General features: G+C 40.3%; 4 protein-coding genes and 2 pseudogenes across 4 annotated transcripts; 2 read left to right on the forward strand and 4 right to left on the reverse strand.

The window, feature by feature from the left end:
• Positions 1–1,499: 1,499 nt before the first annotated feature.
• LOC139445116 (kelch domain-containing protein 10-like) lies at positions 1,500–24,389 on the reverse strand. The gene is made up of 10 exons (XM_071226213.1): positions 24,287–24,389; positions 21,800–21,957; positions 20,720–20,804; positions 10,021–10,175; positions 9,294–9,442; positions 6,752–6,836; positions 5,802–5,868; positions 5,241–5,288; positions 4,023–4,162; positions 1,500–2,288 (listed from the first exon to the last, which is right to left on the reverse strand). The coding sequence occupies exons 1-10, from the start codon at positions 24,387–24,389 to the stop codon at positions 2,082–2,084; spliced, it is 1,197 nt and encodes a 398-aa protein (XP_071082314.1). The 3' UTR covers positions 1,500–2,081.
• Positions 11,536–12,571, reverse strand: LOC139445117 (uncharacterized; annotated as a pseudogene).
• An 84-nt stretch (positions 24,390–24,473) lies between the features above and the next one.
• On the forward strand, positions 24,474–40,865 carry LOC139444961 (zinc finger C3HC-type protein 1-like). The gene is made up of 9 exons (XM_071225991.1): positions 24,474–24,568; positions 25,447–25,588; positions 27,674–27,824; positions 30,040–30,123; positions 30,855–30,982; positions 32,428–32,534; positions 35,012–35,138; positions 36,436–36,864; positions 38,231–40,865. The coding sequence occupies exons 1-9, from the start codon at positions 24,474–24,476 to the stop codon at positions 38,309–38,311; spliced, it is 1,344 nt and encodes a 447-aa protein (XP_071082092.1). The 3' UTR covers positions 38,312–40,865.
• A 987-nt stretch (positions 40,866–41,852) lies between these two features.
• LOC139444650 (ubiquitin-conjugating enzyme E2 H) lies at positions 41,853–63,811 on the reverse strand. The gene is made up of 7 exons (XM_071225572.1): positions 63,677–63,811; positions 62,227–62,303; positions 60,693–60,767; positions 59,027–59,066; positions 53,744–53,796; positions 52,879–53,007; positions 41,853–49,335 (listed from the first exon to the last, which is right to left on the reverse strand). Exons 1-7 carry the CDS (start codon positions 63,727–63,729, stop codon positions 49,217–49,219), a joined length of 546 nt encoding a protein of 181 aa, XP_071081673.1. The 5' UTR covers positions 63,730–63,811; the 3' UTR covers positions 41,853–49,216.
• A 24,013-nt stretch (positions 63,812–87,824) lies between these two features.
• LOC139445511 (uncharacterized) lies at positions 87,825–92,531 on the forward strand. Its single transcript, XM_071226654.1, has 4 exons — positions 87,825–88,188; positions 88,600–88,830; positions 89,161–89,302; positions 91,241–92,531. The coding sequence occupies exons 1-4, from the start codon at positions 87,899–87,901 to the stop codon at positions 92,039–92,041; spliced, it is 1,464 nt and encodes a 487-aa protein (XP_071082755.1). The 5' UTR covers positions 87,825–87,898; the 3' UTR covers positions 92,042–92,531.
• On the reverse strand, positions 90,878–93,545 carry LOC139445512 (uncharacterized; annotated as a pseudogene).
• Between the last annotated feature and the right edge of the window lie 16,125 nt (positions 93,546–109,670).

Below are 109,670 nucleotides of genomic sequence, written 5' to 3' on the forward strand. Positions count from 1 at the left end.
GGACTGACTTCACATACACTTGAGTTTTCAAAGTGTCCTGGTGTAGCACCAGTGAGGAAGCACTGTAATGTGACCGTCACATGAATCCTGGATCATGGACACTTGTCCAAAAATAACCTCAATTCGCAAAATTCTTTTTAATAAAATGCAGGACTACCATCGACTTTTTCAACATTGAGAAAAGAGTTATGCTAAGTGTTCAAGTCTTTTTCTGTATTCGAGTGGCCCCTTTTCCCATTTTGTTTGGCAGCTATCATTTGAAAAGGGAGGTAATTCATCCACTAAACTGCCCTAAACCTTCTATAATGCACTACTGATCATGCAGGTCACCCAATTTTAGTAATATATATACAGCATTAAATACATATTCCTCAACTCTTTCCTTGATGTAGACTAAGGATGACATCATTCACAATTCAAACATATCAGCAAAATCACCTTTGTGAAGATGAACAAGTCAACATTGATAAATTCTACATAATCCATTTTCAATCTATTTCAGCAACCCAAGCAACAAAACCTTTAACTTGGGATACGGTGACATGCATCAACCAAGCCAGCGAGCCTGATCACCCGATCCCGTTAGTCGCCTCTTCCGACAAGCATGGTCACCCCTTACCACAAGCAGGAATTGATGAGAACAGTTCAAACCCAGATCTTCACGGGTTCAAATACACAAGAACAAACACACACTCATGGGCAGTGCAGTACAACACATGATGGATCTGGAGAATCACACGCCATAGTGAGTAAGTGAGTATTGTTTTACGCTGCTTTTAGCAGTATGGGCAGACCTGGGTGCCATTGTACAAAACAACCCCAAAACAAAGATCTGAGGACATGCCATAACCAATTCATCAGAATCTTTTCCAAACTCAGCAATTATCCTGACAGAAATGTGCACAGTGCAGAAGATGAAAAGAATGCCGGCACCCAGCTTTTGTTATGTCTACATTCTACACATGTGGCCCAGGGGTATAAAGTGCTGCAATTTACTGTGCAGAGTTGCATCCCTTTGCTGTGTTGATATTACTGATGATTGTGGGTTTGAATCCCTGATTCGTCCTGATTGTGAACTTTGGTTTGTCAGCACCATACCCATGCTTGGGTTTTACGAACATGGGAAATACATACAGCCTTTGTAATTTGGGGCTTTCTTCTAATTGTACCTGATATGCCTTGACAAAACTGAAACAATGTTCACAGAAGCATTGAACCAATCTCATCCACTCCTTCCTTCTAATTTAGCATGTTTAATAAAATGAATGCTGTGCCAGTGCTTGGATCTATGTATTTTGGGTTGTTTCAACAGTCAGTGAAATATATCCTGTTTCTTATCTTTAGACATATTGTCCTCTTGCAGTGACAGAGGGGCAGGTATCTAAAGAATAAATGATGGTGTATGGCCATCTTGAATATATCACTAATACATCACAGTGAGTGAGTGAGTATGGTTTTAAGTCGCTTTTAGCAATATTCCAGCAATATCATGGCAGGGAACACCAGTAATGGGCTTCACACATTGTACCCATGACTGCAGTCAAACACAGAATGAGCGAACGCTTTAACCACTAGGCTATCCCACCCTCTTATATACATCAGAGGATGCAAATATCCAACATGTAATTTCTTCTCTTATGGTGAGGTTGTAACACCTTCACACACTTCTCGTATCAGAGGAAAAGATCAGGGTCCTACTCCACAGAGCGATCTTAGTGCTACGACTAATGTAAGTCTATGTTTAAGTATGGGAGTTACAATCTTAGCGCTAAGATCAGTTTGAGGAAAAGGCCTTGACTAAATTCAAGATTTAAAGTATATACCATTATCCAGCACAACCAGTCTATGGTGAGTTAACCGATGGCTGGTGATGGTGCAGTGGTCGATGAAAGACTTCACAAATATATCACATAAGCTTTGTACTCAGGCCTTGCTTACATACACGTGAATATACGATCTATCAGTCATAAATTAAACGTCATATACATATAAGCTCCATTGCAAAAAAGGTTTCAAGCAATGGGGTCATTCTTTGTCTTTTCATCGGGAATAACATCTACAAAGGGAGACAATCCTTGCAGTCATGAAATCCTGTCAAGAAAGTGAGCTGGAACTCCAAGCTCTGCCAGATTCTGTTTATCAACATTGTCCGTGTTTGGCAGAGCGCCAATCAAACCATTCCAGGCTATTTCTTGTAGAGAGGGAACTTTCAGCCATATCCGGTAGATTTCACTTGTTCTGACATTGTCGATCGCTGTGACTCCGCCAAATATGTACATGCACCCATTCTGAAACATGGAGGCAAGGAATCAGCATTGGAGAGTATTTAATTGTTGATACATATAACTGTCTGGAGTCAGACCATGGAGAATCAAGTGCAGTTGATAACAGCAGGGACAAGGTTGCTCTTAAGCCTGTGTCGACTCAACAAAACACATTGACGAATACTCTAGAGCTGAGTATCGCTTGGTATTTTGTGATGCGATTTGCATCACGATACGGACAATACGGACCGGCGATACTACAGGTATCATAAACACCACATCATTTAGTAAAAAAGATGAAATCACAGCTCTAAAACCTCTTTCTTCACACATTTATTTATTGTTATCTCAATAACTTTAACATTGAAAATCTGAAGAAAAAAATATGAAGGAATGGTTATTAAATGTAACAGTTAGTGGGCGTGTCCTCCGTCACCATGTCCTCATGTTCTGCCATGCTTACAGGTGGCGCCATGCTACTTCTGCCATTATGGGAGGTAACTCAATTAATTCCTGTTCTATTTATGGCGTATCATGATCTCACACACTGCCGATTCAAGTATCATGTACACCTAATTATCGATTATATCGTACGTATCGGTGAATGGTTACAGCCCTAGGATACACATACAGCATGAATTCCACATGCCTCGAGTCACATTCCACCATAGTGCCACGTTGCCATGGGAATGGATTCCTCTGCCGTATACGCCTCATGGTGTCAAGGACACGGTGCTCTCACCGACTCTTTCACAGTCTGCTTGGCAATAGGTGAGGTAAAATGGGTCTAACATCGTGTTCATGATTTGCACTTATATAGCGTGCATGAGTTTGTTTGTGTGGCTGCCTCTGCTAGTCTGGACTTCTGCCACTTATATAGTGCTAGCTCACTGACAAACTAGGCCGCAGTTTAACATGAATACTCCACTCAGACACAGTACACTGCCATCGAACCGACGAACCCTTGCTTTAGCCTCTTAATGCCAAGCACCAGGCAGGGTAACAACAAGTACCATATTTTGATGTCATTTGGTATGGCGTTGCCGGAGATCAAACCCTGAACCTTCCGCTCTACGGGCAGACACTCTACCACAAGGCCATGGATGCAGGAAGTAATACTAACAGAGCTATATCAGCTGTGTGGAAGTAGGTGGCAGTATACTAACAAAGCTATATCAGCTGTGTGGCAGTAGAGGGGCAGTATACTAACAGAGCTATGTCAGCAGCGTGGAAGTAGGAAGGCAGTACTACTTACCGGAGCTATGTCAGCAGCGTGGAAGTAGGTGGGCAGTAATACTTACCGGAGCTATGTCAGCAGCGTGGAAGTAGGTGGGCAGTAATACTTACCGGAGCTATGTCAGCAGCGTGGAAGTAGGTGGGCAGTAATACTTACCGGAGCTATGTCAGCAGCGTGGAAGTAGATGGGCAGTAATACTTACCGGAGCTATGTCAGCAGCGTGGAAGTAGGTGGGCAGTAATACTTACCGGAGCTATGTCAGCAGCGTGGAAGTAGGAGGGCAGTACTACTAACAGAGCTATGTCAGCAGCGTGGAAGTAGGTGGGCAGTAATACTTACCGGAGCTATGTCAGCAGCGTGGAAGTAGGTGGGCATTAATACTTACCGGAGCTATGTCAGCAGCGTGGAAGTAGGAGGGCAGTACTACTAACAGAGCTATGTCAGCAGCGTGGAAGTAGGTGGGCAGTACTACTAACAGAGCTATGTCAGCAGCGTGGAAGTAGGTGGGCAGTAATACTTACCGGAGCTATGTCAGCAGCGTGGAAGTAGGTAGGCAGCACCATGTCTTGGGACATCTTGAGCCAGGTGCTGGTGGCCAGGGAGAAGCGCCAGAGGTCCGGCAGGATCTTCACGCCGTCCATCCCCCCACACATGTACACATCTGTCCAGCCAGGAACAGTGAATTATTGTGTCATTTGTTTACAGTTTAACATTGTGCTCAGCAATATTCTAGATATATGACGGAAGTCTATAAATAATCAAGTCTGGACAAGGGATGCTCTGAACCAATCATCGAGTCTGATCACCCGATCCCTTAAGCTGGTATGGCTGAGGACCAGTTCTTATCCCCAGTGATGTCATGCCGATGAGGTTGTTGTAATATTTATCTGCCGTGTCACAACGATCTACCCGAGTTTGCTGGACTGAATCTGGCATCATTACCAGTAGATTTTTTGTGTTCAAATATGATTGTTTGTTTGTTGTTTAATGCCGCAGTCAGCAATTTTCCAGCTATATCACGGCAGCCAAGTCAAGGAGTATTGGCAGACTAACCAGGGGTTGATATTATGAGCAGCATCCCAAGCCATCGAGGTATCAAGATCAGGCACGTGGTCGAAGACAGACAATCTTAACCGAAAATCTAAAGATGCATGTTCGATATAGAAATATCACAATCAAAATGATAAAAGAGACGATTTAGATTTTAGACAGAAATATCCCATGCCTGTATGACGACAAGCAATCAACTAATCAGACCAATTTCAGATCAGATCCAATTTAGTCATCTCTTTATCGCCTTTTCTGAATTTGGTCTCAACTGTTAGAATGTGTGATATCATTAGCTGAGTTAACTGGACCAAATGTAAAGTTACTAGACTGGGGATTCAGACTTGCGCATCACGTCACAGAGTGATACAGGATAAGAAGAAACAGGGGTTGGTCAATCCACAACTTTGGGGCACACAAACAGCCAGGTGACACTTTGTGACCAACCGATACCCATTGGAGTCACCAGGAGATGGCCATACAGAAACAGAAACCACTAGTCTTTATAATGATAACATACAGCAATACCCTCAAAAAAGCAAATTTTTACTAGTCCTTATGATACTTTAACTATTTGGCAATTTGGCAAGTTCTATAGGACTTGCGGGAATTTTGAAGGCTGCCATAACTGAGAAGATGGATGGGGAAAAGCCATGAACAGACTGGCAAAGAGAAGTACCCATTTATCTCACCGTTATTCAGCTGGCAGCAACTGTGGCATCTGCGTGGAGCAGGGAATCCTGGGATACGAGAGCAGACTTGAGTTGGTTCATAAGAATTGTGTCAGTTTAATGAATTGTCAATAGTTGATGGAACATAAAATAGAACAATATTTACATAATGATTGACTTCACATACTACACTAAACAGACTTATTTCTTTATCAAGTGTATTTTGAGGCAGTATATATCCTTGAAATTGATGGCAATTTCAAATAAGCCAGTTCTGGTGGTCAATAAAATTAAATGAAGAATTGCTCATATATATATATCTCATCAATCATTTTGCAAACCACCATTTTTATTTCTTCACCAGTGTGTATTCTCGTTGATTTCAAGAATATGTTTTGCTGAAGTTGATTTTGTACATTATCAGATCCAAATGAATGATAAAGACTTTCTTGGACTGCAAATATTTTTTGTTTATAATTTTCAAGATATTGCAGACACTGAACTACAATTAAGTCGCAACTAAAAGGGGTGATGAAATGTCCCTGCGAATTTACGCTTCAAGGTTTTCCAGTTGGCACCTACCAAATCGTTTATCAGGTACAGCTGGGATGTTCTCCCACGCCAGCTCTGTCAGACAGAACGTCGGAATCTGAAAGGAAGCAAAGCAAAACAACTTAGTGGCCAGCTTCTCAAGTCTCCTAGTGCAAACAACACAACTGGGGTGAGAAAACTCATAAGCACTGATCATGGAGGTGGATTGTTTTTCCAATTGAAGGGTTGGCTTAAAACCGTGATACAGTCAATCTTCCATATTACTTGGCAAATGGATTTTCACCAAAAGGTATTGCTTTTGGTTGCTTCACACAGCTATTATTGAAGGAAAACTCATAATGCAAAAATAGATTACAATTTGTGTACCGTATTCGACGTTATAAGCGCCCAAGGTGATATTTGTTAATATATTGGCTAGTGAACAATCCCAAATAGCACCCCTTCCGATTGATCAATGTACACGAGACTTATTTATTTGTGTATAATACACACTCATGTGTTATATGCACCCTTAATTATGGGCAATTAAATTCTGGAAAATATATCTGTCGTGTCTAATACGCACAGACTTTTCTTTTGTATCATTTCAGGCTGTCAGCATAAACCACAAAATTTACGATCTTTCAATTGTTTTTTTCTTTATATTCTAATAAGAAGCCCCCTATTTCTAATTTTGAGAGTGAAATGTTACGTCGACTACGGGATTTGCTTTAAAATGTGAAAACTTTAAGGGGGAACAATAACTAGAATAAACCACTTGTAGTTTTTATCAAATATTTGACAAATACTTTTTAATTAACACTCATTAAAAAAACACTCAAGATGAATCCTCTTTATCAACATAAAATATTCAGCCATTGTTCAACTATTCAATAGTTATAACCCATTCATGTAATTGCCTATTAATCTCTACCACTGTTCACAAACATAAATTAAGCCGAACAGAAGAAATGAGTTCAGTAGCAGTGTGTTGTACATACCAGCTCAAACCTGTAGGCCTCCCCCGCCGTCCCTCCACCAAATATATACAGTCGATGTTGGAAGCACGCCATCTCATGTCGATATCTGTACACGATACAAGGCATTATGACATCATACAGTCTAACTGTGTGTAAAAATAGTCTCATTCTTTGATAAAATTTTAATTCATTAAATGATCAAAACAATGGCCACGCCACTGCCTTACTATTTACTGCAATATTAGGCCTCTTTTCTTAACTTAGTTTGTTAATAGATTTTATTCTTATTAAACCGTATGATCGAAGAAAATGAATAAAATCTAAATATTTTTTACATTTGCATACTTATCCTGCATAACTCCTTAATGCATTTACTGCTTTCTTTTGACAGAAAAACAGAGATGTGTGAGGTCCAGCTGAAGAAAATGTTGTTCCAACCAGTTGTGAGGCAGACCCAATCTCACAGCTCCCACGTGACCATGGAAGTGATGATGCCATGGAAACTTCACATTACTGCCTGAATCTTACATCTTAAGACACCATCGGGAGGCAGCTCTGTGAAAGGTGGGCCCTCAGACGTAGTAATGCAGGATAATTAACAATACAAATAGTAAATTATTAAGTTATCCTGTATTACGATTTAATGCATCTGAATTGGAAGGTACAGCGGTGGGAATACCTTCAGATGTGGTCATTACCAAAAAAAGACCCTCAAGAACATCAAGGCAGCCATCCAGCACATCACAGTCCGCGGTGAACTGTTCCCTGCCCACAAAGTGGGCATGCGAAATGTCGAGAAAGTGAAGCTTGCTGACCCTTGCTGCCTTAAACAGCGCCAAGAGTAAGGTAATCTTCTTGGTGAGGTTAGAGAAGGAGGTCGCAGAAACTGAATTACAGTACCACGTTCAGATCCCATGCGGGAGGACGAAATGTGGCCTTCTGATCCTCAGGGCAGAAGGAGCAGACAAAGCAAATGTCCACCAGACAGGTCATGATGGCGCTGTCCTTTATGTGTCACCTTCTACACAGATACAACAGGTATTCAGCCAAGAGTTAAGGGGACGCAGCAGTGGGGTCTTGATGTTTTTTCCTTGCCATAAGATTCAAAAGAGAAGCACTTATCATCATAAAGGCCCCGGGTCTTAGGTCCATAGCAATAGCTTTTTGCCGGCCTCGCTGAATAACCAGATGAAAGAAACAGAACATCTGCTGTAGCAAGGAGTGAGAGTGAGTTGTCCTTTGGTTGACACCAAACCACCTTGATGTTGTCGGTGGAAATAGCGAGCAGGGTGATCTGGAGGCGATCCTGCCAGTGTGATATCGCTAGAATCAGTGCTTCCAACTCCAGATTGTTTATGTGCCATATGTGCTGCACATATGGCTGGGGCGTTCACAATCTATATGGCTTTCTTGTTCAACGAAACGTTGATGCTGGCAAACAGAAGTGGATGACTAGGGGTGGGAGGACCCAGTCGTGGTTGTCTGTGGGTTCACTATTTCCCTTTCCTGGGTCCAGCCCTGCCTTGGAACTTGCCACTGTTGGATTGAAAGGAGCCCTGAGGTTTCCCTTTCAAACATCCCCTCCCTTGAAAAGAGCCTGGTTTTTCATGGACGAGCAGTGAGCACTGAAGTTGCCAGTCCTAGAAGAACATCCAGTTAGGTTCTGGGTGACATACTCAAGTGCTTTGAGAGCCGTCTCATCTTGGACAGAACTTGAGACCAGTTGGTGAGGGCAAATGTGGTCAATCTGCCTGCTTCTGGTACTAGACACCCGTCTGGAGATGCTCCACTCGGTTGACGTTCATCTCAATCAGATCCTGGTCTATGGCACAAGATGAAGAAGTCAGATCCAACAATGGTTTCAGAGAGCACCTAATATCGTCTCGATGAACACCAATCGGGAATCAGGGATCTTGAGGGTAGTTGATTTCAAACACCAAATCATCCAGTGAAGGTTCTCGTCCAAGATTGAACAGGGTCTGCCACCTCAAAAGCATGGATGGGGAAGTCTTCCCTCTTGAACCTGGGCCTTGAAGGCTGGAGAAAGCTGAACAAAGTCCTCATCCAGCGCTGTGACCACATCCTGCATAGGATCGGGATGAACGGAGTTGGGCTGCGACCATATTGTGTCATTCTTGTCAACTCCTGCACCCGTCGAAGGTGCTAAGCTGCCAGATGGTCGGCCATCCAGTGACACAAAGCTCAGCGCCTGGATAGGCAGAGGGAGCAGTGGAATATCTGGCGTTGATGGTTACTCAGGTAAAGTAGCGCTCAGATGAGGTGGCATATGTACCGCTCCTTCTGTGTAGACAGCTGCAACCAAATAACAGGAGTCTTCTACAGAAGGGATTTATGAGAGTCTGACATCCTCCTTGTTATCGTAGGGTCATTTGTGCCAGGCGCTATTTTTTTAGACCGGCTGATATTTCGCAAAGCTCGACAGGTGTAGTGGTGAATCCCCTCAAACAGATACCCGTACAATCAAGACACCGTGGGTCTGGACCAGATGGACTCTCCTGTCCCTGAGCTCTGATCAGTTGGACTCTCCTACTTAAGTGCCTACCTGCCGTCTGGGTCTGAGGGACTCTCCTGGTCCGAGGATAGCTTTTCCCACACCAGGGTGTCGAGAGAGAGTCGATGGACGTCCATGTTGTACACGAATCCGGTAGTTCCCCCACACACATACAGGTATCTGCCTATGAGCAGCATCGCCTACAAACAACATGACAATTTCCAAGTTATTTAAGTGTTTGCTTGTCACACTAAAAGTCACAGTTTGATGTACATGTAACCTCTTCACCCACTCACTCCATCAATATGAAAATAACACATAAATATATCCGATATTTTGAGAGGGGCCGATCTGAACAATAGGGGAATTTTGGCTGCATTTGCTGCAGGCTTGGGACAGAACATCGGCCTTTGGGCAGGCCAAGATAAATCCCTGACATATATTGATTTATTGTGACTATTTAATGGTTTTGCATCATGACATCATGAAATGTAACTTTATCGATCTACTGTCTCCATACGTATCAATGAGTGAGTGAGTGAGTGAGTGAGTGAGTGAGTGAGTGAGGTTTTACGCCTCTTTTTAGCAATATTCAAGCAATATCAAGGCAGGGGACACCAGAAATGGGCTTCAGACATAGTACCCATGTCGGGAATCGAACCCGGGTCTTCGACATGACGAGTGAACGCTTTAACCACTAGGCTACCCGACCACCACGTATCAATGAATCAGCACACAACTGAGTATCACCAGGAACACCAAGACCACAGACACCTACATGGCCATACTTCTTCTCTGGGTGTTGCCCTGTACACTTGAAATGCTGCCACTTGTGGCTGGTGAGGCCACACACGTGCAGGTCATTGCTGCTGGCCTCGCCGAACGGCACCCCAGTACCTCCATAGGCAAGCAGCTTGTTGTTGTCTCGCACAGCTGGAACAAGAAGTAAACATCAGCTGAATACATCATTGTTAATTTTGTGAGATATACAAAATATATAATAGATATTAGAAGTGACTATTGGGGTTATTGTGATAGTTATATTAGTATTCAAAAGTAACCCATGCAATTGCAATAGTATTGTGATAGACGTCAACTATTGCAATAGTATTGTGATAAAATTAACCAACTGTAAGTCTTGATTATTATATTAATCAATGCAACAGAAATGAATAAAATATTGCTGACAATAAAAAAAGTCAGCCATTTTCCTCCCTGTTGTTGCTCAATCCAAAGGGAAGTAACTATAACTTTAAGTTAATCAACAAGGTAGTTTGAAATACCACATTAAAAAATGTATTTTTTAGAGTAAAAATATCATTTATACTTATCCTGACTCATACTTATTGCTTATCTCTCTCTCTTCCGAATAGGTAGTGGAAACGTCCTGTGCAGTTCCCAAAGAACAGAGAAAACAGCTCACCCAAAAGCACCCTCACTCTGCGCATGCGCACCGGAACCATGTGACCAAGCCCATTAACTCATCACTTTCTCTTATTTCCTACTTAATGGTCGGAACACAGTGGAAAGAGGGGAAGGCCGGGAGGGGAAGGCCGGGAGGGTAGTCATTTGTATGAGTCAGGATAAGTATAAATGATATTTTTACTCTAAAAAATACATATTTTATCTTATCCTGACTCATACTTATTGCTTGAATCTCACGGTAGGTGGTGGGTTCCACCTGTATGTGTGATTAACGTCGATCTGTTCTATAAACCCCATAGGAACGTTGTTAATCTTCTGTGTAAATTCTTTATTTGGGGACCACCTTCCTTTTTTGTGAGCAGCAAAATTGAAGTAAATCATATAGATTTGTGGATTTATAAAGTTTCTAAGATTAAAATCTTGTTCACCTTAAATGATTCAAGTGTTAAGAGAAGAGCAATAATCTTAACACAATCATTTCTCACTCATGTGCTGAATTACATAGTAAAACAGGGGGCATGGACTCTCCGTCGTTGGTTATGGAAGAGTAACCTGACGTCAACAAGTCTACGTGATATTGGGTGAGTGTGATCTTCTAATGTCGTCTGGTAGGATTCGTGAGTAGTTGTGCCACAACTAATGGTCCGAATTGGTGAATACCAGCTAAGTCTTCTGTAGCAAGGTCTCTGAGGTAGTGATTGGCGAAAACTGTATCTGATTTCCAGAAACAGCCTTCCACAATAGTTGTCATGGAGCAGTTGCCAGGAAGTGCCAAAGTTGAGGCTAAGGCGCTTACTTCGTGATGGTTGGAGGCTGAAGGGGGGTCCAATCCCACTGCTCTGTATGCTCTGAGAATAACAGCTCTCATCTAAAATGAGATAATTGTTCTGGATACCTCTGTGCGTATATTCCTTAATAAAGGAATAAATAGTCTCTTAAAACCTTGTCTTCTAGGTTGAGACTTTTGTAGGTATAATCTTAAGGCTCTGACTGGGCATAGTGATAAATACTCTGCATCCTCTGAACCAAGGACGGAGGAAAGAGCCGGAACATGGAATCGTCTGTCTGGTTGGCCTGGTAACTGGTTCTTTGCAATAAAGTCCCATCTTAAACCAAGGTGTGCTGATGAGTTGTTACCACTGTCAGATGTGATGCGATTGAAGTCTATCGCGTGGATTTCAGACATTCTGGCTGCTGTAGCTAATGCCAGAAGAAATAGGGTTTTCTGCGACAGGTGTTCAAAGTCGGCCTGTTGGAGTGGTTCGTATGCATCACTGGTTAGGTGTTGCAGCATTATATTTAGGTCCCATGCTGGGGCTCTAAATCTTTTCTGTTGGTCCTCAAGTCTGAAGGATCTGAGTAGGGCTATCAGCTCGGGAACTTTAGTAAGTTTTATCCCGTTAGCCATTGTCAGTACAGAACTGAAAGCGGCCAAATAAGTGCCCAGTGTTGAACCTTTAAGATTCCTTGTACTTCGTAAGTGACATAGGTAATCTGCTACTTGTGGTATAGTAGCTTTGGCTGCAGAAAAACCCTTGGATGTTGCAAAATGGTCAAAACTTTTCCATTTATCGTTGTAGAGATTCCTCGTTGATCTACGAAGTGCTAAGGAGACTGCCTTAGCTGCTCTCATGGAATATCCTCTTAACGAGACTGCTCTTGATATGCTCCCTACATGAAGTTTGTATAGATCTGGTCTTGGATGGACCTGATTGGAGTGAGGATGTAGCAGTAGATTTGGCCAGTTTGGAAGTTTTAGTTCGACGAGATCTGGAAACCACGTTCTCGCCAGCCAGTAAGGCGCTACCAAAAGCAGTTGTGGGCTGCTCGTGTGTAGGATCTATTGTAATATCTGTGGTATCACGGCTGGTGGAGTAAACGCACACGCGTTTAGTCCCTCCCATAATATTGACAGAGCATCGACTGACCAAGCTAGTGGGTCTGGCACTGGTGATACAAATGTTATCTGATTGTTGAATCTGGTTGCGAATAGGTCTATCTAATGGGCAACCTTTTTCTTTTATTACTAGTTCGTAAAGTTGAAATGTCAACTTCAGGAGGGTCAAGGTTTATATTGTATGCCACAGTTGAATTGTCTGTTCTGATCATCAGACGCTGGTTTCTTAACTGTGGGGCCCAGTAAAATAATGCATGGATTACTGCCTCACATTCCAGATAATTGATGTGGTAGAGCTTTTCTGCTTCTAACCATAGGCATGCTGATACTTCTCTGTTGAAGTGAGCTCCCCAGCCTTGAGGTGAGGCGTCCACGAATAGGTGGTTGTTGTAATCCGGCTCGTTTAAACAAGTTCATGCCCAAACGTTTGATTTCACTGTCCACCATAGTAGTCTGCCTCGGACCGTCCACGCTTGGGCTGTGAGTCAAGCCTAGTATCACTTGCCATTCGTTGACTGAGATTTTCTTGTAAATTGCTGTTGGCAAACAAGTGTTGATTTTTATCCACCGATCTTCTGGTACCATTATCAGATTCTTATTGGTTAGAAATCTGATCCCCAGCAATTTGAGGTCCCGAGATGGTTGTAGATCGGACTTCTGAAAATTTATTAACCAACTCAGTTGTGTTAATAATTTCAAGGCTCTGTTGATTGATGGGCTTGTATCCCATCGTCTAGGTAAAAAGCACAACAAATTCCCTTGTTGTGAAGAAATGTCACAATTGGTTTGGTCACTCGTGTAATTAGCCATGAGGCCGTGGAAAGTCCGAAGGGCAGGACCGCCCACTGGTAAAGTTTTTCCTTCAAAGAGGAAACGTAAATATTTCCTGAAAGTCCGTTTTATGGGAATGTGTAGGTAAGCATCCTGTAGATCGATGCTTCCGAGATAGTCATGCTGTCTTATCATTTGTTGAATCATTCTGAAATCCTCCGGTTTCGGGAGGTATTTCTTGTTGAATTTTCTCATGTTGTAAATCAAACAAGATTTACGTTTGAATTCTTTTTGAGAACCAAAAAGATCGGCGAATAGAAACCCCGCGTTAGTAATTCTGGTTGAATTATCTCGACTGCGCCCTTGTTGAGACGTGAATTGATTGCTTCGGTTAACTTCGGCAACAATTCTTTCCGATTAGGTATTTCCGGTGGCTTGCGAGATAACGGGGGTTTCTTGAGTAAAGTCGGGGCGTAGCCCGTTCTTAGAATGTTGGAAACAAATTCGTCTCCTAGAATGTCCCAATTCATCCAATATCTTGCCAATTTTCCGCCTACTAGGGAATGCTGTACATGAACGTCTGGTGGGGGGAGTTCCCTGTCGTTCAAAAGCCCATATTCGCCGGTAATTGCGAGATCCCCTTGAACTGCGGCCGCGGTTGCGACCGGCATCAAGTGACGTGTCATGTGACAAGTCATGTGACTTGCGAAAAGCAGATGTTTTCCCGCCTCAGTAGTTGTACGAACGTATCTCTTAAGCTTTTTGAATGCCCGTCATACGACATTTGAATTGGGTTTTCTGCATGGATTGACGATACATAGAATTAATAGTCTGAACTGACTTGATCACATCAGCATATGATCTTTGGAGTGTTAAAGCACTTCTTTGTTGATTTTGCGTATGTTACCATTAAAAATGGTTGGGGTCTTCCAGGGTTTCTTAATAATTCTTTGGTATAGGTATACCAATTAGAATTATTCATAAGACCTTGTCGCCGTAGTAGTGTTGAGCCTGCCGACACTGAACTCATATGATCAGAAATAATTTATTGATTTTTCTTTTGATTGAAGAGAGCTGAATGTAGCATTCTTTCGCGGTCGTTCTGAGGCTCTTTTAATTCATAGAACATAGCTTCGTTCATAGCGCTTGACATCGCATGTCCACAGATGCATGTCTTGTAAGATAAGATTTTTTACTTTTTGAGTCTGACATGAGTGAGTAATCTTCATCAATCTCCGGTGAGCGAAGAAATTGCGACATGGCGTGCATGGGGAATTTCTTAGAATTAAAGCTCTGAGTTTGAAGTCCTTGTGATTTCGTGGCTTTCGCAAAAGAAACATTAGGATTCTCTGCAATGTTGGAGATTGGTTTTATCGGTCGAATGGTTAGTGTCTATATCGTCCCCTTTGATACAGTATGTATCAGTGGGAGAAGAATTTCTTGACGGTGATGATATCGGCAGTCTATCTGTAATCCACGCCATTAATTCATGATCCCCATAAATTGAAGGGTAATTTCCCCCCGATGTGTCCTCATTTTGAGGGGGCTAGAACACATCCTCCTCTCGCAGAGGATAGGAGGCGTTAGGATTCGGAGCTGTACCAAATATATAAAATAATCGTTAGATATGATGTATAGAATATCACAGAAGATAATCCAAGTAAAAGATTTTGTTAAAACGGTGAATTTTTATGGAAAGCTTGGATTATGATGCACAGAAAAAGATTTCCAGCTGCCAAGATGGCGCGAAAAAGAGAGAGTGATGAGTTAATGGGCTTGGTCACATGGTTCCAGTGTGCATGCGAGGGTGCGTTTTGGTGAGCTGTTTTCTCTGTTCTTTGGGAACAGCACAGGACGTTTCCACTACCTATTCGGAAGAGAGAGATAAGCAATAAATATGAGTCAGGATAAGATAAAATTTGTGTTTTCTGATGCATAAGTTGTGTTTTATTTATATCTAATTGTGACTATTGAAACTATCTATTGTTATGCATGCTATCAACAATACCATCGCGTCTTTAAATATCTATCGGTAAAGTACAATCGTGGGGTAAACAATTGCAAAGCATCACAAGTTCAATATATCGTTACATTCCTAGTGGATATAGTGACATGAAATTGTCTCAAGATCCTGCACATCAGCACAACAGTCTCTGGTCCGAGTCACATCCTACTTTTGGTATTACTACACAAAGGCCATCATTTATCATTGGTTGGATCACGCATCCTCTTACCTAATATGCAAAAACATTCTGTGACAAACAGTTGTTATGATCGCAGAGCTCTGTCCCGTGTCTTTTTTACACAATGATTGCCAAAAGTATTTGATGAAACAATCTTTCATGTTCCAAGGAAAGCTTACATTTCACAATTAAAGGCACCAGCATCTGACGTGAGTCTGATGCTTCAAATAAGAAAATGTGAATCCTCAAAGGGCTGATGAGTAAAACATAAATAAAACTTGACAAGGTGAAGGAAACATATCTGGAAAATCTACCAATAGATTTGTACAGAACACCAAAACTGGTACCTTATGAATTTGAGATATGTTAATATCAAAAGTGCTGATGATATCAAAATCCAGCTGTAACAGGGTGAGACATAATAACAAGGTACAAGGTACTGCATGTGAGACAAGGCCACTAGGTACAAGGTCAACCCACCTACATGTGAGACAAGGCCACTAGGTACAGGGTCAATCCACCTACATGTGAGACAAGGCCACTAGGTACAGGGTCAACCCACCTACATGTGAGACAAGGCCACTAGGTACAAGGTCCACCCACCTACATGTGAGACAAGGCCACTAGGTACAGGGTCAACCCACCTACATGTGAGACACGGCCACTAGGTACAAGGTCAACCCACCTACATGTGAGACAAGGCCACTAGGTACAGGGTCAACCCACCTACATGTGAGACAAGGCCACTAGGTACAAGGTCCACCCACCTACATGTGAGACAAGGCCACTAGGTACAAGGTCCACCCACCTACATGTGAGACAAGGCCACTAGGTACAAGGTCCACCCACCTACATGTGAGACACGGACACTAGGTACAAGGTCCACCCACCTACATGTGAGACAAGGCCACTAGGTACAAGGTCCACCCACCTACATGTGAGACAAGGCCACTAGGTACAAGGTCCACCCACCTACATGTGAGACAAGGCCACTAGGTACAAGGTCCACCCACCTGCATGTGAGACAAGGCCACTAGGTACAAGGTCAACCCACCTACATGTGAGACAAGGCCACTAGGTACAAGGTCAACCCACCTACATGTGAGACAAGGCCACTAGGTACAAGGTCCACCCACCTACATGTGAGACACGGCCACTAGGTACAAGGTCCACCCACCTACATGTGAGACAAGGCCACTAGGTACAAGGTCCACCCACCTACATGTGAGACACGGCCACTAGGTACAAGGTCAACCCACCTACATGTGAGACAAGGCCACTAGGTACAGGGTCAATCCACCTACATGTGAGACAAGGCCACTAGGTACAAGGTCAACCCACCTACATGTGAGACAAGGCCACTAGGTACAAGGTCAACCCACCTACATGTGAGACACGGACACTAGGTACAAGGTCAACCCACCTACATGTGAGACACGGACACTAGGTACAAGGTCAACCCACCTACATGTGAGACAAGGCCACTAGGTACAAGGTCAACCCACCTACATGTGAGACACGGCCACTAGGTACAGGGTCAACCCACCTACATGTGAGACAAGGCCACTAGGTACAGGGTCAACCCACCTACATGTGAGACACGGCCACTAGGTACAAGGTTCACCCACCTACATGTGAGACAAGGCCACTAGGTACAAGGTCCACCCACCTACATGTGAGACAAGGACACTAGGTACAAGGTCCACCCACCTACATGTGAGACAAGGCCACTAGGTACAAGGTTCACCCACCTATATGTGAGACAAGGCCACTAGGTACAAGGTTCACCCACCTATATGTCAGACAAGGCCACTAGGTACAAGGTTCACCCACCTACATGTCAGACAAGGCCAATAGGTACAGGGTCAATCCACCTACATGTGAGACAAGGCCACTAGGTACAAGGTCCACCCACCTACATGTGAGACAAGGCCACTAGGTACAAGGTTCACCCACCTACATGTGAGACACGGACACTAGGTACAAGGTTCACCCACCTATATGTGAGACAAGGCCACTAGGTACAAGGTTCACCCACCTATATGTGAGACAAGGCCACTAGGTACAAGGTTCACCCACCTATATGTGAGACAAGGCCACTAGGTACAAGGTCAACCCACCTACATGTGAGACAAGGCCACTAGGTACAAGGTTCACCCACCTACATGTGAGACAAGGCCACTAGGTACAGGGTCAACCCACCTACATGTGAGACAAGGCCACTAGGTACAAGGTTCACCCACCTACATGTGAGACAAGGCCACTAGGTACAGGGTCAACCCACCTACATGTGAGACAAGGCCACTAGGTACAGGGTCAACCCACCTACATGTGAGACAAGGCCACTAGGTAGAGGGTCAACCCACCTGCATGTGAGACAAGGCCACTAGGTACAGGGCCAACCCACCTATATGTGAGACAAGGCCACTAGGTACAAGGTTCACCCACCTACATGTGAGACAAGGCCACTAGGTACAAGGTCCACCCACCTACATGTGAGACAAGGCCACTAGGTACAGGGTCAACCCACCTACATGTGAGACAAGGCCACTAGGTACAAGGTCAACCCACCTACATGTGAGACAAGGCCACTAGGTAGAGGGTCAACCCACCTGCATGTGAGACAAGGCCACTAGGTACAAGGTCCACCCACCTACATGTGAGACAAGGCCACTAGGTACAAGGTCCACCCACCTACATGTGAGACAAGGCCACTAGGTAGAGGGTCAACCCACCTGCATGTGAGACAAGGCCACTAGGTACAAGGTCCACCCACCTACATGTGAGACAAGGCCACTAGGTACAAGGTTCACCCACCTACATGTGAGACAAGGCCACTAGGTACAGGGTCAACCCACCTACATGTGAGACAAGGCCACTAGGTACAAGGTTCACCCACCTACATGTGAGACAAGGCCACTAGGTACAGGGTCAACCCACCTACATGTGAGACAAGGCCACTAGGTAGAGGGTCAACCCACCTGCATGTGAGACAAGGCCACTAGGTACAGGGCCAACCCACCTACATGTGAGACAAGGCCACTAGGTACAAGGTTCACCCACCTACATGTGAGACAAGGCCACTAGGTACAAGGTCCACCCACCTACATGTGAGACAAGGCCACTAGGTACAGGGTCAACCCACCTACATGTGAGACAAGGCCACTAGGTACAAGGTCCACCCACCTACATGTGAGACAAGGCCACTAGGTACAAGGTCAACCCACCTATATGTGAGACAAGGCCACTAGGTACAGGGCCAACCCACCTACATGTGAGACAAGGCCACTAGGTACAGGGTCAACCCACCTACATGTGAGACAAGGCCACTAGGTAGAGGGTCAACCCACCTGCATGTGAGACAAGGCCACTAGGTACAGGGCCAACCCACCTACATGTGAGACAAGGCCACTAGGTACAGGGTCAACCCACCTACATGTGAGACAAGGCCACTAGGTAGAGGGTCAACCCACCTGCATGTGAGACAAGGCCACTAGGTACAAGGTCAACCCACCTACATGTGAGACACGGACACTAGGTACAAGGTCCACCCACCTATATGTGAGACAAGGCCACTAGGTACAAGGTCAACCCACCTACATGTGAGACAAGGCCACTAGGTACAAGGTCAACCCACCTACATGTGAGACAAGGCCACTAGGTACAAGGTCAACCCACCTACATGTGAGACAAGGCCACTAGGTACAGGGTCAACCCACCTACATGTGAGACAAGGCCACTAGGTACAAGGTCCACCCACCTACACGTGAGACATGGACACTAGGTACAACTACAAGGTCCACCCACCTGCACGTGAGACAAGGCCACTAGGTACAAGGTCCACCCACCTACATGTGAGACAAGGCCACTAGGGACAAGGTCCACCCACCTACATGTGAGACAAGGCCTCTAGGTACAAGGTCCACCCACCTACATGTGAGACATGGCCACTAGGTACAAGGTCCACCCACCTACATGTGAGACAAGGCCACTAGGTACAAGGTCCACCCACCTACATGTGAGAAAAGGCCACTAGGTACAAGGTCCACCCACCTACATGTAAGACATGGCCACTAGGTACAAGGTCCACCCACCTACATGTGAGACAAGGCCACTAGGTACAAGGTCAACCCACCTACATGTGAGACACGGCCACTAGGTACAAGGTCAACCCACCTACATGTGAGACAAGGCCACTAGGTACAGGGTCAATCCACCTACATGTGAGACAAGGCCACTAGGTACAGGGTCAACCCACCTACATGTGAGACAAGGCCACTAGGTACAGGGTCAACCCACCTACATGTGAGACAAGGCCACTAGGTACAGGGTCAACCCACCTACATGTGAGACAAGGCCACTAGGTACAAGGTCCACCCACCTACATGTGAGACAAGGCCACTAGGTACAAGGTCAACCCACCTACATGTGAGACAAGGCCACTAGGTACAGGGTCAACCCACCTGCATGTGAGACAAGGCCACTAGGTACAGGGTCAACCCACCTACATGTGAGACAAGGCCACTAGGTACAGGGTCAACCCACCTACATGTGAGACAAGGCCACTAGGTACAGGGTCAACCCACCTACATGTGAGACAAGGCCACTAGGTACAGGGTCAACCCACCTACATGTGAGACAAGGCCACTAGGTACAAGGTCAACCCACCTACATGTGAGACAAGGCCACTAGGTACAAGGTCCACCCACCTACATGTGAGACATGGGTACAAGGTACAAGGTCCACCCACCTACATGTGAGACACGGACACTAGGTACAAGGTCCACCCACCTACATGTGAGACATGGGTACAAGGTACAAGGTCCACCCACCTGCATGTGAGACAAGGCCACTAGGTACAGGGTCAACCCACCTACATGTGAGACAAGGCCACTAGGTACAGGGTCAACCCACCTACATGTGAGACAAGGCCACTAGGTACAGGGTCAACCCACCTACATGTGAGACAAGGCCACTAGGTACAGGGTCAACCCACCTACATGTGAGACAAGGCCACTAGGTACAAGGTCAACCCACCTACATGTGAGACAAGGCCACTAGGTACAAGGTCCACCCACCTACATGTGAGACATGGGTACAAGGTACAAGGTCCACCCACCTACATGTGAGACACGGACACTAGGTACAAGGTCCACCCACCTACATGTGAGACATGGGTACAAGGTACAAGGTCCACCCACCTGCATGTGAGGCCAGCTCCAGCGGCATGTGTCCTGTTGTGTTCAGCTTCCTCCACTTCCGTGACACAAAGTTGAACTGCCATAACTAGACATGGTGGGAGAAAATTAGGATAAATTCAGCTAATCAGTGGTTCACACTATTATAGGGTGAATGGGTAAAAAAAGACCACATAAATTAACACTGTGGCAGCTGTGTTTAAAATTGTTTAGAGACACTATAGCTGCTATCGTTAACATGATTAATACAAAGTTTCATCTTCATAGCCCTTGTTGTTTCAGAGGATAAGCCGAAAATACAGTACTACTTGAAAAACAGGAGTAAGAATATGATAAAAGTCAAAGGTAGCTTGATCAAAATTCAAAATATGACACAAAACGTATATATGCTATTTTGCACAACACATACTTGCTCTATTACAAATTACACAATGATACATGCAGAGATGGCTGAGTAACGGACAAAGTGACATTTTCAAATAGCCAGTACGGTAACTTTTTTTAAAAATGGATCAGAATTGTGTGAGCACAATAGCTGAGAACATCCTTAAACATTTTCAACTCCATAAGTCTGTTAGACCGCCTCCGTGGTCTAATGGTAGTGCGGAAGGTTCGGGTAGAGATCCCCGTCTGCGTCATACCAAAAGATGGTACTTGTTTTTACCCTGTCTGGCGCTCGGCATTAAGTGGCTAAAACAAGGACTGGTTGGCTCGGAGTCAGTATACTGTGTCTGAGTGGGGTATTCATGTTAAACTGCTGCATGGTATATCAGTGAGCTAGCACTATAAATCGGCATCAGTCCGGACTAGTACAAGCAGCCACACAAACACACACACGTACATGCACGTCACTATATAAGTGTAATAATCTTGGACGCAACGTTAAACCCCATTTCACCTCACCTCACCAGAAGTCTGTTAGTTTGTGGATGTCAAAAATGCAAAAGTTAACAACGGACAGACGGATAACCTTCTACAACAGAAGCTCAGCTAATTTTCAGTCAGGTGAGCTACAAGCTTAAACAAAAATTAAAACAACCTGAGATAAATCTGATAATTAATGAGTTCCAATTGATAACTTGCCTCCTTGAAAAGTGGAAAGTAAGTCTCCTCTGTATTTTCCACATCCCAGTACTTGGGATTGTAGCCCCCGAGAGAGTACAAGTCACTATCTGTAACCACTATACGATGTCCGCTCCTCGCTACCGGTATACTTTGATCAACGAGGTCACCCTCACCACCTGCAACATATGAAGTATTTATTGATCAGGAATCTTCAGCCAAGTCAGCTGTTTATTAAAAGGGACAGTATGTTGATGGTTGTATGTTTTTCAAAATCATGCATGAAATAATTCCCGAGTGTGACGTCACATGCCCAATTCAGTCCTCAAACCAAAACAATGGAGCTAAACATAGTGTAGCTGACAATGCAAGCGCTATGCAGAATAAACCGGCATCAGTAATGTCTTATAAGACGTAAATTGAAGTGAAAGTTTGTGTGTTTTTCTTACAGATAAGTTACAAAATACTAATTGTCAGCTTGATTAGATTCAAAGCACAGATTACAATTTAAGTATCCTTCTGTCATATGAAGCCAATCACTCTCCTACCCAGAGTTCCTTGGGGCCAGCCTTGTATTTTTTGTCACATTGTCTCATCTTACAGTCCATTCATGATTTTGTTTTTTTATGAGTCTACACATTTAGATAAACACAACTCGACAAAATATCCTGAAACGTGACAAACTATTTCCATTTGTGTGGTTATCCCCACGAGCTGTCATAGAAGCCCTTTGGAGAGCTAATGATAAGGTCACTATATTTTTTCAGGTGTAAACCTATATTGTCATGCACCCCACTGTCTATATATATGTATATGTATGTCTGTATAATAATGAAAATAATTTGTAAAGCACACTGAAGGCTTGTGTGTTCTTATTTGAGAAAATGTTTGTCTGTTTAGAAACAAGAGAAAAGTCTGGTCATGTGATAAGCCTACACCCTTGGTGTGGTCACTGGAGCAGAACATTCTGTCACGGAAAAATGCTAACTGAGCAGAGCAAGTTATCAGCTATTGTTTACAAACAAAGCTTCAGAACGTTTGAATTCCTGTCTCTTTAAGTAATGTTTTAGTAGCAGACATTGTAAATAATAACTTTGTTCTTCTGTAACTTACAGCAAAGAGGAACTAAAAAGGCAGATTGGTCAACACTCAACATGAAATTCAATTTTCCATACTCCCTCCCTGTTTAGAGTGAGTGAGTGAGTGAGTGAGTTTGGTTTAACACTGCTATTTAACAGTATTCCAGTTATATCACGGCGTGTCAGCTTAATGTGGGAGGAAAGCCTGAAGTGATGCAGGTCTCAGACGTTTACCACTTCGGTAACACCCACGAGCACGGGTATGGTGTTGACAATCCTAGAAACGGGAGTAGTGCACTTTACCGGGCGCACTTTTTCAGATCCAATTAGCGCTGTGGGGGCTTGAACGCGCTTCGCCGGCTCACCGGCTCTGCTAATTAATGCGTTAATTAGCAGACGCTCTACCACTGGACCACAGGCGCTATCACATGTAATCAGTGCTCGTTCAACGGGTCATTAGAACCCCCATTGACATGCATGCGTAATTCAGTAAACAATGAATTGCGCATGCGTGTGACGTCACGGCCCGCTCTCCCATTCATCTTTTCTTGAAACCACACCCGCAATTGTTTATGTCAACATGACCGACGAATGGGATTAATTGGATTAACGCTTGAGAAGGTAAGAATTTATGGCTAACCCTTGCCCAAAGCCAGCTGCCCCTAATGACCGAAAAGGGGTTTTGGATCGTAAAGACGTGTAAGTTTCCCTAAGACCGAAAAACGGGTGTTGGATCGTAAAGTTGTGTAAGTTTCCCTAAGACCTAGAACGGGTGTTTGATCGTAAAGTTGTGTTAGTTTCCCTAAGACCTAGAACGGGTGTTTGATCGTAAAGATGTGTAAGTTTCCCTAAGACTGAGAACAGGTGTTTGATTGTAAACATGTGTAAGTTTCCCTAAGACTGAAAACAGGTGTTGGATCGTGAAGTGAGAGTCACCAGAGCGTGAGACACCCTAACGGTATAACGAGACAGCGGTGGCACTATAGCGCGGTAATTGAGCGGATGGTAGAGCTCGGGCTGCACCCGGTAAACTGCATTGTTGCCCTAGAAACATAATCGGGGCGAATCCTTGTAGTTCGTTTTATCCGTGTTCTACTGTATTGGGTGTCCCTTGGACAAATGTTTTGTCAGTCAAGGTAAACCCTCTTAATAGATACAGCAATGACAAGTATTTGAACTGTCTTATTATTAAGTGAGTATACCAGCTTTTTATACTGATCGAGTGTATCACATCATCCTAAAGTCGCTGAGAGAGTTTGAAGGAAGAGCAAGTAAAGCAGCTGTGACAGATAACTCATGAACATGACGAGCAAGACCACGAAGACACAATTTCTTTAAAATGAAAATCGAATGAAAATGAAAAAAAGGTAAGATGATGACACCAGGGTGTAGTGGCAGTAGTTTTGAAAGCAAAGGTCTTATTACATACGTTGTCCATCAGGAACTGATGGTTCTATATGCGAAAATTTGTAAACATCCATGGACGCCGCCATATTTATCATGCCAATACCATACTGTATCAATCCTTTCATTGGACAGTCTCGTTTCTCTGAACCAATGAAAACACCTCATAACTGTTAAGGAAGTAAGTAAATTCACTTCCTGTCATAAACATCATGGCTGCCAATGCATGTCCTGTAACGCCGGAGCGGGTTCGAAAAATTCTTTCATCGTTTTTGAGCGATGGAACGAAAAAAGGAAACGACAATGAGTACGTGATGTGAGACGTCTATGGTATTATGGTCAACTGTAATGATGCAGGTTCCCAAAAAATGTCGAAAATTTTTGATCACAAGACACAACGTGACACCTGTGATGTTGGGACTTTATGTTTTATTTCAGTGCAGGGCACGAGGGTACTTTTTCGCATTCCAATTAGCGCCGCAGTTGTAGAAGAGGATCGAACTGGCGCTGTCAGCTTGAAGCTATAGCTGGGGCTATACTAATTAGCTAACACGAACGTAGTGTGTAAAATGTAAACGTAAATGTGTCCATGCAGAACATTTGTTCTGGTGGAAGCTATAATATTACCAGGAGTTTTCTTCCTATAGAATATATACCCAGGAAAAAATTCAACTGGTACAAAACTCCTGGTATATGGCTTCAAACAAAACAGTTCAGTGGGAACATATTTACGCTCACAACAACACATCACTTCAATTCTCGTTCAAGTTCCTACTGGCCACAGACCCGTTGCTATTGTTTTTTTTAAATTCTGTGTTTTTGAAACTGTGAGCCAATGAACTTTTTTCTGTCCCTGGAAATAAATTGGGTTGATTTCTATTATAATGTGACAAGATAAAATGTTTTATGTGAAGGATAAAACAGTGACTGATTGGCTCTGAGTCTGTTAATGTGTCTGAGTGGGGTATATATGTTAAACTGTGGCATGGGATCTCAGTGGACTCAGTGGCGTCAACCAGCACCAGGTACATTTTGACAAGGTCTTGTTCCCCTAAGGAAGAAATAACTTGTATCAATTGTTTATGAATATAAATATCATGTACTTTTATCGACATACATCATGTGTTGGAATGATGTACATAGAGGACACTTTTACTCTTTTGTAATTTCGCTTTTGTCCTTTAGAAGCGGGTCAGAAACTACAGCTACTGCATCTGGAACAATACCACAGCCCAAAAAGGAAAATAAGGTCACAGAGAAGAAGCAAGAAAGTAGTCCTAATTTGAGAAGCAGGGATGCCTTCTTTGCCAGAGTAGCCACATTTTCTGTATCCTTTGAAGTAAGGCCAGACCAATGGGTTTTCTTGTAATACTGATCCACCACAATGATTTTTCATAGATTTGACAAAAAATAATGGCTGAAAAATTATTATTTTACTTTTTAATAATTGCCATCAACTCCAAAATATCAATCAATTTCTCAATTCAAGGGAAGCAGCTCTTCCGCTCTTGTCATTTGCCATCATCAGTAGTGTAAATATTTTCATTTGAAGACTGCAGCGTCTCTGCCTATGAAACAATCTGATCAAGTCGTTTCTTGCTTGTCTTATGGACATTTGTGCATAACTGAAGATGGCGCCTAGTCAAGGAGGGTTGTAGTTTGTGAATTTGTTATTGTTGGCATTTCTCATTGGCTTTTGCACATTGACAACAAAGTGCGTGAGCTGCAAGTTTGCCTAATTTAGTAGTGATACACATAAGGAAGAGAATTTATGGATTACAATTTCTTTATTATGAGAAACACAATGTTTCAGAGTATATACTTACTCCTTCATCAGGTGAATAAATGCTGCCATATAGCTGGAATATTGCTGTGTGCAGCATTAGACAACACATACACATGCACTCATTCACACATACACAAACAAAAATCAGGAACATTGTGCATCCATTTTATGATGGATAGTTTATAATTTTATCATTTCATTGCAATAAATTAAATTAATAAACATGATAAAGTCACAATGGTTTGTTGTTGATAGAAATATATTTGAGACATACAACTGTATATGGACATGGTGTAGGTAACGGTTCTATTTTAATACATATGTATGTACATGCCTCAAAGTTGCGACTAAAACAGTAGCGAATGCGACCTAAATTTCAGTTTGTCTATTGTCTAAAATTCAGAAAATGACTACCTAGAAAAATATCTTGTGGCGACTAAATTCTATTGCTACACATCTGTAGACACAAAAATAAATAACAGCTGATATTGGAAAACACGTACTCGCAAGTAATTCCATCTAAAGTCGACAGTGAACCAAAATACATAAAAATTAATTGAAGTACTTTATTTTAGTTCACAATGCTCATTGAATAAGTGAGGACATTTCCATTAAGATACAATTTCAAGACTAGTGCTGTAACTTGTACATATTATAATAGTTATTTGATAAAGATCAATATTGGCTTGACTTCTTGATTTTACCACTGGCTAACTGTAAAAAAAGTACTTGTTGCCATATGGCTACTTGGTGAAAATTCAAATTTTGAGGCCTGATGAAGGACTCAGATCTATGGCGGATTCTCAGATCTATGGCAGATTCCTCAAATAATGTGGGTATTGGCGTATACTCAGATCTATGGCAGATTATCATATGATATTAATAATTGATAATTTCTACAGCGCTACATGTTGTATAGATTCATATATATAGCAGTAGACTTTCAATGATCAAAATTGTGATTTTTCTGGGTCATTCTTATGGTTTTTCCATTGGCATAGCATCATCGGTGCAGTTATTGCATATCGATACCTTTCTTAAAAACGTTCACCAAAGTTTTATTGTAGAAACTGTTTGTACTCCGCACCATCCTCACATTAGCCGGAGCTGATAAAATCCTGAATATTTTCACGGTTCCCCAATGCAGGATTCAGAGCCTTTACACAAGAAATTTCTTTGTTTGAAAAATCATTTGAAACTGATTCGGCGTTAGGGTCTTTAGAAACCCCTCATTCCTCTGCCGGCATGGATCTGTCATAAGAAACCTTTCATTTTCTGTGGTGTCCAGCGCCATCGTTTCCGACTGATCGCAGTGTCTATCACCAGTATCAGTAATAGACGTTGAACTTACATGACGTCATCACAAGCAAGGTGTTGTGACATCATATCAAGCATGATGTCATTTGAGTGATTGTCCATTCATGGAAAAGAGATCATTGCAAACATGACAGCATTTAACAATGGGAATCTGCCATGGATCTCAGAATACACCACAGAGTAGAGTCCCACCATAGATCTGAGTCCTACATATATTTCATGACCATGTTACATGAGTAACTTACACAGAGTGTTCAGGACTAGAATAGCTTATTATGCCCACATAATTTGTCCTTAACCTACAACTAGCCTCTGACCTGGTTTGCTAAACCAGGAGAGTTGTCCCCCTTGGTATGTGCTCAGTATGGCTGGGAGAACACGGAGATGGACATGCTGCGGTGTGTCAGCTGTAAGTCCTTCCTGTGTGGGAAGCTGCCTGACAACACCGACCAGGTTGCATGTGAGTATTGTGGATTAAAGCAATTTACCATATTCGATGTAATAAGCGCCCAGGGCGCTCTCAAAATTAGAAATAGGGGGCCACTTAAAACTTACACAAACTAAAGTGAGCTGTATCATAGCTTGTCCTTTATTTGATTATTTAGTGCATTAATATCTTTTGTCTGAATCTGTAACCATGGTAACCATGGTAACTGCAACTTTTGCATTTACCTTTAAATCAATGATGACAACAAATTATTCAGATCTCAGGTTTAGGTCTTTAGTTTCAGTCAAGATTAAAAGAAGAAAATTTCACAGTTTGTGGAGAACAAGCACAACCTATAACACCCAATATGCATCTTCAATGTTCAGTTTTATCGTTACATCAGTCTTGGAAATGGTATATGCTGGGTAGCCAAGTGGTTTTAGCATTGCCTTATCATACAGGCGACCCAGGTTTTATTCCCCACATGGTGTCATGTCTATTCTTGGTTTTGACCGCAGTGCTGCTAATAACTGTGTAGAACCTTATACTCACTCACTTATTCAGGTGCACACGATTCGCTGTGTAGAGATGTGTCCCTTGGGCACACCAGAAACCTATGATTGTGGGTTCGAATCCCGGTTTGCCCTGATTATGTTTCTAGGTTTGTCAGCACCATACCCGTGCTTGTTGGTTTCATTGAAGTGGTAAACGTCAGAGACCTGCATCACTTTGGGCTTTTCTCCCACATTAAGCTGACATGCCACGATATAACTGGAATACTGTTAAAAGCAGCATTAAAAACCCAACTCACACACTCACTATTCAGGTGCAACAAGACGGAAGGCCGAAGCAATATGTATCTCTCTATGCTGATATATATAACGAAATGTTTATATGAATTAAACAATAAAAATTAAATAACTTAATCTTTATGATCGCAATCTTCTCATATCTGTCCCACATTTATGCCCGTATGCAATGTTTAGCTTGTGTGTAAAGTGCCCTATCTTTAAAGCCTTGTGATTGGCAGTTGAGTGAACACGAACCACTAAAAAGTCAGATGTAAAGTTGACGGCTGGTGAACGTTTATTAAGAGCACATAGCCCGTGTAGCAATAGAGTGTTATTCTTTCGTTAAGAAAGTCAAAATTATGTATATTTGTCACGTATCGGGTAATGTATCCAAGGCAACGTATCACGGTGCATTTGTGAGGTGAGGTGAGGTGAAATTGGGTTTAACGTCGCGTCCAAGATGATTGCACTTATATAGCGACGTGCATGCACGCATGTGTCTGTGGCTGCTTGTACTAGTCCGGACTGATGCTGATTTATAGTGCTAGCTCACTGAGATACCATGCAGCAGTTTAACATGAATACCCCACTCAGACACAGTATACTGACTCCGAGCCGACCAGTCCTTGTTTTAGCCCCTTAATGTCGAGCGCCAGACAGGGTAACAACAAGTACCATCTTTTAACGTCTTTTGGTATGACGCGGCTGGGGATCGAACCCCCATGGTGCATTGGAGTTTCATTATATGGTTTCACCTTATTGCATCAGTCCCATGCTTGCTGTAAGAGGCAACTGTGCTTGCTGTAAGAGGCAACTGTGCTTGCTGTAAGAGGCAACTGTGCTTGCTGTAAGAGGCAACTGTGCTTGTTGTAAGAGGCAACTGTGCTTGCTGTAAGAGGCAACTGTGCTTGCTGTAAGAGGCAACTGTGCTTGTTGTAAGAGGCAACTGTGCTTGTTGTAAGAGGTGGCTAACAGATTCAGGTGTTTGGACTCGCTTTGGTTGATGCATGTCATCATATCCTATTTGCGTGGATTTGATAGAACCAAAACTACGAACAGCCTACGAGACGCACGTGCAGATTTCGTGCCATTGCGAGATGCACGTGCGGATTTCGCACTGTTGCGAAATCCACGTGCTGAGGTCACCGGTTTCATTGAACGGAGTGCACGACTGCAGGCGATATTTCATCTCCAATACAGGTTATACATTTGAGAGTTTTTATTACAGTTATTTAATTAAAAACGTCTATGCGATGAGTCGGCTTATAAGTTGAACAAACCATTTCTCCCCAGGATTTCCAGCGATTGTAAACCCTGACATTCGGTGACAATCCTCGGGGCCTACGGCCTACGGCCCCCTCGGTATGTCACCTCATGTCAGGGTTTACAATCGCTGGTAATCCCGGGGAGAAATGGTTTCCCCTATACATAGTCATGTCATGATGCTTGTGTTCCAGATAAGGAAGCCTGGGTGAAGCTGAAGAAGTCTGTCTGTGCCAGTCATGAGAAGATCTGTTCCTGGTCAACCAACCCTGCTCCAGGTGATCTGTCGGACTACTGGTCATACACACACTCCTAGGGGTGGTGGGGTAGCCTAGTGGTTAAAGCATTTACACGTCACACCGAAGGCCTGGGTTCACATGGGTACAATATGTGAAGCCCATTTCTGGTGTCCCCCACCAGAATATTCCTGGAATATTTTCTAAAAGCGGTGTAAAACCATACTCACTCATTATATTCCTTGCATTATCATGGAGGAAAAGTATGCATTTATTAGAACATAAGGACTAACTAACTTTGATGTTTTATACTTATCATGCTTATAGATAAAATAAATTATTTTTCTCCTTGTACAAATAATTGTGTTTAGAATGCCAATTGTGGTCTTTCAGACATTTGCTTGCAGGTTACCATGGAAACTATGTGAGTTGATTGGCTTGATCATACAGGTATATTGCCATGTTTCAGACTGGTACGTGCAGGTTGCCAGTGTAACTGTGATGATGTATGCCTGTATTTCAGACTGGTACATGCAGGTTGCCACGGTAACTGTGATGGTGTATGTGTGTGTGTTTCAGACTGGTATGTGCAGGTTTCCATGGTAACTGATGCTGTATGTGTGTGTTTCAGACTAGCACTTGCATGTTTCCATGGTAACTGAAGCTGTATGTCTGTGTTTCAGGTTGCCATGGTAACTGATACTGTATGTCTATGTTTCTGACTGGTACATGCAGGTTGCCATGGTAACTGTGATGCTGTAGGTGTGTTTCAGACTGGTACATGCATGTTCCCCACTTTGACCCAGAGGAGGTGAGGTGTGACTTCCAGACCCGGTACAAGAGGCTGAAGGAGGCCAGGGAAACATTACCAGACATCAACTACGACAGTCTGGCCAAGTTTGTAAGTTGTACACACAGAATTTGCATATTTGGGTGAAATACACAAATCACTTCACCATTACCGAATTGATTTCAAGTTGCCTGCATACAAATATGCTTGTAAAAAACAACATGTAATATCTTGTTATGACTGTATGCCTGTGTTGTTTTTCTGATCTTTTGTTAATGATTGAATTCTGGCATAACATGTACATGAACTTAAATGTAGTGAACTGTGCACAAAAGAACTACATCCTGTTTATTAAAAAAAATAAAATATTTCTAAAATTTGACGGAGCCCATTTCTATATCCCCTGCCCAATGAAGTTTTGTTTCCGGAGCACAACTCATAAACCGTTCAATATTTTTTCATCAAACTTTGCAGGTGGGTCAGGTACATCCTGAACTGGTGCCTTTTGCTCTTGAGAAATTTTAGAAATTTTTATTTTTTGCGTTTCCATGGCAATAAGATGGACTTAGGTTCTGTGAGGGTAGGGTTTCGTTTTCCGGAGCATAACTCATAAACCGTTCAATATTTTTTCATCAAACTTTGCAGGTCTGTCAGGTACATGCTGAACTGGTGCCTTTTGCTATTGAGAAATTTTTGAAATTTTTATTTTTTTACGTTTCCATGGCAACAAGATGGAGTTAGGTTCCAAACTCATCTTTTTTTTCACAATTTCCATGACAAGTTCTACCTCGGTTAAAAAAGGTTAGGGTTTGTTTAGATTTAATTATGTCATAAATTCTGCAACAGGGGCAGGGGATATAGCCTCGTTAGTGGCAAACTCTTGTTTTAATGGAGACATGTATTTTGCTGTTGTGAGCTGGGACACACTTGAACAGATGCAAATTAGAAGTCACCTGAAATAGAAGTTTAAACTGAATCATTTTAGCAAAAGAGTTAACTCCTTAGTTTAACAATGCCCAATAGACTGGACCGAAGGGACAAATTGAACACCCAAAGAAAACCATCAATACCCAATGTGATTGATGACGTGAATAGATGCTCTGTAGCTCCAAATGATCTGGTGTCCTGGGCCCACTTGCACAAAGGGACCTTAGTGCTAAGGCTATCGTAAGCCTGTGTTAAGGTATGGGAGTTACGATCATCTTTACACTAAAATAGCTTTGTGCAAGTGGGCCCTGGATTCATTTGCAGGGTGGATGGATGACACAATAGTTAACCACTTTCTTCAGAACTTGAAAAACAGTCAATACAGCAGCATTAATGGGGAGTGTGTGTCAGTTCCAAGTGAAATTTCCAGATATAATAATTACTATACTCAAAAACATTCCAAAGTCTGAAACCAAATAAAGTTATCTTCCAATTAGAAGCAGTATTTTCATCAAATATTTCTTTACTTGAGTTGCCTGACGGAAAAGGTCCAGATCTGTAGATAGCGAACAACGGCAACATTGCCAATAATTGTTATCGTAATTGTAAGACTGAGTTGAATGTTGCAGGGTTTTGACACATATCACTGTGGGCGACTGACTTTCTCCTTGGACAAGTCGAGTGAAGAGGGGACGAAGGTGGCCGCAGCGCTGGCAGTCACTGGCTGGGCCATTAGGTGAGAAACTGGAGACAGTTATGTTATTTCATAGGCATCATGCATTCTTATGACCAAGGCCACTGCAAGATGGTTATGTTTTCTTTGGACCAGTGTGGATTCTGTGTTAGAATCGGCCCCCAGCAACCTATGCTTGTCAGAAGAGGCCAGTGATCAGGTGGCTGGGCTTTGTGGCGTGGATCGTTGCTCGTAATATCAATCACTGGATTGTCTGATCCACATTTGATTTTTAGAGGTCGTCATCATATAGCTGGAATTTTGCTGAGTGAGGCATTAAACAACAAACAATCAACCATCAATCTTTGGCTTTGCCTGCTACTTCCAGGCTTTCTCAGTAGGACCAGATTGCTATAATAACCTCACGAACAACTGCTAAACATTTACTTCTCAGGAAACAGTTGACATTACCTCTCTGGTGAGCATCTTAATGTTCAGTAGGAAAATAAAATGCCCAATCTCACATGCATCCAGAGCAGTAAGTGCTTGTTGTAATGGGATCAGTTGGTGTGTGACTTGATGATGGTTTGTCATTGTTCCCAGATGGTGTAAATCACTGAACATGCTGTCAGGCAGTTGTTTGCCTGGTCAAGACATAATCTTAATGACTACATTTAGCTGGAATATTGCTGACTGCAGCCCAGTTGTCATTACCATTCAGGTGATGAAATATATTGAATTGCCTAGGACCCGTGGTTAGTCACATCCATGGTTACACTACAAGTCACTAATGTTTGCATTTTCTTTTACTATGAACGCATTCCTTCTGACTTATATATGAGTTTGTATGTTTGAATAAAGAAAAAGCTTTAGTCAACTTCAGTGTATGCATGACCAGATCATTTATGGTGTACCTAAATACATTTTTTTGCAAGTAGCCCTGGTCAAACAGTTCCCAATCTGACATTTTGTACCCATCTCTTCAGACCTACAGCGGGTACCCTTTTTTAAGGGGGTAAGTGGGGATGGGTACCCGGGTAGTAAATATATACTCGTCCCAGCCCTAGATATGATACATCCTCGATTTCAATAAAATTATCGGCGAAACGGCAATATTGATGGATCGAGAAGGGAGCTAACTCTGCTTCCCTAATTGAAAGTGCAAGGTGGCCCCACATTCGAACTGAAGGCATTTCTTCTTTATGAAAATATGAACAACGTCCATATACTATTTTGTTAACATAAAGTAATTTTCTTGACTTTTAATTGGATTGGAAGGTAGAAATATGTAAAAACTACAGCAGAACTCAAAACATCACAAAACTTAATCTTTGGCTTTGTCTCATGTCCGAGTTCCGTCCAAATTTATACATAAATTTCCTGTTCATATGGCAAACCACTTTTATGAATAGATTGTTGTGTTGTGTTGGTAATGTCTCTTGAAGTTTAATTTAAAGTAAGTTTCTTGCTTTGTAACTATTTTCGGAAAATTGTGTTATCGAATGAGTGATCAGCTGGTGACCCTGTTCAAACTTCATTCTATTGTAGAGGTCATGACACTTAATAATTTGCAGACATTTTGCATGAATATAGCAAAACAAGAATAATATCTGTTGTTCTATATCCATGCAATAAGACTACAAATGTGGGCCCACTAAACCAATCGAATGAAGCTTCATGTTTTACAAATGTGGGCCCACCTTTTCGTAAACTATATGTGGCGGAAGAAAGTGGGCCCTAGTTTAGACAATGGTTATCAGTTAGCCAACCTAATGAAGCTTCAGGATTAATAAATGTGGTCCCTCCTGCTGCAATCAGTATGATGGAAAAAGGTTGGCCTTCATTTAGAAATTTATTATCAGCTCTAATCATGCTAATGAAGCTTTGTAGTTTGCAAATGTGGGCCCAGTTGTTTACATCACAATATATGACAGGGGGGAAACTGGGCCAACATTTTAGTAGTTGATTATCAGCACTAAACCAACTAAAGATATGCATAACACACTCAACATACTACAACTATTCAGTATCTAAATGTGGGCCTACCTGCAGCCATCTCTATTCACAATAATGAAGTTGTTCCACATTTAGAAAACTAATATTCACAAAGTTTTAATTTCATTGGCAAGAACCGTTATTAATTTGCTGCAATTTTTTGTAAAAAGTGTGGGAAAACCTAAGGGAGTCTACTCGTATGCCTATCTGGACCACCCTAGTACACCAGAATAAACTCTACATGATAGAGAACATGTTGGTTATCCAAGGATATGTCAAAAAGATAAGCAGAGGATGCTGTCTGGTTCTTGACCTGGGGAGCAAATTCACAGACATATCTTCTTCACATCACTTCCGGTCACGTGGGGTAGCTGTTAGGGCGCAAGCCGCACAATTTGGTAAGCACAACGTTTTCTGTAGCCAGGAACTATCACAGCTCCGTCTCCTAGGTCAGGAAAATAACAGTGGTAATGCAGGATAAGTATTACAAAAGTAAAAAATATTTAGATTTTACTAAAATTTGACCAAATTGTCTGTCGTTTCAGTAATAACGATACCCTGGTGTGTGAATATTGTCAAAGGCATGCAGGACTGTGGAATTTCAAGGTGAAGATCAGCAATGGCACTGACCAAAATGGAGACTCCGATCCTCCCCTGAAGAAACAGAAATTGGTTTGTAAATCAAAGAAGTATATTGTGAAAACGTTTTTCTCCTGATAGTGATACTCTTTGATTAGAAAAACGATTGCTCAAAGTAGCTTTTCCTAAACACAAACATTTTTCATTGTAAAAGATGTACCGATACATAGAGAATTTGCATACTTGATAAGAACTTTTACCTTTCTGTTCTTTCACATCTTCCCTTAGCAAGGGAGTTAACTGACTATGAAAGTCCAGTTTCCACCCTTACCAAACTAAATTGAGTTATATTTTGGCTGGACTAATGAGTTAATCCATAGTTCAACCAAAACATTGACATCCTCTTTGAAAACTGCCGCACAAATATCGGTCAGTTGCAGGATTTGCAAAACATGTGTACCACCAACTCGGCATCAACGAATATTTTCCAAATCTATTCATGTTTTTAATGAAGGTGCTCACTTGATTTGATGCACTTTGCAAAGTAAGACATGTTTTATTACAAAGTAGATTTTGATTATCAATCAGATCGTCTTGACTGGGCACCACCATCTTGTTTGAAGCAAATAGAAGTGATAGAATCTGATTGGTCAATAGGAGGGACAAAGAACTCGTAACTGGTGGCGCTACAATTGGGCCTAGAAATTTTATTCTAGTTCGGCTAGGGTGGAAACTGGAGTTTTAAAGTCAGTTAACTCCCTTGCATCAGGAAGATGGTTCTTTCAATGCATTGTCATTTTTATAATATGATAATAAAATCAGTAAACTAAAGTAATTTGCCTGAATCATTGATCTTTAAGTTCTTTATCACTGGTAGATCCAATGTTTTCATGATTATTGTTATCACAATGGTTCTGAACTTTGATGTTATCATTGTGTTGAAGGCTGACTTGAATAAAAGCTTATTATGAATACACAATGCACAAAGTGGTCAAATGTAACAAATGATATATGTGGCATAACACAATCCAAAAAAGTTCTAGAACCTGTACTTTACTATGAAAGTGTTATCCCAAATATAACAACAGGACTGCTTTTATTCATGTCAACCTGTTGTCTAAGTTGATGCAAGTCACTGGGCTGAGTTGTGTCCCTTAGTCATGCCAGGAATTCATGATCACTGGTTTGAATCCCAGTTTTGCCCTGCTTATGTTTCCAGGTTGTTTATGGCTGTGGATTTCACCAATGTGGTAAACGTTTAAACTTCTGGCTTTCTCACCAAACTGACTTGCCGTGATATTACTGAAATACTTAATTTATGAAATACAAAGTGGCGTTAAACCAAACTCACTCACTGTTAGAATATAGATGATGTCTTCTTGGTCTACAGGAAAAGAAAGACAGTTTTGATCCCTCTGATGAACATCGCACATTCTGCCCGTGGATCACCTTGCATGAACAGGACGACAATTCTCAATCCTCAGCAGGCAACACCGCTTCACAGACAAGCCCAAGTCTGTTTCGAAACAGTTCTCAATCATCAATAGGCAACACCACTGCACAGACGAGCCCAAGTCTGTTTCGAAACAACTCACAGCCTAACTCTAAGCAGAGTCCCGGGCCAAAGTCACAGAATACACATAGTCCGGGGCTCAACTCTTCTCAATGTTCTGACACAAGTGATGATAGCTGTGTATCCCCAGGCCCCCCGCAGAGGAAGGAGGGTATGAAAATCCCAGGATGGGTTCAGAATCTCAACATCATTGCACCTTGCCTCCTGTCCAATGATAGAGAAAGCTTGTCCAAAACAATCAGAAAGGTGAGATTCCATACTTGGCTCTTTGAAACCCAGAGGGGATTCTGAGTTAGAATTGATCCCCATGAACCTATCCATGTCATACAAGGCAACTTAATGGATTGGGTGCTCAGACTCGGTGACTTGGTGGATGTGTGTCACCGACCCTTTTGGCGTGGATCATTACTCATCATAATATCAGTGACTGGATTATCTGGTCCAGACTTGATTATTTACAGGTTGCTGTCATATGGTTGAAATATTGCTGTGTGTGGCAAAAAGCCTGAAAAAAACAGAACTCACCGATTCACTGGGATTCAGCTGAAGAGATTTGCAGATGTCGCCGCGGTTACCGTATCTCTACTGCTCCCTATACATGATTCTGAAGTTGACTTGTCACAACACTAGATGCAGTTTCCGCAGCGATACAGATATTTTAGATTGTTTTCAAACTGGTATTGATTGTCTTTCTCAAGTTAAGAAATGAAAAGAATAGTTTATTAGTTTCAATTTATTTCTTATATGAGATATGAACATTTTGTAAAGCCTCTTTAAGGATGTTCTTAAAATGTACAAGCTATAAAAATATAACCTGTTTTTAAATAATGTTGACTCCCTGAACTCTGCCTGACCACAACAATGTCGGGGTAGTCCATTTTTTGAACAGGGTTGTTACATTTGGTATTTTCCACATATTTCGTAATGATTATCTGTACCTTTTCTCCCAATACCGATTGTAATATTACACCCACTTTTGAATGGGATCATTTGGCCATAGCGTTCATCTGTGTTGCCCAGCTACACCTACAGGGAACAACTCACTAGATACTTTCATCTAAAAAATAATGTTGTCCACTTTACTATGGCATAAAGTTGCAAGCGCATTTTTGAATCTAAAAAAATGAGTTCATGATAGAACAATGTTTTATTTTGAAATAAACATTGCTTTGTTCTTCATTGTTCTTTGAGATTTTTCACGCAGATATCTTATTTTGGTATATCATTGAATGAACATTTGACAAGAATTAAGTTTGGTAATAAACAACTTGTTATTTTTAGTTGTATCCCAGTGATGTATTATTGCCTATGTTGTGCCTTGTGAACCAAGTACCAATATGCATAGCAAAGGGTAGTCTGTCTCACAGTCCCAGAACCATATTATTTTCCCTTCTGCCCGGCCCTTACTGTAATGCTGTAGCCCTAAATGAAGCAAGTCTAGATTTTCCAAGGGTTCAGGATCTCCATCTCCCCGGGGCTCCTTTTCAATTTAAATGTATAGTTTTAGCCTTAGCTGACACAATTTGAGAGAAGGATTAGAATGTACTTGAGACAGTTTGTTGTACATGAGACGGTTTGATAGCACATGAGACATGCTTCTTGTTCGTTTCAGAGTCCTATGGTGGTCGGGCTACGCTCAATTCGCAGGCTGTTCAAAGACTGGGCTACACCAGAGACCAAACAGGCATCTTGAACTTTAACATCCATCATTTGTGTACAGTTGTCTGGACTGTCTGAATTATCCAGTGTATTTAATCTTAATTCTTTTGTGGCAAATACCCTGGACCTATTCATCACCAAAGCTTCATTTAGGAAGAGATGTCACCATCTTCATCCCTCTCTAACTTGGGCCAGGGCCCCGTTCCACAAAGAGATCTTAGCGCTAAGACTGCCGTAAGTCAATGTTAAAGTATGGCAGTTACGATCGTCTTAGAGCTACGATCGCTTTATGGAACGGGACCCTGGACTTCTCTCAATCGTGAGCTTGATTTAACCGACTAATCAAATAGCTTCTACTGAACACCTGTTTGGTTAGTTCTACATGCAAACTCTCAGAGGAATCCCTTGAGATTTAATCAAGTAAAACAAACTATTGGCTAGAAGAGATGTTTTCCTGGTTGCTGAAACAGGCGAGGACCCATGGCAGTGATGGGCCCAGGGTATTTATCCTGGAGATTTAATACACTCGATTATTGAGGATGATACCGGGAGGGTTTCAGTATTGCATGTTAACCAGCTTCCAGAGGCAAGGGAGTTAACTGACTCAAGTTTCACTCTTCAGGATTTTGATTGGACAATGCATTGACTCATTAGTCCAGCCAAAATATAACTCCATAATTCCAGCCTAGTTCGACAAGTTCACTTAACTAGAAGATGCATGTTGACATACACATTGAGATACACGTCAGAATCTGATAGTTCATGATTTTCTGTAACAGAATGACAGAGAGGTGCAACAGGTACAGTATGGTGGATTCCTCAGGAGCATCATCTGTATCACATACAATCCTTGTAAGTTGATGAGTAACATCAGCACCTGGAGCCAAGTCGGTACATCCCTTGTTGATGAAGTGCCCTCTCTTTTGAGTCAGTCATTCAAATATCATTACTACAGATTGCAGAAACCCTTTCTGGTCTGTTTTGTTTGTTCACCCCAAACTTGGCAATATTTGACGGCAGTCTGGACCAAACAATCCAGAGTTTGACATGAGCATCGATCTACGCAACTGGGATACAATGACATGCATCAACAAGTCTGACCAACCGATCCCCTTAGTCACCTCTTACGACAAGCATGGGTTGCTGAAGATCAAGTCTGACCCAGATCTTCGGACTTCAAGTTTGGGCTACACTTCAAAGTTTTGGGCACAGTCTGGATTTGTCTGGTTTAGACTTGATTATTAACAGGCCACCATGATATAACTGGACTATTTCTGAGTGCAGTGTTATGCAACTAACAAACAACAAAATCATGTTGATGCTGCTGCGGCTCAAACTTTTATTTACATATAACACAGGTTTCTTTGGTTAACCTTGTGTGATGTTATATCCAGGGGATCTGTTGCTGGGATTTTGGGTGTGGGATAAACATGTTTTCCCTGTGTTTGAGACAGTGAGAGCCAATGTATTGGCTCTGATTTTGTAAATATGTCAACATTGTTTTTTGTTTCAATAATGTGTTCAAAGTATTTTTGCTTCAACTGTTTACGCTGATGAGTCAAGATTCTGTTGTATTTTTTGTTGTTGTGTACATACTTCAGATTGTTTTAAAAAAAAAATCTACAATAATCATTATCATAATGATATGCATGAACTATCTGAGACATAATGTCTGACAACAGTGCAATAGCTGTTTACACTTTAGACTATTATCACAGTTGTACTGCTTATGTACTGCGGTATAATATAGAGAAAGCTCTCTTTTTGGTAAAAGTATTTTTCATTAGCAAACGTAAATGTCATTATTCATTCTTCAACATTGTGTTTTTTCTTCATCCCATCTGATGTGAATCGGGGCACACTATGAAGTCCATTCTTGGAGACCCGTCATTAAGATGGCTGCAATAGCAGAGGAGCTCAAGTGACATCTCACAGCAGTACAGTAAACTACCGTTATAACGAAGTCGAGGGGACCACTAATTTTAGTTTGTAATAGCTGTAGTTCGTTATAAGCATACATACAGCATACCGTATATACAACAAATGGTCGGGGCTAAAAAATAAGTTTGTCAATTCAGTCAGTTCGTTAAAAACGTAGTTTACTTTACTTAGAGACTAACTTTATCAGTCAGCTGTGACACTATGCAGTAACATTTTCTGTACAATTGTACACATGTTAGGACCTCTATTCAAGCTATTAGACCCAGGTGTATACTTGGTATAACACTGAACACTGCAAAAACCTGCCATGGTCACATGGTACTGCCTTAGTGCCTTCCTGGCAGTATCAACTTGAGGGATATTTGTAATTTAGACAAGATATGAAATATTTGACTTTATAAAACTTCATCAACTTCATTAAATTAAACTAATTAAAACAGTGAATATATTTGCATATGTTATGCAGATACACAGCTCATTGAGGTCTGTACCTTGTTGACCATGGTTAGTTTTCTCTCCATCTAAGTGTTATCGTTTATTAATGTGTCATGTTCATCACTAGGAGACCAGCTAGGTGAATCTTTTAACATTTGATTGGTGCAATTTATATCTTCAAATTTTTTTTCACAGTTACAACCATGCGGTATACGAACATTAAATGATGTTGTAAAAATATAAATGTTTCTTGTTCTGTATTCTTTCATGATCAGGCCTACTGTATATCCTGTATAAGGCCAAGGTTCAAGGCCCCAGGAAAGGCCAAGGTATGTCATACAGTGGTATAGTGGCGTGGAGTGTCCCACACAGCCCAGGTATAGTGGATTGGACTGTCACACACAGCCCAGGTATAGTGGGGTGGACTGTCCCACATAGCCCTGGTATAGTGGGGTGGACTGTCCCACACAACTCAGGTATGGTGGGGTGGACTGTACTCTACACTGTAGATATCACTGCAATGAAATGACATCAAAATGCTTTGCAGACCATTATGACATCACAATCAAATGACATCACTAATGGCTCTGCTACTGAAGGTGTTAGCAGTACTTTTTACACTGAAGACACTGCTAATTACTGTCTACAAATTGAAAAAGTTGGAAGAATGATGTTGGATGATAAATTAAATCTCACCCTCGTGTCTTTTGACATCAAATATATCAATACTCATTGATAAAAGTGGCAAAAATCCTCGGCAAGCCTCGGAATTTTTCCACTTTTATCAACTCGTGTTGATATATTTGATATCAAAAGACACGAGGGTGAGATTCTCTATGTCCCACACAGCCCTGGTACAGTGGGGTTGACTGTCCCACACAGTCCAGATATAGTGGCGTGGACTGTCACACAAGGCCCAGATAAAGTGGCATGGACTGTCACACAAGGCCCAGGTATAGTGGGGTGGACTGTCCCACACAGTCCAGATATAGTGGCGTGGACTGTCACACAAGGCCCAGGTATAGTGGGGTGGACTGTCCCACACAGTCCAGATATAGTGGCGTGGACTGTCACACAAGGCCCAGATATAGTGGCGTGGACTGTCACACAAGGCCCAGATATAGTGGCGTGGACTGTCCACCAGAGTTCCAGTCCCATGTTACACTTGGCGATGTCATAAAAAAAATAACAACACAAAATGAAAGTTGCAAATTTATTTACAAAACACATCTTTATAATGCGTAAATATAATAAATGCACATCAGCTGGCCATCTCTTGATGATGGAAAGCTGCTACCTGTTGTACACATGCTGTACAGTCACTACTGCCTGCTCCCCTCACTAACACACACACTCACACAGGCCACTACCAGCTGTACTTGGTTCAAATATCATGTACTTATACATGGCAATGGCAAAACTCAAGTGATAATTTTGATTGATATTCAAAACCAGTTACCATTTCAAGGGTAGAATAGGTTTCATTACTGTCTGGCCATGTGATCAAACTGTATTTTGAGCAATTGCTATCTCCATACCATTTGTGACATGACTATGAAGATTCAAACAAGTGCTTTGAAACCTGGTAACGAAAGAGCTGCGTTCCCATGGGCAGAACCACTCAAGAATGTTAATGCCATTCAATCTCTTATGGATTTAAATACCATAAAATAATTGACCATGTAACATTGACTTTAATGTTGGTGATAGTATCAGGGCTTACGCTGTTTAAACTTACCCGTGGACCATCAAGCCGTGGCAATGGATGTTCTTCACCATGTGTTAATGTGATGTAATACCTAACAGGGTATAAAATCAGATATTTCCCGGAATACAGGCAGTAACAACCTACTAAATGTTCTGCTACGAGATCAACCATGACACAAAATAAGATTTTAACAGAATTGACAAATGAAAAAAGGCTGGCTTAGCTTGACAATGCTAACATGAATTTTGAATGTTATCAATATTGGGATAAAACACCTGATTAACATTCAACTTATTTTAATCAATATTGTTTATGTGAATCAGGATTGACTTACAGATTTAAACCTCTTTTATTCCTTCAAAGCAACATTTCGTACCACGAGTTGTTTTACACACGTTTAGCAATATTCCAGCAATATCATGGGGGACACCAGAAATGGGCTTCACACATTGTACCCTGGTGGGGAATCGAACCCGGACCTTTGCTGTGTCGAGAATATGCGTTAACCACCAGGCTACCCCACAGCTCCCATTTCATACAGGAGTGAGTACCAAGCATGTAGATATGTATTGGTAGATTAGGAGATGATATCTATCTCACTGTTATATCAAGCGGGATGATAGCCTGTATTGTTGCGCTGAAAGAATACAAGAAGTTAAAATACATGTCAATCCCATCTTTATCAATGTCAGTCCTGTCTTCATCAATATTTCTAAAGATCATCTGTGGACCATCTTACAGATTTCAGTAAAATTTCCTTTTTTAAACTACATATGGCATATCATATCAGGATTACAAGAACATTGGACAAAAACTTTGAATTTCAAAACATAACATTATCACATATCCAGTGAACTATATCCATAATATTTCTGATGAAAATCGCCACTATCTCTTACTTCAAACATACTTCTATGGACTTCAACACAGCCCTCAGGGCTACGAGTGAAATTGAAATGAGAACTGAAAAGTTGCATAAAATCTTTAAAATCAACAGAATGGCCACAAGTCAGCATAGATTGTCCTTAAAATTATAATCTGACTGGTAGAGAATGGGTTCAACATTTGCATATGTTTCCCAAAATGTTTTTTTCATTTCAATATGAAGTTCCAAATTTAAAATCAGTCTATCATATTCTTATCAAACCTCATCTAAATTTTGAGTGAGTATTATTTTATGTTTCTTTAGCTATAATCATCAAAATCAAGATGAGGATAATTGAAATAGGCTTCACGTCATGATTTTGAACAAAAAGTGCTTCGTAATTCCGTGAAAAGCTGACATTTTTACAAAGTAGGCCATAATCATGAAGGTGTGTGGTCAATCAAAAACCTTTTTGGCAAAAAGCTTCAAAAGATGAAATGAAATGAAATAAAATGAGGTTCTGTTAAGAATCTGTATACTGGTAACCATGGAAACACAACATTAATGGTCATGCAACAGAAAAGGTTTATTTACTCTTTAGAACAGAGTATCAAACATGAAACATGTCAATGGTAGTTGGAAAAATGACACATTCAGATAGGAACAGCTCTCCGTCCAATCTACCATCAACAGATGGTATCACTGGTCTCTCAATGGCTTCTACATGATTCCAATCAAGATTTTTACCAATCATAATAAAGTTTCAGCCAAACCTAACACTGATTTACTCTAATGATTTACACACATTTTCACCCAATTACTCACAGAGACAATAATGTCAATGATACTTTCTCTTTTACACAAACATTTATCTCCATTGTAGACCGGGCCTGTTTAGGCCTCTCCCGCTTGCTCCAGCAAAGACTTCACCTTAGTGAGTGAGTGAGTGAGTTGGGCTGAACACCGTTTTGAACAGTATTCCAGTAATATCACGGCGTGTCAGCTTAATGTGGGAGATTGCCCTAAGTGATGCAGGTCTTACAACATCGGCAAAACCCACGAGCACGGGGAGGTGCTGACAAACCTAGTATCATAACCCAGGTGAACTGGGATTCGAACACAGACTTAACCTAAAGCAGAAGGCTAGCATGTTCCACCAAAACTTTAGTCAATCTGTCACGGCATAACTGTAGTCACATGAAAAAATCAGGTATTCTATAACTTTTTGGAGTAGTAAGTTTAACAAAATATGGTAATAGGCACAAAGCAGTAATAACTTTTGTCAGTGAATTTTCTTTTTCAACAAAATATTAACTTTTTTCTTGTGCCTGGTATTTTTTGGCACAAAAATCTGTAAAACTAGCAATAAAATTGTCTTGGCATTATTTCTAAACATAACAAAAAGCATCACTATTTCATAACATGACAACTCAATTCCAGAGGCTTTTTTTTAATCAAAAAAATATCTTCTTTCTTGTGCCAGGTATTTTTGGCATAAAAACCTGTAAAACTAGCAATTAAATTGTCCTGGCCTTATTTCTAAATATATAAAAAATCATCACTATTTTATAACAAGACTCAACTGAACGATTCGAGAGGCACCATGGGAGTCCTTGGCTGATCAGTTCCTTTGTATAACATAAGAGAAAGTAAACATAATCAAAACTGAATGAAATCTTCAACAGAACCAAAATTAACAAATATTTATTTAACAAAATCATGCTTACCTTAAGGGCAAAAAGTTAGAAATCACAATGAAAACTATGATGTGTCCTGGTATGGCTAGATAATAAATCTGTACTTGGCAATGTGGACGATAAGATCGAGGTGACTAGTCCATCACTTGTGCAATGATTGTACACGTCCTTAATTACATAGGAGATTATACGCAGATAATTATGTCGATGCATACATATGACTTCCCATCCCTAAGCAGTAACCATGGAAACAGAGGTATTAAAGTGTACCAAAATATGAGTGACAATATAATTCTTTGATCAAATAAACTATCTTGTAAAGGATCCAAGAGATATATTACCTGTATTTTTGAAAATATAAAATTTCCCTTCACCTAACATACAAAGTATGATTTAATTATGGTACAACGTGATATACTACCCCCATTATACTCTCAATATACCATAGGTTAACAACAAAAGAGTGAGTGAGTGAGTGAGTTGGCTGCTTTTAACAGTATTACAGTTATATCCCGGCTTGTCAGCTTAATGTGGGAGGAAAGCCCGAAGTGATACAGGTCTCAGACATTTACCACTTTGGTGAAACCCACAAGCACGGGTATGGTGCTGACAAACCTTGAAACAAACAGGGCGAAACGGGATTCGAACGTAAAATCATATGTTTCTGGTGTGCCCGAGGGATTAATAACAAAAGAAATGCCACACCTGATAAGTATGGGAGGAATATATCTGCTTTGGCCACTTAATGAGGTATTTCCAAAGTTAATGCCCATTCATACGTACCAAGGTCTTATACTGTAATGAACTTCAGCAATGGCCTTTGTTAGTATATATTAGGTTTCCAAATCAGTTTCATCAACCAAGTATTTAACTGGTTTTACCACTTTCATAAATGTCCTTTACACAATCCCATATCCCACAAAAACATTGTCGCAAGACTTTCCACCTCATCAAAAATATTCTACCTCACATAAGTGTGGTAGCCATGGTAACCATGGAAACAAAGGTCAGAGGCTTACCAACATCTATTTTTGTATTTTGCGAATCTGAATTTGTACCTGATACCACAATTGGAAATAAGATGCATCCATGCATATATTTTTATCAAATATAATAACCAGAAAACATTTTTTGAGAGGGCCATATCCTTTCTTCAAACAACTGTCTGCTTTTCACAATGTTAAACAATGAAAAAGATGGCAAAAACATTTCCACTGGGGATAACTGGGATATATATGTACTGAACTACAGGGAAACGTCATGTAGTACTGACACATCAATGTTATCTAGGAAAACTGTTTCCCTAAGGAATTCCACATACTATTCACCTCACAACTATTCTGACCATTTCATCACAAGGGGCGGGAGAATGGGTTTACGTTAGTAACAAATACCAACTGTCACATGACTGCACATTACAGAACACCAAGTCACATGATCACCCCACTGCACATGACCTCTTGAAAAATGCTATTATCCAAAACACTGGCTATTAATAACCAACCACACAATGCCAAACTTGTCAAAAATAAATGGAACATATCACAAAATCTTGATAGCAATATGATTTATTTTTTAAAATTTGGCAAGTGGCAGTGCTTGCAAAACCAACTATAAAATCTCTATAACAATATGGAATTCTTCTCCGAAACATATTATGTTTAATTGTTGCTGAAAAATGTCGTATCTCTGGGAGTGCTCACAACCCCATTGCCTGGACAATACTGTCGACCAGACAAGAATCACACACTCCCAGAGTAGCCTATCTAACTGTGTCGTCTACGTCTCTCGATATAAAAGTAAATAGATGAGCATTTGCATATGGGTACATAGTCTTATGCTTCATTGTGTAGTTCTCAAACTCTCTACCACTAAGGTTAAAATATACAGTTTACACATCAGGATCAGAATATCAGATTCAAATACATCAATCATGGAACTAAGACTAAAGATATCAATATTGTACATATTAATTACAGCAAGTTCATTAAGATACAGATAAGGGTTTTATCATCACAAACCAGACTCACATACTCCAGTGATGAGGACAATGCACTGTGTGGGAAGAGGGCAAACAAAGCCTCTATTTGGACACATTTCTTATCCAATAAAATGACTGTTCCAAAATTTTAATTTCATCCATCTGCCATAACTTGTGATGAGTCACCTGCCATAACTTGTCATTCATTTTACTTAGGAAATACAGGTTTTTCAAGGACAATAAGACATGTTAAAACAATAACATGGCCAAGAAATAGGGGGGAGGTCACATTATAAGGGGGGTTAGGGGGATGTGAGTGAGTGAGTCGGTTCATTCAACACCGCTTTTAACAGTTTTCAAGTTATATAACGGCATGTCAGCTTAATGTGGGAGGAAAGCCCGAAGTGATGCAGGTCTTAGACGTTTACCACTTTGGTGAAACCACAAGCACTGGTATAGCAAACCTAGAAACATAATCGAGGGGGAACCAGATTCGAACCCAAGGGACACAACTCTGCCAGCGTATTGAGGCGCCTTAGATGACTGGGCCACCTGTTCAACTGGGTTGGGGGGAAGGAACATCACATTAGTTTCAATGATGAAGTCCCTCAGCTCATGAACTAAAGTTTAACAGGTTAGGATTGTCTGGAAATTATCACACCAATGTCTCAAAATATTTTAATGATAATGTCCTTGTTCTTTCACCCTGGAGTCAATGAGTCTGGGATCACAAACTACGTAACAAACAATCTCTGCACCTCCACACCCACTCATTACAGACAGTCAACATTGTGGCAGTCATGTACAAGCAATTCACTTCAATAATTCCATTCCACATGTAATATTAACAATAATGTCAATATGTTATGTAAGTCATAAACCAACAAAATATGTTTGAACACTTGATGAAATCTCAAAATATATTTAACAAAAAACAACACGCTTCAATATTAATCTTGTACGGTTAATTCTGATTTACTGTTGATGGTGCCACAATCTTGACTGTTTATGAAGACAATCTTGTTTCCACTCCCGGTATCCATGGTAACAATCCCATGACCAAATATGGTCAACATCTCCAACAAGTATCACTACGCACACAAAGAAATAGGGCAGGCATGATCACAGCATCAGTTGGGTGACTGAAAACTATTCCAATATGGCAAACCAAATTTCTTAAACTTCCGATGTCTAACTCATTTTCAACTGAGTACATCCAATGTTTGGTGCAAAAAATATATTAACATTTTGTGAAATTAAATTTCTGGTCCATTTTCACTTCGCAAAATCCCACTACCTAAGTCAATTATTCCAACATCATCTTTAACCTGAGTTTGTGAAATACACCACAGTGATGACTAGATTTAAACGAATGTTGATATAGGAATTTGTTCTCTATGTGAAATAGGAATTTGTTTCCCGATGTGAAACAAGAATTTGTTTCCGATGTGAAGAAGGTACAGAGGACAGGGAAGCCTGGTGCACAAACACTACACGTTTACATCATATCACTGATGATGACTTTCCCCGTTAAAAACAACTGAAATCGATAAAGGAACAACGAAGATAAAATTCCTATGATAAATAATGAATCCATTGAATCAGCCTCTGTCAACCAGCTGATGAGCGACGAAAACACTGTACATGAACAAACTGCGGGCTTTCCTTAAGTAATGTGACTAAAACTACCATCCTGTACAGACAGTGGTGCTGGTGCTAGCCAATATGAGATGATGGCGATGCAAAATATGATGATGAAGACGACATCTGATGATGACGGCACGCCACAATCAACACACTACCAGGAGATCGGACCTCGTACTTTGTCACAACTGTTGCAGCTGATATCTTTGCAAACAACCACAACCATTTTGGAAACAAATTTTCATCCAACAAAATACTAATATAGTACTTCAGACCAAACAATCTATTACCAAACAGTTTCTGTAATCAAAACCTCTCATTTACGTATTTCATAAAAATAATTTCAAATAAGAATTTTTCATATTCTTCAGATCTGGCCAACAGCTTGAGACTATGTACATTTATGTTTTATTTGAATTCCCCTATGGGAAAGAACGCAAACAAAAAGATTACAGTTTATACTTTGTGGAATTTCTGCTCCTATGATAAAATATTTCAAATTCTTGTAATGGTTGGCAACAAAGTACGCATTTCCCCGATACTGGAGTCGAACACAGGCTACTATTTGTCTTATTATAACATATCCCGGTGCCTTCTGCATGACTGCAAGAATGTTGGATCTAGAGTATTTACAAATGAATTATGTACAGATTAAATTAAATGAGATGTTAAAGCTCCATATCCTGAGCTTCGTCTTCAGAGAAATCACTCATGGAACTTTCACTAGATGAGGATGCATGTTCTTGCTCTCTTAATGCCTCTTCTGTAGCATATTTCTGAACATATTCTGCAAAAAAAAGGAAAGAAGTAATGGGCACATGGGCAAACCAATAGCAATTTGAAGTCATCTGGGTTTGGTTCATATACACAAAATTTCAGCCCCATTTATCCAGAAAAAATACAGTTACACATTGATCATGATGATATATGAATAAATGGTTAAATAGATGGTAAAATAATGCAATTTTCAACATGAAAATGCTGCCATTTACATGATTTAAAATGAAATAAATTCTGTGGGAATGGTGAGCAGTGTTTAATCATGTCATTGCTATGATGATCAATGCAAAGTTAAGACAGATATACACTAAACACACACTGGGAAATATCTAGACCTGCTGAGAAGCTCATATCTGGCCACAAGTCCACAGAAAAAGTGAGTACAAGTTCCAAAATTGGAATTAAACATTTCCCACCTTATGTTGTAAAACACTTAATAGTGATAACCAATGATAACTATAATGCGATGGCATGTCAGAGGAATCCTACTTATAAACCTGTCACCATGTTACCCTAAGTTGCAAAGGGTTCCTGACAAACGGGTAAACCAGCTCATCTTCCAAACCCAGGTTTTGAAGCGGTTCTCTTCAAACCTAGGTTTTGAGTGAGTATGGTTTTACGCCACTTCTAGCAATATCACATCAGAAATGGGCTTCACACATTGTACCCATGTTGGGAATTAAACCAGGGTCTTCAGCGTGACAACCAAAGGCTTTAACCACCAGGCTACCCGACTGCCCCACCTAGGTTGTGAAATGGGTCACTTCTAAACCTGCTTTGAGGTTTTACAATTAACGTTTTATATAAATTTGCCTCTCGATATGAACACAATTGTGTTTGATGATTGGCTACATGAAAATTCCATGACATGAATCGAACCTGCAACCTCACATATCCTGTTAAGTTTTGTCACCTACTGTTCTCCCAAGCTACTGGGTAGGTGATGAGAAGTTGTTCAATTTATCATGTAGTGACTCCAGCTAGTCCAAGCTGCTCATCTTTTTTCTCTTGCATGCTTTGATCGAAATTCCTCTTATATCATGACACACTTTACTGTTTCACTACAAGGTATGTCAACGTTTTATTTTATCTGGTAGATTCTGACTTTTATATGTTTGAATAAAGACAAAACTTCAGTCAACTTCAGTGCATACGTGACCAGATCATTTTAAAGAGTATCTGAATACTTTTTTGTCAGAACTCTGTTCAAACAATTCTCAAATGGACATTTTGTACCAAACTCTTGAGACCTACAGTGGTTATCCAGGTAGGATGGGGTTACCATCTTCCCGAGGCAAGTAAGTTAACTGACTATAAAAGTCCAGTTTCCACCATTGCCGAACTAGGCTGGTATTATCGAGTTACATTTTGGCTGGACTAACGAGTCTATGCATAGTCCAATCAAAATCACGCACCGAAATAAAAATCCGGTTCGTAAACTGTCGTGCAGATTTCGGTCGATTGCAGGATTTGCAAGGCATGTGCACCGCCAACTCTTTGTCAGCAGATATTTTCCAAATCTTTTCATGTTTTTAATCAAGGTGCTCACGTGAATTGATGCATTTCACGATGTCAGACCCATTTTATCACAATACAGATCTTGATTATAGATCAGATCTTCCTGACAGGGCGCCACCATTTTGGGTGAAGCGAGTGATATGAGAGGTGGAATCTCATTGGTTCATAGGAGAGGCTTAGAGGGGTCACCAGTGGTAGTAGCCACTGGTGGCGCTACGATTGAGCCCAGTAATTCCAGCCTAGTTCGGCAAGGGTGGAAACTGGACTTTTAAAGTCAGTTAACTTTCTTGCTTCGGGAAGAAAGGGAAACGGGGGGTTGGGTATCTGGGAAGTAAATTTGGACTCATCCCAGCCCTACTCTAGACAATAACTGAAGTACAGACAACTAAGCCTTGCACATTTGTAGGAAGGGGAAGTAACTGCTGATGGCAATGCACAATCACCAGCCAATCAGTAGTCATACCAGCAACAGCAGCCCTCTCTGATACCTAGTTGTAACCCTATGAGTGAGTGAGTGAGTAGGATTTAACGCCGCTTTTAACAGTATTCCAGTTATATTGCGCGTGTCAGCTTAATGTGGGAGGAAAGCCTGAAGTGATGCAGGTCTCAGACGTTTACCACTTCGGTGAATCCCACGAGCACGGGTATGGTGCTGACAAACCTAGAAACATAATCGGGGCCCACCAGGATTCGAACCCACAATCATAGGTTTCTGGCGTGCCCAAGGGACGTGTAACCCTATGAAGATGCTGACATACCTATCACACTTTGTGTTATCACTGTCATTCAATTTACTGTTACAGTGTAATCTGATAACAATGGTAACCTAGGTAATTCTTGCCTGCCTCAACAACAAAACAAACACTGATGTTTATCACTATCAACAAAGGCCCACAGCAGTGACAATGGGGGAATATAGCAAAAGTTTCCAATGTTCAAATTTTCATTTTGTGACAGTTAATTCAATATGAAAAAATATTGTATCCACAATTTGAATGTCCACATATTAAAATAGCCAACTTCCGTAATCTAAATCCTTAACTGTAAAATGAACAGGATGATACATCTTTCCTACCTTGTCCTTGAAATCATGTTTTCTCATAACATGTGGTTTAAGGAAACATAATTTCCAATTGCCAAGGCGATCGGGCCTACTGTCATCTGTACTAGAACATGGAAATCTTAACCTTGGTCAATTTAAAATGGAGATCTTTGTGCGAGAATCTGCTGCTGTTATAGGACAAAGAGACTCTTGTGTTGTCGTGGCTACAAAATCATCACTAATATGTAAATATAACACCATACAATTTAGAATAAGTTAACTTTGGTTCAGGAGATGCTTTCAGGACTAAGTTAAAATTCTAATTTTGTTTTTTAACTTGAACAACATTTTAACAATAAAAAACAAACACCCTGATTTAAAACTGTAACTATCAGGCTTAATAGTTTTGTTCATTTGTTTCTTTCTGTTTTATGCTGTAGTCAGCAATATTCTGGCCATATGATAGCAGCTTGTAAACAATCAAGTCTGGACCAGACAATCCAGTGATTGACATCATGAGCACAAATCCATGCAACAGGGATACGATAGCATGCAATGAACCAAGTCACAGAGTCTGACCACCCAAACAATTTGGTTGCCTCTTATGACCACCATAGGCTGCTGGGGACTTATTCTTACCCGGTATCTCCACATACTATTGAAATAAGGAGATGGTTAGGCTTTTAATCATGAGGGAACAGCGTAATTTGAATGGATGTCAAACTTAGTGTCATTTGAACCCGAATCAAAAAAAAAATGCAGCTGTGAATGAGTGAGTGAGTATGGTTTTACGCAACTTTTTATCACAGCAGGGGACACACCAGAAAGGGCTTCACACATTGTACCCTTGAGGGGAATCGAACCTGCAGTCGTTCTCATAATGAATGCCCCACTGCCCCTAGTAGTGAATGAGTCAAGGGTCATACCATTACATGAGATACTATAGTAGCAAGGAAGACTTGACCAATGCATCTTAAAAATCTGACTCACCTCTAACTTTTTTCTTGTATTCCTCAGGTTTGTGTAGGTATAGTGCTGCGGCATCCCCGTTTAAAGGATCTATGGGGTTGGGGTATGTCAACAGCTGAGGCAGGAAGGACTCAAATATGTTGGACAGGTCTGAAGCAAATGTTCAAACAAGAGTCACCAATACTGCCATAACACATGCTGCAAAATAACCTGCCATGATAACAGGCCTGGTTGAAGCAAACCAGTGGTTGACTATGTGAGCATTTTTGTTTGTTTGTTGTTTAATGCCCCACTCAGCAATATTCCAGCTATATGACAGCGGTCTGTGAAACCAGACAATCCAGTGATCGACATCATGAGCATCAATCCAAACATTTGGGATACGATGACCAACCGATCCTGTTAGTTTCCTATCACAACAAGCATAGTTGCTTTTTATGGCAAGCATGGGTTGCTGAAGACCTATTCTACCCCGGACCTTCACGGGTCATGTGAGCATTAATCCAATCATTGAACATGTTGAATATAAAGGTATTGATTGAAAAACTGCTTTTGTCAAAATATATAATGGTGTAGTCTTCTCGTTTTTTCTTCACATAACATCATAACAATATATGCATATATTTATGGTGTTGTGGCCATGGTGACCCTCGTTATATAGTCATCATTTGTATGATAATTATGATAATAGCTTGGCTGTGTGCCTGCATACATTACATTGCATAAAATAAATCAACATATGTTCAGGATGTCGGTGTTCACAACATAGAACTGTGGCAGAAAGCGTTATGGCCTATTATTGCATACATGAAAAAACAAGGCTATGTTCTGTGCATTGTGAAGAGAATCACACGCTATGTAAATAACACCATTATCTCCAACTCACCATACAACGCTGTCCATGCCTGGTTAATGACATCCAAACACACTGTGCCAGATCTGAAAAACATGGCAATGCATCATTATTTTCTAGTCAAATAACCTCATCATAAATGTGGGGCATTCAACATGTTAATAGACCCTACCATTGTAATAACATAATGAATTGGAATATTCATGATACTAGTATATTTATCCTGACATACTGCCATTTCATTGTTCACTTCGATCAAACAATATATAGAACCCCAAACATGCCTCTTCTACCCCAGGACGCCCCTTGCCCTTGGTTACCAATCGGGAGTTATCTGTCCTTGATCTCTAAACGACCTTCTCAGAATATACATGTATCCAGATGGGTGCAGACAGGCAGGCCTGGGTCTTGTTTGGGGATAAGTACACTAACATCATGAATATCCAAATTCAGGTAAATTACATTCTCCTCACACAACACACTGCAATGCTTATCCCACAGATAGCAGTGAGGTCTGCAGCTTTCGATAGCACTAGCACTACAACTGCTGTGAGTCTGTTAATGTATGGGAGTTTCACATTGCCTAAGCACAACAGCCACTGTGTGTCTGTTAATGTATGGGAGTTTCAAATCACCTCAGCACCACAACTGCTGTGTGTCTGTTAATGTATGGGAGTTTCAAATGACCTTAGCCATGTTAGCACCACAACTCCTGTGTTTCTTTTAATGTATGGGAGTTTCAAATCACCTTAGCACCACAACTGCTGTGTGTCTATTAATGTATGAGAGTTTCAAATGACCTTAGCACCACAACAGCTGTGTGTCTGTTCATGTATGGGAGTTTCAAATCACCTTAGCACCACAACTGCTGTGTGTCTGTTGATGTACGAGAGTTTCAAATCACCTTAGCACCACAAATGCTGTTTGTCTGTTAATGTACGGGAGTTTCAAATCACCTTAGCACCACAACTGCTGTGTGTCTGTTAATGTATGGGAGTTTCAAATTACCTTAGCACCACAACTGCTGTGTGTCTGTTAATGTATGAGAGTTTCAAATCACCTTAGCCATGTTAGCACCACAACTCCTGTGTTTCTTTTAATGTATGGGAGTTTCAAATCACCTTAGCACCACAACTGCTGTGTGTCTATTAATGTATGAGAGTTTCAAATGACCTTAGCACCACAACAGCTGTGTGTCTGTTCATGTATGGGAGTTTCAAATCACCTTAGCACCACAACTGCTGTGTGTCTGTTGATGTACGAGAGTTTCAAATCACCTTAGCACCACAAATGCTGTTTGTCTGTTAATGTACGGGAGTTTCAAATCACCTTAGCACCACAACTGCTGTGTGTCTGTTAATGTATGGGAGTTTCAAATCACCTCAGCACCCTAACTGCTGTGTGTCTGTTAATGTATGGGAGTTTCAAATTACCTTAGCACCACAACTGCTGTGTGTCTGTTAATGCATGGGAGTTTCAAATGACCTTAGCCATGTTAGCACAACAACTCCTGTGTGTCTTTTAATGTATGGGAGTTTCAAATCACCTTAGCACCACAACTGCTGTTTGTCTGTTAATGTATGAGAGTTTCAAATCACCTTAGCCATGTTAGCACCACAACTACTGTGTGTCTGTTAATGCATGGGAGTTTCAAATCACCTTAGGACCACAACTGCTGTGTTAATGTATGGGAGTTTCAAATTACCTCAGCACCCTAACTGCTGTGTGTCTGTTAATGTATGGGAGTTTCAAATTACCTTAGCACCACAACTGCTGTGTGTCTGTTAATGCATGGGAGTTTCAAATGACCTTAGCCATGTTAGCACAACAACTCCTGTGTGTCTTTTAATGTATGGGAGTTTCAAATCACCTTAGCACCACAACTGCTGTTTGTCTGTTAATGTATGGGAGTTTCAAATCACCTTAGCACCACAACTGCTGTGTGTCCGTTAATGTACGGGAGTTTCAAATGACCTTAGCACAACAACTGCTGTGTGTCTGTTAATGTATCGGAGCTTCAAATCACCTTAGCACCACAACTGCTGTGTGTCCGTTAATGTATGGGAGTTTCAAATCACCTTAGCCATGTTAGCACCACAACTGCTGTGTGTCTGTTAATGTATGGGAGTTTCAAATCACCTGAGCACAACAACTGCTGTGTGTCTGTTAATGTATGGGAGTTTCAAATTACCTTAGCACCACAACTGCTGTGTGTCTGTTAATGTATGGGAGTTTCAAATCACCTTAGCACCACAACTGCTGTGTGTCTATTAATGTATGAGAGTTTCAAATGACCTTAGCACCACAACAGCTGTGTGTCTGTTAATGTACGGGAGTTTCAAATCACCATAGCACCACAACCGCTGTGTGTCTGTTAATGTATGGGAGTTTCAAATTACCTTAGCACCACAACTGCTGTGTGTCTGATAATGTATGGAAGTTACAAATCACCATAGCACCACAACTGCTGTGTGTCTGTTAATGTATGGGAGTTTCAAATCACCTTAGGACCACAACTGCTGTGTGTCCGTTAATGTACGGGAGTTTCAAATCACCTTAGCACAACAACTGCTGTGTGTCTGTTAATGTATGGGAGTTTCAAATTACCTTAGCCATGTTAGCACCACAACTGCTGTGTGTCTGTTAATGTACGGGAGTTTCAAATCACCTTAGCACCACAACTGCTGTGTGTCTGTTAATGTATGGGAGTTTCAAATCACCATAGCACCACAACTGCTGTGTGTCTGTTAACGTACGGGAGTTTCAAATCACCTTAGCACCACAACTGCTGTGTGTCTGTTAATGTATGGGAGTTTCAAATCACCTTAGTACCACAACTGCTGTTTGTCTGTTAATGTTTGGGAGTTACAAATCACCATAGCACCACAACTGCTGTGTGTCTGTTAATGTATGGGAGTTACAAATCACCTTAGCACCACAACTGCTGTGTGTCTGTTAATGTATGGGAGTTTCAAATCACCTTAGCGCCACAACTGCTGTGAGTTTAACATATAGGAGCTTCAAATCACCATAACACTAAATTTGTTGAACAGTGCCCGATCATCACCCAGTAATCACAGTCCATCCAACCTGGTGGAAAGGCTGGACTGAGACTTAAAGCAAGTGATCACATACGAAAGAAGTAACACATCATACTTCACTGCATGAATTCCCTTTGCCATAATGAGAGATGGGACCAATAACCAGAGACAGCATTTTCAGGACACATCTGCAGCGTGACTGTTAGTGTGAGCACCTCGTAATCACAAGGCACATGTGTCCTCAGGGAGTAAACCTAGCCATCGTAATGGAGCAAGTATTTCCTTCAAATCAGGGTGTCCAGAACGGCTAGGAAATGACAAGGGGGTAGGCAAGTGAATGTTTAATGTCTTGGTCCGAAATATTCCAACATCACCTTGTCAAGTACATGATTGAGTCCAGATCTGGCAAACCAGTGACTGACACAATGATCAGGGTGCAATGACATCAGTCAAGACATAGAGCCTTCCCCCATTTCCTTTTTAATCAGCTCCTATGGCAAGCATGAGATACCCAGGGCCAATTCTGAAGGAATGGATTGAGTTTTTTTCTTCTGAAGAGGTTACAGGAATGAGGTAAGACAACATACAATCAGCCAGGTCACTCTTGTCACCACATCAGCACCTGATCCTCAGTTACCCAATAACAACACGGAATTCCCACCAACTGAAGCAAACCATTCCCGTTCATAAGTCTGCATTACATACTGCTACTTGCAATAGACCAGTGTGATGAAAGCTGTGACCTGGACAAGGGGAATCCCCAAAATATGGAGCAAATACTGGATGCCCTGCTCAGATACAACAATGACACTACAGTGTTCTGTCTGCCGGAGAGAGAGGAGAGAGGAGAACTGGTAATTTTCAGAGTTGGCAGTCCACTGGGACTGGCAGTTTCAGAAGCCAGTGGGAACACTGCACTACCACAGGGAGGTACTGAGGTGAAACATAATGAGATGTGCATGCACTTTGGGTCAGTTTTAAAATGCTAGCCCACTGAGATACCATGACAGTTTTAACATGGATACCCCACGCAGACACGGCTATGGACTCCAATCAATCCTGTCCTTGTTTTATATCCTAATAACCAGCTCCAGGCAGGGTAACAACAAGTACCATGTTTTAACATCTTTTGGTATGACACGGCTGGAGTTCGAACCACTGATCTTCCACTCTCCGGGCAGACACTATCAACTAGACAATGAAGGCGGTCACTTGACCAGTAGGACAATCAAATTTGGAAAGATTTGAATAGCAACACCAAAGGTCAATACCATCTTTGATGTATAGAATGCAGAGCATGACATCCAGAACAGACATGTCACGTTATTCAGGTAATATTGTGTGTGGAGTGGGAAGCAAATGGATGAAAATAACTATAAGGACTTCCTTCAAAGGTGGAATAAAAAAACAACAACATTCTTATCATGACCAAGGATAAATTAATTTACACATGACTTGAGCCACAGGGGGAAGTAAATCACATTACACCCGATCTCTAGCCTCCCTCCAACATGTTGGACACAGACTGCAAACAAATCCAGGTACGGTCAGTTACTGAGCAAAATTACAGAAAACGCAGATTTATCTTGACCTGCTCAGGCCTATAAACCTGCAGCAAATGTCAGTGAAGGCTTGCTGTCGTTTGTGATCAAGTAACGAACTCAGGCAAATTCACAAAATGGATCTAAAAAGATCCCTATTCATGGTAATAATTCATGAGATTGTAGAGGGGACTAGTAGTTCACTTGCAACAGAACCTATAAGGGGGCTTTGAGGCCTATTTATCATTGTATTAAATACCATACTAAAATCCCTCTGAATTTGAGCAAAATATGAACTTAAAAAAATCTAAATTTTGACCACATGATTGTGTCCCACTTTCCTGTCAAGGTCACGAAGTTTGGATCCTAGATAAATCCCTGTGAAGTCATGAATGCACAAGCATAACTAGTGTCTGTCTCAGGTTGTTTCCTATGGTCAATTGTCACTATAGTGAGTTAGAGGGAGTGGAAGACCTAACAGTGTAATAGCTGCCTCCTGTATGCAGTCAGGTCACCATGGGTTCCCAGATGGTCCCTCATCCAAGTACTATCTACACTCAGCTGCCATTGTGGCATCTAATCCACACTTTGCAAACAATAATTGGGTACACAGGGACTATCTGCACCCACACTCGATAAAGGTCACAAGACAAAACAAAACAGAAATCGTCATTTTAACGACATTACACATTTAAAGAGTAGTGTCAATACCACAGGACATTGACAATACTTACACTTCATCAATATTTGGGTGGTATATTCTATTCATGAAACCTGCAAAGACAAACATACATTTGTGAGTGTAGGAGATATCAATACATTGTAAACTCTCAAAAGATAAACAAATAAATTTCTGTCATCACGGCACATAACATTATGCATAAATGTGTATATAACAATTACGACCTTGATGTGACTGTTTGTATTGCAATAAACAAAGATATGTCAATGATAGCACGAGCAGTTTTTGACATTTAGGGTGTCATGGGTCTTTGACGTTTGCTCCAGAAGTATTTGAATGAAGGCATCCCTTAATTGTTAACATTTATTTAGGGTTATGATCATGATCCCTAGTCTTTCCTGTTCAATTTTGACCCCTGAGTAAATACTGGTGCATTGGATACTGTGTGTTGTAAGGAGGTTTTGTTTGGTTGTTGTTGAGTCCCGCACTCAGGCTTAGTCCAGATATATGAGGTCAGCCTGTAAATGATCTAGTCTGGACCAGATAAATCTTTGATTTATATTATGAGCAACGATCCATGCCCGACAGTCACCCACCGAGTCTGACCACCTGATTAAGACACCTCATACAACTAGGAAAGGCAGGGATTCCAATCCTAATTAAAGATTTGGAGAAATCAGTGGTTAAAAAGTCTAATTTTATGTGGAAATGAATAATGTCAACAGTATCATGACGCAAGTTTACGTTTTTTTCGAGTTTCCTAAGGCCTAGACGTAAGACAAACATGTGGTCAAAGCTCCACACATTCATAAAATTAATCATGTGACACTAATCACACATTATTGACAAAGACAATGTGGTTTTTCGAATTCCAAAGTAATAGTGGTGCACATGCAATTAGTTTCCTGTCTGCACCCGCAAAGATTGATTGATAAAATGACTTCAGTGAGTTTTAACATAACTATCAATTGGAGACCTTGCTATGTCAATTGAAAGCATGGCTCTCATTGGTCAGAAGAGTATGGCTGTTGAATGTTTCATGTCACCAGTGCATTAACAATTTGCACTCCATGATATCTGATGCATGGAAATACTTCATGAAAAAATGACAAAAATCGGGGGAGGACAGGCATAATAGCAACATCTTAGCCTCAAAATCATAAGTACTACATCAAAATCGTAATGGTTGATGTGTTATCTGGTCTTTATTTTCTGAATGTGCGTACAAATATTCTCAAACTTTAATTACAATTACTACACATACATTGGTTGTGTCTCTATGCTATCAGCTGTCAATAGTCATTCAAATCGCTAGTGAAAAATAATGAGGGTTGAGGAGGTTTTAGACAACTGCATCCAGTCCCCTCAAATGTCATGGGTGCCAAAATAACAGTGCATCCCAAAGAACACACACTAATATTCACTGTACCAAATTCTTGACAAGAAATATAATGGTCCCGTAATTAAAGTAATTATCAAATCATAAGTACTGTACACAACATTGTATGACTCAGGACCCTCATATTTCCTGAAAATGTCCTGACCCTTGGAATTAACTAACAGGGGTTCCCTGGACCCCTAGTTTTGAAGGTTAAGGTAAAACCCTTATTGAGTTTCCTGCATTGTATTGAGTATCGGCTTGTAACTAACTGTGTTGATATATACTTATTATGACAGAGAATAACATTACAGTCTAAGTCCCTTAGACATTATTGTACCTATTGAGGGTGACTTGAATGGGTACTTCTCTGGCAAATCTACCCGGACCTTCCAGACGCCACCTTCATAGGGTGCTGAAAGTAAGAGACGTTGTCGGTCAGAACATAGTCATCACATGGGCATCATCATAAATAAATGTCCATTTATATGGTGCCAAACTCAACATCAATAATATGCTCATGGCGTCTAGAATGTTAGTTATAAGTAGGTTCGAATGGAAAGTCTTCAGTTGTGCTTTGAAAGCAGAATGAGTTGGCACTGTCCTAAGAGAGTCTGGAAGATCGTAACTTCATGGCAGCTGCTATGATGAAATATTGAAGGCCACATGATCTGAGTTTTTCTGTGGATTTCAAGGCGATGCTTCTGTCCATAATCCAACACTCAGGATCACAGAGGGAGCAGAGCCATGCCTACATTGATATGTCAGAATCTTTCAGTCCACTATTGCTTAACAAGCAGGAATCGGCAAGGCAAGGACAGCATACTTGCAGCTGAAGAACATATGGAGCTCCAAGGTGGTATCCACTCGCACGAAGATCAGGCTCCAACGCCAAGTCAGTGCTACTGTATGGAGCCGAGACATGGAGGACAACAAAGACCACCACCAGGAAAGTGCAGACTTTCATCAACAGCTGCCTGAGAAGAATCTGCCAGATCCACTGGCCCAACACCGTCAGCAACTCAGACCTGTGGCAGCGTACCAACCAACTGCCAACCAAAGATGAGATCCGGCGCAGAAGATAGGGATGGATTGGGCACACCCTGAAGAAGCCAGTCAGTAACATCACCAGACAGGCACTGTCATGGAACCCCCAGGGAAAACAAAAAAGAGGACGGCAAAGAAACACCTGGCGACGGGACCTCGAGGCAGACAGCAAGAAGATGGGACACACCTGGAAACAACTAGAGAAGGCAGCCCAGGACCGAGGACTCTGGCGGACTGTTGTCGGCGGCCTATGCTTCTGGAGGAGCGATGGGCATAACTGAACTTGCTCTAACTGGCAACCAGTGAAACGACATAAGTACTGGAGTGATACTGTCAAACTTGCAGGTCTTTGTTAAAACACGAGCTCAGGGTTCTGAATTCATTGTAGCCGAGAGATGAGGACCTGGGAGACTTTGTGTAGCACACTGTTGCAATAGTCGGTGTGGGACAGTATCAGAGATCTAGCCAGGGCTGCTGCTGTCTCCTCAGTAAGGACATGGAGCCAATCAAATTGAGCCAATATTGCAAAGATGGAACTAGCAGGATTTACATATATCAGTGACTTATTTCTCCATTGTCAAGTTGGATTGTAAGTGCACAGTGTATTGTTAGTCTAGTCCCAGCAAACAGGTACCTTTCTATACCACACAATGACACAACTTGGTTGCTTCCTGTTTCTGTCAGATGATACACATTTACAATGAAATTCATTTTAAGATATTCAGCCTACACATCTCAATACAAATTCAAGAAAGAAGAATTGTTTGCTTATGGACAAAACCGATTGTAAAGATACAGAAACAAAACAGAAATGAAATTATACTCACTTCCTGGTGGACCATAAAACTTCACCATAAACTCATTCAGGCCTCCAAGAATTGTGACCTCATGCTTGCTTTCTATTCTGAGCAGTTGTCAAGGATCATCACAAAATAGATCAATATATAATGCTAAACATCAAAACTGAAGCTTCAACTTAAATGACAACACCCACCATATACCTGGTATGAAAACATGTTTGTGACTAGTTCACTCAAATAATAAATTGATTATAAAAGAAAGGATTTTCTTATCGATGATAATATGTGACATTATTATCAGACAAAGTTTGCTTACAATGGCACATGCAGTAGTCTTTAATATTGTATCACATATTATCATTATCATGTAAGCAGTCATAATGATATTATCCTATGTAACCATGGTAACAATGATGGTACAACGTTGGAAGTATTTGAATTATGTTGTATAGCTAAAATAACAAAATGAGCTCTACACACATACGTATATAGGCATATTTTGAATGCTTGCTAAAGTCACCATTATTTTACTATAAAATCTATGTGCTAATCACTTTCATTACAAATACACAGTCTGTTTTCTGTCATCAGTCAAATTACTTAACGAGCAGAGAGCGAATTAGTTCAATTCATGCTAATCCTTCAATTGTAAGAAGCTTAGACTTGCCTGAACAATGCATGTGAACTAAATAACATCTGACTAGTTATTTAACTACTGACTAAGAAACTAGTGGTTGAATTTAGTGTGTGCCTTTTGAATAAGCAATGAATTGTTTACATTTGCTAAATTCTTTTTGATCATCAAGAGTTTACAGCATTTACAGATTTCAAGTCTCATATGCTCACACAATTAATAAAAGCATGTTGTATCCACTTATCATTGCTTACTTTGCATTCACATGTTAGGTACGCCAGTCTTAATTTTACAATGCTAACAACTGTTTCCATGTAATGGATGTTGCAACCACTTACCCTTGTAACAGTAAAATGTTTGGGACGCTAAAGTAACACGTCAAGACGAACAAATGTTGCCACTGTACAAATGTTCGTGAAAGCTTCAAGTTGCATATAAAGCGATACACAATATTGACTGGTTAGTTTCATTGAGAGCAGGGCTGTTTCACGGTCACATACCTGACAACAACATAACCGTGACCTGTTTACCTACAAACGATGCAATCTGGTCTCCCTCGATAAAATTGGAACGATCTTTTGCATGACCTTATTTAGGATGACGAACATGCAGCGTTCCACATATACATCTACTTGAAACTTAAAGCATATAAGACGATATAACTTTAATCGATTATCCATGCATGAGAAAACGGTTGGGGTTGCCAGCTGACAAAAATTTATGCCCTTTCGAGGGCCCGAGCCCAAGTGAAACGAAATTTATGCCAACGAGAAGTTAGGTGACATTTGCACAAATGCCTACTAAATTGATCAACACCACACAAATGCTGTTAAACTAGGATACAATTTGACCACGTCAGTGTCCATCCGTCTTTTACCGGGGCTTGGGGACGACATAGTGAGAAAATTTCACCTAAATAACCCGTCCAGATCTGTCTTCTTCCACAACAACAACAGCTATGGCGGAGTAGATATCTGCTATGGGAGTGACGTATCCTGGTCACGTGGTACATATAAGCCACGCCTATTTGAAACATAAAATCCAATTTTTTGCGCTTATATTGCCTCTACAAGCTGCAGTTATGTCTATTTTCACTATTAATTGAGATTTGTCAGTAATAGAGACTCGTATAACCGATAAACATTGATGTGTAACTGTTTGGGAGATTTAAGGTCAAAGGTCAGAGATGATTGACACGCGATACACTGCGGTCAGCTGTTCGATGTAAACAAACCCACATGATGGTTACTGTCGTGTTTGTATACACGAGATATAAACAGCTTTCTCTTCAGTTTTGTATATTTGATAGCAATAAGTTCGGCTCAATCTTCAAACTAGGCATTTATTGTACTGTCGAAGCATTCTCGCGGTCTCAGAGATGCAGAAACTGTGTATGTATTTTAGTAATGAGAGCTCGCTGTATCCCGGAAGTGAACCTTGCATCATATTCTCACGAACAGGAACGTCGTCTATAATTAATTATTCACCTATTAATTACACATTAGACTGAACACATGATTAACTTTCACGAAAAGACACTTTCATCGGCTATCATAGTCCGTTTTGGACGATGTTTTGCCGAAACCGTTATTGTGATTATTACGTCATTGGCTATTTTTATCGATGACAGACAGCCACAAAGAAACGGGGCATGTTTATTTAGTGTTGAACTGACAAGCAGCGTCACGCCCAGGCTGCGCTCAGTCACTTCCTTCCCTTTGTGGTACAGTTCAACTTTATACAGCATCTAATGAGGTGTCACTATGAAATAACGCTGAAGTCTGCGTCATCATACACCATGTTCTCAATAACCCTGTCACTGTATTATAATGAGGATAAAAAATAGAATTATGAAAGAATATGAATATTTAAATATGGTCCAAAGAAAGAAGAAATGACACAAATAATAAAGTACAATAGAATTATAAATTAAAAATACATTTTATTTTAAAAGTATAACTTATGTACCTTTTTATGTAGAACCCCGGCCATCAGTACGAGCAGGACTGGTAACGCTGCCAGTAAGGTTACGTTATATTAACAACAGTTCATACAGAAAAGAATGTCTATTTTCCTACACTATAACAATCAGCTGATTGAAAATGAAAATAAGTAACATGACATAAGGAAGAGAATTTATGGATGTCAACTTCTTTATTGACACAACGTTTCGGAGTATATCCTTACTCCTTCATCATTCACCCGATGAAGGAGTAAGGATATACTCCGAAACGTGTTCCTCATAATAAAGAAGTTGACATCCATAAATTCTCTTCCTTATGTGTATCACTTCTAAATGCCTTTCAAAGACTTAAGTAACATTACTTTAATAAATACAAAACGACACTTCATTTCTATGTTTTTATATTACATATATATTACAGGCTACCTTACAGAGGCCATCGTTGCACAGATTGTCTTAACATGATTACGGTAATCAAAGGTAATTCATGTCCATCAGTCATAATGCACATTTCTCGCTGAGTAATAATCTCCCCCCAACAGCTGGCTCTGTGGGCAGGGGGTAGACCTGTGACCTCGTGCGACGCAATGCATTACGCATAGTTGCGTCCTTGAGCGGGTCGTGGGTTCTATGCTTGCCAAGATTCGCCCCGATTGAGAACCATTTCTATAAGCAAGATACTCCTGCCCGTTGGTTTCAGCAAATTAGCATCCTCTTAAAAACGTATATTTGGACTTTTCTGCCACATTTTGCTATGCTTCGCGGCCTATGTGAAATATTGTTCAAGAGGAGTTTGGTATAACTCCCAAATTCACGATTCCAATTAATATGCAACTCTTTTATTGCCGGTGCAATTGGGTCGACATGTTGATGTTGCTGATGTTATGATTGTATCACGCCGTGAGGCCATGCAGTGCCTGAGTTTAGATTCAGTGTTCTTGCATAAATAAGAATCACCGATGCGAGGAGATCATGCTGCTGATGTAATAAATGTAGACAGGAATCTAAAGTTTTGACAACAAGATGAAACGTTTATGTCTTTTATATTCCGACCTCTCAAAACATGTACATAATGTCCCGTGAGGATTCCGGGTTAGATATTGGTCTTCAGCAAATCATGCTTGTCGTAAGAGGAGACTAACGGGATGAGGTGGTCAGGCTCACTGACTTGGTTGATGCATGTCGTCGTATCCCAATTGCGTAGATCGATTGCTCGTGATGTCACTGTATTGTCTGGTCCAGATTCGATTATTTACAGACCGCCGTCATATAATTGGAATATTCCTGAGTGTGGCGTTAAGCAACAAACAAATAACATAATGTATGCATAATGGAATGAGATGCAAACACACAAAGTATGCATCTGACGTGTCGTTATTGCAATTAAAACTCATTGCATTTAGGAATTGTACGGCGGACGGTCTCAGTATGAATTTGACGTCATAACCCTATGCTCTAAGCACGCCCCGTACCTCCAACACATTTATATTGTCGAGGCCACGTTACAGAAAGCGATCTTAGTACTACGACTGTTGTCTTTGTTTAAGTATGAGAGTAACTTCCATCTTCGCACTAAGATCGTTCGTTTTATGGAACAGGACCCCTGATATCTTTTGGCCATACTCGTACAGTGTTTATATATATATATATATATATATATATATATATATGTGTGTGTGTGTGTGTGTGTGTGTGTGTGTGTGTGTGTGTGTGTGTGTGTGTGTGTGTGTGGAGAGAGAGAGAGGGGGGTGGTGTGTGTGTGTGTGTGTGTGTGTAGAGAGAGAGAGGGGGTGGGGGGGTGGGGGGGGTGGGGGGGTTGGGGTGTGTGTGTGTGTGTTTTCATTCTGTTCCCTGGAGTCTAGTGGACAGAGCGTCTGATCGGAGAGCGAGAGGTCGGTGTTTCGATCCCAGACCGCGTCCTATCAAACAGACGTTGAAAGATGGTTCTTGTATTTACTCCCCCCACCTCTCTCTCTAACAAACACACACACACACACACACACACACACACACACACGAATGCACGTCCCTTTATAAATGCGATAATCTTGAAACGACGGTACACCCCTTTTCTCTCACCTTACCTCACCCTCACCTTACCGCACCCTGCCGGCCGCAGCTTAACATGAACAGCCCACTCAGACACATTGAACGGACTCCGATCCGACCAGACCTTGCTTTATCCTCGTATACCGAGCGTCAGGCATGGTAACAACAAGTACCATCTTGTAACGTCTTTTGGTATGATGCAACCAGGGCTCGAACCACATAACAATTCTTCCACTCTGTGATCAGACTCCCTATCCACTAGATCACAGAGGTGGTCAGACCAGTTATGTACACCAGTGTAAATAAATTATAGCCCTTTAGAGTTGAAACCTAAAAAATTTTAGTCCCGTTAAACACACGTCATATTTTTTTTGGAAATCGCTCTTGAATTTGTACCCGTAGCATGTTTAAGTATACTGCACAGATGATACTCGTTGAAATGCCAGTTTACCGTTACATATTATACAATCCTACCACCTGAGATTCAACCCGCGAGTATATATACCCCATGTGATCCCCATTGTATGTATAGAACGGACACACTGAGTACATGTAGACGTCTCTGATTACAGACAGCGCAGGTAATAATAAACACGATCTTCTGTCATCCATGTTACTCTTAGACCAGAGACATATATACCTCTTTGCTTAGACTAACATGGGTTACTAGTGTTCATTGCAGAGTACTACCAGTTTCTGCTATAAATAGAAAACTACAACAAAAGGATATATACCAAAGATGTATGGGGCATTTTTAAAATGAGTTTAAAATAGTATAGTTGCATGTCAACCCCAGTGCAGCGTCAGTGTCACTGCCGCAGATGTAGGGCGATGTATTGATTAAAACCCATTGTGTTCTATTTTCTGTGTGGCTGTCTCTGACCTCCTTGTCTGACCTCTGATAACACGGAGGTCAAAGGGTAAGGTAAACAACGTGCCTGCTTGCTGCTTCACGAGACGTTATCACAGTGTTCATTGTCGACAGTTGCTGTGTTATTTAGGGGAAGAGTTGAAATGACGTGTGTTTATTATGTTTTAGCAGTGATGTAGTCTGTGAATATGTGATGCAATAGTAATGACTTTATGGGGTAGTATATCAGCGTTTGGTTAAAGTAACGTGTGTTAATAATGTCTTAGCAGGTATAGGGTCTGTTGGTATTTGGTGATATAGTTGAAATGACGTGTTTATTGTGTCTTACCATTGATAAAGTCCATCAGTATTTGGTGCTACAATTGAAACGACGTTTATTGTATCTTTCCATTGATAAAGTCCATCAGTATTTGGTGCTATAGTTGAAATGACGTGTTTATTGTGTCTTACCATTGATAAAGTCCCTCAGTATTTGGTGCTATAGTTGAAATGTCGTTTATTGTGTCTAACCATTGATAAAGTCCATCAGTATTTGGTGATATAGTTGAAATGACGTTTATTGTGTCTTACCATTGATAAAGTCCATCAGTATTTGGTGCTATAATTGAAATGATGTTTATTGTGTCTAACCATTGATAAAGTCCATCAGTATTTGGTGATATAGTTGAAATGACGTGTTTATTGTGTCTTACCATTGATAAAGTCCATCAGTATTTAATGCTATAGTTGAAATGACGTGTTTATTGTGTCTTACCATTGATAAAGTCCATCAGTATTTGGTGCTATAGTTGAAATGACGTGTTTATTGTGTCTTACCATTGATAAAGTCCCTCAGTATTTGGTGCTATAGTTGAAATGACGTTTATTGTGTCTAACCATTGATAAAGTCCATCAGTATTTGGTGCTGTAGTTGAAATGATGTTTATTGTGTCTTACCATTGATAAGGTCCATCAGTATTTGGTGCTATAATTGAAATGATGTTTATTGTGTCTTACCATTGATAAAGTCCATCAGTATTTGGTGCTATAGTTGAAATGACGAGTTTATTGTGTCTTACCATTGATAAAGTCCATCAGTATTTGGTGCTATAGTTGAAATGACGTTTATTGTGTCTAACCATTGATAAAGTCCATCAGTATTTGGTGCTATAGTTGAAATGATGTTTATTGTGTCTTACCATTGATAAAGTCCATCAGTATTTGGTGCTATAATTGAAATGATGTTTATTGTGTCTTACCATTGATAAAGTCCATCAGTATTTGGTGATATAGTTGAAATGACGTTTATTGTGTCTTACCATTGATAAAGTCCATCAGTATTTGGTGATATAGTTGAAATGACGTGTTTATTGTGTCTTACCATTGATAAAGTCCATCAGTATTTAATGCTATAGTTGAAATGACGTGTTTATTGTGTCTTACCATTGATAAAGTCCATCAGTATTTGGTGCTATAGTTGAAATGACGTGTTTATTGTGTCTTACCATTGATAAAGTCCATCAGTATTTGGTGCTATAGTTGAAATGACGAGTTTATTGTGTCTTACCATTGATAAAGTCCATCAGTATTTGGTGCTATAGTTGAAATGACGTTTATTGTGTCTAACCATTGATAAAGTCCATCAGTATTTGGTGCTATAGTTGAAATGATGTTTATTGTGTCTTACCATTGATAAAGTCCATCAGTATTTGGTGCTATAATTGAAATGATGTTTATTGTGTCTTACCATTGATAAAGTCCATCAGTATTTGGTGCTATAGTTGAAATGACGTTTATTGTGTCTAACCATTGATAAAGTCCATCAGTATTTGGTGATATAGTTGAAATGACGTTTATTGTGTCTTACCATTGATAAAGTCCATCAGTATTTGGTGATATAGTTGAAATGACGTGTTTATTGTGTCTTACCATTGATAAAGTCCATCAGTATTTGGTGCTATAGTTGAAATGACGAGTTTATTGTGTCTTACCATTGATAAAGTCCATCAGTATTTGGTGCTATAGTTGAAATGACGTTTATTGTGTCTAACCATTGATAAAGTCCATCAGTATTTGGTGCTATAGTTGAAATGATGTTTATTGTGTCTTACCATTGATAAAGTCCATCAGTATTTGGTGCTATAATTGAAATGATGTTTATTGTGTCTAACCATTGATAAAGTCCATCAGTATTTGGTGCTATAGTTGAAATGATGTTTATTGTGTCTTACCATTGATAAAGTCCATCAGTATTTGGTGCTATAGTTGAAATGATGTTTATTGTGTCTTACCATTGATAAAGTCCATCAGTATTTGGTGTTATAGTTGAAATGACGTGTTTATTGTGTCTTACCATTGATAAAGTCCATCAGTATTTGGTGCTATAGTTGAAATGACATGTTTATTGTGTCTTACCATTGATAAAGTCCATCAGTATTTGGTGCTATAGTTGAAATGACGAGTTTATTGTGTCTTACCATTGATAAAGTCCATCAGTATTTGGTGCTATAGTTGAAATGACGTTTATTGTGTCTAACCATTGATAAAGTCCATCAGTATTTGGTGCTATAATTGAAATGATGTTTATTGTGTCTTACCATTGATAAAGTCCATCAGTATTTGGTGCTATAATTGAAATGATGTTTATTGTGTCTTACCATTGATAAAGTCCATCAGTATTTGGTGATATAGTTGAAATGACGTGTTTATTGTGTCTTACCATTGATAAAGTCCATCAGTATTTAATGCTATAGTTGAAATGACGTGTTTATTGTGTCTTACCATTGATAAAGTCCATCAGTATTTGGTGCTATAGTTGAAATGACGTGTTTATTGTGTCTTACCATTGATAAAGTCCATCAGTATTTGGTGCTATAGTTGAAATGACGAGTTTATTGTGTCTTACCATTGATAAAGTCCATCAGTATTTGGTGCTATAGTTGAAATGACGTTTATTGTGTCTAACCATTGATAAAGTCCATCAGTATTTGGTGCTATAGTTGAAATGATGTTTATTGTGTCTTACCATTGATAAAGTCCATCAGTATTTGGTGCTATAATTGAAATGGTGTTTATTGTGTCTAACCATTGATAGAGTCCATCAGTATTTGGTGCTATAGTTGAAATGATGTTTATTGTGTCTTACCATTGATAAAGTCCATCAGTATTTGGTGCTATAATTGAAATGATGTTTATTGTGTCTTACCATTGATAAAGTCCATCAGTATTTGGTGATATAGTTGAAATAACGTTTATTGTGTCTTACCATTGATAAAGTCCATCAGTATTTGGTGATATAGTTGAAATGACGTGTTTATTGTGTCTTACCATTGATAAAGTCCATCAGTATTTAATGCTATAGTTGAAATGACGTGTTTATTGTGTCTTACCATTGATAAAGTCCATCAGTATTTGGTGCTATAGTTGAAATGACGTGTTTATTGTGTCTTACCATTGATAAAGTCCATCAGTATTTGGTGCTATAGTTGAAATGACGAGTTTATTGTGTCTTACCATTGATAAAGTCCATCAGTATTTGGTGCTATAGTTGAAATGACGTTTATTGTGTCTAACCATTGATAAAGTCCATCAGTATTTGGTGCTATAGTTGAAATGATGTTTATTGTGTCTTACCATTGATAAAGTCCATCAGTATTTGGTGCTATAATTGAAATGATGTTTATTGTGTCTTACCATTGATAAAGTCCATCAGTATTTGGTGCTATAGTTGAAATGACGTTTATTGTGTCTAACCATTGACAAAGTCCATCAGTATTTGGTGATATAGTTGAAATGACGTTTATTGTGTCTTACCATTGATAAAGTCCATCGGTATTTGGTGCTATAGTTGAAATGACGTTTATTGTGTCTTACCATTGATAAAGTCCATCAGTATTTGGTGATATAGTTGAAATGACGTGTTTATTGTGTCTTACCATTGATAAAGTCCATCAGTATTTGGTGCTATAGTTGAAATGACGAGTTTATTGTGTCTTACCATTGATAAAGTCCATCAGTATTTGGTGCTGTAGTTGAAATGACGTTTATTGTGTCTTACCATTGATAAAGTCCATCAGTATTTGGTGCTATAGTTGAAATGACGTGTTTATTGTGTCTTACCATTGATAAAGTCCATCAGTATTTGGTGCTGTTATTGAAATGACGAGTTTATTGTGTCTTACCATTGATAAAGTCCATCAGTATTTGGTGCTATAGTTGAAATGACGAGTTTATTGTGTCTTACCATTGATAAAGTCCATCAGTATTTGGTGCTGTAGTTGAAATGACGTTTATTGTGTCTTACCATTGATAAAGTCCATCAGTATTTGGTGCTATAGTTGAAATGACGTGTTTATTGTGTCTTACCATTGATAAAGTCCATCAGTATTTGGTGCTGTTATTGAAATGACAAGTTTATTGTGTCTTACCATTGATAAAGTCCATCAGTATTTGGTGCTATAGTTGAAATGACGAGTTTATTGTGTCTTACCATTGATAAAGTCCATCAGTATTTGGTGCTGTAGTTGAAATGACGTTTATTGTGTCTTACCATTGATAAAGTCCATCAGTATTTGGTGCTATAGTTGAAATGACGAGTTTATTGTGTCTTACCATTGATAAAGTCCATCAGTATTTGGTGCTATAGTTGAAATGACGAGTTTATTGTGTCTTACCATTGATAAAGTCCATCGGTATTTGGTGCTATAGTTGAAATGACGAGTTTATTGTGTCTTACCATTGATAAAGTCCATCGGTATTTGGTGCTATAGTTGAAATGACGAGTTTATTGTGTCTTACCATTGATAAAGTCCATCAGTATTTGGTGCTATAGTTGAAATGACGAGTTTATTGTGTCTTACCATTGATAAAGTCCATCAGTATTTGGTGCTGTAATTGAAATGACGTTTATTGTGTCTTACCATTGATAAAGTCCATCAGTATTTGGTGCTGTAGTTGAAATGACGAGTTTATTGTGTCTTACCATTGATAAAGTCCATCAGTATTTGGTGCAATAGTCATTTATGTACAATACCCCTGATAAGGGCATACTGTATATAATACCACTGAGAAGGTTATGTATCCTTGATAAGCATTGTATAATACCCTTGATAAGCTGATGTATTATACCATTGATAAGGTGGTGCATAATACCATTGATAAGGTGATGCATTATTAATACGCTTGATAAGGTGATGCATTATTAATACGCTTGATAAGGTGATGCATAATACCCTTGATAAGATGATGTATAATATACCTTGATAAGGTGATATATAACACTCCTTGATAAGGCGATGTATAATACCCCTTGATAAGGCGATGTGTAATACCCTTGATAAGGTGATGCATACTATACTTGATAAGGTGATGCATAATACCCTTCATAAGGTGATGCATAATACCCTTCATAAGGTGATGTATAATACCCTTCATAAGGTGATGTATAAAATTCTTGATTAGGTGATGTATAAAATCCTCGTTAAGGTGATGAATGATAACCCTTGACAAGGTGATTTATAATACTTCTTGATAATGTGATGTATAAAACCCTTCATAAGGCGATAATACCCTTGACAATGTGATAATATCCCTTGACAACGTTATGTATAATACCCCTTGATAGGTGATTTGACTACTCATTGATAATGTATGTAAAGAACCCTTGATAAGTTAATGTATTGTAACACTTGACAAAGTGATTGATAATACCCCTTGATAAGGTGATGTATAAAACTCCTTGATTAAGGAATGCATAATACTCCTTGGTAATGTATGTATAATACCATTGATAAGGTGGTGCATAATGCGCTTGATAAGGTGATGCATTATTAATACGCTTGATAAGGTGATGCATAATACCCTTGATAAGGTGATGTATAATATACCTTGATAAGGTGATGTATAACACTCCTTGATAAGGCGATGTATAATACCCCTTGATAAGGCGATGTGTAATACCCTTGATAAGGTGATGTATAAAATTCTTGATTAGGTGATGTATAAAATCCTTGATAAGGTGATGAATGATAACCCTTGACAAGGTGATTTATAATACTCCTTGATAAGGTGATGAATGATAACCCTTGACAAGGTGATTTATAATACTCCTTGATAATGTGATGTATAAAACCCTTCATAAGGCGATAATACCCTTGACAATGTGATAATATCCCTTGACAACGTTATGTATAATACCCCTTAATAGGTGATTTGACTACTCCTTGGTAATGTATGTATAATACCATTGATAAGGTGATGTATAATACCCTTGATAAGGTGATGTCTAATACCCTTGACAATGTGATGTATAATACCCCTTGACAACGTTATGTATAATACGCTTGATAGGTGATTTGAATACTCCTTGCTAATGTATGAACAATACCCTTGATAAGGTGATGTATTTTAACCCTTGATAAAGATGTATAATACCCCTTGATAAGATGATGTATAATACCCTTGATAAGGTGATTTATAATACCCCTTGATAAGGTGATGTATAATACCCCTTGATAAGGTGATGTATAATACCCTTGATAAAGTGATGTATACTACTCAGTGATTAGGTGATGTATGATAACCCTTGACAAAGTGATGTCTACTACTCTGCCATAAGGAGATGTATAATAGCCTTGATAAGGTAATGTATAATACCCTTGATAAAGTGATGCATAATACCCTTGACAAAGTGATGTATACTACTCTGTGATAAGGTTTATGTATATTACCCTTGATAAAGTGATGTATAATACCCTTGATAAGGTGATGCATAATACCCCTTGATAAGGTGATGTATAATACCCTTGATAAGGTGATGTCTAATACCCTTGACAATGTGATGTATAATACCCCTTGACAACGTTATGTATAATACGCTTGATAGGTGATTTGAATACTCCTTGCTAATGTATGAACAATACCCTTGATAAGGTGATGTATTTTAACCCTTGATAAAGTGATGTATAATACCCCTTGATAAGGTGATGTATAATACCCTTGATAAGGTGATTTATAATACCCCTTGATAAGGTGATGTATAATACCCCTTGATAAGGTGATGTATAATACTCCTTGATAAGGAGATGTATAATACCCTTGATAAGGTGATGTATAATAACCTTGACAAAGTGATGTATACTACTCTGTGATAAGATGATGTATAATACCCCTTGAAAAGTTGATGTAAAATACCCCTTGATAAGGTGATGTATAATACCCTTGATAAAGTGATGTATAATACCCTTGATAAAGTGATGTATACTACTCTGTGATAAGGTTATGTATGATAACCCTTCACAAAGTGATGTCTACTACTCTGTCATAAGGAGATGTATACTACCCCTTGATAAGGTGATGTATAATACCCTTGATAAGGTGATGCATAATACCCCTTGATAAGGTGATGTATAATACCCTTGATAAAGTGATGTATAATACCCTTGATAAAGTGATGTATACTACTCAGTGATTAGGTGATGTATGATAACCCTTGACAAAGTGATGTCTACTACTCTGCCATAAGGAGATGTATAATAGCCTTGATAAGGTAATGTATAATACCCTTGATAAAGTGATGCATAATACCCTTGACAAAGTGATGTATACTACTCTGTGATAAGGTTTATGTATATTACCCTTGATAAAGTGATGTATAATACCCTTGATATAGTGATGTATACTACTCGTGATAAGGTGATTTATAATACCCTTAATAAGGTGATGTATGATAACCCTTGACAAAGTGATGTATACTACTCTGTGATAAGGTGATGTATAATACCCTTAATAAGGTGATGTATGATAACCCTTGACAAAGTGATATATACTACTCTGTGATAAGGTTTATGTATAATACCCTTAATAAGGTGATGTATGATAACCCTTGACAAAGTGATGTATACTACTCTGTGATAAGGTGATGTATAATACCCTTAATAAGGTGATGTATGATAACCCCTGACAAAGTGAAGTATACTACTCTGTGATAAGGAGATATATAATACACTTGATAAGGTGATGTATAATATTTGGTAGACAAGGCTCGGAACCCATGCTAGCAAATCATTTGACCGTGTCTAAAACTATTAACAGTAAATACTGAAATATGAGTGGAGGAAAACAGCCTACCTGCTTATCCTAGTGTTATAACTGCTTTTACAATGCCCAAAGTTTTAATGTGAGGTGTTCTACACACAGGAAAAAGGCCGCCAGTGCAAAGTCTTTGAGAGCTTAGCCTGTAGATGGAAGAGAATGGACCAAACTCCCCAAGACAATTAACTTAACTTAACTTAATACACTAACTTTAAACACTCCAAATCAATTTACAAGCGGTGAGTGAGTTTGTTTTGATGCCACTTTGTACAATATGCCAGTTATTTTTAGTGTGTCACCTTCATGCAGGCCTGAAGATGTTTACCACTTTGGTAATACAAACGAGCACAGGTATTGTGCTGACAAATGTAGGAACATAATTGGTTTGAACCGGGATTCAAGGTGAGGTGAGGTGAGGTGAGGTGAGGTGAGGTGAGGTGAGGTGAGGTGAAATGGGGATTAATGTCGCATCCAAGATTATTGCACTTATATAGTGACATGTATACACGTGTGTGTGTGGCTGCTTGTACTAGTTCGGACTGATGCCGATTTATAGCGCTAGCTCACTGAGATACCATGCCACAGTTTCACTGAGATACCATGCCACAGTTTAACATGAATACCCAACTACAGATACAGTATATAGCCGACCAGTCCTTGTTTTATCCCCTTAATGTAGACAGGGTAACAACAGGTATCATGTCTTTTGGTATGATGCAACTGGGGATCAAACTCCGGACCTTTTGCTCTTCGGGTGGACGCCCTGCCACTAGACGGAGGTGGAAAAAAAGAAAGGGTAATCCTAAACGTAACATATGTTCAAAATGTAATGTTTTATAGATAAGAAAGAACCAGATTCAGCTCACACATCCCCACTCCCTAGCGTTGAACTGAAGCCTCTGCTGCATTTGTTAAGCATCATGTTCTAAAATTTGAAACAAATAGTGCCATGGGCACAGCAGCTAATCTGGATTACATCTGGTTAAATGAGGGAAATGACAAAGACAAATGAGAGTAAAAACTGAAAATATGTGAACAGTTTCTGTATCCAAAATGTTTGAACTCCAAAAAACTGAACTTTCTGAAATGACCCCACCAGCATTTTCAATTAGTAGACTTTGGAGGAGATATTAAAATAACATAACTTAAATACATGTATTTGTTCCGAGAGCAACCTGCTTTAGATCTAGTTACTATCTACCCACAACCAATTTCCTGCTAAATTGCTGCATAAATAGCTGACAAATGACCCTAAGTTGCATAAACAGGGAATGTCACTAAGTCTAAGTAAAAGAATCAAATTTCAAACTTTTGTGAAACGTTTCTTGCCTTGTTTCTAACTACCCACAAACAAATGAATTTTCTCCTAAATCACTGCATAAACAGCTGACATATATCTCTTAGTGGTATTTTCAATATGGCCTCTATGGCAGCCATATTTGAATCGGATCCGAAGCCCTTGAACAAATTTTGGGGTCCTCATTGATGGGAACATATTTGCCATGCTTTAGCATTATCTGTCCTCAGGTCTCAGATAAAAAGATGTTGAAACATGACAATGTCTGACATAAGCCCACTGGACTGTCGGTCCAGGTGAGCTAAATTAGTTAGTGACACATGAAATACAAGCAAAAGACAGGGCCCAGAGATTTTATTCCTGAATTATGCCTAAACTTGAATATGACATTACTGAGAACAATTTATAACTGGACCAAAACTTCATCAATATCAGTTGACATGCTGCTATGATCCTACTGCAATTATGGTTAAAAGATCATGAGTGAGTGAGTTGGGTTTCACGTCCCTTTTAGCAATATTCAAGCAATATCACTGCGGGTAACACCAGAAATGGGCTTCACACATAGCACCCATGTGGGGGATCTAATCTGCATGTGCCACACCACTGCCCCAGAAGAATGATGTAGACTTTGCACTATTTCAGTCACATAGCTAAATTCTGCTTGTTTTGGAAGAAAAGACTGAAGATAAAAAGGTCTCAAACATTTTTTCCTGATGACTTAGACAATTCTTGAATAATGTTCAGCATGAAGTTCAAAATCAAACCCCAAAACAGCAGTTCCCGCCATGTGGTGCTACGGAGGAATCTCTTTGAAAGAAATGGCACCAAGAAGTGTCAGATACCAATTTCAGTTTGTTGCATACAGGAAGAATGACTGTCCCTCAACTCGTGGTCATTGTTGTTTTGCTTGTCTTTGACCGAATTCACTTTATTTACAATGAGTCAGTATATCTCATAATCGGAACCAAAGATTTTTCTCTCCCTCATCCTTCCATATTTGGATGCTGAAAAAGAATGAAACATTATCAGAGATCGACTTTGTACCTTTGTCACAAGAACGTAATTCACTTAATAAATAATAAGTTCAGACTGAAGTGCAAAGAGACACAAATAGACTATTTCAATTCCAAATTCAGTTGAAATTTCAGTTTCATTGAGTGAAAATATTTAATAATATCAGTCATTGTTTAGGTCATCAAGCTTGTATCCTTCTTTGTTCCCCTTAATTTTAGATCCACTAAAGCGACCAAACCACGTTGTTATTTAATGCGACACACAGCAATATTCCAGTGATATGATGGATGTCTCTAAATAATCAAGCCTGGACAATCCACATAATCCAGTGATTGACATAAGCATCGATCTATTCTACTGGGATTCGATGACATACATCACCCAAGTCAGTGAGTCTGAACACCCAATCCCGTCAGTCACCTTTTACGACAAGCATGGGTTGCTGAAGACCTATTCTAACCCGGATCTTCACAAGTCACTCCAATAAGTTCAGAATACATCAGCAGTGTATGAACTATCCTGGATGTGTGTTAATTTCCACACTCAATCAGGATATTTTATACGCAGTGGAAACGATGGTACAATGATAATCTCTGCCTTCAAACTGACAGGAAATGATTGTTATACTTACCTTTTTAATTCTGGCCAGGTGAAGTTTGATCTTTCTTCAAGAAAGTGATGGAGAATTGGCAGTAAGTTGTTCGATCTTGTATACTGTGGTGTCCTAACACCACCTTTGATTTCTTTCATCTTTTTTTCGCAGACTCTTAAAAGGAAACAAAATTAACATCATCCTAGAGGGAACACTTGAATTCAATGAAGGATATGTTTTATTCAGCAAACATTTAGTTTTCAAGGTCAAAATCGATCTATGTATTTGATGGTGAGATGTGTAACAGTGATGATATGTGTCAAAAGTGTTTCTTTCACTGATTTTTTTTTCAGATCGCTGAGGAATCTAGTGGATAGAGAATCTGTCCAAAGACCATAAGGTCGGCCGTCCGATCCCAGGTCGAATCATGCCAAAGACGTTAAAAGATGGTACCTCTTGTTACCCTGCCTCAAGCTCGGCATCAAGGGGATAAAACAAGGACTGGTTGGCTCGGAGTCCGTATACTGTGTCTGAGAGGGCTAGCACTAAAAAATCAGCATTAAGACTAACTAGTACAAGCATCCACACACACATATAAGCACATTGTGATACAAGTGCAATAATCTTGAAATAAGCCCCATTTCACCTGACTTCACTGATAATTGAGACAACTTCTTTGGGATAATCTTACTTTGTGGACAGACAATCAACACCAGTTCTTCTATATATACATCATAAAGAATATTAACTCACACAGAGGATATCAAAAAGTCCAGTAAACTTTCAACTTAATCCCACAGATATCATATCTAAAAACTCCTTTGTACATTTTTAACAATGAAGGCATGAACTTTAAGAAAACTATGAAACATATGTACCGGGCGTGTCCAAACAATATGAAATATATATACCTATAAGATTAGATGTCTACTCTCCTCCACCTTGTGAGGTGACTGTATCTCATCAGCAAAGTGTTTTCTCGCATGTGACACTAGAAATATTGAACATTATTAACAAAAGAATTATGTTACTGTCAATGACTGGAAAACAACAGAGACCTGGGTGCTCTTGTACAAAGCAATCTTAGCGCTAAGGTGATCATAACTCCCATACCCTATCATAGCTCCCAAACCCCAACACAAACTTATGACAGTCTGAGAGTTAAAATTGTTTTGTACAACGGCACCCTGTTTTGAGCTGGTTGGGTAACCATGGTAACCTCACAGAAAAAAATAATTTGCAAACTACACTGTCAATTTCTTTGTGTATTGAAATTGTAAATATGTGAATGAATTTGATTTCAACCATACATTTCCAGGAGCCATACTAGTATTAACTTACTATCTTCATATTACTTCTATTAAGTGGTTACAAGGTTTCAATAAACACAAATAACTATGTGAACATGTTGGCGATATCAAAAGAATTTATACCATTGGCACTGTAGCTCGCCTTGATTGCATACAATATAGGATATTTGGAATTCTAATAAAGAGTAACGATCTCATATGGCCCCATTTGGCGTCTTCAGTGTGGCCATAGTTGTAGGGGGCAGTATTGAAAATATTGAATCTGAACACTATCAACATATCCGAGGATATTTTCACTCATAGGGATGGAAATTTAAATTTACCACTAGCCCAGGCCAGTATTGATAATGTTAGCAGTATCATTAACGCCAATAGAATTTCAAACATTTTGAGGGGTATTGCTAAATATTATTACTATTTGGGCTAGTAGCTGTTCTTGGTTAATTTCATCCCTGCAGTCTTATCAACGAATGAATATATATGAAATATTTCATCTCGAGATGGGGAAGACACGAGGTTGAGAGTCTATTTATCATCCAAAAGCATTGTCACAACATGTTCAGCTTATTAGCATTATTTTCACACCCAAAATGTACTGTTTGTTTTTTGTTTGTTGTTTAGTGGCACACTCAGGAATATTCCAGCTATAGGACAGCAGTCTGTAAATAAGAGTGTGGACCAGACAATCCAGTGATTGACATCATGAGCATCGATCCATGCAACTGGGATACAATGAGATGCATCAACCAAGTCAGCGAGCCTGACCACCCGATCCCATTAGTCGCCTCTTACAACAAGCATAGTTGCATTTTACAGCAAGCCTGGGTTGCTGAATACTTATTCTAACCCTGGATCTTCACGGGTCTAAATGTACTGAAAATACAGCTCGGCTGGTACCTCAGTCATGTAACCAGGGCGATGAGGTAGCCTAGTGGTCAAAGTGTTCACCTGTCACGCCGAAGACCTGTGTTCAATTCCCTCTATGGGTACAATGTGTGAAGCCCATATATAGTTTCACGTTACATGTAATGACGTTTTGGCATTATACTGGTGACATAATAGATTGTTACATCAATCACATTACACTTCTCAAGACATCATAATGGGCTTCTATTCTGTTGATGCAGTTCCATTAAAGCAATATCTCCTGTGGAAGCTATTTTTAAATAAAATACACACCTGTGTGCTGTTTGTGTCAGAAACAATGTATTCCTCATCAGCGCCAAGTGATGCTAGTTCTTCTGAATTGGTCAAGGAAAGTGAGTGGGTATGGTTTTACGCTGCTCTTAGCGATATTCCAGCAATGTCAGAGCAGGGGACACGAGAAATGGGCTTCACACATTGTACCCATGTCGGGAATCAAACCCAGGTCTTGGGGTGACACTTCAACCACTGGGCTACTCCATGCTTCCTTCTAAGTTGAATGTCATATAGAGTGAATTGAAGATTACTCAAGCTGCAAGTGAATATATGTTTGTCGTAAGAGGCGACTCACGGGATCGGATGGTCAGGCTCGCTGACTTGGTTGATGCATGTCATCATGGTCATTGTATCCCAATTGCGTGGATCGATGCTCATGATATTAATCACTGGATTGTCTGGTCCAGACTCAATTATTTACAGACCGCCATCATATAGCTGGAATATTGCTGAGTGTGGCGTTAAACAACAAACCAACCAACGACAGAAAAGTAACAAGCATATATGTATATCATGTAATGTAAATTCGATTACCATTTCGAACTACTATTTAACAATTAACAAAGGCTTTAGGTAATACTTACCAACACATTAAAAGATAATAATTATAATTTTGTCTACTTACATCAGCCAATTTCTAAGACTGCTTGATGACAAATGATTCCAAAGTGTAACATATGAAGACATAAAACAATTAATTTCTCATGACAAATTCTCTGGCAGTCTGTGTATCTAATATTGAACAACACTCGTTTTAGACAGTTTGTTCATTTCCTTCATATATAGGTCTGTGTTTGTAGTCATGACTCATCCACAGGATGCAGGTAACCATCGCCTAGGAGGATCTAACCACAGGATTTTACAACAAAATTCAAGCATATTTATCGGCACCGAAAGCCGATGAATGTGTATGAAATTCGCTAATAAGTCCTGTGATCAAACCAAGCAGTTCTCCAACAGTCACATCACCATCATTTTTCAAAGGGGAGTTTCTTTCCTGGATGGGCAATTTATGGATGTCCTGAAAGAAAGTGGAGGAATATTTTCAGTAATACCTCATAAGAATGCAAGTACAAATAGCTGTCTTTAAGTAGAAATATGTTAATTATAACATTTTACAATACTGATCATTTAGATGTATATCCGTAATCCTCAGATTTTATATTTCTGAACCTTTCTTCAATGGATAGATATATCTTACTGTTACTGAGAGGCTGATGAGTGTCCATCTTCTCTCTGCTCCAGCAACATTGTTACTCCTGGCTACCCACTTGAATGCCAGTATGATGACATAGAAACTGTTACTGGATGTGTTCACTGTCCCATGTTTGTCAGTTATAGCTTTCACATTTGTGAAACCAGCACAAATGTAGACAAGACCGAGTTCTTGACAACCATTTGCCTCAGCCTCCCATGTGTCAATCATCACTAATAGTCTGTAAGTATTCTTACACAACACTAAGTAACTGCTCGCCAAACCTGGTCATCTGGAAGTTCGTGGTAACGATGGTAACTGAAAGGACGGGCACAATCTCACTTTCACAAAGAATGTTGTATAGAATTGCTCTCAAATTAAGATATATCTTCCTTGAATATTCCCTGTTCATAATAGTAAAGTATGCCGGACAGACAAATCCATCATGTCGCTGTGTCCCAGCTGTCACCGTGAACACCCCACCATCTTGCCAACCATGCATTCCATCAGTAACAACGATTGACTGATTTTTATGAGCTCTAATGAAAGCATTCAACTGCCATACAATTTTTTCTCACTCTTGTACACTTGTACCATTCTGAAGTTACAGCAATATTGTGAACAGCAGTCCATGAATTACCATCCTTTGAAGGAGTGTTGCTCTTCAGTGTTCTTTTAAAGTTACAAACTCTCTTAGGTCTGTTGGATGTACATAGTGTCAGAAAATATTTCCTTGTGGAATGTCTTTCATTTGATATCTGAATACCTCATTGGGCTTCATGTTCACCTCTCTGAAGACCATTATTTGGTCTTTTACTGATTCTGAGATAGTGATTTCCTGTTGGTGGAATCCAGTTCTGAACTTCTCCCAGAGGAATATAATTTCTTTGATGGTAACCCTCCATTTGCTTATTAACAACTGTATGCTGTCAAGAACAAAGAAACATGAACATAAATTACACAATATTGTTTTTTGTTGTTTAATGCCGCACTGAGCAATATACCGGCTATATGACGGCGGTCTGTAAATAATCGAGTCTGGACCAGACAATCCAGTGATTGATATCATCAGCATCCCGTTAGTCGCTTCTTACGACAAGCATATTATTTTTCACATTAAAATAAATAACAAGTTCAACTTTTAGTTTGATTATAAATATTTTTATTTACATCATTACAAAATAATAAAATACATTTTATATTCTTCCACATTCCAATGAAATGGATGTTAAAAAAATATTCTTTTATAATATTGATAACATATTAATATGTGATGTGGCTGGGTAACTGGCAAGAAATCGTACAAGTCTTCATCAGTGTTCATTGACGATATTAACAATACACACGCCATCTGCATTTCCCACCTCGGCATAAGGCTGCCACTGACTATCAGTTTGATCGATTAGTTCACTCCTCTATTTTTGATCTGTTGATCTGCCAGCTGTTCACAACTGTTCAGAACATTGGCCTTTAGACTGGTACCTTACCCTCGCCTCAGCTAGCGGCTGCACTTTGTGTAGCGTGCGCAAAAGAGACAAGGAACCAGTCTACATTAGCCTTCTTGCAAAGAGTTATCTCCCCCCAAACCGTAAAGCGAGTTAATGTCGTAAACATTTCGTGCTGCTTAACCATTAAAAAAATCTGGGTGATCTTGATATGGTCTGGGACAAAATATATAGTATGTTCTCCACAAATTTCATTCAAGAATCCAAGGGCTGAGGGGTTTGGGTAACTAACCTCCCCTTACTCTAACACAACCTTATTTGAATGGATCGTAAACTAAATGTTTTATGTATGTACGTAGATCTAATACGTAAAAATGTATTGCCGTGAGATATATCCAGTTTCTATGATGCGATTTTATAACAAGCCTTTGCTGGCAGCAGTTAACAGTTTCTCACAAAGTTGTACCAAATCTAATAGTAGGTAATATACGGTAATATTTACTGGTTTGGGTCCACCATATTTTTCATTTCGTTGTTCTCCATCGGCCATGTTTTCGGTGCGTGTGGCCGGTTGTATCTCAATTCGTAACACAAGCGAATTCGCATACCCCTAGAAGTGAGTATGGCGCTACGCCGTTTTGGGCAATATTCCAGTAATATAACGTGGGGACACCAGTGAGTGAGTGAGTATGATTTTACGCCGCTTTTAGCAATATTCCAGCAATATATCACGGCGGGGGACACCAGAAATGGGCTTCACACATTTTACCCATGTCGGAAATCTTTGGCGTGACTAGGTTAAATTACCCGACCGTCTCCTACCCCCTAGAAATAAGAAATTTCGTACCCCAAATCGAAAGTAATTTCGTACAATTATGCAATAAAATTAAGTAATAAATTACGTTATATAAAAAAAAATCGATTTATATCTAAACAACATCTAGATCTAATGGAAATTGCACATTTTATTCGAACACGAACAACAACATATGGGGTTTATTTGTTCACCCCAGTTCCCTTCAGTGTGATATATAAATGCGATGGATGGCACCACCGTGAATGTTATTGGGGATGAATGGTTGACTTTATAAATGTGTCATAAGCGCCCTGCGAAAGGAAATTCAGAGCTCGACCATCTTTTTCATTTCCGTCACGAAAAACGTGATATGTACGATTTCTGGAATAATAAAACCGTGTTCTGGATAAACTAACTAACTAACTAACTAACTAACTAACTAACTTTTTCAAGAAGTCCTACACATCGTTTTTTGACAAATATAAACGTGAGGGGAAGCAATTTATTATTCAGAAAGATTCAGAAAGATTTACTTGGCTGATAAAACAATTTATCATATAATGGGTAGGTTTTCGGCAGGATAAAGCCAACGGATATAGAGGTTATCACGCGAGTGTGTTTGGGGATGGTAAATATCCTGCATTAGGAATAAACATTGTATTTAGCGAGCCTTGGCGAGCTAAATACATAGTGTTTATTCCTGATACAGGATATTTACCATCCCCAAACACACAAGCGTGATAACCTCTTTATCATATAATGTCATTCTTTAATTCTGTGCTTCAAAATCACTTTCCCTCTTTCACAAACATTACCGAAACATTGCGAGTTTTCCTGGAATGCGCGCATTAATATTTATTACGTCACAGGGTAAGTGATGTGTCAGTCGGACAGTGACAGTAGCCAATATAGTTCCAACTGAAATCTGTTTCTTATACAGTGGCAAAGCAACATATACGCAAAACAACTATTGTTTTTATTTGCCTTTCGCGGCAATCCATCGGTCTGTCCGCTAGAGTAACTGCCCTTTGTCAAAGGGAAGCTACTCTAACCCTAGTCTATGAGACGTCACGGCCACGGTCAGACGTTGTTGACCGTCGGTCTGTCATAACGTTGAGAAGTGTAGTCAGATGTACACACAGCGACAAAACGAAACAAGGTAACAATTCAAACATATTTGGTTCCAAATCCAACTATTTTAATTTGTGGAGAAGGCTTCAAGCCGCAGAGGTCTACAAGCACAGATATGGATACTGATCCCACTTGGCTAGGCCTCGTGCCCTCGCAAAATTGTTTCGAAATTTATATCTCCAAAGTTGCCAAAACTTATAAAATGCCTTAGCTACGTCACACTTAGACACTGATTTTCAGTATATTAGACTGTTCTTTTGATAATGATAGCAATTATCCCTGTAGTTTATCCAGATTCCCGATGGTCGTCAAATGACGAGGGCGACGCCATGTTTGTTTATAAACAGTGAAAGTAGTCCCTACTTGACCTTTGATATTTGCATCTCTATCCGCATATGACTCCAACGGATATCGTTTTTATCCGTTGGCTTTATCCTGCCGAGAAACCTACCCATTATATGATAAAATACGATATCCGTTGGGGTCATATGTGTGAGCCAGTATCAGTCCAGGTCTACACGTTGTAATTAATGCCAAATGGACACCTGGGTCAATCAGAGTACCCCCTTATATGTCGCCTATGTGAAATACGATACTTATATGAATAATCATTACAGATGCACAAGAACATTCATCTTAGTGTTCATTTCTCCACCCACACTGACAAGATACACATTGTCATTCAGGTATATAATCTAAATATTCAGCGGGTACAGAAGGAGCACGGTATTCCGTCCATGTCGACCCGGGGGATCAACAGTCTGTAGCTATTTGTGTTGAGCGGAATGAACAACCTGATATAGGTGTATATTATAGGCATACAGCCAACACATAACCAATCGCTGATTGGAAAAGTAAGAAAGCTGAACATAGAAATGAAGCGTTTAATCGTCTATGTTGTTTCGACCATGGCCTTCGTCAATATGCCCTGGCCATACGGTAGGTCAGGGAACACATCTGTCCCCAAAATACATATACAGACAACCAACGCTGAATGTCACAACACATCAATACGAGCAGGTTATCAAGCACACTACCCTACACTTAAACTGCTGGGGTCCTAGCTGCCTTGACACGTGGGTGAGCAGGGATAAAGTTGGCGCTATGTTTTGGGACTGGCGTTAATTTCTTACTCATATCATGTACACAGTGAACAAGCAAACACACTGATTGAACAAGCTAGCAGCTTAGATAGATCTAGCTTTTATCTTCCGTGTATGTGACGGGAATGGGCTTCTTTTCTACCAGTGAACAAAGGGAGACCACTCATGTCAGACTATTTCTCCGTGTGTATCAGTGGAGATGCTAGTGAGGGATTTCCCAGACGACTTGCGCAGCCTGTCCTTTCGTGGCAATAAGTGCGGACGTCCGCCAACCTTAAACACACATCGCGTTAAGAGGAACGGTCTTTAGCAGCTAACATCTTTCATAATTAGTAAGCCATTAGAAAATTCTCAGGAACTAAACAAACCGAACCTGCCCTTCTTTTTATCAACGACGGCAACAGCAACCACAACATTATCTGCTACCCCTTTTTAAGTGTTAGGCCCCGGCCATGACATGCAGCCCTAGAGGTTTAGCCTTGCCGGAAATGGACGATGACGCCTCGTTCTGACTTCGTCTCCGTAACGTAGTTACCGTTGTCTCGGCCAACGTCCCCTCTGTTTCTAACAGATTCACTATCGCTCTTGCTCCCTATCGCTCTGCATTTCGTTGACTACAGCATCGTTTCAAGATCTTCTACTGACATGATGTTTACTAGGCTGCATATTCAAGGTATTTAAGAATGCATTTATTGTATTTCAAAGTGTTTAGAACATAGATTAGTACGGCGAAACCGCATTATCAGTGGTTCACATCAAGCTCCTCACAGCGATAGTACGTTCCCGGAGCTCTCTATACTATCGCTGCCACCAGTCAAAACTCCCCACTGTGAATAGGTGGCCACAACCATGCTTGGAGTTGAACTCGCAACCGAATGACCGTTATGTTTACAAACAAGTGACGACTGTCGTGTCGCCGAATACACTTATCGCTGCTAAATTGACCTCTCCGTATGGCACCTTAAGCCACGCCTTCAAAGAGGTCACGACCTTTCCGCCACTTCCTTAGACAAACTTATAAACAACATGGCTGCCTCTTGTCAAACTCGGAGAGCTTCGTTGGCGGATTTACAGGCTGATTTGTCGACTTCTTTTATGAAACAGGTGTCATTTTCAATGAAAAGTAAACAGCAAGGGTTTAAGTTTTTTAGTGAGGGGTACTTCCATTCAGTAAGCATGACTTACGGAGAGAATGACACCATCGTCAGTAGTGCCAAGTGCTATCGCAGTATGAAGAAAAACGAGCCGCCCCATGCTGTTCATGTTGACATCAAGCCTGAAGAAATTTCCTATGCCTATTGTTCATGTCAAGCAGGGTAAGTTGACCGTTGACAACCAGGTTTGTCTCATTACTGTTGACAAGATGCATTATCCCGTAATATTTATTGTTGATACAAACGTATCATGTTCCCTAATTTCGTGATACATTCGTTCAATATACTGAGGCTAACAGGATAATAGTTACATCCAGAGGTAATGATCATGATAATAAATTTATGTAAAGACATTTCACTCAAATCTCCTGACGAAAGAAAAGTTATTGTGTGTTAATTTACAGTACTGGACTCCATACCAAAAACACCTTATCACCTGTTAAAAAAAGATCAATATTAACATCTGATATATTTGTCAAATATGCAACTAACTTTTTAATGTTTTATTTGTATGGATTATAAAAACTTGCAATTTAATTTAGCATCAATTTTGAATTTCACTAAATTTTTCAGAGCTAGTGGATCATGTTCCCATGTCATTGGATTCATCATAGCACTGCAGCAATGGCAGTTGATGGGTTTCACTGAGGTTCCATCAAAGCTGTCCAGTACATCACTTCCAGAACAGTGGAGCAAACCTCGGTGTACCAAAGTTGAAGCAGGCGATGTACCACATTTAGTTTTTGTCAACCCCAAACCAGACAGGAAAAAGAAACCAGTTACTAATACATTGACAGAATGCAGGTACTTGATTTATACTGATTTATTTCATGAATTATGCTTTCCTTATTTCACTCAAAGCAAACAAATGTATACATAAAGTTCACTGGTATCACATGTATCATAAACATTAACATAACTAAATATACATTGATATAAACTAAATGATAATCATCATGTTCAATGGAAATAGATGCCATAATTATCATGTTTATCACTCTTAAATGTATTACATTTCAACAAGACACATTTGAATTCATCAACAGGATAAACTTCAACAAGGAAGTGAGCTTTCACGTTTTCACAATAAGTTCTCTGGATTAAGAAAGTGAGATAGACAATTACATTTTACAGAAATGTACGGGTCGAGGAAGCAGATGTTGAACATCTTCAAGGCCTAAAACACCTTCCCATTGGATACCTCGTCTGCAACCCCTCTAAAACTGTGCACACTCATGTGGGACCAGTCCCTGTTGGCAGTGGCTTGTCAACGCATGTAAGTTTAGCAATGGTTTTAGTGTTTGTTAGAATTTGACCACAGCCTTTACCTGCCAAGCATGTTGTAACTCAATGGGAAATGACTGGATATATCCAACCTTAACATGTTTGTTAAGGGGTAGCCACCGTAGATATTGAGGATGCTATTATAGTGAAACTCCTAATACAGCAATTCAGAATTTTGTACAGTAATTTTACTCTATATCATTATTACTGGAGGATGTTTTTCACATGGTGTGACCATTATCAAGGTCCCATTGTACACTGTCATGTTTTAACACTATAGTAACAGTAAGACATGGTAAATAGGGCTAAAGCTACATGTTTATAAGCTCAGGTCAAATCAGGGACAATATCCTATCTAGCAAAGAAAAGCTGGAATTAAGATTACTTCATGTGTTTGGGCGAAAGGAAGTTTGGATTAAAATCACTTCATGTAATTGAATAGGTGACAGGTCACATAAAATTATAGTTCAAGTGGTTCAGTTTTGACAAAAGTATTATCATGATTATGTTTGAATTCAATATGGTACTGTTATTATTATGTAAATGATGTAATTTTACATTGCTACCTGTGAATCTGACCTTTGGCCCAAGCTCAAACAATGCTAACAAACATGTGACAGCAGAACCTTGGTATGCAGTACAAACACAAATTTAGCCTGATAACATGATAGGTCTAAAAAGAATTTTGCAGTGTTGCAAAAACAACTACATGTACTGTGTCTCAATTTACTTCTTTCTGATACAAGGAGGCATGAAATTTGTCAGAAAAGAGCAAACATACCAAATTTGATCAATTGAAGACAACATTGATAGCTGAATGCGGCCACTGAGAATCTTGAAACTTTTGATTCTGCGTATAGCTCTTTCGACATGTACTCTGTGCCCAGCAATCTTCTGAGTGAAGGTGACATCTTTTTGGCTCATCTGTACACCAGACTTAGCAAATGGTGGTATATTCAGTCGAAGCCCTGTTTTCTCTACTTCTGCTTCAATATCAAACCCCTTATCTGCCATAATTCCATCTCCCTCCTCCAGATAACCAATCTCAATAAGATCAATCAGTGTTGACTGAAAACCTGACTGCTTAAATATTTCTTTGTCTGACATTGCCCCTGAGAACAGCATAGAAATAAAAATAACTGAGCCTCTCGGATCTACAGCCACTAATGCCTTCAATGTGTTAGTGGACTTGTAATTGCTGTATGTTTGAGTTTGGGTATTTAGTGAAGATGGTTTTTCAATTCTAATTTCTGTGCAGTCAACAATAGGAAATGTACTTGGAAAATCTTTCCTATAGTCCTCTGGCATCCTTTCATACAAGACATCTCTGTGGGGCCAGATGCTTACCTCACCAAACCTGAGAAACATGTAATTTATCCAGGAATTGAAGATAACCCCTGCAACTTGCTGAGTAATTGCAAATCTAAAAGCCAAATCCTGCAAGTGAAAATTATTCCTCAGTTTGCAAAGAGTCAAAAACAACTGATTTTCGAGGGAAAGTTTCCTAATTTTGGACAATTTTCCTTTCCCAAGATACCTAAGAGGACATGATTGAGGATCTGGAACTAAATACCTATATATGGCAATGAAGGTTTCTTTGTTAAAGCCTGTGTAGTACTTAATAAGCTTAGCATCTTCCAATATAACATCAATCGAAAAAGTAAATGTTTTTTGCTTTTTTAGATGTTCACATTCCTCTTCAGTATCTTTCAGCTTTCTCAAGACATCTATAAGCTCCAAACTGCATGTTGACAGATCTCTCTTCAGGCTCTCATTCTCTGCAATAAGTGCTATCATATCCATTGGGTCGATCCCTGAAACATTTAAAAGTAAAAGGAAATCAATTCTGCCAAATACAAATTGATGTTATAATGTAATGACAAATAAACATTGTTAATTTGATCTCATGTCAGTTTGCTTTTTATTTCAGGCAAAGTTTTTTGAGACTGAGCCAATAAAATCTGTTGGCACTAGATGTGGCAATCTAGCTTTTCCCCAGGCCGCCACAGTGACCCTTGGAGCAGAGTACCACATCGAGGATATGACACAGGAGCAATGTGAACAGTTAGAGCAACTAACAAGGGACCAGACCAACAGTCAGATGTGGTTTCAAGCCAGGAAACACAGGCTGACAGCATCCACATTTGGGATCATACTCAAAAGAAAAACCATCACAGAAAAGTTCATCAACAATATCATAAATGAAAAGGCTTTCACATCTGCTGCAACCAGCTATGGCAAAAGTAATGAAAGACAAGCTATTGAAAAATACATTAAGCAGTCAGGTAATCATGTTCATGATTGTGGTCTTGTAGTGAACAGAAAGTTTCCATTTCTAGGAGCTACACCAGATGGGAAGGTGTGTGAAGATGGTATTACAGGCATCATAGAAGTAAAATGTCCATACTCAGCCCGAGACATGTCCATCAGTGATGCCTGCTGTTTATTGCCAAAGTTCTGCTTGCAAAATACAGATGGGATAATTTCAATCAAGAAAGCTCCCCATAATCATGAATATTTTTATCAAGTTCAAGGACAACTCATGATTTCAGGTGCTGCCTTTTGTGACTTTGTTGTTTTCACAAAAAAAGACCTGTTCATACAAAGAATTTTTCCTCTTCCTGTGTTTATGCAACAAATGTTGGATGAATTGAGTGCTTTTTACTTTCAGCATGTTAAACCAGTACTGTGTTTGCCAAGTTCTCAGAATGTGTGTACACTTACAGCATGAGTCAGTCTGACAATCTGTTGTCACGTTTGAACTTGTATGAACAGCAGTGGCAGAAGGTAAAGATGGGTTGTCAGATTTAGCTATCTTTTCTGTTGGCTCCAATCTGCAATAATATTTGAAACTATAAACTTTTACAAAGTTACTATTGATTGTTGTTTGAGAAGATAAAATTAAACCAATATCAAATATTTGTGTGTCTGTTATTTGAGTTCATACAGTATAATGTGCATGAGTGTCATATAACAATGTTTAATAGCAAAAGAGGATAAAGTGTGACCCATATAGGTGCTGACTGGATGCATACATTACCTTATCAAACAATTTCACATCATACTGGGTGTTAATGAGACACTCAACACATCTAATAAATTTCCTCATGTGCTATCTCAACTTGTATTACCTTCCAATCTCTCCAACTTTTTGGCTAACACTGAATTTTCACATTAGCCAATATCGTTATCAAACTTTTATTAAATGAACAAACAATTTAAAGAACAAAAGCCATACCTACCTACCCTATTTATTGTTTGTTCCATGCAGAACTCATTTATTTTTATTCCATCCAAATTAACAACATACATTTCCCCTGGGCAGTATTCATTACAAGATCAGAAAATCTTATTTACGAACTTATGTGAACAAGATGGAACAACTGAATCAACTGTAGAAATTTTACAAAGTATTTGATCATGTAAATTGATAAACAAATTGTAAAAAAACAATCAATGGCTTCTTACAGTGTACACAAACCTCTGAGTTCCATCATCAGTGGGCTTTCTTTTTGTAGGGGGCTTCCTACTCAGTCCAGCCTTGTCAAAGTGATTGGCAGGTAATGGGTCTGGATGTTGCTCACTTGGAAAATTGTTGACGAAGTGCTGAAAATCAAATTTAACATAAAAACCTCTATTATGTGGATAAACCGATGTATAATGTATATAAACACAATGAATTCAAAAGTTTTCAATAAGTTTGTGAAATCTTTATATACATAGATCTTTATACATCTGTTCGACGATTACCAACCCAGCTAATTTATATTCACTACTTGGCCAATGGTAATAGGAAAACTGATCGCTGCCAAACAAAATGACGTATCCAACTATAAAATTGATTAAATGTACGGGAAATGTACCTTTGTGCAAACATATCTATTGCAGTTGATGTTTGACGGATTGAGCTGATTATGCGGTCGCCCACAAAGTTTTATCCACCATAGGCACTTCTCGTAGTCAGTCTTCGGTTTTGGAAACGGTATGAACTTGACACCGCCTTCAAGTCGTTCAGGATACCTGTCATCACTATTGCACAGACCGTGACTGCACCTCTTTACCATTTTTTTCTGGATATGTTGGCCGATAGAACGATTGCGTAAAGCGCGCCGGCCCAACTTAGACAAGCTTGTTTGTCTAAGGAAGTGACTGCAGTCAAAGTATGCGTGCGCAGACTGTCAGAGCGACTCGCTGATTGGTCAAGTCAGCTGTCAATAAAATTCGACGGAGAGGTCAATTACTTTCTTCGTTTGTCAATTTGAATTTCTGTTTCATTAAAACTATCGTGTTATTGATATAGTAAGAATGTAAGGGAGAAGTTGGTTGATTTTCCGTTAGTCTGCAATCTCGAACCAATCTGATTATCAAAACAACAAAGTGAATTCATCTGGAAAACATGGTCAGTCGTAAACCTTTTCAAATTGAAATATGATGGCATTCCCAGAGACATAAAAAAAGTATAAACGTTACTACATATGGGGTTGGAGGGCAAATTTCAAGATTCTTGAAATGGCCGCGCCCACACTGGTGGCAGCGATGTTACTGAGAGTGTAACGAAGGTGTCACGCGCTGGGAAGGAGCTTGTGGTTCACATTGGGAAAGGGAGGTCACTCTAAATTCAAACGGGAGCTATCTCCGTTGTTTTCGTATTTGCGAGAAATGGCGTCAGTCACGCTGTACGTTGTTGGTCTAGCTATTAAATGCCCAGCTTATCCCTAAGGTAAAACGTATTCTTAATTAAATATTTGAATGCTTTATATATTTATGTTTCCATCCGTACATCTTCTTAGATTGGTTTAGTGCTGATAACCATTTTCTAAAATGTGGGCCCACATTGTTCCCGTCATATATGGTGATCGAAACAAGTGGGCCCACATTTGTATATAACCTAGCTTCGTTGGGTTGTTTAATTAGTTCTGATAATCAATTCCTAAATGTGGGCAGACGTTCTTCCGTCATATTGATTGCAACAGGAGGGACCACATTTACTAATCGCGAAATTCTACTTAAATATTGATAATCATTTTCTCAAATGTGGGCCCACATTGTTCCCGTCATATATGGTGATCGAAACAAGTGGGCCCACATTTGTATATCTCCTAGTCGGAAGACGTTCTTCCGTCATAGTGATTGCAACAGGAGGGACCACATTTATAAATCGCTAAGCTTCATTAGCTTGGCTTACTTATAACCATTTTCTAAAATGTGGGCCCACATTGTTCCCGTCTTACAGTGATCGAAACAGGTGGGCCCACATTTGTAAATCGCTGGGCTTCATTGGGTTGACTGAGTCATTTAGACTAGTGGGATCACATTTGCATTGGTGTGTGACATTATATATTATTCTCATTTTGTAATATTGATGGGAAATATCTTTATAAATGCACACAAAGTCTTTGAAGTTTGAATAACGTCATCATAGCTGACCACACTAGTTTTGCAAAAATAGGCTAAAAAGCAAGAAACTTCGATCTACTTCAAATTAAATTTACAGAGGCAAAACTACTCATTCTACTTTTTCCAGTATAACACATCAATCTGATCATAAGTTTGTCGCTGGAAATATGTCTACACTTAAATTGATCTCGGACATGACAGTCATGATACAAGCCTCTAACTTTTCCGAGAAATTGTTCCATAAAAGGAATAACTCATGAATATTAATGACCCCACGACCTAGTTTGGCGATGTTCAAAGAAGTGAGTTCTGCTGTATTATCATCGCATTTGTACATTCTAATCCAATTATTAAGTCATAATACTTATTTTTAATAGACAAAATAACAGTTCGTAATGCGGGTTAGTTTACATTGTACATATTCTCAACAACAAGTGCGTTTAGTTTCGAATGTGGGCCCACCTCGAACTTTCGATTAGGCAAACTGAGTTAGCTCCCTTCTCAAACCACCGATAATGCGGTTTCGCCATTCCCGAAACTGAAATTGGTCGTAGTTTGACAGCAGTATCGGCGGTGATGACATTGGCCGCCATTTGCAATTGTTTTGATTCAGAAATGGGTGTCTTTTAAATCTCTTTTCTGCTCTGATATGAGAGCGGTCCGTATATAAATATGACGTACGATGTTGTTCAAACATTAAAGATCAAATGTGTGACATTGTATAACTTTAATATCTATTTATAAGTAAACTACTTTTTCAAACCAACGGGCTTGAAATGGCATGACTAAAACACATGAACACAACAATGAAATGCCAATTTCACTCCTACTAGGCCTAATGCCTGCTCATAAACTCTTGTATTCTGTACTCTTAATCCCCCTGTCTGTCTGCCTGTCCACCCGCCCATCCATTCAGGTGCCGAGGAGGAAATAAGAGCTGTACAAGTTTCTGTAGAGACGTGCTGGCGTGTAAAATGCCCAGATCTATATTTGTTGACTAGAGGCTGGGCGATGTCTTTGCCTCAACGTAGTACAGTGAAACCTCGTTAACTTGAACTCCTTAACTCGATATATTCATTGAACATGTATTTTTAAATGCGTTTATTTTACTTTTCAGCACGGGAAGACATGATCCGGTATCATGTCACTCCTGCTGCGAGTTTATGGCCGTCGCTGGATGAGGAATCCGACTGTGTATGTAGTTTATCTACATCTCTCTCAGATTCGGCCGCCGAATAGCTCACCTTTGTTCATTTGTCCATGTCCCCTCACGCACATTATTGACCTTGCCCGTTTCTCTGTGTGTTATTGTGTCCTGAAAAATAGCTGCATGATCCCCCCCTCCACTTACATGTTTCAAACATTCGATCAGAATGTTTGTCTTGTTACACCACCTTATAGTATGTGTAACCTGTGTATCAGACTGATTTGTTTTTGCACACTGTTATTTGAAAACCGCCTATATACCTCGCCCTCTGACCCACCTTTCTCCCTCCCTCCCCCTCACTGGTGTAGCGTCCTCAGGCTGCGTCCCCGATCCTCTCTCCCAACCCTCTGAGTGTTTTCACCCCCTTCTGGGCCCGCCCTGACCACGGTGAGACGCTCCCCGCCCCAATCACGATCACCTACGTCGACCACTATCCCGCCCCTAGTGATGACGACAGTGACTACTGGGTCTACGAGGAGGAGGATGACGACAGCTTCGTGGAGGACCGAGAGGTTCATCCTCTGAGGAAGGCGCTGAGGAGAGTGGCTGCCTTCTGGAGGAGAATCTTCTCGTAGATTTCTCATCCAGTGTGTGTGTGTGTGTGTGTGTGTGTGTGTGTGTGTGTGTGTGTGTGTGTGTGTGAGTGCGAGTGTAAATGTGTAAGTGTGAGAGGATGTGGTTTTGCATGTGTGACAGAGAGTGTAAGTGTGTATGTGTGGTAGGATATGTTTTTGTATGTGTGACAGAGAGTGTAAGGGTGTATGTTTGATAGTATATGTTTTTGCATGTGTGACAGAGTGTGTGTTTGTGTGACAGAGTGTACGTGTGTATGTGTGACAGAGAGTGCAAGTGTGTATGTTTGAGAGGATGTGTTTTGCATGTGTGACAGAGTGTAAGTGTGTGTTTGTGTGGCAGAGCGTGTAAATGTGTGTGTTTGAGCTGATGTGTTTTTGCATGTGCGGCAGAGTGTGTGTATGTGTGACGGAGAGTGTAAGTGTGTATGTGTGACAGTGTGTAAGGGTGTATGTTTGAGAGGATGTGTTTTACATGTGTGACAGTGTGTAAGTGTGTGTGTGTGGCAGAGCGTGTGTATGTGTGACAGAGAGTGTAAGTGTGTATGTGTGAGAGGATGTGTTTTTCATGTGTGACAGAGTGTAAGCGTGTGTTTGTGTGGCATAGCGTGTAAATGTGTGTGTTTGAGAAGATGTGTTTTTGCTTGTGTGTCAGAGAGCGTGTGTTTGTGTGGCAGAGAGTGTCAGTATGTATGTGTGAGAGGATGTGTTTTTGCTTTAGTGTCAGAGAGCGTGTGTGTGTGTGACAGAGAGTGTAAGTGTGTATGTGTGAGAGGATGTGTTTTTGCATGTGTGACAGGGAGCACAAGTGTGTATGTGTGACAGAGAGTTCAATTGTGTATGTGTGAGAGGATGTGTTTTGGATGTGTGTTTGTGTGAGAGGATGTGGCTTAGTGCCCGTGTAATAAGCATTTCTCCCTTTTGGACTGTTTTGGCTACACCCTTTCGGGTTATGTTTGGACACACTCTTTCGATCTTCTTTTTATTCGTTTTGGCTCACCCTTTGGCTGACATTTCTAAGTTTATTCAGTTCTCTGATATGGGAGAACAGTTTTTGTGCTCACTTTTGGCCCTGCTTTAAATACTTTCTTTTGGCACATGCCATTCCATTTCTTGAATATATCTAAATAAATATGGAATAATGGTATACACATGAGTCTGTTTTCCTTCCTTGGATCTAACAACGACTAGGTGACAGCAACACAGCAGTTAAGGCAGGTGGCCCGAGTCTGGTGTTAATATATTTTAAAATTGTAATACAGAGAATATTTACTATCAATTTAAGATATTAAGGGAACATTTGCCCACAACCGTTGTGTTGCTGTCTTCTAGCTCAATTTACTAGAGGAATCTCCGATGGAAAGTCCGACCTCCATACCCATGGATAGCTGTTATATAGCTTGGAAGCCGATGTTGTAACACTTGGTATTTTACGATCACTTTACTTACTGTTAGGTACATGCATGGATGAAAGATCGAGAGTTATCTCCCTTCGCCTTTGTCGCTGTTTCTCCTATCATCGATTCTTTAGATATATCTAGGTATTACTATTCGTTTACGGGTAGCTGGTGGATAAGTAAATATAACAGTTTAAATGCGCATGATCCCGATAAAAGTTATTAATTATTTAAGAAGGATGATGAAATTAGAAAAGTAAGTGTCTTACCAAACTTCCACTTAATGGGCGACTGCGCTTCTCTGTCTGGTGCCCAGTTTAAGTCCAGGTCTACACGTTGTAATTAATGCGTAATGGGCACCTGGGTCAATCAGAGTACTCGTGAACTCTTAGATTGATATAAATCATGAAAATTGAGTCAACAGACAAAGAAAGTTGTGTTGGAACGACTTGAGCCAAACTTACTAAAACTGCCAATTTGCCCGAGGATAGTCGCCCTTTAAATGTTTAAACTCGAAAATTGCAGCGGCCCCATATGACGGCAAAGGACACCAAGAATGGACTTTACGATAAGCGTTTATACCTGGATGATAAAATTAAATACAGCCAACCCATAACCAATCGCTGATTGGAAAAGTAAGAAAGCTGACCATAGAAATGATGCGTTTAATCGTCTATGTTGTTTCGAACATGGTCTTCGTCAGTTTAATATGCCTTGGCCAGACGGTAGATCAGGGAACAAATCTGTCCCCAAAATACATATATAGACAACCAACGCTGAATGTCACAACCCATCAATACGAGCAGGTTATCAAGTACACTACCCTACACTTAAACTGCTGGGGTCGATAGCTGCCTTGACACGTGGATGAGCAGGGATAAAGCTGGCTCTATGTTTTGGGACTGGCGTTAATTTCTTACTCATATCATGTACACAGTGAACAAGCAAACACACTGATTGAACAAGCTAGCAGCTTAGATAGATCTAGCTTTTATCTTCCGTGTATGTGACGGGAATGGGCTTCTTTTCTACCAGTGAACAAAGGGAGACCACTCATGTCAGACTATTTCTCCGTGTGTATCAGTGGAGATGCTAGTGAGGGATTTCCCAGACGACTTGCGCAGCCTGTCCTTCCGTGGCAATAAGTGCGGACGTCCGCCAACCTTAAACACACGTCGCGCGTTACACACCAGCAAACGGTCCCTAGTTAAGAGGAACGGTCTTTAGCAGCTAACATCTTTTATAATTAGTAAGCCATAAGAAAATTCTCTGGGACTAAACAAACCGAACCTGCCCTTCTTTTTATCAACGACGGCAACGGCCACCACAACATTATCTGCTACCCCTTTTTAAGCGTTTGGCCCCGGCCATGACATGCAGCCCTAGAGGTTTAGCCTTGCCGGAAATGGACGATGACGCCTCGTTCTGACTTCGTCTCCGTAACGTAGTTACCGTTGTCTCGGCCAACGTCCCCTCTGTTTCTAACAGATTCACTATCGCTCTTGCTCCCTATCGCTCTGCATTTCGTTGACTACAGCATCGTTTCAAGATCTTCTACTGACAAGATGTTTACTAGGCTGCATATTCAAGGTATTTAAGAATGCATTTATTGTATTTTAAAGTGTTTAGAACATAGATTAGTAGTGAAATTGGTCGTAGTTTGACAGCAGTATCGGCGGTGATGACATTGGCCGCCATTTGCAATTGTTTTGATTCAGAAATGGGTGTCTTTTAAATCTCTTTTCTGCTCTGATATGAGAGCGGTCCGTTTATAAATATGACGTACGATGTTGTTCAAACATTAAAGATCAAATGTGTGACATTGTATAACTTTAATATGTATTTATAAGTAAACTACTTTTTCAAACCAACGGACTTGAAATGGCATGACTAAAACACATGAACACAACAATGAAATGCCAATTTCACTCCTACTAGGCCTAATGCCTGCTCATAAACTCTTGTATCTGTACTCTTAATCCCCCTGTCTGTCTGCCTGTCCACCCGCCCATCCATTCAGGTGCCGAGGAGGAAATAAGAGCTGTACAAGTTTCTGTAGAGACGTGCTGGCGTGTAAAATGCCCAGATCTATATTTGTTGACTAGAGGCTGGGCGATGTCTTTGCCTCAACGTAGTACAGTGAAACCTCGTTAATTTGAACTCCTTAACTCGATATATTCATTGAACATGTATTTTTAAATGCGTTTATTTTACTTTTCAGCACGGGATGACATGATCCGGTATCATGTCACTCCTGCTGCGAGTTTATGGCCGTCGCTGGATGAGGAATCCGACTGTGTATGTAGTTTATCTAAATCTCTCTCAGATTCGGCCGCCGAATAGCTCACCTTTGTTCATTTGTCCATGTCCCCTCACGCACATTATTGACCTTGCCCGTTTCTCTGTGTGTTATTGTGTCCTGAAATATAACTGCATGATCCCCCTCCTCCACTTACATGTTTCAAACATTCGATCAGAATGTTTGTCTTGTTACACCACCTTATAGTATGTGTAACCTGTGTATCAGACTGGTTTTTTTTGCACACTGTTATTTGAAAACCGCCTATATACCTCGCCCTCTGACCCACCTTTCTCCCTCCCTCCCCCTCACTGGTGTAGCGTCCTCAGGCTGCGTCCCCGATCCTCTCTCCCAACCCTCTGAGTGTTTTCACCCCCTTCTGGGCCCGCCCTGACCACGGTGAGACGCTCCCCGCCCCAATCACGATCACCTACGTCGACCACTATCCCGCCCCTAGTGATGACGACAGTGACTACTGGGTCTACGAGGAGGAGGATGACGACAGCTTCGTGGAGGACCGAGAGGTTCATCCTCTGAGGAAGGCGCTGAGGAGAGTGGCTGCCTTCTGGAGGAGAATCTTCTCGTAGATTTCTCATCCAGTGTGTGTGTGTGTGTGTGTGTGTGTGTGCGAGCGTAAATGTAAAAGTGTGAGAGGATGTGGTTTTACATGTGTGACAGAGTGTAAGTGTGTATGTGTGGTAGGATATGTTTTTGTATGTGTGACAGAGAGTGTAAGGGTGTATGTTTGATAGGATGTGTTTTTGCATGTGTGGCAGAGTGTATGTGTGCATGTGTGACAGAGAGTGCAAGTGTGTATGTGTGACAGTGTGTAAGGGTGTATGTTTGAGAGGATGTGTGTTTGCATGTGTGGCAGAGTGTGTGTATGTGTGACGGAGAGTACAAGTGTGTGTGTGTGACGGAGAGTGCAAGTGTGTTTGTGTGACGGAGAGTGCAAGTGTGTATGTGTGACATAGTGTGTGTGACAGAGAGTGTAAGTGTGTATGTGTGACAGAGTGCAAGTGTGTATGTGTGACAGTGTGTAAAGGTGTATGTTTGAGAGGATGTGTTTTTGCATGTGTGACAGTGTGTGTATGTGTGACGGAGAGTACAAGTGTGTGTGTGTGACGGAGAGTGCAAGTGTGTATGTGTGACGGAGAGTGTAAGTGTGTATGTGTGACGGAGAGTGTATGTGTGACAGAGAGTGTAAGTGTGTGTGTGACGGAGAGTGCAAGTGTGTATGTGTGACGGAGAGTGCAAGTGTGTATGTGTGACATAGTGTGTGTATGTGTGACGGAGAGTACAAGTGTGTATGTGTGACGGAGAGTGCAAGTGTGTATGTGTGACGGAGAGTGCAAGTATGTATGTGTGACAGTGTGTAAGGGTGTATGTTTGAGAGGATGTTTTTTTGCATGTGTGACAGTGTGTGTATGTGTGACGGAGAGTGCAAGTGTGTATGTGTGACAGTGTGTAAGGGTGTATGTTTGAGAGGATGTGTTTTTCATGTGTGACAGAGTGTAAGTGTGTGTTTGTGTGGCAGAGAGTGTCAGTATGTATGTGTGAGAGGATGTGTTTTTGCTTTAGTGTCAGAGAGCGTGTGTATGTGTGACAGAGAGTGTAAGTGTGTATGTGTGAGAGGATGTGTTTTGGATGTGTGTTTGTGTGAGAGGATGTGGCTTGGTGCCCGTGTAATAAGCATTTCTCCCTTTTGGACTGTTTTGGCTACACCCTTTCGGGTTATGTTTGGACACACTCTTTCGATCTTCTTTTTATTCGTTTTGGCTCACCCTTTGGCTGACATTTCTAAGTTTATTCAGTTCTCTGATATGGGAGAACAGTTTTTGTGCTCACTTTTGGCCCTGCTTTAAATACTTTCTTTTGGCACATGCCATTCCATTTCTTGAATATATCTAAATAAATATGGAATAATGGTATACACATGAGTCTGTTTTCCTTCCTTGGATCTAACAACGACTAGGTGACAGCAACACAGCAGTTAAGGCAGGTGGCCCGAGTCTGGTGTTAATATATTTTAAAATTGTAATACTGAGAATATTTACTATCAATTTCAGATATTAAGGGAACATTTGCCCACAACCGTTGTGTTGCTGTCTTCTAGCTCAATTTACTAGAGGAATCTCCGATGGAAGTCCGACCTCCATACCCATGGATAGCTGTTATATAGCTTGGAAGCCGATGTTGTAACACTTGGTATTTTACGATCACCTTACTTACTGTTGGGTACATACATGGATGAAAGATCGAGAGTTATCTCCCTTCGCCTTTGCCGCTGTTTCTCCTATCATCGATTCTTTAGATATATATCTAGGTATTACTATTCGTTTACGGGTAGCTGGTGGATAAGTAAATATAACAGTTTAAATGCGCATGATCCCGATAAAAGTTATTAATTATTTAAGAAGGATGATGAAATTAGAAAAGTAAGTGTCTTACCAAACTTCCACTTAATGGGCGACTGCGCTTCTCTGTCTGGTGCCCAGTTTAAGTCCAGGTCTACACGTTGTAATTAATGCGTAATGGGCACCTGGGTCAATCAGAGTACTCGTGAACTCTTAGATTGATATAAATCATGAAAATTAAGTCAACAGACAAAGAAAGTTGTGTAGGAACGACTTGAGCCAAACTTACTAAAACTGCCAATTTGCCCGAGGATAGTCGCCCTTTAAATGTTTAAACTCGAAAATTGCAGCGGCCCCATATGACGGCAAAGGACACCAAGAATGGACTTTACGATAAGCGTTTATACCTGGATGATAAAATTAAATACAGCCAACCCATAACCAATCGCTGATTGGAAAAGTAAGAAAGCTGACCATAGAAATGATGCGTTTAATCGTCTATGTTGTTTCGAACATGGTCTTCGTCAGTTTAATATGCCTTGGCCAGACGGTAGATCAGGGAACAAATCTGTCCCCAAAATACATATATAGACAACCAACGCTGAATGTCACAACCCATCAATACGAGCAGGTTATCAAGTACACTACCCTACACTTAAACTGCTGGGGTCGATAGCTGCCTTGACACGTGGATGAGCAGGGATAAAGCTGGCTCTATGTTTTGGGACTGGCGTTAATTTCTTATTCATATCATGTACACAGTGAACAAGCAAACACACTGATTGAACAAGCTAGCAGCTTAGATAGATCTAGCTTTTATCTTCCGTGTATGTGACGGGAATGGGCTTCTTTTCTACCAGTGAACAAAGGGAGACCACTCATGTCAGACTATTTCTCCGTGTGTATCAGTGGAGATGCTAGTGAGGGATTTCCCAGACGACTTGCGCAGCCTGTCCTTCCGTGGCAATAAGTGCGGACGTCCGCCAACCTTAAACACACGTCGCGCGTTACACACCAGCAAACGGTCCCTAGTTAAGAGGAACGGTCTTTAGCAGCTAACATCTTTTATAATTAGTAAGCCATAAGAAAATTCTCTGGGACTAAACAAACCGAACCTGCCCTTCTTTTTATCAACGACGGCAACGGCCACCACAACATTATCTGCTACCCCTTTTTAAGTGTTTGGCCCCGGCCATGACATGCAGCCCCAGAGGTTTAGCCTTGCCGGAAATGGACGATGACGCCTCGTTCTGACTTCGTCTCCGTAACGTAGTTACCGTTGTCTCGGCCAACGTCCCCTCTGTTTCTAACAGATTCACTATCGCTCTTGTTCCCTATCGCTCTGCATTTCGTTGACTACAGCATCGTTTCAAGATCTTCTACTGACAAGATGTTTACTAGGCTGCATATTCAAGGTATTTAAGAATGCATTTATTGTATTTTAAAGTGTTTAGAACATAGATTAGTAGTGAAATTGGTCGTAGTTTGACAGCAGTATCGGCGGTGATGACATTGGCCGCCATTTGCAATTGTTTTGATTCAGAAATGGGTGTCTTTTAAATCTCTTTTCTGCTCTGATATGAGAGCGGTCCGTTTATAAATATGACGTACGATGTTGTTCAAACATTAAAGATCAAATGTGTGACATTGTATAACTTTAATATGTATTTATAAGTAAACTACTTTTTCAAACCAACGGACTTGAAATGGCATGACTAAAACACATGAACACAACAATGAAATGCCAATTTCACTCCTACTAGGCCTAATGCCTGCTCATAAACTCTTGTATCTGTACTCTTAATCCCCCTGTCTGTCTGCCTGTCCACCCGCCCATCCATTCAGGTGCCGAGGAGGAAATAAGAGCTGTACAAGTTTCTGTAGAGACGTGCTGGCGTGTAAAATGCCCAGATCTATATTTGTTGACTAGAGGCTGGGCGATGTCTTTGCCTCAACGTAGTACAGTGAAACCTCGTTAATTTGAACTCCTTAACTCGATATATTCATTGAACATGTATTTTTAAATGCGTTTATTTTACTTTTCAGCACGGGAAGACATGATCGGGTATCATGTCACTCCTGCTGCGAGTTTATGGCCGTCGCTGGATGAGGAATCCGACTGTGTATGTAGTTTATCTACATCTCTCTCAGATTCGGCCGCCGAATAGCTCACCTTTGTTCATTTGTCCATGTCCCCTCACGCACACTATTGACTTTGCCCATTTCTCTGTGTGTTATTGTGTCCTGAAAAATAGCTGCATGATCCCCCTCCTCCACTTACATGTTTCAAATATTCGATCAGAATGTTTGTCTTGTTACACCACCTTATAGTATGTGTAACCTGTGTATCAGACTGATTTGTTTTTGCACACTGTTATTTGAAAACCGCCTATATACCTCGCCCTCTGACCCACCTTTCTCCCTCCCTCCCCCTCACTGGTGTAGCGTCCTCAGGCTGCGTCCCCGATCCTCTCTCCCAACCCTCTGAGTGTTTTCACCCCCTTCTGGGCCCGCCCTGACCACGGTGAGACGCTCCCCGCCCCAATCACGATCACCTACGTCGACCACTATCCCGCCCCTAGTGATGACGACAGTGACTACTGGGTCTACGAGGACGAGGATGACGATAGCTTCGTGGAGGACCGAGAGGTTCATCCTCTGAGGAAGGCGCTGAGGAGAGTGGCTGCCTTCTGGAGGAGAATCTTCTCGTAGATTTCTCATCCAGTGTGTGTGTGTGTGTGTGTGTGTGTGTATGAGTGCGAGTGTAAATGTATAAGTGTGAGAGGATGAGGTTTTGCATGTGTGACAGAGAGTGTAAGTGTGTATGTGTGGTAGGATATGCTTTTGTATGTGTGACAGAGAGTGTAAGTGTGTATGTGTGGTAGGATATGCTTTTGTATGTGTGACAGAGAGTGTAAGGGTGTATGTTTGATAGGATATGTTTTTGCATGTGTGACAGAGTGTGTGTATGTGTGACAGAGTGTACGTGTGACAGAGAGTGCAAGTGTGTATGTTTGAGAGGATGTGTTTTGCATGTGTGACAGAGTGTAAGTGTGTGTTTGTGTGGCAGAGCGTGTAAATGTGTGTGTTTGAGAGGATGTGTTTTTGCTTGTGTGTCAGAGAGCGTGTGTATGTGTGACAGAGACAGAGACTTGAATATATCTAAATAAATATGGAATAATGGTATACACATGAGTCTGTTTTCCTTCCTTGGATCTAACAACGACTAGGTGACAGCAACACAGCAGTTAAGGCAGGTGGCCCGAGTCTGGTGTTAATATAATTTAAAATTGTAATACTGAGAATATTTACTATCAATTTAAGATATTAAGGGAACGTTTGCCCACAACCGTTGTCTTGCTGTCTTCTAGCTCAATTTACTAGAGGAATCTCCGATGGAAAGTCCGACCTCCATACCCATGGATAGCTGTTATATAGCTTTGTAACACTTGGTATTTTACGATCACTTTACTTACTGTTGGGTACATGCATGGATGAAAGATCGAGAGTTATCTCCCTTCGCCTTTGCCGCTGTTTCTCCTATCATCGATTCTTTAGATATATATCTAGGTATTACTATTCGTTTACTGGTAGCTGGTTGATAAGTAAATATAACAGTTTAAATGCGCATGATCCCGATAAATGTTATTAATTATTTAAGAAGGATGATGAAATTAGAAACGTCAGTGTCTTAGCAAACTTCCACTTAATGGGCGACTGCGCTTCTCTGTCTGGTGCCCAGTTTAAGTCCAGGTCTGGGCACCTGGGTCAATCAGAGTACTCGTGAACTCTTAGATTGATATAAATCATGAAAATTGAGTCAACAGACAAAGAAAGTTGTGTTGGAACGACTTGAGCCAAACTTACTAAAACTGCCAATTTGCCCGAGGATAGTCGCCCTTTAAATGTTTAAACTCGAAAATCGCAGCAGCCCCATATGACGGCAAAGGACACCAAGAATGGACTTTACGATAAGCGTTTATACGTGGAATGGAACCTGGACCTTAACCACTCAGCTCCACCCCCTCCCCTAATGTCATCTATGTGAAATACGATACTTATATGATTAATCATTATTGCTACATGAACGTCCACCTTCCTACAGATGCACAAGAACATTCATCTTAGTGTTCATTTCTCCACCCACACTGACAAGATACACATTGGCATTCAAGTATACAATCTAAATATTCAAATCCATGTCGACCCGTGAGATCAACAGTCTGTAGCTATTTGTGTTGAGCGGAATGAACAACCTGATATAGGTGTATATTATAGGCATACAACCAACCCATAACCAATCGCTGATTGGAAAAGTAAGAAAGCTGAACAAGAAACGAGGCGTTTAATCGTGTATGTTGTTTCGAACATGACCTTCGTCAGTTTATATTTCTTGATCAGACGGTACAAATCAGGGTGGAAATCTGTCCCCAAAATTCATATAAACACAATCAACGCTGAATGTCAGAACAAATAATAACGAGGAAACTATGAAATATACATTAACCTCAAATTAAACGGCTGGGGTACTATTCAGCTTTACTTGAGTGCATAACCGAGACGTGAGCAGGCTAACCAGTAATTCATACTGTAAGCAAAAATCCACGCCGCCGGGGTACGATCAATCCATCTATTCCCCGAACCTGATCACAGCACCCATAAAACAAGCAGTGGCTACTTGGGATTTCCCACAGGGTTTCAGTGAGTGAGTGAGTATGGTTTTACGCCACTTTTAGCAATATTCAAGCAATATCACGGCGGGGCAAACCGGAAATGGGCTTCACACATTGTACCCATGTCGGGAATCGAACCCGGGTCTTCGGCAAGACGAGCCAACGCTTTAACCACTAGGCTACCCGACCGCCCCCAGGGTTTCAGTATTAAAATGGTCTTACTATGCTGTTTGTATATATTTAGAAATACTTCTATACATCTCTAGACATTGTAGATATGACGTTCCTTCATGAAGTTGAGACCGCCTCCGTGGTCTAGTGGTAAAGCGTCCGCCCGGAGAGCGGAATGTCCGGGGTTCGATCCCCGGCCGCGCCATACTCAAAGACGTTAACAGATGGTACTTGTTTTTACCCTGCCTGGAGCTCGGCATTAAACCCCTGACTCCTGCGTATCACACGGCAGAGATCCGAATACATTCTAAATAGAACCCCGAACTCGTGCCTACCACACGGCACAGCTCCGAATACATTTTAAATAGAACCCCGGACTCCCGCGTACCACACGGCTGAGATCCGAATACATTCTAAATAGAACCCCGGACTCCCGCGTACGACTCGGCAGAGTTCTGAATACATTTTAAATAGAATCCCGAACTCCAGCGTACCACACGGCAGAGTTCTGAATACATTCTAAATAGAACCCCGGACTCGCGCGTACCACACGGCACAGCTCCGAATACATTCTAAATAGAACCCCGGACTCCCGCGTATCACATAACAGAGTTCTGAATACATTCTAAATAGAACCCCAGACTCCCGCATACCACACAGCAGAGTTCTAAATCTCGTGTACCACATCGGTGAGTCGTGAATACCCTCCAAACAATACCCTCCAAATATCTCCCCCCCCCCCCCCCCCCCCCGAGTCCGGCGTACCAAAAGGTGGCTGGTAGCCTCACTGTATCCCTCTCATTAATTGCGGTAAACGTTATGCTTTTACAAATTAATGCAGTGATGTTAGTGTGAAGGAGTAAAAAGAATCTTGTTGGAATTTCAGTGACCATATTGGATTTAAACTAAAAAACAACCTGCAGTGACGTCTGGGCCACCCACTCCCAAATTACCTCTGAAACTGAACAGCTGTATTGACCAATGCAACTTTCATCCTATATTTCATCTGTATTCTCCTCAACAAAATGGAAAGGCTGAAATTCAATTGGTAACAACCAACTCTTCTATGTCTTGAATGTGAATGTCAGATGACAAACAACTTCAAGACAAGTGTCAGTGGTTTCAGTCATGAATGAGAATGTCATAACAAAAAACGAGAACCATCAGCAATAACCATATAACAGGACTTTATTTTCTCAAGTCTCTAAAATGAACATGGACATAATGACCACATTTTAAAAGCTTTCACAAAGTCCCCTGTTTGATCATATACAACTGCTTTCTAAAACAAACACCTGTCAAGAGGCAGCCCCTTATTAGTTTGAATACTTAAAAACCTTATAATTTCACAAACAAGACAGCTTGCATTATTTTTGAATACATAAATGTTTTTAAACACACTTTATTGTTTGGGATACAGCTTTATAAGTTCACACAAACATGATGAAGCTTTTCAAGAAAGACAGAATTAACAGCAAAACCTCTCCACCTGATAAGGCGTCAATATTCAAATGTATCCAATACACACTGAAATGAGCTGACAATGTACAAATGATGGATGGCTGAGACAGATACAATAACACAGACACTGCCCATAACAGACTAACAGCTTCCTCTAGAAGGCGACTGTGGCCTGGAGACACCACTACACAAGCACATTCACAGCAGGGAGGGACTACAGTGCTTCATTTAATATACCTACCATCCTTGCCCCTGATATACAGAGATAATCTCAACTGTTGGGTCAAAAGTATTGTATTAGGTGTGTCCAAAGACGTATCAAAGTAGGTGAATAAAGTTTACAAAAAGTTTATGTTTCATGGATATATTCCAGCTTTTCCACACAAGGTCGATCAAAATAAAAATTAAATTTATTTATTTATTTATTTATTTATTTATTTATTTGAATACCACTCTGCTGTGGAGTTAAAACTGCAGGTGGACTCTTGAATCAGTGATAGAAGAAATGGAATTTACATAAACTTATAATTTTTGTTGTGTATTTGGATCTATATTACTAGGAGGAAACATAATGAAAATATTTTGTTATGTTTAATTTGTTTCTTAGACTGGATTATTTTCAGTAGGAGTGGCTGGGCCGTGAAACAAAAAATACAAAATGTGTGGTCTAAACATACCCTCCATAGATTCCCAATAAATGTGTGAAGATTCATGTTACAGAAGAGTGATAAATATAACGAATACAGTGCTGTACTGCTACATGGACACCTACAGCTTACTACATGTTCACACCTCAATAAAACCTCTACTTATTCCAACAATTGTA

Source organism: Haliotis cracherodii, unplaced genomic scaffold (assembly GCF_022045235.1).
Source record: "Haliotis cracherodii isolate W230 unplaced genomic scaffold, xgHalCrac1.p SCAF_6, whole genome shotgun sequence".
Taxonomy (NCBI): Eukaryota; Metazoa; Mollusca; class Gastropoda; order Lepetellida; family Haliotidae; genus Haliotis; species Haliotis cracherodii.

What these genes read in the sequence shown, in the direction of transcription:
- LOC139445116 (XM_071226213.1), bottom strand. Translation starts at nt 24,389, where the DNA reads ATGAAAGGATTGATACAGTATGGTATTGGCATGATAAATATGGCGGCG. An exon ending in CAGAGAAGAAGTATGGCCAT is followed by an intron (nt 9,443 to 10,020) that starts GTAGGTGTCTGT and finishes TGTTGTTTGTAG; the next exon opens with GCGATGCTGCTCATAGGCAG. An exon ending in ACGCTGCTGACATAGCTCCG is followed by an intron (nt 2,289 to 4,022) that starts GTAAGTATTACT and finishes TCCATGTTTCAG; the next exon opens with AATGGGTGCATGTACATATT.
- LOC139444961 (XM_071225991.1), top strand. Translation starts at nt 24,474, where the DNA reads ATGGCTGCCAATGCATGTCCTGTAACGCCGGAGCGGGTTCGAAAAATT. An exon ending in CCAGAGTAGCCACATTTTCT is followed by an intron (nt 25,589 to 27,673) that starts GTATCCTTTGAA and finishes ACCTACAACTAG; the next exon opens with CCTCTGACCTGGTTTGCTAA. An exon ending in GTCAACCAACCCTGCTCCAG is followed by an intron (nt 30,124 to 30,854) that starts GTGATCTGTCGG and finishes GGTGTGTTTCAG; the next exon opens with ACTGGTACATGCATGTTCCC.
- LOC139444650 (XM_071225572.1), bottom strand. Translation starts at nt 63,729, where the DNA reads ATGTCGTCCCCAAGCCCCGGTAAAAGACGGATGGACACTGACGTGGTC. An exon ending in GACACTGACGTGGTCAAATT is followed by an intron (nt 62,304 to 63,676) that starts GTATCCTAGTTT and finishes ACAACTGCTCAG; the next exon opens with AATAGAAAGCAAGCATGAGG. An exon ending in GGCATGGACAGCGTTGTATG is followed by an intron (nt 53,008 to 53,743) that starts GTGAGTTGGAGA and finishes CATTTGCTTCAG; the next exon opens with ACCTGTCCAACATATTTGAG.
- LOC139445511 (XM_071226654.1), top strand. Translation starts at nt 87,899, where the DNA reads ATGGCTGCCTCTTGTCAAACTCGGAGAGCTTCGTTGGCGGATTTACAG. An exon ending in TATTGTTCATGTCAAGCAGG is followed by an intron (nt 88,189 to 88,599) that starts GTAAGTTGACCG and finishes TAAATTTTTCAG; the next exon opens with AGCTAGTGGATCATGTTCCC. An exon ending in AATACATTGACAGAATGCAG is followed by an intron (nt 88,831 to 89,160) that starts GTACTTGATTTA and finishes TACATTTTACAG; the next exon opens with AAATGTACGGGTCGAGGAAG.